The sequence below is a fragment of the Athene noctua genome, chromosome 11, assembly GCF_965140245.1.
Source record: "Athene noctua chromosome 11, bAthNoc1.hap1.1, whole genome shotgun sequence".
In the NCBI taxonomy this organism is placed as follows: Eukaryota; Metazoa; Chordata; class Aves; order Strigiformes; family Strigidae; genus Athene; species Athene noctua.
The window spans coordinates 23,118,116-23,259,884 of record NC_134047.1 but is presented as its reverse complement, the minus strand read 5'-3'; the positions used below and the strand labels follow the sequence as shown (position 1 = coordinate 23,259,884).

At 44.8% G+C, this 141,769-nt stretch overlaps 5 protein-coding genes and 1 long non-coding RNA gene across 7 annotated transcripts in view; 4 read left to right on the top strand and 2 right to left on the bottom strand.

Moving 5' to 3' along the window:
- The window catches only part of HMGN5 (high mobility group nucleosome binding domain 5), a 9,044-nt gene extending 6,961 nt beyond the window's left edge, over positions 1–2,083 (bottom strand). Inside the window, exons 1-3 of the mRNA XM_074915199.1 lie at positions 1,859–2,083; positions 605–634; positions 76–105 (exon numbers count right to left, since the gene is read on the bottom strand). Coding sequence (XP_074771300.1) covers positions 76–105; positions 605–634; positions 1,859–1,873 — 75 coding nt within the window. The 5' untranslated portion in view covers positions 1,874–2,083. The remainder of the gene's footprint in view (positions 1–75; positions 106–604; positions 635–1,858) is intronic.
- An 11,496-nt stretch (positions 2,084–13,579) lies between these two features.
- LOC141964705 (uncharacterized) lies at positions 13,580–14,747 on the bottom strand. Its single transcript, XR_012634377.1, has 2 exons — positions 14,612–14,747; positions 13,580–14,133 (listed from the first exon to the last, which is right to left on the bottom strand). It is a non-coding gene; the product is annotated as an uncharacterized LOC141964705 (long non-coding RNA).
- Positions 14,748–14,856: 109 nt separating this feature from the next.
- Positions 14,857–60,023, top strand: SH3BGRL (SH3 domain binding glutamate rich protein like). Its single transcript, XM_074914843.1, has 4 exons — positions 14,857–15,015; positions 49,612–49,797; positions 53,004–53,084; positions 57,138–60,023. The coding sequence occupies exons 1-4, from the start codon at positions 14,971–14,973 to the stop codon at positions 57,168–57,170; spliced, it is 345 nt and encodes a 114-aa protein (XP_074770944.1). The 5' UTR covers positions 14,857–14,970; the 3' UTR covers positions 57,171–60,023.
- A 5,492-nt stretch (positions 60,024–65,515) lies between these two features.
- LOC141964653 (TLR adapter interacting with SLC15A4 on the lysosome-like) lies at positions 65,516–69,142 on the top strand. The gene is made up of 2 exons (XM_074915307.1): positions 65,516–65,608; positions 67,539–69,142. Exon 2 carries the CDS (start codon positions 67,586–67,588, stop codon positions 68,507–68,509), a length of 924 nt encoding a protein of 307 aa, XP_074771408.1. The 5' UTR covers positions 65,516–65,608; positions 67,539–67,585; the 3' UTR covers positions 68,510–69,142.
- A 12,122-nt stretch (positions 69,143–81,264) lies between these two features.
- On the top strand, positions 81,265–113,903 carry LOC141964659 (sodium/hydrogen exchanger 2-like). Of its 2 annotated transcripts, none has more exons than XM_074915320.1 (12): positions 81,265–82,439; positions 83,922–84,385; positions 84,828–85,078; positions 89,454–89,671; positions 93,497–93,693; positions 98,508–98,597; positions 100,582–100,652; positions 101,815–101,979; positions 102,622–102,736; positions 104,062–104,232; positions 108,635–108,701; positions 110,753–113,903. In XM_074915320.1, the coding sequence occupies exons 1-12, from the start codon at positions 82,289–82,291 to the stop codon at positions 110,887–110,889; spliced, it is 2,097 nt and encodes a 698-aa protein (XP_074771421.1). In that variant the 5' UTR covers positions 81,265–82,288; the 3' UTR covers positions 110,890–113,903. The 2 variants fall into 2 exon arrangements, with proteins under 2 accessions (XP_074771421.1, XP_074771422.1); XM_074915321.1 differs by having other exon boundaries at positions 104,062–104,193; positions 110,753–113,902.
- Positions 113,904–120,403: 6,500 nt separating this feature from the next.
- Positions 120,404–136,135, top strand: LOC141964785 (transmembrane protein 182-like). The gene is made up of 5 exons (XM_074915508.1): positions 120,404–120,571; positions 123,118–123,235; positions 125,359–125,457; positions 128,073–128,210; positions 135,906–136,135. The coding sequence occupies exons 1-5, from the start codon at positions 120,419–120,421 to the stop codon at positions 136,133–136,135; spliced, it is 738 nt and encodes a 245-aa protein (XP_074771609.1). The 5' UTR covers positions 120,404–120,418.
- Positions 136,136–141,769: the final 5,634 nt, after the last annotated feature.

The window sequence follows — 141,769 nt, the reverse complement described above, 5'->3', positions numbered from 1 at the left end:
AACAAATAGTTTCTCCGTAACTGAACTCAGCATCCCACGGGATGTCATATTAAGAGAGTAAATAAAGATACTTACAGCGGATAGTCTAGCTGACCTTCTCTTTGGCTGCGTAAAGAAAGACATGTCACTAAAATTCAGAGAGCAGGTAAAGCAGCGCTTTCTCACAACTGCGACCCAGAATAACACAGCACATCCATGAAACCCCATACACAAATCCTAGGATTTCTGAAATTAGGGACATTATGGGGATGACTTCCGATAGCTCGCAGTCTGTGCGGCTGCCCTTCTACCCCACTGAGGCGGTGATAAAAGTTTCTTTATTTCCAGGAGCCGTGCCGTGAAGGCTGCGCCGCTGAGCTGTTCGCAAGGCTGAAGGGGACACGTTCCCAGTGGAACTGGTGGCCTCTGGCCTCAGCCCAGCAGGGCAACTGGGCCGCCCTGCGCCCACCGCAGGCGACGGGCCAAAGGATGGGCCTGAGCACCCCAAAACTCGAGCTTGCACCCACCCCCGGGAGCCGCAGACCCTCAGGCCTGGTGATTTATGTGGAGCACCACACAAATTCTTGGAGGAGAGGGGACCCGCACCGAAAGAAGCAGCTCCTACCTCCTCCTTTGCCTCGCCTTCAGCTGGAGCCTGCAAGGAAAGTGAGAGACTGAGGTGAGAAGGCGGCGGCTCGGCCCTGAGGTGGGAGTCGGGGGGGGGGGGGGGGAGGACGACGATGAACCCCCACACCCCCCCCCCCCCTCCACAAGCGTGTGAAGGGGATAACGATGCTCCCCCTCCCCTCCCGGCCTACAACTCCCACAATGCCTCGGGGGGGGCCCCCCCCACACACCGAGGCGACGTCATCACGTCGAGGCGTCCCCGCGTTTAAAAAGTTCCCGCCAAAATTTACCTGCCACAACAAGGTCGTCGCCGCTCCCGCGCCAAGGACAATGTCGGCCACTCGGCCTCGCCGCGATTCGCAACCGCCCGCGGGGGTTTCGGCCCGGCCCCGCCGCCCCACGGGGGCGGCGGGGCCGGGCCGAAACCCCCGCGGGTGGGTGATGGTCCCGGTGTGTGTGTGTTGAGGGGGGGGGGGGGGTGTCCCCGGTGCCCGCCGTGGGGGGGGGAAGGAGGTGAAGAGGAGGCGGGTGGGGGGGGTGGTGGATGTCGGGGTATTGTGTCCCACAGAGCCCAAGTTACTAATTATGGTGGTGAATCCTTTCCCCGTTTTTCCTTCAAGGACAGTTTCAAATTCTGCGCCGCCTAATGGCTCCAAATTACCATTGCACAACCATCTGGTATGACAAGAAGTGGGAGAGGGAGAAGAGAGAAAAAAAAAAAAAAAAAAAAAAAAAAAAAAAAGGAGAACAAAGGCAAACGCAGGAGAAAGAGGCACCGTTTAAACCCAAATCCTCCCGGGGAATGGCCCCGATCCACACTAAAATGCTCCGGGAGGGCTGGAGGCGTTCGGCCCCGGGGTTTTGGGCGCTGGGCGAGCGGCAGAGCCCTCCGTGCCTGGCGCTGCCTGCCTGTGTTCTCCATAGGGGCAGCAGCAGCACTATGGCTGTTTGTAATCCAGCATGGAGACACACTGCTCAGCCTTCTCCTTGCAAACAAAACAGCCCAAAGTGAACTCACAGGCTCCCCTGCCCGCGCCGAGCAGCCCCCCAACACACGCCCTAGCCCTCTCCCTCCGGTCCCAGCTCCACTTTAGGACATCCACAAAAAATTAAAAATGCGAAAACTCCACATAACACACACACACACGCGCGCGCGCGCAAGAATTTACGGATAATTTTGCAAACGCCGCTTTAATCTCTCCCCTTCGTTCCCCATCTGTCTCCCCTATTTTTTTTTTTTTTTTGTACTTACCTTTCTTTTGGGCATAGTTGCACCTTAATAGTTGATTGCAAAATATACAGATATAGGTATATATAAAAAATAAATGTAACCACCAAAAAACTGTTTCAACCGCTCTGCAAAATTGAACAAAAAAAAAAAAAAAAGAAAAAAAGAAAAAAGAAAGATGTATAAGGGACCAAGAGTTAATTGCAGCAGAAACTGAACAAAAAAAAATCCCCCCCTCTTTATTGCAAACAGTAAAATACACCAACACGCAACCAAACTGCATGAATGGGGAGCGCGAGATGGGCCCAGCCGCCGAGTGACGGCCGCGGCGGCCAATGGGAGCGCGGGCAGCGGCCCGGGAGGCGGGGCGTGGGCGGGGAGGCGGGGCGGCGGCCGTAGCGCGAGAGACGCTCGCAGGCGGAGGGACGGCGGCGCTACGCTGTCTGCGCAGCGGGGCCGCCTAACGCGCGCGGTGAATACGGCGCCGCCGCCGCTGTGGCGGGGAGGGCGCCGCCGGCAGCCCGAGAGCGGCGGGCGGGCGGGCCGGGAGGCGACGCGGGGCCGGGGCAGCCCCCGGGGCCGCCGCCGTCTCTTTTCCTCCGCGCACGCCGCGTCCTGCCCCGGCGGCCGCAAATTTCTCCCCCCCCCCCGCCTCCGCCTCCTCCTCCTTCCCCGCGTTCCCCCCAGAGGCCGGGAAAGAAACTTCCCCGAAAGTTACCACAGGCCGCAGGACGACAACATGGCCGCCTCGGCGGCGGCGGCGCCGGCCCTCCCGCCGCGCCCGGGCTGCGGGGGGCCGCCATGCCGCGGGGCGCTGCGGCCTGGCAGCCGAGGGCGGGCGGAGGCCGGGGCGGCGCGGGCGGGAGGAGCTGGGCCGGCCGGCGGCGGCCGCCACGTCCCGCCTTTGCGGTACCTGTTGGAAAGGGCCGCCAGCACCCCCCTACCCCAGCCCCCGGGTTACCTCAGCCGGCGGAGCGGGCCGCGGCCTTTGTCCGCCCCGGCCCCGCGGGGTGCAGATGTGGTGACCGCGGGGGTGTAACTGCCTCAGGGGCTGGGCGACACCTGGGCAGGGGTTTTCGGGACCATTTGGGGCTCTTTAAGTTGCCTTTTGGTCTGTGGCATCTCGGCTGAAGCGTGCGAGATCTTTGCTGGAGCTGGGCCTGTGAGTGTGAGGTAGGCCCTAAGGTGAAGGCTCGAGTCTTCTGCACAGATTAAGGAAAAATTTGCTCTTGTTTCCATCATAGCTAACAGCAATTTCTGTCAGGGCTTCAGCCAGCTCCTTTGTGTATTTCTTTGGGGAAAGCACAAGGTGTGTATTAATACCACTTTTTGGACCGAAGCGCTTTGCGACTAGGATTTAAAAAGCAGGAACTGCTGCTCTGAGGTGTGACTGTTCCTGCCAAAAGCCAGTCTAATCTCTTTCTAAAACTCTGCAATTAAGGACATTTCTCTAGTCTTCCTAGCCAACCACTTTCAGCACTCAGCTGTCCTTAAACCCACAAAGTTTTCCCCAGCATCTAAACTGTGAATTTTCTTTGCTTGCTGTCTAGCAGATACAAAAGCCCAATAAGCATCAGTTTACACTAGCGTTCTAGATACTGTACCATTTCACATAATACTATAATAGTCTCTCTTAAACTTCATTTTTCTAGGCTAAACAAATTGCGATAGGTTTCATGACCTCATAGGCCGTATTTTCTAAATCTTTTATCATTCCTAGGCTGTTCCAGACTCTTTTCAACTTTGCATTCTTCCTTACATCTATATCCAATAATCAGGTTAATGAGGTAACCTCTCAGAGTGGCATTTGCCGACTTTGCAATGGCATCACCATGTTGGTTCAGATTCTTTTTCTGATCCCCTGTAATCCCTGGATCCCTTTCAATGCCGCTCTCTGAACAGCTGTTCCCCCTACTCTTGACAAATTCATGGTGATTTTTTGATTTGTCACTTTTTTACATTGCCTCAAAGTGCTTATATGTCGGTAGTTTATTATCCGCCTGGACTTTAGAGTTCAGCTGAGCAGTTTTCCATCCATACATCCACCTTTCTCCTCCTTCCTCCAGTCAGTGTAGAACCATCCAATGCCATGATTTTTTCATTGATAAACACCCAACTATTCATAAGTGTCTGTGACTGGCCCCCTAAATGCTGGGGAATGCATTTTCCAGGCACTGCCAACCTCACTGTAACCACATAACCGAATACAATTTAGTCTGCTCTTTCCTGCTGCTACCTGTTGCTGTCACCTTTCTAAAAAGGCTGTGTTTAGGAACTGGTGGCGATTCACTTTATTTGAAGGCTGAAGCAAAGAAGGCACTTCTTTTTTTTTTCTTTTTTTATTTTTGGTGCCTGCCTTTGTTCTCCTTTTCTGTCAGTAATAAGATTTTCAGTTTGCTCTTACTTCCAGTGGGTATAAATAGAATGTGTTCCTGTTATCAGTGTGTTTCTTTCTCTCTCATTACCTGTTAATCACACCACCTCCAAGTTTTCCTGTATTAATCAAGATTTTAAATAGTTTTTCCAATAGTTTTCCCCATCTTCAGAACTAAAAATTGTCTGAAACACATTTCAGGAGCTCTTGGTCTTCTTTCAAGGGTCTGTGTCCGATAGCAGAAGTTCTCCGTTCCCAGCAACGTTTTTGCTTCAGTTGCTTTTGTCAGTTACCTTGAAAGGTTTTACCTGTCTCCCTGCAGTTATTGTTTTGCTCTTTCTATATTCTGTGAGAAGTCTTTGTACATTTGTGGAAAAGGAACAGGAATTAGTTTGAAGAGTCTGTCAACATCTCCTGAACAACTTGCATGACAAGCAGTTTCGTTGAAAGCTTGGATCAAAATGTGCACCGCAATAAGCACAAATTTAAAATTCACTAGTAATTTTTGATTTCTATTTGCTATGCTTTCTTCTTCACATATTTTTTCAAACATTTTGACTTTTCTAAAAACGTTCCTTAAACTGCAAACTGACCTAAATAATCATTAGTTAAATGATCACGTCCCTCTGAATAGATAGGATAAACTGCTGTGGGTTATGCTGAAAGAATAAATGTCTGTTACTGTGCAAACCTGTAGAAAATCACAGACCTGGCTGTAACCTATGGAGATTCTAAACACCCGTCCTTCAGGCCAAGTGGAAGGAGCAATTAAATATTCCTGTATGCAATAATAAGTGGAAAGACTAGGAAGTCACCTGTCAAATCAATGGGGAGGCAGCCACGGCTGGTTGAATTTTCTTCTAAATCACAGAAGTAGCTCTTATGTTTATCTGTGACCAAAACCAAGCAGCTGGTAAAGGAAGTATTGACGTTCATGGCCGTGCCATGAAGACCTTCCTTCCTTGCTGTTCGCCTCTAGTGTTAAAGCAAAGGAGACCGTGGTTCCACCGTCGTTAATGCGGCAGCACGGATGTGATCCGGGCAGGGAGCAGGCTCACAGCACCCGGGATGGAGCTTACAGTGGCTTTATGACTGTACAGGAGCTTTACGTTGGGCGTGGAAAGAAAAAGGATTTGATGACACGTTGGAATGGCGCGGACTGATACACCTAATCTGGCACACAGACTGCTGGTACAAAACTAATCGGTTAAACCTTTTTGATAAATTATGCCTAGGAGAGTAAGTTTATTCTGGATTGTTGGTTTGTACCGTGTGACCTTTTTTGGTATTTTTGCCCAAACTGGCATTTTTTACTCAGTACAAAAAGACCTAAACCTAAATTTATGATATCATGTTGCCGGACTACGCTGAGAGTAAATCAAAGCAACAAACCAGAAATTAAATCCTTTTTGTGTTGCTGTTTCCATGATCAAACTTCATGCTAAACTTTAAATTCTGCTTCTATAACTAGGTTATTAACTCCAGAGGTAAAACCAACCAGTCTACAAACAGAAACATACAACTGTGTCAGAACACAAGTAACCAACACAGCCAGCGTTCTGAACAGTCGGTCTGAATGGCCCACGCTAAACCTGCCCAGCAATGCTCAAATGTTAAGAAAGTTTTAGAAAACTGGGAAACGGCAGACAACTTAAGTGCAAGGAAATACTTTCAGGCTGAAACTATCACAACTCAGTTCAGGTTTTGCCCCCTAATCTTTGCAAAATAGGGCAAGACTAAGGTCAACTGGATGTTGATCCCCCAGTGGTCTGACTGCCGGTTGCTCTGGGTCTGTTAACCAGTCGTCTCAGGGATCCACTCTCTCCAGCACCCTCCAAGGTGCTGTTAATCACATCTGGAATGTTGGGTGGTTTTCCAGGTGTTTGCTGGTTCACAATCTCTCACATTCCTCCTGTTGCCCCAGGCAGGAATTTCCTGCAGAGGAAGAAAGCCCGTTCCTGATGTCAAGAGATCTGTAGTACTTGACGGATGTTTTCCTAGATCTCCTTGAACTGAAGCAGATCAAGCTATTCCTGAATAAAGGCAAAATATAGGAAATTCACTCTGGGTGACTGACTTCTAGCCTTCCCCAAACAGGCGTTTAGATATATGTTGCTTTCTCATTCCTTTGTGTAAAATTCATGTGAGTTTTCAACATCAGCAGATTCCTTTCCACCACGGGACCTCAGCAGCTCTCACTGGGGTCATGCTGTTCAGACCCCAGGCGTTCTATTCCCCAATTCATTTGTCTCTAACACATAAAGACTTGGTCTTACTGAAGTTACAATCGTTATGTCGTTCTTCAAGACCACTCTCTGGCATCGGAAGGGTGGATGAGACACGCCGTAGGTGCTGCCGGCGCGGCTGGCGGCACGGCGAGGCTGCCCTCGCTGCGCTGATGTCTGCCCTGGCGACTCTCACTTTAACAGTTGGACTAGATGATCTTCAAGGTCTTTTCCAACTGAGATGATTCTGTGACTCAAACCAGGAGCAAGCATGGCACGGGCTCAGGACACACTCAGCCCAGCCTGGTTCATCTAACTGGGCCTTAACCACGAGTCCGGAGGCAAGGGAAATCACGATTCTCTATGTGCTCGTAGTCATGGCACATATGACATCTATCATTTTGTGGCAAAATACCACAAAACACGTTTTCATGTTAGGTACTTGGCATTTAAGTGTCCGTTTGCCTTGTTTTAGTTAACTTTTGGCATGAGTGAATTACCAATCTATAGAAGATGTTTGTGCTTGGTTAATTATACAGTTTGTCCTGGGTAATTTTATGGTTTGTCCTGGGTAAAAATTGATTTATGTGTCAAATTCAGTATCGATTGTGATGAAACATTTAGTACTTATTAATTTCAGAACATGAGGCTGTAGCTCTTGGTTGGTTTAGGATTCACACTGGGTCTATTTGTTCCTTTTTACTTAAGTAAAACCTTTGGCTTAGCTACAGCTTCCTACCTAGTCCCCGGTAGTAAAGGGGATGACTGCAAGCAGAAAAGTAAATGCAGACTTTTATTAAACATGAAATAGATAAGATGACATTTCAGTCCATTGCAGTCAGATGAGTTGACTGGCAGCAGCAAGCTTGTCTTTTAGTTCTTTCTTTCTTCCAGTTTTGGTTCTTTAAAGAAGATGTACTTTGGAAAAGCAGTCAAAACTAAGACTAGGGCTAACATGAAGCCAGAAAAAGTACAAAAGAAAAATGAGTAGTTTCATCAGCAGATCAGTTGCCAACACTGTCTTTTATTTGCCTTTTCCTCCACAAGTCTCACATGGCGTGCACTGCACACATCGGACGTGTGATGACTGCCATTACAGTAAGGATTCTCTCAAAAATATGAGGAGTGAGAAGAGAAAGGCAAGTCTGAAGAGCATCGGGAGCCACGTATGTGAGTGAAGGGTTGCCAGTTCCTGGCCTTGCATGAAGCACTGCGTGGAGTCTTGTCCCTGAAACCAGGATACACCCTTATTGCAAGGTCACACAGTGGCAAAAAATACAAATGACATACTGGAATGCATCAATAATATAACCTGCAAACCAAGAACAACTTCCAGAGAGCTGCAGGCAGGATTCATCTGTCCAAAAGCACATGCTCACGCTTGGGTTAGTTGTCTGGACTTCCTCTGTGGTCGGCAGAGAAAAGCACCTTCGGGGGCTGGTGCACTCCACTGTAGGACAGATGTGCAATCTGGCATTATAAACCAGAAAATATATTTCCCAGCTAACACAAGGGAGATTATTAAGAGTGTTGGTGACTTCTCAACATAGAAATAAGTGGAAATGCCTACTACCCTTGTAACATTGGATTAACTCCAGCAGATGACAGAGCTGATGAAAACAAAGGGAGGTGGCAAGGGCGGAAAACACAACTGCAATGGGAAATACCCACTGTCTCGATGTAGACCACGTAGGTGTTATGTCTCAGGGTGAATAATTAGATAGTACCGATGACTTTTTACAGAGCAGCTGGTCAGGGAAGCCAAGAAAGGAGAAGCAACTTTTAATTTGGTTGAGGGTAGAGAACAGGACCTAACTAATCAGTCTTTGAATCAGTGATGTTTATGTATTTAGGAGTCACCGCTCTGATCAGAACAACAAAAAACAAAGAAACGCCCCGTTGTTTTTAATTTTAGAAAGGGAGACTCTGTAACAGTGAGAAGGCTTCTTGAAAAAAAAAAAACCAAAAGGGGTAGCTAAAAGAATAAAAAGGTTGTATGCAGCGTGCAGACTACTGAAAGACATCACATTGGAAACTCTGACCAAATGCGTATGACCTGTCAAAAAAGCATGTAGGAGGATCAAACGTGGTTAAAAAAATGGCTAAAAAATCAAACATGGCTAAACGGCGGGATGGGGGAGGCCATCGGAAACAAGAAGGCATCCTTCAAAAAGGGGATTTGTGTTTTAATGAGGAAAACAAAAAAGATTCTAAATAAGTGAATTGTAAAAATAGTTGTGTAAAAACCAGAGTTTGACACACAACTAGCAAAAAGACTTAAAAAACGTTAAGAAGTCATTTTTCAGTCTTGTAAGGAGCAGGAAGCATGAAAGACATTTTCTAGAACGAATCAGCTATTGAGATATAAAAGGAATATGTAGAAAAGACAATATTGGAACAGAAAACCCAAATGAGTGTTTTGCATCTGCGTTTATTGTGGAGGAGGCTGGGGAAGTTCCCAGACAGGAACTCACAAGCTCGCCTGAGGATCTGTCTTGTGCTGAAGCATCGGTGAGGGTTAGAATAAATCGACAAAGCGAATAATAACAAACTAACCATTGCCAGATGGTCCTCACTATACCCGCAGAAGTGTGTAAGCCTGCCTTTAAAACTGCTTCCACACACAGCCTTAAGAGATGGACGATGCCACCAGGTTTTAAAATCTGTTCCTGGGGAGACTCAACACCTGAGAGGGTTGTGACCAAGTAAGCACAGAGAAGCTTTACAAGGTCACGCTACCTTTAGGGCTTTTTCTTTTTAACAACTCTTTCCAGCAGCCATTTGAGGATGCCCAAAACACAAGGAGAGGGAAGGGGGATAGCCAGCCTATGAGCCAACCCTTTGACCAAAACTGTGTTGGTCCTGGGAAACCCCAAGCCCTCTTCAACTGTGAATGTACTGATTATCTCCCAAGTCTGTAAAAACTTCTCTTCAAACGATGGCATGGGCAGGCATCACGTACTGATTTGCAGCTCCACTTCCCCCTCTTTCAGCTTGCTCTGAGCTCACAGCAAGCAGGAACTGCAGATTTTTCTCTGGATGGGCTCAAGGCAGGCAGGATTTAGTGTTCAGAGCACAAAAATGTGTTCTGCCCAGCCCCAGTCCTGAGTTAGTGGGAGCCAGGGGCCAGGCAAGAGTGTTGGCAAACGTCTGCATTGTGCCTTCTGCCCTTCAGGGCAGCAACCCTCTGTGAATGCCCAGCTGAACAAACTAGGCTAAAATGGCATTAAAAGAAAGACTCTTCCTGTTAATTCTGGCTGAAATCCTGCTATCTGTAGTATCCCTTTCCACGTACTTCCCTCAGGTACTGGAAGGTAACTGAGTGGACTTTGGGAGCATGCGCGGGGCTTGTCCGAGCCAGGGCCGGCTGGCGGCTCGAAGGCGGGAGGATGGACGGCTGCTCCGGAGCACAAGGGAGAGGAGAGATTAAACCCGAGCGCAGCCAGCCCCTCTTGGACAGGAGTCAGCAGAAGGACGGGAGGGTGTCAGGTGCAGGGCGCAGTGACAATCCCCACGCCGGCTGCTGTAGCTGAGCCCTGTACCGCTGCTGGCCGAATGGGTGTTGCAGGGAGGATCTGGGGTCTGGCTGCTGGCACCCCACGCTGGGCGAGCAGGTGATCCTGGTGAGAGCGTAGCCTCTGCTGCGGCCTTACTGCCAGCCTTAACCTGCTGCTGGCCAGAAATGCTGAAACTCCAGCCCTTGGACTAGTTGGCGCCTCTGGCTTCAGTTTAGTTTGGGTTTTTTTTATGCATAAGATGTACTTCATCAATAATATTTGAAAGGGCTGTGCGGCCTTTGTCTTGGATAAGGCTTGGCAAACCTGCCCAGATCGATTCTGGCAGGTAGTGGGGTGCAATAAGGAAAAACCTGTAAAGAACAACAGCCAGTGCAGAGGATCCTGCAGAGAGAGTTGGGGGTTCAGCTGGAGAAGAGAAGGCTCTGGGGAGACCTTAGAGCGGCCTCCCAGTGCTGAAAGGGGCTGCAGGAATGGGGGGGGGACTCGTCATCAGGGGGGTAGAGATGGGATGAGGTGTAATGGTTTTAAACTGACAGGAGGGATTTAGGTGAGATGTAAGGCAGAAATTCTCCCCTGTGAGGGGGTGAGGCCCTGGCACAGGTTGCCCAGAGAAGCTGTGGCTGCCCCCTCCCTGGAAGGGTTCAAGGCCAGGTTGGACGGGGCTTTGGGCAACCTGGGCTGGTGGAAGGTGGCCCTGCCCGGGGCAGGGGGTGGCACTGGAGGGGCTTTGAGGTCCCTTCCAACCCAAACCGTTCCGTGATTCCACGCCCCACACAACGCACGTTTCGCAGCAGCTGCAGTGCAGTACGTGTGTGCCTGGAGCCAGCCCCCAGCTTCCTTCATCCAGGTGCCACCGACGAGCCCCGACACGGTCCCCTCCGCGCGTGGGGCCGGCTGCTGGGGGCTTCTCTCTGCGGATCCCAACCCACGCACGCGGGCAGGTGCTCCCGGGCCCCCAGACTGGAGTTACGTAGTTCAGCATTTACAGAGCCCCAGGCAACAGTCACCGCAATACCACGTTATTAAAAACGTTAAACCGCCCGTTCTGCCCGCGTTTGCGAGCCGAGAGGCAAACGGAAAGTTCCAGGCCGCATCCCCTGCTCGCAGGCCGCTCCTCCGGCGAGGGCTCCCTTTCGCCCCAACCAAAACCCAGCCGTGACGACGGGGCCGGTAAGCGCAGGGGGAGCGGGTGGGTGTCCCTGTCACCTGCCGTTCACCGCGGGGTTCCCCGTTAACCGGTGGTCGTGCCCAGGACCGGGGCGCGGGCGGCGCCGCCGAGCGCCAGCAGGGGGCGCGTCCCGGCAGGCACCGGCGGGCCCGGCCGCCTCTTCCCGCCCGGAGGCGGCGGCGGGGTGATGGGGGGGCGCCGGGCTGCCCCGGTACCGGGGGAGCATCCCTGACGCGTTCAGCCTTGCTCTGCCCTCCTCGTACCGTGATATTCGTGGTGGTGCCGAGGGGTGTGTTGGCACAAGCCATCAGCGGTGCAGGCGTTAAGCCGGGAGCGTTCCTGTTGCGGTTTGTGGCGTCCGGGTGCACTTCTCGCTATTATGAGGGATTCAGCAGCACTCCATTAGTTATTATTAATATTATTATTAGGATTCGGCAGCACTCCATCACCTCCGCTGAGGTAATCAACGGACGAAAAGCAGCAACACCGAGCGCCACGTTCGGTGCACTGGGGTTCACTTCCTCACGCCACCAGCTGCCATGTGTCGTGCTCAATTCCAGAGGAAAACACGGAAAGCCGGCCTTGCTCCCTTTCCGAGCGAGACGGAGGAGGAGAAGCAGATCTCCTGGGCTTCCCCACCCTCTTCCACAAACACGCTGGAGCAGGGGAGCGGCGTTGCCACCCCCCGCAAACCAGCGGGGCGCAGCGGAGACGGCAGCGGGACGTGGCCCTTGCAGGGCATGGCTGAGCCGGGGGACATGTCCCGAGTCACCGCTCGCCTTCTGGCTCCCGTTACTGGCACGCCTGGGAGGCTGCGATTGGAAGTGAAAAACATTTGTTTCCAGTGGAGAGCGCTGAGCTGACACCTTTTACGGATCACACGTTCCTCCGTTTTGGGAGTTCAGGCGGATCCAGATCGCCTTCTGTAGCCAGAGCACAACAGTCGGAGAAGGAAACCTGGCGCGGTCTCACGTTACCAGCCAAATATTTGCACTTGAATTCTGGATGTATTTCTCTCTGTGGTCACAAAGAAACCACGGAGCACTTGGAGCACATGTGCTTCCTGACCTTTTGTACAAGAGGGATTTTGCGGTTGATTACTGTAATACCTTTCATTGTGAGATTCTACTACATTTCTTTTTTTTTAAAAATAGCTCAATTTGCCAGTGCTCGAATCCCCCCATGCATGCTCACTCTTTGAGGAGATCTTTGCCATTACCAGCAACATTTTCATCTGAAACCCTGGATGACTCTGGGGTGGCCAATCCATTTTGCTCCCCATCGGGGAGCACTTACACTCCTGCTGCCCCTGAAGTCAGTGCCGGTGCTGCCACTTATGCAATATTACCACTTCAAAATATATATAAAATAATATAACCCCAAATTCAACTATTTCGTTTTCCTTCTAGTGACAGTAATAAAGATGCAGCCTGACAAGGTGGCCTTGTACAAACATACGCTAGAGCAAGTGCACAAAGGAATTGAGACAATTGCTGAATATTATACACATAGTTTTGTTGGCTGCAGAAGAACAGATTTTCCACTTAGAGGCATTATATAAATTTGTTCCTTTTGTTTGAGGTTTTGGTCTACCTTGAGAAGCATAATTAAACACTTCACTACTGTTTAACAGTGAAAACAAAAATAATACCATGGATTTTACATGAGTAGCCTGGGAATAGAAAACAATGTGCTTTTCTGCCAGTAGAGTAGAAAATTTACTATTATGAGTCGAGAAAATCCAGTCGTTTCAATAATACCCAGTTCATGTATTGTTCTTAATAAATCTTCTTTCATGAAGATAAAATGCCTTCTAAAGTGCACTTTTGAGAGTAATGATTGTACCAGTTTTTTTAGTAGGCAGAAAGACAAGGTGCAGTTCTCTCCCGAAGAATTTCAACTCTGAGGAGCTGAAGTGCGTGACAAGGAGGAGAAGGGCCAGCCAGCAGAGTGACAAGTGAGCCCAAAGTTCAAATAAACCTATCTATTCTGTTCTCCACCTGCGTTTTTTCATTCTTTCTGATAAGCTGTGGTTTCTACCTCTGGTGTTCCTTGCCATGAATCAGGTTACAGACCTGGCACAGAGCATGGTGCCTCGGAGGAAATGGGAATTGGCAGTGCATTTCTCAAGCAGCTGTGAAGGGGGCTCTACAAACACATCTGAAAAAACATTCCTTGAAGAATTTTAATCTCCTGGACTTAACCGGGTTTGTTTTAAAGAGATTAAAAAGTACACCATTATTTTTATTAACTTTTTAAAATTCCCTGAACGGGGGAATTTTTATTGTGTACCATCATCCTAAATAAATTTTGGTTTATTGCTTTTTCAGAACATACATAAATCTCGTGGCAGTCTCAAAGAGTCAGATGTGTATCATAAGTAACATCATAATCAGGCATGTCATCCTCAGTTTTCTTTCCTTTTACTATCAGCAAATTAATAAAACAAATACAGCCAACTTGAGTCAACAGACTTTTTTTAATTCAACAGGCTTTTCTAAAAACCGTCTGTGGTTAGAGAAAATACCTGATAATTTGAAACAGGAAAGCTTATTTTGTTTGGAAAAAGTAATTTCAGAAATACCACCCTCCTTTATGACAAGAGCAGAACAAGCATCTTTCATTTTAGCTGGTAGGTGTTGAAGTTTCAGCTTTCTATGTTTTATCACTGGAATTATTTTCTATTTTCTGTGAAGTTGCTATCAGAACGTATAATAAAATATATAAGGTAATATTTGGAGTACCAGAAGCGAGTGGATGACAGCTGCTGAATATAAATTATCCTAAATAACGTGTCACCGTGACTATGACAATTAAGCACTCTTTGAGGTCTCATCCGGTGGTCCTAATTAATACAAACGATAAAATAGGGTGCCGTGGAATTGCAGACAGGATGGCTTTATTATTTGTGTGGAAGATATTTTACGCTAATCACTGGAAGGTGAAGAGCTGACTGGATGAGCGGTCTTTTGGCAAGGGCCGGCCGACATGTCACTTGGATGGCAGCTTTCACGCTGGAATAAATTTTAAAAGAAAATTCTTAATTTTAAGTATCACTGCCCAGCAACATCTACCCATCCCAAACTTGCTCTGTCACCCCTCCAAGGGACCTCCACGGTAACGGGGGCCCGCGGGTGGGGAGCCGCAGGCTGGCTCCGGCCCGCCGGGGGTAGCTCGGTGGTGCCGGGCGGTGCTCTCACAGCCGGGCAAGGCGAGGAGGGGGCTCCCCCCGCGGGGGTGACGGTGATGGCGTGTTTCCAGGGTCGCGGGGAAGCTGCCGAAAGGCGAGAAGCGGTAACGGCGCAGCCCAGGGAACGGTTCGGTCCTTCCCGGCTCGCCGTGAGGGGCGGCGGTCCTGAGGGGAGGCGGCCGCCGCCACGGCGGTACCGAGGGGCTCACGGCGGTACCGAGGGGCTCACGGCCGTACCGAGGGGCTCACGGCCGTACCGAGGGGCTCCCCGCAGGCAGCGGGACCACCCCGCCGCTTCTCACCCCTTTCCCTGAGGCGGCGGCCCCGCCCGGGCCCTCGCATCTCCGCAGCGGAGCTTCCCGCCGCCATGGCGCGGGCGCCTCCTTCCCCCCGCACGTCTCGCGTGGTTCGTCGAGAACTCGCCTCGCCCCTTTCTTTCTTCCCTTTTTTTTTTAAAAAAAAAAAAAAAATCCATTTTTCCCTCTTCCGGGCTGGCCGGCGGTGACTGCTGGGCCGGCAGCCCAGTGAGCGCGGCGAGGCGGGGCGAGGCCTCCCGCCGCCTCCCTCCCGCCCTCCTGCCGCCGCCTCAGCCCCAGCCCGCGCCTCGCCGTGCAGCCCGCCCGCCCGCCCGGCTCCGCATCCCGCCGCCTCGTCTCCCAGCATGGTCATCAAGGTCTACATCGCCTCCTCCTCCGGCTCCACGGCGGTAAGAGGAGCCCCGGGAAAGTTGCACCGGGCGGGAGGGCGGCGGCGCGGGGCTGGGGAGGCGGGGGGCCGGCCCCGGCCGGGCAGCGTGAGGAGAAGCTGGGGCGGCCGGGCTTCACCCGCCCCGGCCCCCCGAGGGAAGCCTCCAGCGCTCCCAGAGAAGGGGTGTGGGTGTGTGTGTGTGTGTGTGTTGCAGCCGGCCGTCGAGAATAAAATGTCATTTCCTTCGCGATCTCGCCGCTTGTCCTGAGAGTTGTGTGTGCCGCTCCCACAGCCGCCACCGGGCTGGCTCCGGCAGCTTTCGCACCCCTCGCCCTGCGCTGGGAAGGCAAAACCACTAATCTTTGCATTTTTTTTTTTCCCTATTGTTCTTAAAGTTTATTTCTAAGCGGCGTCACCCATCATGTCAGTATTCGGTTCTGATGAGTTTATTCCTCTTACATCGAGTGATCAATGGTGGCAGGCATGTGTGGCTACTGTCCGAGGAGCTGCAGTTTCTTGCCGTGAGGGAATACAGGGGTTTGGCTCCTTACGGCCCCTGTGCGATGTAGGCAGAGCTCGTTCAGAAGACTGTATTATCCCAAAGCAAAATAATCAAACAAAAAACCTGTTGGTTTTTTTTTTTTTTTTTTTTTTGCTTAGGTTCAGTTGTAGCTCAGAGCAGTAGTGTCCTCAAGACTGTCAGATTTCTGTTTGATCTGTGTGAAAGATGCTCTGAGTCTGAAATCCAGAGGATTTTGTTGCACTTAGTATGAATGTGCTGGAGACCTACAAAACGCCAGAGACTTAGAAAATGCCAGCTATTACAGTTAATGATCAGTGACTTTTACTGCAAGTAGATAAAGAGGCTAAGCTGTGGCTGTGTGATGACCTTTCATGTCGGTAAGACTCTGTGCTTCAGGTACAGGTTCCCAAACTTTCAGAGAACAGTGATGTACAGAAGATAAAAAAAAAAAAAAAAAAGCCCTCCCTGAGTTCTCCTTATCTGGTTGAGCGCAGTCACTGATCTGGGATCTTCAGCAGATAAAATACCATGTTGGTAAGCTTTGCCATTGAAGGCTGCGATGCCGTAACCCCTCGCTTAGCTCTAATGACAGAGGCTGAGCCCTGTAGTGATGCAGATGGCACAGAAGCATGTGCCTTGGGTGTCCCTGCTGTCGCCCTCTTCCTGTGTCATTTTTGTTAATCCCGATGTCAATGCCAGCATCGACGTGCTGATGCTGACTCTGAAAAGCAGATGATTATCTGCTGCTGATCTGGAGAGCGCCTTGAAATCCTGAGTAGCTCATTCATAAGGAGGGGTCCAAAGGGATTTCTGCTGGGCTGATATGAAATGGTCATCTGGAAGGAAAGAAGCAGTCATTACCAAATTGAAAAAGTAGTTCTTTCTTTCTAGTACAGCTGCTAATAGGTTTCAAGCTGACTGATTCAGTTGCTATAGATTTTTATCAGTGACCTCTAAATGGCAGTTATTGATTTCTGTCTGTGTGGTGATACTAAGCTCCAGGGGTGCAACCGCTGATCTCAATCACAACCATGTGTTCCTGTTTTTAAATTAGATTTTTAATTATTAGTTTAGTGGCTTCTGCGATGCTGTCTCGTCCTGGTGTGGACTGTGCACATTACAAGGCTCAGTTCTGACTTACTGCTGCCTTATAGGCTCCTTTATGCACCCTTGACTGTGGAATTTGAATATAGCGTTGGCGTAGTCTGTTTTTGTGGAATTTGAGCGTAATATGCACATAATTGCCAGTTTTATGATGTGTATATATACTCATGCCTGTGTCTAAAGCTAGTGCAGCTCAAGTAATCTTGTGGTAATGAGCAGGACTTGCACATTCTCGGTTTACTGAGCACACCAAGGGTGTTTCTGTTGGCAGAGATCAGCCGAGTACCTCACCGGGTGGCTGTTTTCTTTCTAGTATAAGAATTTTAATTGACGTTTCAACCTAAAGTAAGACAGAGAGGCACCTATCTGGAGGGAAATGTGCTTGATGGGAATGAGCTGTTTTCGTGGGTCTTAAGCCATTGGTGAGACAGGCTCTGCTTGGAGGACCAGAGGAGCCTTTCCAGGGCTGAATTGGAAATAACCCACTCCAGGAATGGAAAATGCACATCAGAGGAGGTTGCTACAGAGAGATGGAACGGAGTCAAAGCTGTTTCCAGCAAAGTAACTGAACTAGCTAACATCAGCCCTGTAAGGGCTCTCATTCCTGCTAGGTTGGATTCGTACTGCCAGTGATGCCTGGCACTGTGTTATTTTGGTTTTTTAAAGGCTAATTTGCTTGAGTAGAAGCAAGACAGAAATAAGTATGAAATCTCCTCCTTCCTAGAAAATGACTGCCTGGTTTCTGTAAGCTGGTGAAGCTTTTGTGAGACTCCGGAAAGCATCATCTCCCACTGAAGGGAAAAGGGGTTGAAATTGCTTCACACCTCACAGCCTGGGGCTGTAAGTCTTGGAGGGTGCCCAAATTTTGCGGTCTTTTATTGACAAAGTCATACTTTGTTATGCAGTATGCTTTGCCACATCACAGTATATAAAATATTTCCCCAAGGCACTGTTCTCCATAAAGTTTATATTCAGTAGTATGTATCTCTGAGGAAAAAAATACCGTATGAAGCTCGTGTCTAAGCAAAGGCATTTCACAAGTGTGTTTAAAGGGATTTCTGGTGAAGTTTGCTTAATTTGTGCGTACATGTGTCATTCAGAGTCTGGGCACAGGCGTTCCAGGGGAAAGTGTGGCCGCAGAGCTGCCCCTTGATGGGTTTTGCAGCACGAGGAGTTAATGCTTGGTGTTATCTTCGCTGCGTTTCACCGGTTGCAGTCCTATATTTGTACTCGGGCGTGGGGTTTGCTTTATACCGGTGTGGGAAAGGTAAAGGTGACTTTGGGTTGGGGTGGTGCATTGCCGTGGTGTTGGGGGAGGCAGTGGATCTGCCACCAGCCTGATGGAAGAAGAGTTTCGCCCTGATAAGATTCCAGTGTACCCTTGAAAAGAGGAACGCTTGCTGAGTAAACAAGAGGAATGGTGAGCAGAGAAGCAGGATGTCTCGCACCTATTAAGGAGCAAAGAAGAAGAGTAAAAATTAACCTATAGCAATGTTAAAAGACAACAGTGTAACCCATCAAGTGAGCACACGGTTTTGTAAAGCAGATATAAAAGAGAGGCTTGGAGAATAATAAAGATACAGACATTTTGCCTGCATCATTTGCTTGTCGTGTCCGTCTCTACCGCAACAAATGGTGACCCCGGTGTGATTATTTGAAGGCGACGTGATTTCGACAGAGAGATTCTATGTGGGCTGCATGATGACTTGCAGTGGAGACAGAGCCCAGTGAAGCTGAGAGCAGTGGGAATCTGCCAGGTCCGGACCTGAACTTCGACACCTAATAAGGTGAGCCACCGGGAACAAAACTATAGTTGTGGGCCAACAAATAATGAAAGAGGAAGAGACAATATTGTCTGCTAAGGCCCTGTTAAAAGTAAAAAACACTGACCAAGGTTTAAAGAGAATGCTTATATGGAGTAAGATGCAAGGATTTGAAGCCACAGCAGCCACTGCACTCAGTGTGTCTGCCTGGCAGGACGTAGGGTAAAAACTATGGGATGCAATTTCAAAGGGGCAGAAGGATGCAGCAGAACTAGCTACTACGTGGCGGCTGTTAAGTGAGACTTTGAAAGAATGGAAAACAGAATGTGAGGAAAAGGAAAAATCATTAATGAGGGGGAGAGAGACTAATGATGATGACAGGAAAAACTCCATACCGCTCATGGCAAAAGGGGGTTGCTCTGCCTTATCTGCAGTTGCTGGAAAGAAACCTTGTACTGGGACTGTTAGATCTCGTTCTCACTCCCGGCCCCTTCCCCAGCCTGTCTCTAGTACATATCAAACTCCTAACCAACAGCTACAACAAATAAAGCAAGCTCAGAGTGGTGCTGAACCTACACCTACGGCACCTCCCTTGGAAGAACAAGGGCCGATTGAGGCTTTACAAATGCCACTACCCTCTGAGGGAAGCAGCGAGGGAGAAGGAGAAGAGGAGGAGGAGGGCGAAGAAGCAGTTTGAAATGCAGCGATGCAATCACTGCATATCACTCGCCCAAAGGGTAGTGACAAGCATGCACAGCTATGGACTTTACCTCCTGCTACTGTAGCTGTTACACCACAATCTCCTGATTGATTCTTGGAAGCAGTTAGAAAGCAAGCTGCCGAAGTGGGAAAGTAGGATCTGGTCGAAAGACTTGGCCCCTCGTATTCTCCACCACTCCCCAAAACTGATAAACATAGTGCCTTCCCTGTGTGCAAGGCACTCAGCAGCATGATGAACACAAACCGATAAGCTGGAAGGTGGGGCGGGATTTGCAAAATAAAGCTCAAAAATTTGGAATTAACTCTCCTGAAGTAATGCAACTTACTAGAATTATTAATACAGACCTTTTATGTCCTTATGATATTACTCATTTGGCACAAGTACTATTTCAACCCATACAACTCCAGGTATTTCAATCTACATGGAGACAGATGGCCCGTGCAGCAGCACAAAGTAATCAAAGATTGCCTCAGGGTGACCCCAGATGAGGGGTTGGAGAAGACGCATTGCTCGTCGAGGGACAGTTTAGTAATCCCCAGCTACAAGTGACCTGGCCTCCTATTGTGTTGGAACAATCTCAACAAATAGGAATTAATGTCCTAAAAAGAACAACGGAATTAGCGGCACCAAAACAAATGTATGTTGCTCTTCGTCAGGGTCCTAGAGAGCCTTTTCTACAATTTGCAGAAAAAATTTCAGCTGCTTTGGAAAAGCAGGTAGAAGATGAAGGACTGAGACAAATGTTATGTAAACAATTGGCAAAAGATAACGCTAATGAAGATTGTCAGAAAATTATTGAAGAGTTACCAGGCGATCCCTCCGTACCAGACATGGTTGCTGCCTGCTCTAAAGTGGGCGCTGTAGAACATAAAATGGCAGCATTGGCTCCAGCCGTGAAAAGTAAAGCGCCTCCTAAACGTTATGGATGTGGTCAGGATGGGCATGTGAATACCAATTGTCCAAGTAAAAATCCTCCTTCTAAACGTGCAGATGGAACACAGACAGGTATAACCTGCAATAAATGTGGCAAGCTAGGACGTTTTGCAAAGCACTGTCGTTCCTAATTCCATGCCAACAGACAGCTGCTTCAAGGAAAGGGCCAGAGGAGCGCGAGAGGGTGCGTGAAGATACAAAATCCCTCTGTACCCGCAGGAGCTCGGCCCTTCTCTGCGAACAACTGTCTGCTGCAACCGCAGGCTCCGCAGGGTTGGATGTACCCACCGCCGACACGGTAACTATAGTGACAAAAGACATTGTTAAGGTTCCCCTTGATGTGAAAGGACCTATAGGGCGAGGATTGAGTGCAGAGCTAATTGGGAGATCTAGCAGCACCTTGAATGGATTCATTGTGCCTGTGGGAATTATTGATGCTGGACAAATTTGTGCTATGGTTTCTACTCCTTACCAACCAGTAACCATTCCAAAAGGCACTCGCATTGCTCAACTTGTACCTTTTTTGAGCTGTGTTCCTAAGATGGAACAAAGGTTGCGACGTGATGTAGGATTCGGCTCCACAGGACCTCCGCAAGTCTTCTGGTCACAGACTGTTTCACCATCAAGACCACAGATGACCTGGACACTGTCCAAGAGAGGACAGTCGCCCGCAACAGTAACACTCCCTGGACTTCTGGACGCGGGAGCTGATGTAACTGTTATAGCTCGTTATTCCTGGCCATCCACTTGGCCAACAGAAAATATGGGAATGGGAGTGATAGGACTGGGAGGGTCGATGCAAGCAGGAGTAGCAGCTGCTCCACTTCTGATCACCAACCCTGAGGGTCAACAAGGTACCGTCAACCCCTATGTGACAACAGCCCCCCTGAATCTGTGGGGAAGGGACGGCTTGTCACAGTGGGGAGTGAGAATCACTACGGATTTTTGACAGGGGCCACTCTGCTGCAGGGTGTTAAACAACCCGCACTTGCATTGACCTGGTTAACAAATGACCCTGTGTGGGTGGATCAGTGGCCCCTGCCAATCGAGAAATTAAAGGCCCTGCAGGAATTGGTGGCAGAACAGCTGGCTGATGGACATATTGAACCTTCCCATAGCCCATGAAATACTCCAATGTTTGTAATCAAAAAGAAAATCAGGAAAATGGCAATTTTTACATGACCTATGGCAAATTAATGCTGTCACGGCTATGATGGCAGCCCTGCAACCGGGCCTGCCCTCACCTGCCATGATCCCTGGAGACTGGGAAATCATTGTGATGGATTTAAAAGATCGGTTCCTTACTATCCCATTGACCTCTCAAGATAAAGAAAAATTTGCATTTTCTGTGCCTTCTTTAAATCATGTGGAACCTTCAAACAGGTATCAATGGAAGCTTTTACCACAAGGCGTGAAAAATTCGCCAACAATTTGTCAGTGGTTTGTAGCACAAGCTTTGTCACCTGTAAGGGAAAGGTTTCCTACTGGCTATTGTTACCATTACATGGATGTCATCCTGTTAGCATCAAACAGCAAGGAGCAAAATTTAAGCCAGCCAGAACCTGTGAAAGGCCCCACTGTCTTTACAGATGGTTCAGGAAAAACAGGTAAAGCAGCAATAGTATGGTATGAAAACAACAACTGGAACAACAAAGTAGTATATCAGAATGGTTCTTCACAAGTAGTAGAGCTGCGTGCAATGGCTGTTGTTTATTTTTTTCTACTCCTGTAAATATTATAACTGATTCAGCATATGTAGCTAACTTAGTTTCTCAACTAGACAAAGTGGTTTTGACCATGTCAGACAATCAATTATTGTTTGATGTGCTCTTGGAATCTGGAAAAATATTCAACTACGAACAGAACCTTATTTTATCATGCACGTTCATAGTCATACTACTTTACCAGGGTTTTATACGAAGGTAACGCCAGAGTGGATGCTCTTGTTTCCGCTATGGCTTTGAATACTGTTCCTAACATGAAGTAACAAGCTGTATTATCACATCAATTTTTTCATCAAGGTTTTCGAGCTTTACAACAGCAGTTTGGTTTGTCCCATGCTGAAGCTCGCTCTATGGTAGCTGCCTGCCCTGATTGCCAAGGAACCCACACTCCAGTGTATTTTGGTACTAATCCCAGAGGTATGCAGGCTTTACAGATTTGGCAAACTGATGTTACTCATATAAATGAGTTTGGCCAACAGAAATATGTTCATGTTTCTATTGATACTTATTCTCATGCTTTGATAGCAACAGCACATAATGGAGAAACAGGAAAAGATGTGATTCGACATTTGCCGAAGGCTTTTTCTGTGCTTGGGGTGCCACGGCAAATTAAAATGGACAGCGGCCCAGCATATGATTCACAGAAAGTTCCAACATTTTTTAATTTGCGGGGTGTTACTCATGTTACAGGAATTTCCCCTTCCCCAACAGGACCGGCAGTTGTTGAGTGTTCACATGGCACATTGAAGCGACAGCTTCTCAAACAAAAAGGGGGAATGATTGGGGAACCAACACAGGCATGTTTAGATAAAGCAGTTTATGTTCTTAACTTTCTCCATTATGGGGATAATTCCTCTCTACCTCCTCTTTTGCAACATTTTTCTTCCCTTTTTTCAAAACAGGATTTGCAGAAGGGCGTCAAAGTACATGTTAAAGGTTTAGTTACTGGCCAGTGGAGTGGACCGTGTGAGCTATTAACCTGGGGCAGGGGTTATGTTTGTGTCTCTACAGATGCTGGCCCTCGCTGGGTTCCTGCTCGATGTGTTCGGCCTATGCTGGAACCTGCATCAGGGTGAAGGATGGGTAGTTGCACAACCCAAGCAGAACGTCTGGGTAACTTGGGCAAACGTGACACATCAAGAAGCTTTGTGCCTCTCTACTGCGAGCCCTGAAAATCCATTCTCCACGTGTTTGGTGGGATTGCCAGTAGACACATGGCCAAACCCATGAAACCTTCAGCCCTTTTTTCTTTGCAATTCTCAAAAAAATTGTACAGATAATTGGGGTGGGATATATAGTTACCTTCCACAGATTACGCAAGAACCCCAAGAACTAGAGTTGTTAGGTTCTGTTGTAATGGATGCTTGTGTGTTTTTTAATTATTCCTATAATCACTCTGCACGGAGGGGGCAAAATGTTAATGCAGCTAATGCTGTTTATCATAACTCAACCGCTTGGTGCAGTTACACCTCACCTAACGTTTCACGGTCTTTTGCTGTTCCTCTTGTGTTACCCTCTGATGTCTTTTTAATTTGTGGAGATCAAGCATGGGGAGGTATTCCCTCTAAATTAAATGGAGGTCCATGCAGCCTCGGCCCTCTCACCCTTTTGACACCAAAGGACACAATGGTACTGAATGTTGCCAGGTGTCAGAAACGAGTCCGGAGGACCGTTCACCAGTTTACCTCCAAATGTAATGACCAAATAACATTTTGGAATCCAGGTGAAATTATTGCATCCTCCATTCTTGCACCAGGAGTTGGCGTTACAAATGCTTTAGCAAATTTGAAGAAATTAGAGTGTTGGCTTAGCAAACAAACTAATGCTACCTCATTAGCCCTTAGTGGTCTTTTAACTGATGTTGATAGTGTTAGGCATGCTGCCTTGCAGAACAGAGCTGCCGTTGACTTTTTACTTTTAGCACAGGGACATGGGTGTGAAGATTTTGATGGAATGTGTTGCATGAATTTATCTGACCACTCAGAATCTGTTTTCAAAAGCATACAGCAGCTAAAAGATGGTGTTAAGCGTTTAACAGAAGATGATGGCTTAGATTGGCCGACAAGGATGTTTAAAGGTTGGGGGCTGTCTGGATGGTTAATATCTTTGGTCATAACTGTGGGGGTAGTGATCTTGGTAATTGCAACTGTGCTTTTAATGTTGCCTTGTCTTGTCAGTCTTCTGCAAAGGGCCCTGCAGAAAACTGCTCACGCAGTATTTTTAGCACAAATACAAAAAGGGGGAATTGCTGGGGGAGGCAGCCAGTCTGCCACCAGCCTGATTGAAGAAGAGTTTCGCCCTGATAAGATTCCAGTGTACCCTTGAAAAGAGGAACGTTCGCTAGGTAAATAAGATAAGAGGAACCGTGAGCAAAGACGCAGGATGGAAGAGCTGCAGTCTCACACCTATTAAGGAGCAGAGAAGAGTAAAAATTAACCTATAGCAATGTTAAAAGGCAACAGTGTAACCCATCAAGCGAGCACATGGTTTTGTAAGGCAGATATAAAAGAGGGGCTTGGAGAATAATAAAGATACAGACATTTTGCCTGCATCATTTGCTTGTCGTGTCCGTCTCTACCGTGACACCATGGTGCTCGTAAGCAGAGATAAACTTCCAGTATATTCAGGTATAATTAAGGACTTGGCCAGAATATGGTGATTGCAGTCTTGGTCTGGCCTCTTATTGACTTTCACCCCAGAAATCGTTATGTCATAGTTAAAACACCCATTTCTTGCTGTATTTAGAAGTCTTGTACAGGGAGTTGTCCTTTCTCTTTAATCTTTCTCACTGTGAACATCATACTGGTGAGTCACAGGCTGGGGCAGGGACCCACAGGGGACTGTAATTCTGAAGATGAGCTGTAGACACCGAACGTGGGAATGTGCATGTGTAGCTTCTGTCCAGGAGTCTCTGTGACGTGCGGTCGGAGCGAGTGGTGTTACTTAGCATGAGACAGCGTTGGAGGCTACGAACGTGAAATGACTGACACAAATGCTGCATTCAGAAGCACCCAAGCGTTGACGCGACCAGAGGCTGTGCAGGCTGTGAGAGTGATTTGACTGTAGACTTCCTATTCAAATCCTTCGAGAGACGAAAGGAGGAGAGGCCAAAGAGTAATTAATTAGGCTTTTGCTCCTGGAAGAACCTGAGGAGGGAAGAAGCTGAATTGTACAAGTCCAGCCTGTGATTTTCTCTATTAGTGTTTTAAGTTGGGTTTTGGGTAAGAGCTTCCCCTGGCTTTCCTGCAGCACCAGAAGCACTTGTGTGCATCTTCCCGAAGGCACTTGGATTGCCAGTTTTATTGATCTCGCGTGGAAAGGAGCCAGCTGTTTAAATTCTTCTCAGTCTTCCAAGTGTGCATTTGTTGCCAACAACTGCACCGGTCTTGACTACGGGCTTTGTCTGAGAGGATCGTGTTCGTTCATCCAACATCCCCTTGCAAGCTCCAGGAGTATGGATGAAACCTGGAGGCTGTGGAGTGGGCTGAGCTCCCCCGTGTGCCGCTCCCAGTGCTGCGGGCCGTGGAAACTGCTGCATCGAACCCCTGGAGACTGCTGCTCGGAGCCAAGAGCTTCGTGTTTGTGGTCTACAGCCCCTGCTTCCATCTCTCCAGGCTCTTCCCCCTCGCTTGTTTTGATGGCTGCGTGGGTGGTTTTCCTTCCTTACCTCCTACAGCGACTGCAGACATGGCAAAAAAAAGAGATGATCTCCAGAGTTGGTGTCAGAGTCCCACATTACGCATCAGCCTTGCTGCTGTTTAGGGATATTTTTAGAGAGGAAAGGAAATTTTACTTTATTTTTTTATTCACAGAGTTAGGGGTGGGGTTTCATGGGTTTTTTTGTATTATTTTCTTACTTAGGAATCAGTCTAGGTCTTCCCTGCCCACCAGGAAATGAAGAGGAAAGTGGCCTGTGGTCTGGAGAGCAAATATTTGCTTGCAGTTACTCTTTTCTTTTCTCCCACGTAACCCAGTGAGGGACAGGAGCACTTTCTGGTGCTGCTGGGGATAGACAGCCAGTGGCAAGTGCTTTTTGGAGCATTACAGGTCACAGCTGAGGGAGAACAGCTTTGGAAAAAAGTGACTGAAAAACAAGCTGAGTTGTGTGTAGCCACCAGCTCTTGTCCCTGTTCAACAGCTCCGGGCTTCGGGAAAACTGGTGAAGCTGCAGTGTCCTTCTGAAGCAATCCTAGGGAAGTAACACATGGAGAGATGGAGATTGTACAAAAAAAAATTATAGTTTGAATTTAAATCCCTCTAGGGCCTTTTCCCTCTGCTTATCACAATAAATGCAAATGTCACCAGCCCAAGCTAGAATGAGCGGTCTGTGTGCTTTCTGTTTCTGTGTTATTTTGCCTCTTTGAGGTTTCTGAGCTTTGGTTTCGGTGCTTCGGGGTGTGAACAGCGCGGCGGTGCGGGAGGCAGCTCTGTGCTGAGCCTTGCTGAGGGCAAACGCAGCTGGTGGGCCTTTGTTTTTATCAGTTTTCATCAGTGGGTGCTGTGAGTGTGCCTTGTTCAGCAGGAGTGTGCAAGGTTGCAAATGTGTTGTCAGAGCCCGGATGCTGGTGGTCACGTTTGTCATCTCCAAAGCCCTGAGCAGCAGCTGTGGATGTTCCAGAGCTGCTGCTGAGCTTCCTTCTGTCAGAATGGTGCTGCCTATCAGTGCAGTTAGCACCAGAAGAAAATACTATTTTATAAGAATAAAAATATATTTTATATTTATATTAAAAAATTATATACATTTATATATATAAATATATTTTATAAACAGTCTTGTAATATGGTGCAAGTTTAGGTAAAAGCATGTATTACAGGGAAAATAAGCTGCATCTGTCATTTTAAAAACAAACTAGCCAAGTATATATATTTTCGTGATACTTAGCTGGTGCAATTTATATACTGTGGAGGAAAACAGACTTGTTAGGCTTGGTATTGATTTTTAAACCCGTCTCTTGTGTAAACATAATGTGCATGAAGTACTTTTTTGGATACCCGGTGTTAACCAAACTTAATATCTTTCAATACAATGGTATGAATTGTTCTGAATTAGAGCTTCAGAGTGGAAGACAAAATACGTAACGCAAATTTATCAAGGCAGTTAGCGAAGATGCGTTCCATCTGCCTTGTGGTTGGCTTTTTTTAAGTCATTGTTCCAAACTTCAGATAAGTTAAATGTTTTCCTTGAAGTATTACATTCAAATTTTTAATAAAGCCGGAGATTAAATTGGCTGCAGTTGTTGCAATAGTTTTAATATATCAAACTAAAAAACATTCTACTGTGCTTAAATAAAACCAGTTTACTAACAGCATGAGAAAGATGGGAAATTATACTCCACGGTTCGGGCTGGGAAAGGCTTTTTGCTGAGAATTATCTGTAGATTGTTTATGCAGGTATGACAGTGTTTATTTCGAGATGGTGCGTCAGGATGATGTCTTTCTCACGTGCTGCTTGGGGAGAAAAGGCTGACTTTGGGAAGAAGCTGAATGCTGTCAGCGTGCACTGGCTTTGCTTGAACCCCCAACTGCAGCACTGCGTGTGATACGATCCATACAGTGTCATGTCAGTGCTGAGCACTTGCACTTTTTTAATAAATATTTGTAAAGTTGAGCAAAGACCTTTTCGTATCCTGAGGCATTAAAGTTACGCTCAGAAAATTCCTATAGAAGTCAGTGAATTGGCATGTGTTTAACGAGCAGAGGATGCCAAAACCCAGAGTCTGCAAGGTTATTCTGATTCCTCCCAGAAGAGGAGGCATCAGGGAGAGAGGAAACAAAATGAACTAAACAAACATTTATGTATTTCAGCTGTTCAAGCTCAAACCAGAACTAAAATATTCCCCTATATGATAAAAAGAAGAGCTAAGGATGTGCCGTTGTCGTAGCCAGAGACAGATGAGCTCTGCCATACGGAGCTATTCTTTGTGTTCCCAAACCTTGAGCTGCTGCCCTGGAACCGCTGATCTGAGTTCCTGGCACTAATCGGGGATCTGGAAACCTGAACCACATCCACAACTTGTATCAATATTATGCTATTCAAGACCGTTTCTATTCAAACATGAAAGCACAGTGTTAATGATGTTTGTTTGACCCCCGCCATATTCAGGGGAGCCCTTCAGTTTATGATTAAAGTACTTTTGTTGGTCAGATATTTAATCAAGCCTGAAAGAGCTTTAATTGTAACATCTACTATTATTTGTCCCAGAACCTCTGTCCAGGAGCACATCCTAACCAGGACAGCACCTCCAGCTGACTGCTAAGGCCCATTTTCTGAAATTGAGAAAGAAGTCAAGTGAGACCAAGGTTTAAGCCACCAGAAGAAAATGAGTTAACGTCAAACTGTGGGCTGACTAAAGCTAACACTTCTGGATAGAGCTGAAACGGTCTTTGCATCCTGACCTACAACTTCTTCCTGTTGGGCTTAGTTTCCCCTGCGAGAAGTAGATGTGGTGATTTGATTAATTAGCTATCTGAAGTTTTGTTTTATTTGGGCTTTTTTTTTCTGTGCATGAATATTGCCTCACTTTAAATTCTAAAGGCGCTTGAGGATAAAATTTTAGCTATTACCTGTTGAGAGACCTATTGTTTGAATTGCTGTGGTGTTGGAGTGAAGAAAGGAGCCAAAGGCAGCAGTGGTTTAAAAAAGGATCTTGGGGAAATCTGGAAGCTACAGGCTATCTTCCTGTGCTGGACAAATTGATGTTACTCTTTGTTTGACTTTCTCCCAGGGCTTGTGGACAGAGATTGTGGAGGGGGAAGAATCAAAGCACTGTCAGAGAAGAAAGCTGTGCTGCACAGCTGAGTTACCTGGAGCAGCCACCGAGCAGCCGAATAAGGCTGATCCCTTAATACTGAATCCCTGGACTTCCAGAAAGTTTTGGACAAGCTTTGGCCAGGTTAAAAATTTCTTTTTCATAAAGAAACTATTCCCTGGAATAAGAGGAAGGGATTTTTTTTTTTCTTCTTGGCTTCTATAATTGATTACACACCAGTTACATAAACCAGGTAACAGTGAAGACTTTGAAATACATAGGCAGCTTTTGCTGCCTATAGCAAGGATAGAAGATAGAAGTTGGTCCTACAGAGCTCTGTGCTTTACCCGAAGCAGGGTGGAGGTGACGAGGCTGTTGGTGAAGGGAGGTCACACGGTGTGAGAGCAGCCTCCTGCACCTGTCCTGGGTGGGAAAGCAGGAAGAAACTATCATCTTCCTGTGCAAGAGTGAGGTTTAGACTAACAATACTGTTTAGCAGGGAGGTCTGGAGCTGTACTAGGTAATTCTACAAAAATATCGTATCGGTGGTCATAAAAAACCAAAATGTCAGGAATTTAAAAAAAACCCAATACCACTGTATAAATCTGTGGTAATTCTGTGACTTTAATAGACTGGAAGTGTTGTCTTTAAATGATAAAAAAATGTGAGAAAAAATGTTAAGTAGGGTGAGATGATCACTGTAGGGAGAACAGCCAAATAAGGTAGAATTCTGCAGCTGAGAAAGAGCGAGCCAAAGAAGTATGAGAAGTGATACGATCATGTCGCACACCAGAGAACAAATAGGAAGTGATTATTCATAACATCTAATGCAACAACTGGGGGAGAGCAAGTGAGGCTAGCAGGTGGCAGGTTCAGAATAAATGAAGTACTTTGTTTGACAACATATAGTTTAATGGAGAAACGCGCTGCCAGAGAACGTTGTGTATGGCAAAAATTGCATGGGCTCAGGAAGCAGTGAGACAAATTAAGGGGGAAAGTCTATTAAGGGCTATTAAACATAATTACTGCACCTCTGACTCAAAACTGTGGATTATTGGAGTCTGGGAAAGTATAATGTGGTGTAGCCCTCTGCGCTCAATCTGTTGCTGTGCTCTTCCCTGGGATCTGTGGCCGGTGGAGGCAGGATACTGGGGTAGACAAGTGTTGGCTCTAACCCAATAAAGCTGTTCTGTTCTTGGATGAAATTGGCTCTGCTCCCAAAATTATGGTAACAGTTTGCATTTAAAAATCTAAGAAAATGTTAGCCAGGAAAAATGTTTGATGGAAAAGAATTACATGTGTATGTTTGGGATCTGTTAGTTTGTTTTTAATTTGGTGGTTGTTACAAAGGCCTGCAACTGTGAACGTATTAGAAGGCCCTGGACATTTAGGTGTAACTAGAAATCTCTGAAATGTAAACAAATCCTGTATCTGTTTTATATTCAGACATACCAAAGTGACTGAAATCCTAATCTCACTCTGCTTTGCAAACTCTGGGATGCTGTGAGAGACTGTAGGTACGAGGGGAACTTCTAACTGTGTTTGTCCCTCATAATCTTAGAAACCAGGGGGGAGAAAGCAGAAGTTAGTAATAATTCTCCTTTTTGTTTCCTTCCGAACAAGTGCAGTTCAGTTCAGGAGCTGAGCACAAGGCTGTAAGAAATATTGTGTGAAGCTGTTTGTTACGCGGTGGCTGCTGGCAGGCTCAAAACTTTCTGTGGAGAGCTAAGAAGTGAAATCTCACGGTTTGGACATTGAGTAAGACTTTGCATGGCCAAGACTTGCCATTAGATCTTCTATTTCATGTATAAAGAAATGCACTGTGGGATCCAGATGGGGTGGGGACGTTAGTGACTGGGGGAGTGAGCATGAAGCAAGCTCTGCAGTTGATAGACAGCCTCTCCCGCCGAGGTTCGAGGTGGATGTTGTGCTGGGGTGTGACAGGGGAAAACTTCCCATTAATCAAAGCTGAAATGTCACTTTTTTCCGGGGCTCTTGGGCAGACAGGGAGATGGGAATGAGAGCTTACAGGAGTGAACATGGCTGTTCTTCCTGCCTCTCATCGCTGGTCACCATCTCAGCGTTTCTTACACACGAAACAGAAGTGTTTGGTGGTACAGACAGCAGGTGATGCCAAACCCAGCGTGGTTTTGCAGCATGAACAGCAGATGATGACATACATCATGTTTAGACCTAGGTAATAAGGGAGGTGTATCAGAAACCCCTCCCGCCTTAGGCACAGCTCAAAATAAACTGGCAAAGTCCAATGTAAACAGAAAGCAGGCAGCCTCTGGAGAAAGTAAGAATAGTTTTCGCATAAAACCACATTTTTATGAGAGTAGTGTTTCCAGGCAGGTTTAAACAGCACATCTGTATTCACCTCATGGGATCAACCTTTGGCTGTCCTAATGTCACTGGGAGTTTTGCCACGGACTACAGCAGGACAAGATTTTATTCCTTAGGAAATATTTAGTGCTGCTTATCCAAGATCACTCCTGTGTGCCTGTTGCAAATGTACTCGGCCAGAGCAGCAGCTGCAGAGCAACTGGCAGAACGGGAGGGGAGCAGAATAACTCCGTGAATGAATTTAAAAATAAATCCCAAAACATTCTCACTGGACATGGATAGAAGTGAAGTTCAAGTGAAGCTGATTTATGGATAGTAAATGCAGGAATTTTTTTTTTTTTCCCCTAGGCAGGAAATACAATATATGTGAGGAGAAATAAAGAGGCGGGTTTGCAAATTTACTTGTTAGTGACCTGATAATCCTGATTAAGAACTGGAAATTCCTTTCCACCCTGTAATACAGATAAGCAAGTCTCATGGTTCTGGTGGCTAAGTCCATGAAAGCTTTGTACTTGAGCAATCTTTCTCTAAATTTCTCTTTCCTTTCATCATATTAACATGTACCAGGAGGTAGCTGTGAGAGCCTCCATTTCACCCACAGAGGACTGAGGTTTAAGTTGTGCATGCTGTGAAAAGATCAAAGTAGGTCCATGAAACTATCTCGGGGAATGTTCCTTCCAGGAATTTACACCTGTATAAACTGAGGAGCAGCTGGACAGACAGCTCTGTCTTCCACATAATGATCTGGAACCAAAATTAGCAGGTTGGAAGGCGTTAGGGCAGCTATCACCTCACACTGCCAGCCGTCGGGCATTAGGCTGAGACTGAAGAACATCAGAGGAATGAAACTATTTTGGCTGCTCGCCCAGGCCTGGAGAACTCCATCCTACAGCAAATAAACAACTGGGGGACTTAATCTTTTAAAAAATAAAATGCAGTGTGTATTTGTCTTAGTTTCTAATCATGGTAAGCAGATGCTAGCTTGCACAGAGGCAGAAGGAAGCTTGTGGTTTAAAAAAAAAAAAAAAAAGGCAGATACCATGGTGACAAGAATGATCTAAAAAAAATTAGAAAAGACAGCAGGGCTTGCAGAGTGCCCTCCAGGTCATGGCTCTGCCGGTGGCCACCAAGGTGTGGGCAGCGCCCGGATTAGCTCTTGGGCTGGGCTGGGAGGTGGCACTTCCCTTTGGGCTGCAGTGACTCAGTGGGTGAGAATAGCTTGTTGGTGGGGAGGACCTTACTGCGTTGGAAAATGCTCCAGTTTTTAAAATTCCTGCAGAGAGTGACTTCAGGATGTCTCCTGAGACGTCCTCCTGAGAGCAAACTGCCAGGCGTTGGCCTTCCTGGCTACCGCAGGCAGAAGTTGGCCAACTGCTGCATTGCTTCAGCTACCGAAAGTATTCGAAAGTACACTGTGGCCAATTCTTGTGAGCTTTCTATTTATCTCCCTCTCTCTCCCCCCTTAAAGTTTCTGAAGTTACAATATTTTGTCCAGGTCTGCCCTAAAATACAGAGGGGATCTGGGGCCCCCAGGATGATCCATGTTTGAAATATTACCCAGGCAAGTGAACTGGTCAGAAAGCTGGTGCCCATACAGACTAGTGTCTGCTAAATCTGTCCTCTCCAGGATGCTTTGGTGTGGCTGACCTGCTGTTCTGTCTCAATACAGCCTCACTCTTTTGGAAAGTGGGGGAAAACTTGCATTTAATCCATAGTGTTTTTCTTATTTCCCTCTTCCTTTGTATTATGATATTTAGGTATTGCAGTTCAAGAGAAAAAGCTTTCTTTTGAAAAATTTATTTGGTTTAGCTTTAGAATAGCAGTCATCAAAAAGAGTCTTTTGCTAAATAATGTCTGTGGTATATATCAGTTCTCTATATGTGGTATATTTGAGTTCTTCAAAGATAAAAAGTGATGCAGATCAGAAGCACCTGGATTTAGCATAGGATCCCCGAGGTCATATTTCTTCTTAAAGTAGATTTTTATTTAAAGATAATAAATGCCTGGCAGTATAAAGGCAGTGAAACAACAATTAATGCTGTAAACTTTTAGTCTTGTCAGTTAATTTTGTCTCTCTGTGTGCTAAACCATACAGGAAGCAAACCTTCTTTTTATTGCAAACCACAGGAGCCTTGTGCAATATTTGTCTGTGCGTTTTAACTCCCTTCCTAACCAGAGTTCATCTCTCGTCAAACAAAACAAAAAGTGTTTTTCCTCTCTACTCTCTTTGCCATGCAGGACTCCTCATCGCCAGCATAAATCCAGATTCTGAAAAATAATTACATTAGCAGCTGTTTCAATAAACACCCCAGAGTGTCACCATCCGTGGTGCGTGTTGGTCGAAGGCTGCCTTCTCAGGCTGCTTCCCCAGGAAATACTAGCCAAGTGCTGTGCCGGCTGTGGAGAGTGGAGTTTTGGGGTGAAACGAGGTGGGACCTGTGCTGGTTTGTTTTAACTGACGTAACACAACAGCCAACCGCTTCTCATAGGGTGTAGTTGCTGCCAACATTGCGTGGACTACTGAAACCTGTCCCGGAGCCCCCTGTGAAAATAAAGAGAAAGGAGGAATAATTCTGGCTTTCAGAGAGAGATTGGCTGAAAAAAGCAGACTCGGAACCTGACAGCGGTGGTGAGGTCCAGACCTTCAGGACTAAAGCCCTCTTTAACGCTTCTAGAGCAAGCAGTCAGGTTTTCAGTGGCACTCACAGTGCCTTTCCCCCTGTTTTTCTCAGCCACATTGGGAACTTTAGAATATCTAGGAATATGTCATATTCCAGAGAGTTTTCTGTGTCTCATGTGATACTGAGCCTGATTATCTTGTTGGAGATTAGCCTTCTGTGTGTTAAATTGCATTATAGTCAGCGCCTAAAGCCTGTCTGTCTGTGAAGCTGGGCTGTGGTGTATTTGATACTGTTTGTAGGAACAGCCACAAATGATCCCTAACCCAAATAACAAAGTAAATAAGCAGTGATTTGAAAAAAACAATTATTCCTGCCAACAACAGCTTAGGAAAGGAAGCTCTGAGGTGAAGGGTGCATTCAAAATCGTTCAAGGAGTCTGTGACAGACATAGCTTAGACTTCAGAAATTTTTCTTCTGCTTAGCAAAAAGCTCCCGTTTCCTGAGACTGTTTTGTGCCTCAGATAAGAGAGTACCAGCGAGATGCTGAGGATGTAGAGACACCGGCAGCACATGGAACAGTCGTGCCAGGAGAAGGAGCTGTTGCTGGAGGCTGCCCTCTGCTCAGCTCCTCCCTGAGTTGCCCATTGAGCGCCCTAGGGCCGAAGGAAGGGGTGAGCACAAACAGCTTCTCCTTCCCTCACAGCTGACCCGGCTGGCACCACCTGGAAGAGGGGACATGAAGGGGTGACAGAGAACCCACGTGTGGTGGGAAAACATCTTTTCCCTGAGGGGAAGGGCCGGGTGCAGGCACTAACCTGTAAGGCGTTGTCAGAATGTTACACCAGGTTACACAAGTAGGAACGTTACACAAGGTTTCCTGAAGCATGCAGTTCTCTGCTGTTCTGCCCGAGTTGTGCCAAGCAACTCACTGTGAACGTCAGTAGTGATTAATGAGGGAAAATTCAGAAGCTGTGTTATAAATTTAGAAGCGAAGGCAGAATATAATTTTATAATTTTATAGGAATAAGAACAAGCAAAACAGTGCTTGGGTACGCCGGGGAGTCTTCGCTCCGCAACTGGCGCACACTGTACAAGGCAATACCACTTCCTTTATAGTCTAGCTTAATTACATATTCATAAAATGGGCATATTTCTTCTGAGAAGTTTCTACCTCCAAGTTGTGCAGGCGTAGTAGGGCTTCTTGAATCTTCTCGAACCTTCTGGTGTGGTTGGGGGATTCAATACAGGGGTCTTTCTGGAAGCATCCCCTTCTCCCTTTGCCTATGCACAACAACAGTCCTCATAACATAGTCTGTGGTTACAAAACTTTTAACCAACTTAACAACAAAACCATGGCTGCTTCCTTTTAACGTATATACACCGCAAAATGCTTGCAGCACATCTGTTTCCCGTATGCCCACACTAAAGGTCACTCTGTTTCACAGCACGAATCACCATTGCATTCCTCACAGCTGTAACACCAGGTTGGTTGTTACGATTTCTGCTTTCCTGCTAACCTTAAACCTTGCTCAGGTAAGTGGAGTTGCTGGAGATATTCTGGCTGATACACCACGAGTTCATTCCAGACCTGGGGTTGGTTTTTGTTAAGCAGGTGCTGGGGTTTGCACGTCCTTCTCCTGGATAGTTTTTGAAGCCTGTCTGTTCGCCGCAGGATAATGCAGTGTGCATTTGGTTCCTTTGCTTCTCCTGCCCGCTCTCATCTCTGTGATGTTCAGGAGTTGTTAGTTTTATACCAGTTTCCTGGAGGAGCACATCTATTTGTTTTTATTTAACCCTGTGCAGAGTTTGGATGCTGTGGCTAGGTACATATTAGACGTCCAGTGAGTTCAGCCTGCCAAGCTCCAAGTCTGCTGCAGAAAACAACTGTGTGCAATAAATGAGGAGTTCATATTCTGCTGCTGCTTATGCTTTGTTAACGGATAACCGAGATAATGGAGCCTGTATTCCTGCTGTAGGAAACTGTCTCTCTGTTGGTTTTGGACCAGACGAGCAGTTTTCAGGCTTATGAAAGTCAAATGCCACAAAACTGACTTAGAAAATAGCCAAGGGTCAATTTATTTTGTATTGTAATGGTGGTGTTTTCCTTTTGATTATAGTTGTTCCGGGTGCAGCGATGGTTCGGGGATGGTGTCAGCGCACGTGGTTAAAACTGTGGCTTTGCAATACATCAGCGTTTCTTTATGTTCTAATCTAAAGCAAGATAAGGGGGAGCTTAGGTCTGGAAGCACGATTTTGCAAGATACATTTATTTTGGCTAACTTTAGTAGTCTAGTCACAAAAGAAACTAGAAAAACCTCTGATACGTGAATATTTGTGCTTGCGAATCCTTCCTGTTGCTGAATGAAGCCAAGGCCTGAGACAGGAATGGCCTGAGGCCAGGGTTTCATGTATGCTTTCAGACAGTATTGCTCCGGGAGAGGCAGCCCTGCATCCCCTGGCTGGTTTCTTTCCCTGCCCTCTCCTTGTGATGACACCAGTACCCACAAGTCAGCGTGCTGGGCTGGGTTGGGGCCCCCCAAAGCAGTACTGATGGGTGACTGGAAGAGTTTCTCCAGCTCAGACCTCCCCGTAGCCACGCCAAGGCCTACACTGGTGCAAGAAGGGGCGAATACATGCTCAGAGACAACAAGCCTTTGAAGCTGAAGAGGAAGTCTTTTTCCATAACCCCGATTTGTGCAGGTTGAACGTATACGGTCCCAGCGACGAGCCGTGCTTCCCCGACAGTATCTCCTGGATAAGCAGACTTGGACCTGGCACTGGAGGAGGAGGTGAGGTTTGAAAGCAGCCTGGAGAGAGCCCCTGCACCAGGACCAGCAGGTTTTTGATGCTGGAGAGCTCTGGGCATATGAATTGCAAGCTGCTGGCAGCCAGTGCCCAGAGACAGCAGGCTGCTTCGAGTGCAAAGTCCATCTTTAATCAAACAGGGTTCCTGGTGGGGCTGTTTGCAGAAATTACGTGAAGGGAGGGGAAGATCATGCTGCTTCTCGCTCCTCCCGCGGCCGCAGCGGCCTGAAGCCCAGCGTGAGCAGAGAGTTAAGCAGTAGTCGGGCATCCCCCCTGTTCTAAATCAAGCACAGATCCTTCCTTCAGAGAGAGGACAAGCGTTAAGTCTGACACCTCTCCAGATCTTAAACACCTCTCCCGGTGTGCAGCAGTTGGAAGCTTCATTTGCATTCGCTGTTTTTCTGTGTTCATGCATTTAGCGGCTTCGGTGCCTCTTCTAGTAACAGCTCTGGTGCTGCCAGCCCCTTCCTGCAACTTCTTGGGTTTTAACCCCTCCCTTGCCCAGCTGCTGGGGGATTTTGTGTTTTCATGTGTGTGGAAATACAGACTGTAAAAAGGCTTCTGCCATCATAACAATAAATGCCTCTGTTTTTTCGGTTGATGATGGAATGAGATTTGAAATGTTTTATATCTTGCATTAAAACCCCTGAAAATAGAAGTTTTGGTTGTGTGGGATTGTTTCTGAAATCCAGACAAATAATCCTGTTGGGCATTGCTATCACTTTTCATGTAACTTCAAGAAAAAAACTCACAACCAAACACAACCAAAAAAACCCCAAGCAAACGCAAAGCTAATTTCTGGATGTACAGAAGGGATCTGTATTTGGAGAGGGGACTGATGGTTTCCAGAGGCACTGTAACCAGCCAGTGCAGTGATGTGCTCGGAGGTGTTGGCATGCCAAACCATCTGGATTTAAAAATCCAGATAATATTGGGTAACTATTCATGTTGTATATACATCTTGCTTTGAATCGTGTGGGGAGGGTGGGAGTTGCTCAGACATGTGGCACAGCCGAGGGTTTTTAGTTGTGGCACTTCAGCCGCTACAACTGGTTGTTGGCCAGATGGAAAGCTCTCTGTAGCTTACTTAGTGATTGAAAAGTAGTGTCGTGCAGGGTTTAGTAAATCCAGGTTACCGAGGACCATGATGTGGACTGCACACAGATCTTTATTTTTGCCCCATTGGATTTAGAAACAGATCGTTTTAGAGTCATGTCGTGTGTAGTGGTTCTTTCTCCCACAGCAATTAATAACCTGATTGTCGCTGTAAGTCAGTGTGTTGGGCACAGTGCTGATGAGCACAGAGCAGAGATGAGCACACGTGGAGTGAATATCTTTGATTATTTGAACCAGATCACAACAGTAAATTAATTCCTTTGTATTGGAGTTTATCTCAATTTCGACCGTGTAGCTTCTTCCTCCGGGATGAACTCTGAATGTGTTTCCAGCTGAGGAGCCACAGGTAACTAGGGAAAACCTTTCCTTAAGGAAAGCGAAACACGAGACAGGTATATTTCTTCTAGCACAATAAGTTAGTCCATATTTGTGATAAAGCCTTGAAATAATGTTTTTTATTACGTCTGTGCTTCTAGCCTTTTAACAGGCCATGACTGCTATGGAGAGGAGCATTGGCATCCTGACTTCTGCATAACTTTGATTTGGCAATAGTGACTCTTCTTAAGGACTTTACAGAATTAATAGAAGCATCTAAAGCAGACAGTAGAGGGATGTTTAATTTCTTTTTTTCAGTGAGGATGCAGGTATCCTGACTAAAGGCACGTTGCATCAGATTGGCACAGCCATCCAGAACACTCTTGTGAGTTCTGTGCATCTGCCTAGTAGGCTTGTGGCTGAGCTGGACTCAGGCAAAACAAGTAGGGTGCTGCTGGTGGGGTACATGAACCTTAGCAGGCCAGGAAATGTGAAATAGGTGACTGAAAAAATATATTGAGGAGCAGCCAGTGAGGAGGAGAGTTAAAGGGGAATGTGCAGTGTCACCCTCCTTTTCCTTGCAGTCGAAAGAGAGAAATGTTTGCTTCTGAATTTGGTGGCTTAAGTAGGAAAAGAGGTGGGTTTCCAGCTGACAGAACCGTTTTCATGTACTGCGGCAAAACCTGAAGTTTATTAAACGGTACTTTTCTACAGTGTCTTCAGGTGTTGCTGATAAGATGTTCTGTGTTAGAAACCTGGGAGCACCACAGTACTCCTTGACAAGCAGGTACAAAAGGATGAACGATTCACCCCCTCCAATTACTTGTTCAGAGCAGAATTTGACTTAAGCTGTGATAATATGTTGATCCATAAGGTGCGTTCATAGAAAGTAAACTTAAAACACATTAAAAAGTAATCAAAGCTTCATTAGGCAGTGCTGCTACTGCTGTTTGCCAGAAGCTGAGAAGATATAAATAAGGAAATGTTACTTGTCCTCATACTTGACTAATGGGTAAAGGAATTTGCTCTTGGCCACTGTTGGAGAAAAGTAGCTAAACAGCCATTTGATGCAATGCAGCAAGTCAGTTCTGGCCTATTTATGGCCTTTTAGTTTCTTTCTTATTAGAATTTGACTGTAATAGAGCTTTGGCAGAATCAACTGTATTGCATGTCTGACACAAGACTAGCGACACTCAAAAATCCTGCTGCGACATTAAACTCAAATCCTGTGTACATTTAAATGGAAGAATTGATATCATTTGAGTCCACATATTTCTGACTGTTCATATCATGCAGCACTAACAAAGGTGAACTTACAGATTCGCTTCTGTCAGCTGCTCATGGAATGATGCCCACAACATGATTAATGTACTCCAGCCTTGAGTTCTGCTAGCAGATGTCTACTTTTGTTGACAAATAGCCCATATACCCCAAATCTCCACGTACTGTAACTGTAAAAAGCCTTTGGGGCCTATTTCTGAGCAGTTGCTTTTCACAACCATTGCACTTGTGCTGCACACTGTTCACAGCACTGTACTTACACCTCTGCCTGAAGTGGTGGTGTTCAAGGTTAAAGTTTTAGAACAGCGTAACAATATTATGCTTAGGTCAAGAAAGATGTTCTTTGTCTATGTTAAAGCCAAAGGCATCCCTCATCAGAAGAACAAGTCAATAGCCACCTTTGAGCAAGGGCATCCTGGAGCCATTAGAGCCTGGCAAGGAAACTCAAGGTCTACGTATCCTTGGCTGAACTACCCTCATTCTAATACTAAAAATCAGGCCTACGGGTCAAGAAGACCCTTGCCCAGGTGAAGACCCTTCCCCTGAGCACATGTAGTAGTAGAAGTATTGTGTTAGCAGTGTTAATTGTATGTAAATTACTAACCAGTCATTGTAGAGAGGATGGACTTGGAGGGTTAACTAACTCTGCAAGTTTTGTGTATAAATAGTGTGAAAAGTCCTGTTGGTATGCTTGATTTGGGGGAAACCATTGAGCACCTAGGCTTGAGCAACCCTAAAATAACAAAGCAATTCTCCCAAGTGTGTGATCATTGACCTGTTGCACATCAGGTGATATATCTGCTTTTCGGACACCAGTGTGACACTGAGCACTCCCCTGGATGGTGGGAAGGAACGCTGTCCTGTCTGCATCCCATGGTGATGGAAACCAGGCATTAGTGGTATTTACACCATTACCTTTCCTAAATGTGTATTATACTTCATGAGGCACAAAAGTCCTTGCCTTGAGCGTAGGCAGTGTGTCCTGTCCCACCTTTCAGGCTCATACACACGTGTTGCATTTAAGATAATGAATTCATTTGGTAAGAGATGAATCCCCTTGTGTTCTAGGGGGTCCTCAGAGATTAGAGGGGCTGGGGGCAGCTGGACTTAGCTCTTAATAGTTACGCCATTTATTGCTGTGACTCTAGGCCTGACAGTAGATGCACAAACAGCCCGTAGGCTGTAGGTCTGGTTGCATTCAAGAGAAGCAGTCAGGGAAATGAATAGTATGATTCATTTTTATGCACCATCTACAGATTCTTTGAGATTGTCTACGATAAACGCACAGACTGCAGGTTGGCTCTGTAGCACTACACACAGAAAACAATTGCAGTCACACACATTTAATTCCTGGGTAATCACTTGGCGTGTAGCCGAGGGCCCAAATCTTACCGAAAAGTGTCCCTTCTTGGGGGGGGGGGGAGTGTGAGGAGCACAAACCCGTTGATTTGTTTCTCCAATTTGGTGTTGGATTGTCATCCCTTCAAGTTAGATACAAACTCGGGGTAGTATTTATCTAAGGGTGTGTATGTGTGAGTGGGTGGGACTGTGGTCAAGGTTGTTTCTTGAGTAACAACACAGCACATTCCTTGGTGCAAGGTGTGTGCTGGTTTTGTGGGAAAAGGGGAAGAATGAGAGGTAAGTTCTGCGAAACAGTCCCTAAGAGACGAGGAAGAGCAGGAGATAAATCTGCATAGTTGTGTCAAATATTCCTTGAGAAAAGTGGAAGAACGGGACCGCCCGGCCTCCACCCCGCTTCGCATTCCTCCTCGGTGCCACGGCAACACAAATCACTGGATCTCCATCCCATCCTGTGTTTGTTCTGGGCACCATGTGTTAAGGAAATGTGTGTTTTGCAGTTTTTTCGTTGTTTTGCTTTTCCCACACTTCCAACAAAGCGTGCACACGTCCGTAGCGCAAAGGCAGCTGGTTCCTTGAACTTCAGGAGCGAGTCAGGCAGTTTGGGACCTGCTCTGCAGCCTGCCTTGCTGGGCTGCACCAACGGGAGGAGCCAGGCCTGTCTTACTGCCAAGGGGGCTAAACGCCAGCTCCCGCTGCGGATTTTATTCTCTTTGCAGTCTGTGTCAAAGAGTAAATAAAAGCCACTGGAGTTGGGTCCATGAGGGCCTTGGGCTCCGCCGAGAATCCTGATCCCCAGGACTTTAGTACATGGAGGTGACCATTAACTTTCATGTTCGGTTCTTCTGGTAGGAAATAACTTGTTGAATGCACTAGGATTTTTGGCTTGGGTTTTGTTGGTGTGGGATTTAACAAATTTTTAGGCCCTGGGTTATTGAATGAGTACAGTTACAATGGCATTATAATCCATAAGAGTAGCTTTTAGTTTTGTTCTCACGAGTCAGCTTTTCCATTTATGTAACTTTCTACTGTTTCTGGAGCAATTTGTGGTTTTGTTTTGGGAAGGACAGACTTTGTTCTAGCTGTATCCCTGGCTTGTGCTGCAAATCTGATCCGTGGTGTGGTACCTTATGCCTGGATGATGCCCTGCTGCAGGCAGACCATGTGCTTCCAGGCGTGATGCGACCTCCAGGTTAGGTTGCAAAAACCTCTCAGTAACGTGGATTTTTCCCCAAACCTTGCTGTTGAGTGGTGGTCCTTTTACATCCTTTCACCCCAGGACTTCTTCCTGCTTTTAAACAGTTTCTTCCAGAACCACACATGAAAATTGGGAATCTGGTCGCTGGGGCTCATTCCCTCCTGCCCTGGGTCTCTGGCTGGCACGTGGGGCTAATGCAGCCCAGGGTCAGTGGGTGCCCGGTGGTGAGAACCATGTCCAAATAAACAACTTTTAAGCTGTTTGGGGCAAGCCACATCAAGAGAGAGCTGCTGTAGCAGCTATGCAGGATATGCCATGGGCTTTCCCAAAGGGCCCTGGAGGGAGAGAGTAAGTACATATGGAGCCCATCTGGACACTGTCTAGTTTCTGAGGAAAGAAAGAAAAAAAAAAGGCAGCACAAGTACAGAGTGAGCTTTTCCAGCCTCCTGTGTTTGATTTAGGTCGCATAAGTTCATGGTGGTTTTGCTGTGTTTGTCCTCAATCTCATTCCTTACAGACCAGAAACCCAGCATTGGGAGCGAGAATGATGACATTGCTACGTGTAATGCTCGGCTTAAAATAGCCTGAACAAAGAAGTGGTTTGAGTTCTGTAATGATAATTGCCCAGACCTAAAAATAGGTGGATATTCTACCAGTCAGAGAGAAGTAAGAGTGAGACACGAATTGCTGGGAGAGCCCTCAGAGGCAGCCTGCAAGGCTCTGATCAAGCAGGTCATTGCCGTAGGTGCCTACAAGTTTCCCCACCCTGTGACCACCATTTACAGTGGATGGTGACCACCGGCACCACCAGAACTGGCACTTCTGAATTTTAAACTAATGTGGGGGGGCGGAATGTGGCTTAATGAAATTAAAAACAGCAAAAACACTTTATACAAAAAACTGTCTCTTTGAATATTACAGCCAAACCAGAGAGAACTCTGATGGAGGCCAGGACCAAGCCTGCTTGGAGGTGGTTTTCTCTGAAGGCAGTCCTGCTGTAGCGTCCTGGGGGGGGAGAACAAGCTTAAGGGGGGGCCGTCAGGAATCCATGACATTTAAATGCTGCATAGCTGAGCTGCCTGGCTGTTTAACTCCTACAAATTATGTTGTACTGGGAGGCGAAATTATAAGCATTTCACAGCTAGTTTGCAAGTATTAACTTCTGCATTAGCAACTCGCATGAGGAAGGAATTATCATTTTAGAAATTAGATGAGAAATGTTAAAAAAAGAAGAACAACACTTTTTAATTTTTTTGTTTTAATTCCGAAAAGCACCTGAATAGCTCTGGTGTCAGCCAGCCACAGCGGCAGAGGTGGGCAAGTCCTAAAGTCAGGGTGCGCAGCTCAGCCTGCGGGCTGCCTGGCGGCGCCTTCCTTGGGCTTGGCAGCAGCCCGACATTCCTCGTGCTGCCCCGCTCCCTCCAGAGACAACCACTTTCTGGGGATTTTCACCTCGGCTGCAGTGAGCAAAAGGATGGTGCTGCTGGCAGAGTTTGCTGAAGATTTTTTACGCTGCGCTTTTTCTGGTTGCTGTTTAAATCGGAGCTTATCGACCTTCAGAAGAGACTGAGCCGTTTGAAGGACTGATGGTTACAAGTCTGGCTATACGTGGTAGCATCACCTGGGGAGCTGAACTTTTTCACCTTTCTGCACAAAGCAGATATCCCCTGTAATTTAAAGAATTGTCCCTTTAGTGATGAAACGGTGTGTTGAAAATCATCAGGGGCTTAAAATGCAACCGCTTTAAAGATGATATTGCTTTTCCTTATCTAGAACGCAGAAGGCTGGATTTGGACATGGTAAAAAAGCCTTTTAAAGCTGTTTTTGTCTTTAAATTGAGAAGTGAGCCAGATCTAGATTGGCTCTAAGGTGTGGCTTCAGTGCTGTCCTGGTGCTGTGAGAGGCAGGACACAGGCCACGCACTCAGCAGGAGCTGGATGCTGTAAGCAATGCTATAACCATGGCTGGGAACCTCATAGGAAAGCTCTTTAAAGTTCCTTTAAATCCTCACAACACTGTATGAGCCATTTAATCGCATTTTGGGGAAAAAAATAACCCACCAAACCTGTGTTTTTTCCCTTCATGGAGGTGAGGACACAGGACCCACAGAAACAGTGGAGAACGCCGAGTGCCAGAACAGCAGAGCTGCAGCCACTTCCTCGGCTTGGGAAAGTCTGTTATGTGATCAAAACAGCGGCACTCTTAACTGTAAACTTACTTAGGGTTTCGGTGGTCCATAAATAGATTTCCAAAACATGTCTATTGTCCAACAAGGAATTTATTTATAGACTGAAAAAAATAACAAGACTTAAAAAACCCCCAGAAAACCCTCTTTGCCAGCAGTGCAAACTGGGCTAGTCTTTTGAATGTGTATGCCTGTGTATACCAAATAAGATAGAAACTTCTTTGAAGTTCATTTAAATAAAGTATTTAACTGTTTCCTTGCAGCGGGGCAGTGCTAAGAGAGGCTGGCTGTTGGACAGACCTGGCTGGAGCTGGGGATGGAGTATTGCCGCTCGCTGGACCAAGGTCCTGCAGCATCACCTCTGCCTCCTTTCTGTTTATTGTCTTTTAGTTGAGTTCTTTTTTTTATTTTTCTCCTTCAATGAGTAAAGATTCAGAGGAGAAAAAACATACTGAGTCTGAAATGTTGCAGCATTTTCTGGAAAGTTCTTGGCCCGCTTTGGGGTTAAAGCTCCATTTTTGATGGACTGCAGTTTGTTGGAAAACATCACCTGTCTCTCCTCTTGGCACCTTTGACATGGTTTCTCTTGCGTTACTGATGTCATCCACTGATGTGAGTTAGAACAGTAAATTTAACCTCCGATGTATATTCAGTGAGGGACAGCATTTGTTCATAATGCTGAAGTACTCATTTTCAGAATGTTTTTCTGTGCATATCCTCTGTTGAAAGCTTAATATTTCATGATTGGCTTGTAACTGGAAAGGAAGAGAATCTTAAAGGATATCAAGGATATCCACAAGGATATCTTAAAAAAGAAAAAATCTTTAAAAAGTCTGCTGGAAGCATCAGCTTCTAATGTTGCTTGTGCGAATTCTGTATGCAGAAGATTACAGCTTGGTGGTGAGACTTTGCTTCACTGCCAGTAACTTGCCATAAAGCTATTTCTGTCTCTGGAACAGACATTGAAAACTAAAACAAAGTGAAAATAGATTCATTTTGGTTACGTTTCCTTCAATGTTATCTTAGGAACATCAGCAAAAAGTATAATGTTTCCGCTCACCTGAGGAATTTTAGATGGTTTTCCCCCAAGAGTGCCCTGAGAAACGTGAACCAGTGTGTTCAGGCTGAGGAACCAGGTGTGTTTTTTCTGGGGGTTGGCGATAAAGGCATTTTTGGACAAAACTGGCTTCCATGAGGAGGTTATTTCCCAAGCAGGGCAGCGGTGAGCTCCAGCAGGATGCAGCCCTTCCTCTTGCAGTACCGACGTCTGCTGCTCCCCACCCCGACCCTCCTCCATCTGTCTTTCTGTCTCCATCTCACCCCTGGGATTTTGCCCCATCTCCATCCATCCACTTTGCTGATCTGCTCCTGCCTGCAGCCTCTTCCCTTCCTTGCAGTTGTCTGCCCATCCCTGTCCGTGATGTCTCTCTTGTTTGTGTGCTCCTGTGTCTGTCCATGAGCCCTCCCACCCCTCCAGTGCTGGTCCCCCAGGCTCAGGACCCTGCCTCAGCGCCGTGGCTCTGGGCCCCCGGCTCCTGCGCTGGCTGTACGCGCCTTCCCGGCTCCCCGCTGCCTCTCTCTTGCCCTGCAACGTCTGTCAGGAACACTCAGTATAAACAAGGATTTTCGTGTTTGCAAACTGCGGTTGGCTGCAGCCAACAGGCCAAAATAGCTTCAGACATGACAGTTGTTTGCGTAGGACGAGGTGCGGGATCTGGAAAGGCGCTGGCTGGTGGCCATGCCCGGTTAGGCAACTGGGAGAGGGTTGTTTTGGGAAGCGAGTGCTGCGTGCTGACAGGCACATCCTGAAGAAAGGCTCCTTCCCAAACATGGGCAGTGGGAACTATCTTCCAGGCTCTCGTCCTGAGGAAAGCGTATGCCCTTTTGAGTAAGACAAAATACCCTGAAGCAGCAGCAGGCATCTCTTGCTTTATTTTAGGCACTTCCCTCCCAGCGGTATTCCAGTGCCTGAGATTAATAGAAATTTTCAATATAAAGTCCCATAAAATAATGCGATCTGGCAGCTCGGTGTCTGTTCTGCCCAGTGGTTGGTGCCATGTTTCTCTTGGAGTATTTAATGTTCTCATGTAAGTGCTTGTCATCGTGGTTGGAAGACTTGTCTTGAGAAGCTGGGAGGAAGACATCGCCTCTTAATCTTCCAACTTGCTTTTTTTCTTTGGCCAGGGTTTCAATCTAATATTCCTCATGTATCAACACCAGGCCCTTGCTTTTCTTTACAGTTCTTTAGAGAATTACCTCCTTTGACCACAGACTGAGAGGCACAGACACCAAAATACTGTGCTTGCCTTCCACACGGTGCCTTTTCTAGCAGAAAAAATATATTTCCAGCTTTACTAGCTACTTCATAAACAAGCAGAGAGGGGTCATCTGCTATGATAGCCCTTTGGAGCTGCAGTTGTGAACTTGGGATCTGACTGTGCTACCTGTAGCCGAAAAAAACAGCCTGGAGATTGTCCTTGCTCCACAGAATTGGGAGAATGAGCAAAAATAGAGCAAGACAGGCAAGGTGGCAGTGCACAGAGAGATGTTTTGCATATGTATATCTAAGAGGAGAACTATTTTGGTTCATCATATGAAATAATGGTAACACAGGGTAGCCAGAGGCGTTTTCTTCATGTTGAAGAAGCGTCTTAATGGCTGAGCTAGTCCGGCGCTGTCAGACTGGGTGCTGCACGGAAGGACTGCGGGGTCTGCCTGCGAAGGGCTGCACTGAGACCGAGCTGAGATGCCGTGGGGAATGTGAGGAGGTGTGTATGGCTAGGAGGCAATCTCATGGTGAAAATTATTTAAAAAATAAAGAGACTTCTCAGGAGATCAAAATCGTAATTATTGTCAAACTTAGAGCTCTTGTTTTACGTGGCAGAGGGTATAGTTTAAAAGTAGATAGGGTAAAAACTTGGTTTTCTTTTTTTTTCTTCAATTCTGGGACTTCTCAAGTGTGTTCTCGCAAAGCAGCAGATTTTGGACAAAATTAAGGACTTGAGACTAATGAAAACGAGCTGGATCAGTAATTTACAAGCGGTGGGAAACAATTAATTAAAACATAACTAGTTTGGGGAAAAAAATTCTGTTTATTCCCAGGTCAGTATGTTGCCCTAGGTGCTGCCCACTGGCAGAGGAGTTCACAGTGACAAAGACCTTTCCCTTATTTTAGTCCTAGACAATAGTTCATGAAGGAAGTGCTCGCTTTTTTTTTTTTTTTCCTCTGAGCTGTACTGCAGGATGGATCAAAACTTCCCCTGACTGCTCCCTCCTGCTGTGACCCCTCTTATTAAAGGCAAGCGAAGAAATCTCTCAGTAGATTTGAGTCTGCTGAGAAACGTTTTTCTATACAGACTGTAACATGAATTATTTCCTCAGGGTGATATGAACTTGTCCATTTTTATTTATTTTTAGCCATGATGGACATTAGCTAATGCCCAGCAATATTCTTCTGTTTAAGGGTGCAAGGGCACTCGCTAATTGAGTTTGGCAGCTCCTCTGCTGAGGTGTTAGGAGGAATTTCGCTGGCTCTTGCAACCCTGGGCAGGCGCCTTCCCTGCTGGAGCTGGGAGCACGTTTTTCCTCTGCCAGGAGAGCAGCGTTGGTCCCTTTGCACTATGCTGAGCTGGATGCAGAGATCTATCTATCCATTTTTTTTTTAAAAAACCACCCCACCCAAGATCTAGTTTAACCTGGACTGGTTCCTTGCCAGGCAGGCAGCAGTGATGGCTCCAAAGGAGCTTGCCAAAGAACGTGGTTGCTTAAAGGCTGCCCGGGCACAGCCAACTCCTCTTTGGAGATGCTGATGCCTGCAAGCAGTTGGGGCTAATTGCTGTAAGGGACCTCAGACAAGAATGCATCCAAGGACATAATTTTTGCAGCTGTGATGGATACATCCCAGGAAGGGCAGAGAAACCAACAGACACCTGTGGAAGCCAAAGATAAGAAAGCTGAGAAACTTTACAGCCAGAGCAATAAGCCAAGAGGAGGCCTTATACGAAAAAACCCTCAGAGTTTATGGAAATCATGCTAAGAGGCACCTCTTCAGCAACACTAGGGACCACCACAGACCACCAAAAACCCCCGTGGAAGCCCCTCAGAGACCCTTCCCCAAATTTTAGTACACTTGTGCAATGTATTAACGTATGCATTAGATCCTCTGGAAACAGGTGTGTGCTTGTCAGAAATTCACAGAATCCCAGAACCATCTGGGTTGGAAAAGCCCCTGCAGCTCCTCCAGCCCAACCATGACCCTCCCCCTGACCCTTCCCAACTCCCCCAGATCCCTCAGCGCTGGCTCAGCCCGACTCTTCAACCCCTCCAGGGATCCCGGGGACTCCCCCCTGCCCTGGGCAGCCCATTCCAACGCCCAACAGCCCCTTCTGCACAGAAATCCTTCCTCAGAGCCAGTCTACCCCTTCACTTCCATGAATATTCATTTCTTTTACTGTATATAATCAGCATGCCCTTGTCTTTCAGCGTGCACCTTCGGTGGAATGATCCCCCGTGCATCCAGCGCTGCGATACAGGCTGCCTGCCTTCTCAAACTTCACACTAAGTCTTAGAGGGTTCTTTAGAGACCGGATTAACAGTGACGCCGCCGCTCTGTGCGCTCCCAAACCTCAGCCTTCCAGGGCAGCAATTTTCCTCCACAAAAACCTCGCAGCCTCCCTCCCTCCCTCCCTCCCTCCAGGTCCCGGCCCAGCTCCGCTCCCCAGGGCCGTGGGCTGGGCGCGCCGGGGCACAGGCTCCATATTTGGCTCTCAGCTGGCTGTGCCCTGACCCCGGCGCTGCGAGCCCGGAGCTGCCTCTTCTCCCCCGGCCGTATATGGAGAGGCTGCTCGGGAAGCTGGTGGCTGACCTGAATTGGAAGCGGCCACAACATCTGTATGAAACGCTGTTTTTGTTGTACGCTGAGCTAATTAGGTTAAAGCCAGGCCTTGGATTGGTTTTGTAGCGAAGGGAATAATTTGAAGAGAACAAATTTCCCATTAAATCCCATTTTTTTATTGTTTGTCAGGATGCGCATGGTTATAATTTCCTTTATGGTGGTGAAGTCATGCAGAGGAAGGACAGAGCATAAACAGAACATCTCTGTATCAGGAAGTCGGTAATTCATATATGACAGTAATAAAAACCACCTTTCCTGTGAAAAGCCACCCCAGTCCTTGCCACACAGATCCTGCCTTTCACTTGGGTGCTGTGTGAGTGTGCAGAGGAGGGGCTGCATCGGGTGTGGGGTGGCAGTCAGCCCCCTGAGACCTCTCCTCGAGACAAGCAAGGCGGGAGATGTGGGGTCACAGCTCTCCAGAGACCAATCCTGCCAGTGCTGAGGAGGGTTGGTTGGTTTTTATTTTGTCCAAAGAACCAAGAGCCAAAACTGCTTTGAGATCTTGCTGTTACTGACGACTCCATGAGATCTGCCAGAAGTCCCCTACCCGAGGAGGACAAAAACCTGGACTCTGAGAAGGGCAGGTTCAGCCTCTGCTTCCAGGGGCACAAAGGGAGGGGGTTGTACCTCAGATGCCCCCCCAGCAAACTTCACTGCACCTGAGAAAAGAACATTCCCCTGAGTTAACTGTAAAGCCTGGCCAGTGCAGCCTCTGCAAGGGGATGCTCATACCTTTGCTTTTGGTTGGAGACCCTTGTGAGATTCACAACACTCACATGTGTATAGGGACAGTGTATTTTGACTTCAGCCTGTTGAATCTTTAGAATATACTTTTTTATTCTCAGAATTTTCTTACTGTTTCCATTTCAGCCCCTTGTTTCTGCATTGAACCCTAGATTCGCATAATCAGCATCAGAAAAAAAATGGTTTGACTGATTTTGGTTTGCTTTCTCTCCTCCCCTCCCTCTTTTGCGACAGATTAAAAAACAGCAACAAGATGTGTTAGGTTTCTTGGAAGCCAACAAAATTGAATTTGAGGAGAAAGATATCGCCGCCAATGAGGAGAATCGGAAATGGATGCGCGAGAACGTCCCTGAGGACAGCCGACCAGCGAGCGGGAACCCTCTGCCGCCCCGGCTCTTCAACGACAGCCGGTACCTCGGGGTAAGGAATGGCTCCAGCTCTCCATCTCTTCTCTTCCCAGGCCTCTTACTCACTGCCATAGTCTCTGCTTTGCTCTTGAGATCAGCCACAAAGGACTTGGCCAGCTGTAGGTTCAAGCGTGCAAACCGTGAGGGGCGTGGAAGGTGTTAGACGTTTACCCCTCCTCTGGGCTCTTTATAATAATTCATCCCTGAATATTCCAGTTCTGCTATAGAGGAGAGATTAAAATTTGGACCTCCTGGCTCTCAGATCATTGTGCTACTTACTGGAATGAGCCTACCACCACCTTACAGCGTCGTATATATATATATTTTTTTTTTTTTCTTTGTGGGTTTTTTCCCCTCTTACAGCTCTGAAAGTGCACAGAGTTTTTTTTAATTCTCGTGTTCACCGTGATTATGAACTAACACTTTGCAGAAATCTGGCACGCTTGCACCAACTTTATGTTCTGTAGCTGTTCTGTCTCTGTGGGGTTTGCCGATACGTGCACATGCCAGATCACTCCGTAGTCTGTTCATCCTCCAAGTGCTCACATGCAGCGATGTCTGCCATGATCATAGATCAGTTTTCTGATCCTCCTTGGGATCAGTTTTTGTGTACTGCTTGCAAAATAAAGGCTGTTGCAGTTCACTCATTCCAGTGCCTTGAACAGATTAAAACTCATGTTGCAAATACAATTCCTACTTGTCATTATTTTAATGCTTGATCAAAAGTAAGTTGCCCTGCAGCACTCAGCAGGCCATGCTTGAATGATTACTAGATTAACTGTTAATTTTATTTTTAAAACTTAGTATCTTCTGAAGAGAGCTCACAGTATGCATTCCTCTGGTGCTGTGTGTTGGTTTCTAAGTCATTTTGCAGTCTTCATTCTGACCTGCAAAGTCTGTAAGTCAGAACCTGCCAGTTCTGGACCTTTGCAAGTTGATTCTATGGCTACTGAAAGAAATTATTCTCAAGGTGCCAGGAATTTTTCTTGCTTGTAATCAAAGCAGAACTTGAAACAATATCCACAGTGAGCTAATCCACCACTTGGCTCTCAGAATTTTACTGACTGTCGTTGTGACGTGGAAGAAGGTTGGGTTGAAGAGACAAATTTAATTGATCGATAGTTGTCTGCAGCTGAAAGCTGAGAAGGGGCTAGTCACAAAGAGCTGAAAATTGTGTTCAGTTCTCTCTCTTTAAAAACAAACAAACATACAAACAAAAAGAGGCAAATATTTCTGTACCAGTAGGAAGTTCAGATGCACTAGTATCACCTTTCTCCCTTGGTGTACCGGAGCTTTAGGGATGCAAGCAGATCCCCTGGCAGTTGTCCTTTATCAGTGACGTGTTGCCAGATTTGTGATGCATTGCTGCAGCTCTGCAGTGGGGTGGGACAGGAACAGAAGTTGCTGGGTGCACCTAGATCTGGGTGCTTGCTTATCCGAGATGCATCTGATGTATCCCCAGCTGCAAACCACGACAGTTCTCAATACAAGAATTTTGGGGAAAGGACTATAGATGCTTCAGAACAATTCTTGCTGTGAGTTTATTTCATCCCCAAAATTTTGGTTGGTGCCACTTAGAACACTCGAAGTTTGGTCGGTTTGTAGCTGGATTTAAGTTACCACAGTTTGGCTTTCAGGAAGGTAAAAGTTAATTCTGTGCCCGCACACTTGAACCTCTTTATGTCTTTATCTGATCCATCTCAAGCATGAACTTCTCTGTTCGATCTGGTGAAGCATAACAGGCAGAGAAAGGAACAAATTGACTTTTCTTGGCCCGTGCACAGCAGAAAGGCTGTAACTGTAGATGCTGTGCAAGTTGTCCTGAGCCCTGCTCCTTAGTCACAGGCATTCCTTTCCTGGGAGACGCTGCACAGCAAACTGCCGGACTATGCGCTAGCAAGATAAACAACCCCTTTGTTATCAAGCCACTCCAGTAGTGTCAACAGAAGGGCTTCGGGGAGGATTTAACATAATCATGCACATTTTTATCAAACTATAATAGCAGCCGAATGCTGCGTGTACAAATCGAAAATAACATGACATCTGTGACCTCTAGGCAGCTCGAATCCTCCATTCCCTGCACTTGCTGCCATTCCAGCTGCAACAGCCTCTTCTTAGAGCTGCCCCTGCTCTGAACACGCTGCTGCTTTCAAACAACATTTGCTGTTTCTTAGGCTTTTGCCTACCAGACAGACAGGCATGTGAAGCAGCGTGCCCTTAATGGCAGCTGTCCTCCTGACTTCAGCCCGAGACTGAGCCTGCTCTGAGCTGCTGCCTTGCCTTGGCTTTCTCGGCTCTGACTCCTGCATCAAAACACCCCCCAGGAAAGCTGGAGGAGGCTGGTACTGCTGCTTCGGTGGGAAAAGGGCGAGAAGGGAAGTCATAGGACAGATATGTGCTGAGTTTGGAAATTGGAGGGAGGGAAGTATGCAGTAACTCGGACAACAGTGGACTTACACAAACCTTCTGGCTTCGTTTGGTCAGTGTTTGGCAACTGCTGCTGCTGAGCCACACTGGGGGCTTTTCGCTTGCTCTTCCCTAACTCAGCAGACAGCTAAGCTGTGTTTGTACTCCGTACAGCGCTGCGTTCTGCCTCAAATGAAAAAAAAAAAGGCAGAGAAGGAAACATTGGTATTTATTTTGTTATTTCATTGTTTTTACCGTAATTTCCCCGGGAAGTGGCTGCGTGCACGTTTAGAGCAGCTGCAGCGCACTGCGAGTACAGTGGCAGTGCCACCCAGTTCCCTCCAGTTGCGTAGACTAATCATTAATGGGAAACATGATGGGAAAAGGTGGACTCTCACTTTACAGGTTTCAATTTAACAAGTTTAAGAGTTAGTGTCCGTAACTGGCCAGTTGCCATTACTAATCAGTAATTAGCAATGACATCTGGGGATGTGGTTCTGATGACAGAACCAGTGACAACAGCCCCCTTGCTGTGGAGACTGTCCTCTGGGAAAGGCAGAAGCACCTCACAGCAGCATCTTGTTGCTACAGATAGTGACACTCCCAGCTCGTCACTTCTTGGACAGTAGAGTTTAGATGGTATTAGTGCTAATGATAAATCTCTGAGGTGACACTCTGCGTTTTGCATCGGGCCACAGGAAGCGGTTTGCTCGGTGCAGGTTGGGTAACACACCAAATGGAGCTGCGATTATTTCTGACGGTTCGTATTTCTGTCTTCTGTTTCCATCCCGCTCCCTGACTCCCACGGTGAAGGACTATGAAGCTTTCTTTGAAGCACGAGAGAACAATGCAGTATATGCGTTTTTAGGCTTGACTGCACCGCCTGGTTCAAAGGTAGGTGTGGACGTTTCTCACAGTAAACCCCACCTGTATTTTACACCCTTGTTCTTCTCTCCTCATAGTAGGATATTCCATGTTTTATAGTTGCCCCATTCAATCTACCTGCTGGTCTGATATTCAGTATCCAGAGACTAACTTTCAGGCTTCAACATCACAGCAACACGCTGTTGTTGTGTGCTGGTTTATTTGGAGGATGTTGTGTTCCCTGGAGGCATCTTCTTCCCCCTCCTACCAGAAAAACCCAGCATTTGGTGCAGATGCTCTTTTGGTATCCTCACTGCAGAGCCACTCTGCTCTTTTTTAAGTTAATGGAAGAGCTTTTGTTGCTTTGGAAAGAAGAGCTGGGTCAAGTTCTTACCATTGAATTTTTATATTTTATTTTGTTGTAAACTCTGGGAACAAGTGAAAGACTAGTTAATATTTGCACTGAAGAACTCACAAGAAATCTAGGTGAAAAAAAATTGTCATTTCAGTTCAGTGAAAAAACTGAATTCACGTGAAGTTTTGATGAGATTTTTGTACTAGAAAATACCTTGAAACCAGAGTTGCTCTTTTTGAAATCATGTCTTGCTTCAGAGTAATTTTTTCCTCCAGCTTGTGATCCTTTGCCTTGTTTTCCTTTGCCAGTTACAAACTGGGCTGCTGCTTGGCAGATGCAATGGGCTGGAATTCTCCTTTGATTTTGATAGGATAGGACAAGCCTGCATTATACGTTTCACTTGACAGCAGCAGGATCCTCCGGGTCACTTCCAGCTTTCTTGTTCCAATGGATAAACACGCCGTTTCCTTTCAACTTTATTCGTGCAGGAGTTGAAGGTCACGCTGTGCACGCCACTGAGACCTGATTTTAAAGATGGATGATGACCCATCAGTATTAAGCATTACAAATTGTGGGTCAGACTGAAGCAGTTTTGGGAACCAAACGATTTCTAGCAGTAGCTAGAGACACATTCGCACATGTGAATGGTGCGGTGAGGAAAAAATCTACCTCATACAGAGTTGCAGAGAGCAAAACCTGTGCTACGTGCCCCAGCATCACGCGTGGCTGGCGCCAGAAGGCCAGCTGCACATGCTGTGATAGTCATGTAAATCTTATTTAACTTTCTTGGAACATCTGCCCAGCGCTGCACAACAGAGTGTGCAGGATGGAGCCGAGGAGTGAGAAAACAGCCCTGAGAGCAGGGGAGGCAGGAAAGCCCGTGTGTTTCCCCTCGTGGCCGAGCTCTGTGGTACTGGAGAGCAGTTGCTGCCACGATGAATCAGGTCATCCGTCTCCATAACGTTTATGAACGTCACTGCTTACTTAACCTGCCAGATTGCAGAAGCAGTCTGCGGGGCTATTAGTTGCTCTGATTCTGTCCTAAGGGATGCTCTGATTCTGTCCTCACCTAAGGAGAAAGTGAGTTCTAAAAAAGAGAGATACAACGCAGTTGTGCTCTGCTGAATTTTCGTTTCACCACTTGGGGAGGTGCGTTTGAGCTTATGCAAAGATAACCTTTGCATAACTGACCTTGTACCCGGTGCATTCTGCTGTCGGTCTGACTTTTGGTATCCATCCCACAATTACGTGATGTCAAATCAAGCTGATTGCCTGCTGCTGAGGAGGAGAAACTCATTGGTAGTTGCCGAAATTGGCATTTACAGCATAGCTGCACGCAGCTTGGATAGAATATTGTCGTTAATGACATTGCGTCTGCACATGTTGCTACATAAAATGGAAGGAGCCTGGGATCAACCTGTGTGTGATTGCAAGAGAGGGCCTTGACAGCAAACCTCTGCTAAATGTCATTATGAGAGATTTGGAAAGTTATTTGACGCTGAACACAAAAGGCCAATATGAATGCTACTGGAGACGGGCTCAGAACTGAGCATGGGAAAGGCAAGTAACTCTTTACTGAGCCCTGGAGCTTTGGTTTGTGCTTTGGGCACTGAGTGCAATTGGACCTACGAACTCCGGGAGAGGTTGGCATTAATATAGCTTAAATATCCCTCCTTCAGAATACAGGTAGGTTTTAAAAGGAGAGGATTTAGGGAGTTAAAGGCGGTGACTAATTATTTAAGGACTGGGAGCATGCTCCGTGAGGGGTCTCGAGGGAGAAGTAAGGGACAGTAGGAAAGAGGGATAGAGGCAGATCTGAAAAGCGGAGCCTTTCCCAGGTAACTTGCAGGACTGCGCCCAAGGAAGTGGAGTTTGACCTTACAGACAAACAGGTTATCGTGTTCTCTGAGTTAATTGTGCCCCCTTTCCTGGGGGTGAGGGAAAACCAAGAATCCTCTCCAGGTTACCACTGCCTGTTTGGAAGATAAGTACTTTGTCTTCCATTTTCTGGGAAAAAAACCAAAAAAACCAAAAAAACCAAACTAGATGTCACTTCTGTAGTGCCTACGACTGGTTAATGGAATTACTACACGGCCAAGGGAACCATCTCCTCTTTGTTACTGTTCAAAGAACCTCTTGTTTGCTAGAGAATATCAAACATCCTTGTTTTTTCCAGGCTTTATAGTTCTTTTTAATCTTTCCTTCATTCCTCACCTGCCTTTTCTGCCGTGAACGGAGAGGATGCCCTGGCACGAGCAGCATGGGTGCGCGGCGACGTCCCGGCTCCGCTCTTTGACCCGCGGCGTGCGGCCGGAGGAGCAGAGCATGGTCCGGGCCTGAGCCAGCCGTCCCAGCAAAGCTCTTCCCACAGCCCTGACTTGAAAGGCAGCGTGATGAGAGGCACTTGGGCAGGGAGCCAGGAAAACCAGAGTGAGCCACCGCGTCTGAGATAAGGGAGATACGCGTGGTACTTCCTGCTGCGCAGGCTGGGGTCACCCACCGCGTCCCCTCTCTTAGGAGGCTTAACAGGCTTCTTGGAAATTCCCTTCTTAGTCCTTCCTCCTCTTGTTTTTTATTTGTTTAGCATACTGGCTCATGTTAACAACGATACTGTTGAGTCTGTTATCGTCAGTATTTCTAGGCACTCATAAAAGCAAACAATTCCATTACATAAAACTTTAGCAGATGAACTTTTTGCTTTAAAACGAACCACTCTGTGACTGTCCGTCATCTTGTAGGCCACGTTGCTGCTAACAGGTAACTAAATTAATCTAGAGAAAAAAATTCCTTTCGCGTTTCTTCTGTTGTCATTCTGTACCCATTTGCGACCACCGTACAAAGGCTGAAAGAAGACTGAAAAATGCAAGCTTTAGGTTTTTAACATTCCTCCTGAATTAGACTGAGGATTGTTAGCTGGTACGTCCGCTAAACCCCTTTAGGTGTTTCTTCAGCTCAGGAGCTTCACAGGAATGTTTTTATGGAGCCGAAGGTCCCTCCGGGAGGTGTGTGTTGGGAGCCCTGGGTGCAGAGGGTGGTGGCAGGCCGGGGAGCAGCTGGCTCGCTGCCCACAGCAGGGACCCGGGGTTCCTCAGCGGGGCCACGACAGGACAGAGCCGCTGCCAGGCACGGCGGAGCTCGTCAGGGGTCCGGTGCTGGGGCAGCTCCCAGCTGTGTCCCACCAAGGGCCTGCAGGCTGCTCCCATCACCCTGCTGGAAGGCAAAAGCTAATTGCGGGTCATTTGGTAGGGTTTAGCTCAGGAAGTAAATTGTGTCTGATAAAATCTCTTTTTTTTCCCTCCCCTTTTTTTCTTTTTTTTGATGTGGAGACTTATTAAGAATACCTTTTTCATTTAACCATAGTTCTTCAAACAATCTTCCATCTCTAAATAGTTCTTTTGTCCTAATATAAAATGTGGGACAACTTGTTATATCTGATCTTTTGTTTTAAACTGTTAAGGTCAAAACTCACCATGGGCACGGGTTGGAATATTCCTGCAGGTCTTACCTGAGCTAGCTCGGAGCTGGAGTTGAAGCCAGCACCGCATAGGACTTGTTTTATAACGTCATCGTAGGCAGCAGGGACTCTTTCCTTGAGTTGGGTTCAGTGCTGCTCACCTGGTAACCAGGTCCTGCTGCAGTTTTTGTCATGTCATATGCTACCACAGGTATGTGCACGTCGTCACCTTTCATTAAGTACTAATACATGTAATTCTCTTCTGCTATTTCAGGAAGCCGAAGCACTGGCAAAGCAGCAAGCATGAATTTCAACTGCCTTAAATGTTCTGTAAAGGGAATTTCCACAGCTTTTTATAAAATAGTACAACTGTCTCTGCTTCAAGAAATATAGATGTGATTTCTAACATTTGATTGGTGCTTGCAGCATTCACCGTACATAATACAAATCTGAACACAAGATGAAAATGTGAACTTAAAGGTAGAGAGCACGGGGTGTATTATTACAAAGTTGGAAGCATAGGAAACTGAAGCAATTAGACATGAACGATTTTCATGTAGTTTAAACTGTCTTGGCAATTTGTTCATTTTGTGTAAACTTCAAGAAACTATTTTAATACTAATAATACAGATGGGGTTATACCTAGAGATCCAACTATTTAAAATATGGAAAACAAGCAACAGCATCTAAAACCTTGTCAGATACCAACTTTAGTGCCTGAGTTGCCTCAAAAAAAAAAAAAGTTACTGAATTAACACAGTAATTTTTCAGTGTCTTTTCTGGTTTTGGATGAAATTGTAGGTGGTTTCGTGTAGTATAGCCATTGTAGTCACTTTTGAAAGTTGTGTTTGTTCTTTTGTAGAATGGTTATTTAAGATTTGTATTGTAACACACTGTACAGATGATAAAAAAAAAAAACCCAAACAACAAAACAACAACAAACAAAATGCCATGTATTTCTCATTTCAGTGATGCGTGTGGGCTCTTTTGACAAAGAAAAAGGGATTTGGGTAATGGCCAGCCTTTCCGTTGGCAAGTTCAGCACACAGCTGCCTAAGCATGACTCCATTACATGTCTGTGGGCAGGATTCGGGGCACCTCAGTGAAGTATGTGCTCATTCCCAGGCAGTGTTGCCAATAAGCCAAAACGGCCAGAAATGGCATTTCCTTACCTATGTAAGGGCGAAAGCCTTTCATCTATTTCTCTACAAAAATACGAGTTCACACTGCTTATAGCATTAGGCATCTTATTGCATGCTCAAGTAGTCATTAGATTCATATAGTATTTTTTCAAACAAGGAAATAAATGTTTGAATAGCAAGAACTATTGTAATTAACCAAGACTTTTTGTTTGTTTAAGGTTTAAAAACTTTTTTTCCATTGTTATTGCCATATCATGAAGCTATTACAGGAATTGCAAATCTATTAAAGTGTCTTGTATTGGTGAATTTACCATGTGCAATATTAACCTGTCTGTTCTCCCAGTGCTCATGAGATAATCTGTATTTCTTGGCCATATTCTGCAAAAATACAAGCAATTACAAGTGCCCTGAAGGATGAGAAACAGGTTTAAAAAGTGTGAGGGTAATTTAAAATGCATTTTGCACCACATAATGTACTTATTCCCCAGAAGTATCAAAAGACAGCAAGATAATTAGTCCTTGCTCTGGTTAGAGGATCATTCTAATAGCTCTGCACACACACATTTTGATTTTTTTGCTTTATGAAGACGGAGAAGCAGGTGGTGCAGATCTGCAGAAGGCTGCAGCGTACCATCGCCGTGCAGTCCTTTCACACCGATGCTGTAAAACATGTGCTGTGCTTTTCAGATCCCTTCTGACACGGATTACAGTTCATAGTTTTGAAGTCTGAAATTAGGAGCAGGATAAAAGTAAAAACTCCACGTTGGCAAAGATGTTCTGAAGTGCTGTAATTAAATACTTCCCTCACCAACATTTCTTTGGGGCTTTTGTAGTGCTTCCGTTCACTGCAAGTGATGATTTTGTCAACATCTGGTAAAAGAGAAGTGCAGGTAGTTGCTTTGGTTGGAGCAGCTCTGCTTCTAGACAGCTCGTGATTCCGCAGACGTCTGAGCAAGCAGGATCTAGCACGGAGCCAAGTTAGGTAAAACGACATGAATCAATTCATGTTTTATCTTTTTTCGATTTGGGAGCCTGGGAGTCAGTCTGAAGCTTGTGCTTATGAAAGCAAGCAGACTATCAAAAGGCATAGGGATAGATTAATGTTGCCTTACCTTCAAGATGAGCACACGCATTTGTGCTTTTTCATTAACAGGCTTTATCAGCAAATACTGAAATCTTGTGAAATTTATTTTAAGATCTTTCGGGGATGGAAGTTAAATTACATCCAGTGTCTGATTTGTGTTGTCCGCTGTGATTTCATCTTTCCGAACTGAGGTGATTTTCCTTTCTTAATATTGGCACAGCCTCTCTCAGTGTCTAAACTAACGGTCAAAGTTTTGAGAAGGTATGTAAGAGTCCTAAGTGAAGTTTTGCGAAGAAAGTGGAATTTGACACACAAGTCACTATACTCACACCAATTTGCTGCGTTTCCTGGGTAAGGAAAGTATGGTGTAAGTTTTGTGAATTACAGTCATTATTTTGGAGAAGCTGTAATTGGAAGCCGCTGCCAAATTCTGTCAGTTCAGCGACCCAAAACATTCTGAAACGAGGTCAATCTCTATTTCTGACGGTCAAGAAAATTGCCAAGTTTAAGAAAGCAAAGTCACTTCCCTCCTCTGGTCCCCCGCCCTTGCCATATGGTAGCGTTCAAACCGTATCAGCATTCCTCTGAAAGCTCTGTCGAGACCGACTGAATTATTTCTTTGTCCGGGGAACAAGGCACCGACACAGACTGAAAAATACCGAAAATATCTCTTTGTTGTGGGACTGCGTGTCAAACTTCCATTCATTTTGATGCAGGTATCTTGCTTGGCTTTAGGAGTGCTAGGAATCTGTTGCCTATATGCTGGTTTTCTGTTTCCCTTACCTGTATTAGGTTAACGATGGGAGCAAGAACTGAATTTGTTAATTTCTTTTTTTTTTTTTCTTCCTATGTAGAGGGCAGGCATTGAGGATTTAACCTGTATATTAACCATTCCTGTATCATTCCAATAAAATTGTTTTAGAATGCTTTCTCACACCATTGACTTGTTTGCATGTTTTGTTGACGGGTCGAAGCGGTCCCCTAAATTGAGAGAAGTGGGGTTTTCAAATGAAAATACTGCTCTAAAAGTACGGGATCCGTACAAAAGTGAACACAAGACATCGCTGCTGCTGCATGTGGAGCCTCTTGGGTTGGATCTCTCTCGCCTGTTGCAACTAATGGGTTTTAATTACTTAGGATGCACCTACCCAAAAGAGCCTTCGGAGGTTTGGGGGGTTTTAGGAGAGCGCTGAATACACTTCCTAATTAACCTGCTTTCTCACTCTTCCCCCAAGGCAGTTACAAACCGAAAGCGGAGGGGGCAGATCAGCTTCACCCCATGCCTGTAGAGCCTGCCAAACACTCTCAGTTGCTTTTTTTTTTTTTTTTTTTTTTTTTTTTTCAATGTGTAATTAATTAGCTTTATGCTGCTCACAGCGGGGGAACGATGTTATTTAATATTTGTGTTGCCAGAGGGCGGCGTACGATAAATTTTTTAAACTAAAACTATTCACTTTTACCTTCTCTATTTGCCTGCTAGATGCAGCAGGTACATTGTTTTAAGCTTTACGTGAAGTTTTGCACCTAGGAGATCTTCTGTAGAGCTACAGAAGATGCATTCGCAGCCCCTAAACTGCTGGAGGATTTGCCCAGATCCGACATCAATTCACCTCCTCGGAAGGAAACGAAGAACTTAATTCTTTAAAGAATGGTTTGCGAGAAGGCTGCTTGCTTGCCATTTACAGGATCCACTTTGTTCTGTCCGAACAACTAAAGCACAGCCGAGGACCCTCAGTTAACTGATGTCTTTTAATGTTTTTTATTGCTTGTCTCACACTTACTTGCCCTTCTTTAGTGTCTTAAATGGTCCATAATGGAAGAGGAAAAAGGGCTTTTGATGCCATTTCTAAATTACAACGAATCCCATTTACTTTCCCTGTATTTTCACTTCACTTGTATAACCCAGAAAAATCCCTGGTTGTTTATAAAAAGTCTTAAAAACCCAAATTGTTATTCATTAATGTAAAGCTCAACGCAGAGCGTTTTTAAAAATCTGTTTAAAAACCAAACTGCATGTGTGCAAATAACGTTTACTTAACTTGCTGTTTCAGGTTACGGTGGTGTGCACTGTACTAATAAACTTTTCTACCAATTAATCTGGGATTTTATTCATTTCTCATTTAATATTCTTAATCTGTATGTCATGGAAAATTCTGTAAAGTCTGATTATATCATTCGGCTCGTGTTGCACGTATTTCAAATACCAGAAAAGTCTTGCAGTACAAATGTGAGGTGGGCAGGGTGGAGGTCGTGCCGCCGAGTCCCTTGCTGAAGGGTTTTTATTCGGAGCGGGGTTAATGTCACAGAGCCCAGAACGGAGTAACGTGAGGTGCAGTTGAGTCAGAAGTAGGCGTGTAAAGGAGTGGCTCCTGAGCAGCTCAGTTGCTGGTAAGAGACTACATATATATATATATTATATCTAAAGATCTGTTCTGTATCCTGGTTTACTTTTTTTTATTTTTTATTTTTTTTAACATGAGAAAAAGGTATTAACTAGTCCTGTGCGCTCAGGCTGACAATTTGAGAAAGTCAAGGAGTAGGACTTAACTAGAACAGCGTAATGAAGTTTTTTTCAAAGGATCAGTTTAAAGCCATTAACATAATAGATTCAGACCGATCAATAACCTGCGTTAAGAACCTTATCAGACCTCATTTCTCCTGGGTTTTCCCCATTCTGGTACGAGAACTTTAATAGCCAATTTAAGAGGAAACTGGGAGAACTCATTACCTGGGAACAAGCCATTAAACTTTCCTGACTTAGGTAGGTTTTCCTAACTTAGTGTTCTCCTCTTTTGCCAGTCTGGCTTTTTCAGGGTTTTTTGGTGATGTAAATACAAGAGTGGGGAAGTGTTCAACACAGCCTTGAGGCGTTCTGTGATCAGGTCTCTGAGGAGAACCTGATGTAAGGTGTGAGGGGAAGACAAAGTCATTTACTTATTGCTCGTTATCCATGCAGCCCATTCCAGATCTGCCTACTGGCACTGCATTTCCTCCACGTTCCTTTTTTTTTTCCCTTTCTCACAGAGATTACAACAGCATCTGTGCTGGTCCTGGAAATGGATTACATACACTTGGCATAGAGAAAAAAAATGATCTGTGAAGCCCATCTGCATAGATCAGGTAGCACTAAGTACACAAAAATAATCCCACTCTACAAAGTAACTAATTACCAAGTAATTGTCTTTTAATGAGTTTCCCGCAGAAATATCGTCCATATTATATGATCTTGGCAGAATGTTTTAGATTGAGGAGTTTATCAGTAATGATTCTGAAGTTCGTTAGTGACCAATTTTGAAATGTATTTGGTAAACTTTTAGAAGAGCTTTGGGAAAGGCAAAAGGATTCTACAAGTCAGCTTAAGGTGATGAAGTAGAAATTGCTGTTTTACTGCAGGGAGGTGAGCGCTGTCATAGTAAGTTCTGAGTACTCTGAGTGTAAAGTATATGTATTTAGTACGTTGGTTCATGAAGTATCAGAGCTGGTCCCGTACACGGTAATTCCTTCTCCCACAGGTTTGTCTGCTGAAGACCCCTTGAGGGACTTGGGGACTTCTTCCGTTGATTGGAATAGCATCTCAAAATCCTTAAAAAAAGGAGACCATCAACATCATTAATATAATGCCACGAGAACGGTCAGGGTGAGGTTCGTGGTTGGGCTGGGGGATCTTCAAGGTCTTTTCCAACCGAGATGACTCAGGGATATGAACTCCAGCTGACATAAACGGGGTTTGTTGCCCTTTCGTAACCAGGAACGCGGCACTCCATCCCCAGGAGGTGCCGGGCCGCCCTCAGGCCGAGGGTGAACCCCGGCTCGGCCCCGCCGCCCCAATGGCGCCCGCCTCCCCGCGCCGCCCGTCGCCACGGCAACCACGCGGCCACTCAGCGCCCGCGGCGAGCCCGCCCCGCCTTCCCCATTGGGCGCACCACATGTCAGTCAGCGCGAGGGCCCGCCCCCCTCGGCCTAAGGGCAGAGGCGGGCGGCGCCTTGCGGGAGGGACGCGCCGCCGGGGAACGGCCCCGCTGGCAGCCCCTGCCCCTGCCCCTGCCCCTGCCCCTGCCCCTGCCCCTGCCCCTGCCCCTGCCCCTGCCCCTGCCCCTGCCCCTGCCCCTGCCCCTGCCCCTGCCCCTGCCCCTGCCCCTGCCCCTGCCCCTGCCCCTGCCCGGGGCTCGGGGCTCTCTCTGCCCTGGTGCCGCCTCACCGCTTGCCTTTGCTGCCCTGTGACCTCCCGGCCGCTGCCCGGTGCTGAAACTCGGCCTCTTTACGTTAAAAAAAAAAAAAAAAACAACAAAACAAACAACAAAACCAAAACAAGCAAACTTTGGCATCCCAGGCACTTTCAGCTGTCAAAACACCCCTAGCGGAGCGTGTCCCCGGGCCTGCGTGGGCCCTTTCCCGGGGCCGGGAGGTGGCAGCGGAGAGGCGCGGGCCGCGGCTGGGATGTCAGCGCCTCAGAGGCGGCGGCACCGGAGAGCTGCAACGTCTGCTCGGGTGAGGGCTGTCGTGCAAGAAGGTATTTGAAAACTCGAAGTTGGGGCTGTTAAAATGAAGCACTGCTGGTTTAAGTGAGGAACAAAAGACTTGCAACAACTGTGCCTGGCAAAAAAAATAAATAAAAGCAGTTCATGTAGTCCATGTCTACTTCGTGTTTATATGCACCTAAAATACATCATCTGGGCTGGAATAAGGGACTGCTGTAGTTCACGTAGTAGGATAATTGTGTATGGTAATACACAACGAGGTGTTACTTATTTCTTCCACGTATGAACGAGTAAAACTTATTTTTCTTTCTTTATACGTTTTGCTTTAAGTTCAGCTTCAGGATTCAGGCATGCTTGTCTTGCTGCCTGCTTCTCCAGACTGCAGTCTGTTTTCAGCTTCAGAAATAACTTCTGCTTCTGTTGTGTTCTGATTTTATTTTGGTGAATATCAGGGGGGTTTATTTGGTAAGATCTTATTGATAGAAATACATTAAGTTCCTTGGATATTGATGCATTTGACACCTGAGTACAGCTGAAATGAAAGGTGGCTTGGTTTTAATCACTAATTGCCTAACTTGATTTCTTCCTCTCCCTGTTACTCGTGTTTTTGAAACTGCCACACACACACAAAAAAAAATACAGCTGCAGCTGGCACTAATTACAAGCTCAGCGAAGGAGGCAAGCTTTAAAACTGCTTGGAATTTGAACCACCCTGTTTCCTGCCCTCCAAGACTGAGGGCAGGAGAATACTCTTGGAATCACAACCGCATCTACCCTGCAGAAATGAGTCGTGTAAGGTGATAAAAAATAAACAACTTTTATATAAAACTCATTTCATATTTAAATGCTGCAGGAATAAAAATAGCTTTCATTCTGCATCCATAAAAAATGAAGTCTTTTGTGAAATACGGGTGGTGAAGAGGAATAATTTTAAACAGAGTCCATTGGACCTATATGGTCATAGTTACTTCAGACTTTAATTCATTTCAAAGATGCATCATTATTTTACTGCCAAAACATGTCATAAGATGGGTTACAATCAATATGTTGCTGTAAGGATATCTTTACACTAGTTTTATTTTACTTGCTCCTATCATTACACTAAACAGTTTCTTTTCAAGATCTTTTGTCAAGTGCTTGGATGGGATTCAGCTTCTGATTTTTTTTTTTTTTTCTTCTGAGAACAAGGAAATTTAGAAAAGGCATCAACAGAAAACCCTTCAAGCTGTCTGTGGGCTGGAGCTTGTGCTGGGGGAGCGGTGTGGCTCCATGAATGAGCTTGGCTTCAGCCTGTGTGAGGAGAACACGCTAAAAATGTGCTGTGGGAACACCTCTGACACGCCACTGAGAGGGAGGTAATTTTTGAGCCTAAAGAAAGTGGTTTTGGTCAATGAGCAACGTGATTGTCCACAGCTGTCTGATGGCTGCTGCTTTCAGGGAAGCGGATTCTTGCATTTGCGTTTTACAGACAAAATGATATTTCATCAAAATCGTGATGAAGCAAAGTTGTCAACATCTTCCCCATCAGAAGAAGGTCACAAGACTATAAATTCAGCTGTTTTTTCCAAAAAGGGAAATGCAGTAAATAACACTGCCTCGGTAGGTCAGGTGGGTGATAGAACAACGCTGAACTTCCTTCCATGGAAATATTGGGTGGAATTCAGTTTCAGTTCTGAACAGCCTGGTGAGGTACAGGCACTCCGATCCCTTGGTAGTCTTTGTTGGTTTTGAATGCTGTATGAAGGCAGTTAGCAACTCATCAGCTTTGCACCACAGTCAGAAACATCTCAATTCATTTTTTTTTTCACATCCTCTTTTAGATCTACGGTCACTTTCTATTCAGATACCGCGCACTTATCCAGTGGGATCACTTCTGTTTTAAAAGGAAAAAAATGGGGAACTAAATCATGTGTACGTCAGGTTTTTTTCCACACAGACAGCAGTGAAGAAAGAGTATGTAAGAATCTATTTTCTTGGAGCAGCTGTAGTAGGAGAGTTCTGGGCTATGTGATTATCCGCCTCTCTTACCCGACTAGGGTTGGTAAGTCTGGCCTTTTTGTGCTTTTTTTTCTTCCCTTGTGCTTTGTTCCAGAATGAAGGCACCATTTACTTTATTTGAAAGAGAACAGTTTTGCAAAGATCACCATATTTTAGCTCTGCATTAGCACTAGGAGCATTTTCAAAGCAATACAGCAAAATCTTTCAGCATGTAAGGATCGGGGTACCTGTGTCCTGTTTTTCAGAAGCAAATGAGGCATGCAGCGTTCCAAATTCCATTGATGTTCAGCAAGATTTAGACTGCCAAGTACTCTTGTCTCTTTTGAAAATGGCACTTGGTTTCCCTTAAGTGCTTAAGAAAATGTTGTCCTGCTTTTTGCATATGTAAATGGTTCTGTATATAAAGTAAACACTTATGCTAATGCAACCAGGAGAAGGCTTGGTGTGCTGCCTTTCTTGTCTGCTTTGCTCTCACTTGCAGTCATAGCACAATTCCAGTGTTACCTTCAGCTTCAGGGAGGGAATAGTGCCACTCAAGCTAAAAAAGAACCTTCGAAAAAAGAAAAAAAAAAGCAAACGGTTGTACCGTGGCAACGTGTAAATTTAAGAGGGAAGTTGAAAATTTCCATCTCTCGAGTAACTGGAGTTTTAGAATAGCTTTCTGGAAGGAGCATTGGGATTAAAAATGTGACCCAGTGTATCAAGCTTCACTGCAGAACAAATAAACCAGAGGATAATGGTTTGGTTGCTGATAGTTAGAAGCAAATGAGTAGAGTGAGGAGGATCTTTCCAGTTCTATATCAAATATCATATTAAATTTGCAGTGGTTTCATTTGTGTGGGGAGCTATCTAGTGACTTGCATGGCATGGCTACTGAAATAAATTGCCAGCCCTGTGACAAGTATTCATTGTCTGTGATATGAGTTTCTGGTGTATTTCAAACTGATGTTTGTTGGGAGACTCGATGCGTAATCTTTGGTAAAACCGCCTCATCCTTTCCTCTCCCCTCCCTCTTTCAAGCCATGGGCACCCTAGAGGTGTGTGAAGGCGCTTGAATTATGCAGAGATTAAAAAGATGTTGGAAGAGCAGAGGGGTTTTCTTGTGTTCATCTTTCCCATTCCTCCCTAAGAGGAGCGGTGATGAGCTTTTCCTCAGTGAGTTTAGGTCAGACTCGGCTCAAAATGCAGATTCCCGTTGATTTTAACAGTAGGTGAATTGCAAAGGAATGGTGAGGAATCATTAAATGTAGTAGGTTATTCTGAGACAGATGGGCTAGCTTTTAATTTTTCCTGGGCATTTAGTAAAACTGGACCCTGTAGATATACAAACATACTACTCTTTGGTATTGGAGAAGACAAATTAACTGCTTATAACTTTAAAAATAACCATTGAAAGGGACTCTAGAAACATTTGTATGTGTGAACTCCATTTTGGATGCAGTTTTACTGTAATAAAGAACTATCAGCACCTATTGATGCTCCTTGGCACCTCGCAGGAGGGCTCAGGCCCATTCAGGATCAGCCTCTTCAGTCTGAATATGATCTTGATTTCCTTCCTCTGTCACCTGTTAGAAATTATCTTTCAGTGGAAAAATGTTGATTTGCAACTGCTGGTAGTGATATAGACGAGTAGAATAATTTTGCTGATTTTTACAGCTCATAAGTACGATCTATCTCAGCTAGCCACAATGCAGAAGGGATACCTGGGAATGAAGTGATATTAGAGATAAAGAACTCAGTTAATGCTCTTTCTGTCTCTTCAGAATGATTTTTGTTGACATAGTATAGAGATTAATCTCTACAAGAGGTTAACCTTTGTTGTAGAAAAGCATGCAGTTTACTGTTTACTAAAAATATTCTAGAGAGAAAAATCACAGTCTTTATGAATATTACGTTGTTGTTGTTTTTTTTTTAATTATTATCCCTCTTTGTCCAAATAAGTTTGAGATACTCTGCCTGTCTCTTGCTCACAGGAGTACCTGGGACTCTGGTGACTGGGCTGTTACTCACACTTGGCATCATGTTGGCAGAAGGCATCTTAACTAGACTCATCTATAAAGAAAGCTGTCATCAAGATAAGCCTCGCAAATCTCAGGCATCCAGAAGGGATAAAGAAGGAATCTGGAGACAGAAACTTGTAGACAACCCAAAAATTAAAGGCTTTGCTGATAGACATGAGAAGCGGGAGGAGATCTCTGCTAGAAATAGCAAAATGGAACACAGGAGCGGTCCTGAGCGGAGAGCTGTGAAAGCAGCACCTGCAAAGGACCAGAAAACACTCACTAAAGGAATTGTGTCCCCGGCTTTATATATCCCCAAAAGAGAACAAAGTGTAGAACAGTTGGATTTGTATAGATCCTGGTCATGCAACAGCATTTATCAAAACTATCCCGACTTACATATTGGGGGAGACCGTGTGGGGGGCCATACGTGTGATTCGGGCTGTGTTCTGGACCGTGCCTGTGATGAACGTCCCAACGGCCCCGTCCTGCTGTCGGCAGATATTCCTCTGGGTCAGTCCCCTCCCTGCGAGCGTCCCCAGACGCTGACTGCCCAGTCCCTGTCTGGGGACGAAGCTGGGGAAAGGAGCATCGTGCTCTGTGAGGAGCCTCTCTCAAACTCCATGCTCAACAAGTACATGGAAACAAAAGTGGCAGAGCTCTATAAACAGTTTTTTGAAGAAAACTTGACCAGGTGTGGTTCAGTAACAAACCTCCTCACTTGCAGCTTTCTGAGGAATAACCTGAATCAGATCAGCTTTCAAGTGTCACAGGAGCAGAATATAGAATCATCCAAAGCCAGGGAAGTGCTCTTGCACTCTTTAGCTTTGTTTAGTTTGTGCAGTGCTACCAACAGGAGCAGTTCTGAATTTAGTACTCCAAACTTACAAATCTCAAACCCCGCCTGCGTGAAGAAGAGCTGCAGGATGCAGTTTACATCGTGACTGACCAAGAGACGAACAGGATTCGGATACAAATATTTTGCTCCAAGGATTAGGTTGGGAAACGAAAACATTTACACACTACAGGCTTTTTCAAATAAATATTTTAAGTCTTAAACCATAGTTTGTTAGCAGAAGAAGTAAAGGTCATTATTTTCTTTTTTCTAATGTAGAACTTGAAATTAATTTCTCTCTAAAATACTGGTTAACCGTATTTTTAAAATGTCTACGTCCTCCTTCTAAGACTCTGGCTGTATGAGTCATTGGAGTCACATACCATCGGGTTTACTCCTGCAAGAAAAATCAATCAAGATGTGTGCTGGTGAAACTCTGCTCGAAGAGACTTAGCCACCCAGCCAGTACCTAAAAGAGTCAAGTTGTCTTTGCTGGACTTTGGATTGGACTCTGTAGTTGAAGCTCAAGACCTGGACATTCAGGCTCAAATTTTGCTCCTGCAAAGCTCGATCACAGTGCCTGAAAGAATATTTCTTTGGCTTGAAAACCTTGTCAGCAGCTGGAGGTGCTGAGGACTCTGGGTTATTTTGTACATAGGAAATACGTTGACATGACACAGAATGAATTATTGCGTAGGTATGTTTGTATTGCATAGCTGGAGTAGTGAAAATCTAGGTGAAATAGTTGATCAAGGTTGTAAAAGTATTTGATTTTTAAATAAACCCTTACCTCTTTGATGAAACCCACTCTGCTTTCTGTCGGTATGTTGTTATTTTATGTTCTATTTGCGTTTTTAGTAAATGGATTCTGCTTTTATTTCCTTCGAAATGAAGCACCTGCAACCTTGGCAAGCTGAGACAACTGCAGCATTCCTGAAAATGGTGTTCAAGCTTTCTTCATCTTAATTTGGAAATTTAAATGCAGATTTTTGATACGGAAATTTCATTACTGAGCTTTCAAACCCATTTACTTCCTTTTCTGTTCATTCTTCTCCGTAAGTATTTCAACTGGAAATTAATCACTCTGTCACCATTGTAAAATGATAAATGAATCGGACTGTTACCTGGTCTGCAGTATTCTTCTGGTAAGGAAACCTCTTGCACTGTGACTGAGTACGGTTTGACACACCTGCAGGTCCGGGTTCACAGTTGTGAAATCCAAAATCGAGCAACACACTCTATTTATAGAACTGTAAGCTTTGTAAGGCATGCTGATGTGCTAGGTAAATCCTTTTATCGTGTTCCTCGCTGCGTAGGGGTGGGATGAGTTCTAAAGCAGAGCCTCTCTGTGAAACTTGCTATTGAACAACTGCCATAAACCAAAACCTTCGTCTTTGAGACACATCTCTTGAACTCCGATGCATAATATGCATTTTTAAAATCTTTGTCAACCCTCTAAGAGAATACGAGGGACCTCGTGATCTCTGGGTAATAATACATCGGCTGCAAACATGTTTGTGTTTGTAAATCAAGGCCTTGACATATGCGCAGTCCTTTGAGGAGAAGAGAGTTGTTGGTTGGGTTTTGTTGGGGTGGTTTTGTTTTTTTTTTTTTAACTCCAGTATCTAGTTGTTGGGCTTCTTTTAAAATCACTCCGAGTTGGCATTGATAATGAAAATATCAGTAGGCTGGAAAGAATGCCTGGGAACATCGAGAGGGTCTGAGTTCACGAGGGATTCACCTTGGAGCTCTTAAGTAATTTAGTTTATTAATTAGTTGCTTTTACTGTAATATAAACTCTATGCTGGGGCTTAGAGTTAAAACTGTGCCTGTTTTGGCCTATACACAGATGGAAATTTGCAGAAAAAAGTAATACTGGACTCTTAATAAGCTGGGCTTATGTAAAGTCTACACCTCTGTGGCACGGGGCTGCTGTCGGAGGAGGAAGAGGAGGACGTGACTGCCTCTGTGGGCGTTGCTGAATGTGGCAGCGTGCGAAATGGAAAGGGAACGTGCTTAATATTTTTTTTTTTCTGATGCCCTGTAAGGTCTTTTAGGATTGGTGGAAGTTAACGGCAGCACAGGGCTCGATGACTCTGTGTGCAGGTGGCTGGCGTGTGGATATAAAATGGTCTGTGTATTGGAATTAAACCTCAAAGGTCCATAATAAAATGCAGAACAAGTCGTTGGCCAACGAAGCTGCTCAGTCAGATGGATCCTCTGAACGAGCCTGTCTGAGCATCGAGCCAATTCAGCAGCTGAGCGGAGGGAATGCCCCGGGTTTTGAGGTGTTTCCCCGCTTTTTATACACTTTGATCTTGCAGCTGTAGGAAGACGGGCACTCTGCTTCTCTTCACCTGCCTCGAGAGCTGGATATTCATTTCCCTCAGCTGCCTTTGAAAATCCAGTTCCTGCTCTTTATTTCTCACCTTGAATGCCCAACTTGCAGTCTTTTATGTTATTTTTGCAGGCAGTCTGCAATCTGAGGTAGGCTTTTCCATGAGCGCGTTGTGGTAGGTTGGGGATTTTCACACGGATGGAAGAAAAGAGAGATTGCTGTCGTTCGGTGACAGGCGGGATTGAGAAGAAGCTGCTCATGTGGGAAAAGTGATCTGGGTGGCCAAAGTAAGAACCTCTCTTATCCTGATTAAAATGACAGGCAGCGACAGTTCTGGCTGCGTATGTAGCAAATAATTAAATAAAATTGGGCTCGTACGTGTCCAAGACCTAGGTGAATGTTCCTCGCCTGATCAAAACTTCCAGTGACTGTAGGTGCAAGGAGGGTAAGTGACACTGGAGCTAGTCCCTGTTTTCTAAGAGGGTGATGGGAAAGGATGCTTTGCTTTTATGATGCATTGCCCTAATTACACATGTGTCTCATTAATCTGCTCCTCAGTATTCAAAATCAGGTCAGGAGTCCTTCGGAAGAGGCCAGAGGACTTTGTTCAATTCTGGAGGAGTGCAGAGTGGGCAGCACTCTGAAGTCTGCCCTGGCAGCAGCGCAGAGAAGGAGTTAACGGAGGGTGAGAGGGGAAAACACTCCAAAGGGCATCAGGAACCAAAGGGTTTGCAATTAACCTTAGAAAAAAGCGCTCTGTGGCATTTGTGCTGCCTCGCCCCAGCCTTTGATTTCCCCTGGGATGTATTTATAGTTCAAACCAACATCTCGAAAGAAGTTAATTGCACAAGGTTCTTCCTCAGGAAATGTGGAAGTCAGAGTTTAAAGCTGAGGTCCAGACTCTGGTCGTTTTTCTGTCCTTCCCAGCTCTGGGAAATGTGTTAGAGGAGGCTGGTTCTCTCCTGCTCTAACCCCAGAGCCCAAGCCCTGGATATTAAAGCCAGCTGCAGTTTCCACATTGATGTTAACAGCAGCTCCTGAGCATCGTCAGCTGCTACGGTGGGAGAAACCCCGATGGACCTGCTTCTCCCATCACTGTTAGAGAAACCGAGGGGCAGAAGAGGATATGGAAATTAATATTCAGTACTTGACAGAATTGGAGGTTGTGGTGAAGCTGTGCCTGTCCCACCCCTTTTCAGGACTGGTTTCAGAGCCCAGAGTTGGTTTTATCAAATACGTGGACAATTTTAGCCAGAAAGAAAAGAAAACACAACACGACAAGCAGCGTTATGAGCAAAGCTTGTTACCTGTATGACAGTTACAGCCCGTATTACAGCGGGGACCGTGGTCTGTAATTCAGGATAGCAGCTCCCCTGAAACGTATTATGGATGCAGATGAAGCCAGGGTACGTCTAGCACCTGGAAGAATAATACTCAAGTTTTCTTCAGGCATGCTTTGGGGTTTCATTTTCGAATAGAAAAGCATAAGATGACTTGGTTTTTAGAATTTTAATAAATGAACAGTTTGGAGGAGGGAAAGGGAAAATGAGTTTTTCAGCTAGTTTATGTAGCTGCTTAACACGATAATGCATGTTTCAGCGGTGCACGTGATGTAGGTAAATGCACGTTGCTAATGTATAGTAGCACAGACTGTATTTTGTTACTGATGCTATGCAGTTTTGCCCATGGAAAAGTATCACCTATATGCTTTTTGTACCCAGTATCTGTTATTCTGGTTTAATCCAAAATTTAAATAACTTCTCAAAATTCATAGGAAGAAAGATACCTGTGGTGTTGCTGCAGAATCCATTTTAGGAGCAAAATCTGGTAATTTCTGGAAAGATTTGACGTATATATTTATTATTAATTCAGATACTATTTTTAGTTCAGTTTTATTTTAATTGACATGTTTCAATCCATGGCATCCTTTGGATTTATTTATATTTGGAAGATACCGAGACATATTCTGAATTTGAGAGGAAAACTCCCATCAGCTGCACTGGAGCTGTGCCCATTTTAACCAGCAGGAGAAATGGCTCAGTGAACTCAAACTACACAGGGAGAATCACTTAAAGGTGTGCTGCTCCACGCTGCTGAGGGACAGCAGGTGTGATTTATTACAAATAAAAGCAGCACCACGTTTTACAGGTCATACGCGTACGGCCAGACTCTGGCTGGCAGTTATGTTTATCCATGTGCCATGAAAATCTGAAAAATGGAAGGAGAAATACCGGCAGGGAATTTTTGCTTTCGTTTCCAGTTCTTGGTCCATGTTCCCACAGACAGATGTTCATCAGGTACTGGGACCAGGACCCTGGAGTAAGCTGAGCTCTGAGTTAACCCTACCCAATTAACAGAGGCCTATAGTTTGATGTCATTCCCCAGGCTGTTCTCTGGCGAGCCCCTATAGAAGGTGACTTCACCTGGGTGTGTAATAGGGATTTTTTTACATGCCAGATCAACATTAACAATTTTTTTCTGATATCTATTAAATAGCCCAATGATGATATCTAGTGGTGGTTTCCTTCAGTACCGTTTAGTTCCGGATTTCCACAGATTAACAACCATTTTGCAAATCTCAAAATCCATCTCTCTTTGGAGGGGGAATTATTTCCAACAAAAAAGGTGACCAAGTGTGCAGAATAAGTGTCCATCAATTGATGGTTTTATATTTTGCAAGTTAAAATCTAGAAAGATGCTAATCTTAGTTTATAAATTTAATACAGGAAATCGCAATACTGTTTTTTTAAAAATTTTGTTCCTGTTTTACATATAGGTTTTCAAAATTTAGCTATTTTATTGTAATTAATCTAATTTTCTTTATCAGAAGAACCTCACCACTTAATTCCTGCCTGCATCTCCTTTGAGTTAATTTACTTGTGATAACCCCATCAATCTACTGGGCGTATAAATCAGCTGTGAGATCAGCAGCCGCTGGGTAAATGAGTGCCCAGCTGCTAACAAACTCTGCTGTGTGCTTCCTCCCGGCTGCCTGCGGGCTTCAAAGTGGAAATAAAAGTGTTTAGTTATTGACCTATGAATCCCAAGAGGCCAAAGACCTTCCTCCTTCTCCATCCTGCCCCACGCAGGGATTGCGGATCCCCCCCGTCTCTCCCCTTCACTCGAGGGCTCTGCTCAGGGGGAGGCAAAAAAGCTGGAGGAATATTTGATGCGGCGGAACAAGCTGGGGTGTGTGGGGGGATTTCTGCATCAATCAGCAGCAGGGCTGTCTAGGGCTGAATTACTGAAATTTGCACAAAATGGGTTGGGGTTTTTTTGTGGACTGTCTGTCAGGACTTTATTTTGCTTGGGATGCTTGTCTGGGGCTCTTTTGGGGAGAACATTTGGCACAATCTTGTTAAATTGCCGTTTCTTGGAAAAAATCTGGCATTTTACCGCTTTTCCCGGGGCTTTATTTGTTGAGGTCTGTTTAAGTGCTGGAAGACAGGTACGCAGGAGGCTGAGGGACTTCACCTGGCAACTGGTAACTGCAGGAGTCCAGGAGATCTGTGGCTAAGACCAGCTGCAGAAGAAGCACCGAGACTCGCAGGGGTTTTCCACGTCTCATTAATGTTGCATCTCCTTGAGGGTAAGTGGAAACAGCATCTTTCCTAAATATAGCTCCAGTTATGTAAAATTGCAATACGTGGCTCTGAACTCCGTGAGGCTGTTCCCTCCAGCCCTCAGCAGTGCTGGCAAGTTAACCAGTGCAGGCTTTACGTGTTAGTTTTGTTAGTGTCACTGCGGTTGAATTAACCCCAAAGAGGGCTGCTGGCTTTAATTTCCCCTCTGCTGTTTCCACAGGACTGGAAACACCGGCTTCGCTGTGAATGTGGAGTTTTATTCAATGAAAGCTGAAGTTCTTCACTTTATATTAAGCAGATGGTATGGCTCGAATTCACTTCTCATGCTTTTGTATTAGGCTTTTCTGCAAACTCCCAGGTCCCACTGTACCCAGCTGGAGGGAGCCCCAGACAGGTTTCCCAAGATCTAAGGCACAGCATATGCTTGGAGTTCCCTGCGATAGAAATGCACCCACAGAACATTGCTGATGAGTAAGCTCTGACTTACTGTTTAGGGGTCCTTGACGCTCCTCAAAAAATTTCTTGTTTTGTGCAATAATATAATTTCTTAATATGCTCAGTTGCTATTTTTTGTTCTCATTCCCCATCTGTAGTGACCACACACTTCTGCTTTGCATTTTTAAGACACGCTGACCACTTATTTGCTTGCTCTGTCCATTGCTCAACCATATAAAGTTGATGTTTCAACAGTTAATTGCTACTTTGAGATGTAACAAAAGTTAACAAAAAAGAGTGAGAGAAAACCCAGGCTCATGCCGGCTCTCACTCTTTTTGTGTACATAAGCTATATTACTCTGTTGTTTCAAATAAATAACATTTGTGAGCTTAATGGAACAGGGAGCGTAACTGCAGACTAATTTCCAAAAAATCTTGGCTTGTAGTTTTAAATTAACAGATTCTGCTCATTATTCCTCTTTCCTGTGAGTTGAATTACAAAAAAACCTTTCCTGGAACAGAGAATGAAAACTTCAGTGTGAAAATTGTGTGGGTTAGACTGTAAAATAATATACCTGGATATTTGCACAGATGGTGTTTGATTGCTCAGAAAGGAAGCTGGCACAGCTCTGATTCCCTTTGCTAGCCATTCGCCGCCCGAGCCCAGCTATTAAACATAAAGTCCAGGTCACTGATCACAGGCAGTGCCATCGCGCTGAAATGGCGCTCGGACAAATTTGTTGAATGTTTTTATATAACAAATACATCCTAGGAAGTAGCCGCCTGCTTGTGTTTGTGTCATGAAAAGAAACCAGAGGCTGCTTTTGGCAGATGAAGGACTTCAGAGGAAGTTGCCATCTCCTAGGAGTGCCCCTCCAGCCTGCCTCGGGGTACGCTGCCGTACATGGGACAGCGTGTGCTTGGAGAGCCGATAAATGGGGCCTGAGCTCCGCACCCTGAATTAAAACATCCACGATATCACTGATAAATACACGAGCTTCAGGAGGCGTAACGTGCTCACACCTCTGAGGTGAAGAATTATTGCGCTCGTGTGTATTGGATCTGCCGCAACATTTTACGACATTTACAGTCACAAGTTTAATGCAGGTGGCACTGCAGCTTGCCTGCCGATTCCCAGGTTTCGTTTTCCTCTTTGGCTCTTGCTTTATTTTGGGATTACAGAACTATCATGACATCGTGCACCATGACAACAGTCACACTCAGCGTTTGGCTTGTCCAGGCTGGTATGTTTTCCCAGTGGTTGGTTAGCAGTTTGGTCAGGGGACAGGAAGAGTTGAGTAATCTGGCAGAAAATGGTGAATAAGAAGAATTTCTTCCATCCTTCCTCACAACTGAAGCTGTGTGTGAGGGAAAGCACCAAGAGCAGCTGCTATCCCGTGCCCTTCCCAGCAGCCAGACCACGGCTGGAGAAAGGCTGGAGGTTTGCAAAGACGTTGACGTGACCCATGGGCATGACCTGTGCTCCTCCTGCCAGGGCAGGCTCCTGCAGGAGTTTGTTTCTCTCACCATGAAATACCTTCCAGGCTTGTTCTGTCTGATGCCCAAGGCCTGAGCAGGAAAAATCTTCAGCTCTGCTGTCATGAGGAGAACTGGAAGGATCTGTGGAAGTCATACTGGTTTGGGCTCCTAATTAATGAGAAACAACTCCCATGTCATGGTTGACTCCTCTGGTTGGACTCAGCCTGTGGGTCTCTTCGACTGACCCACTCGTTGTACAGCACCGTGACCTGGAGATTTTTTGCACGGATTTAAGGACTTTAGTTTGATCGTATAAAAAGTAATGGTTATATTAAAAGTATTATTTAATGGAAGAAATCTCATACCACTGCTTGAATATGAATGCAGTTTGCAATTGTGTGACTTCTGGATGTGTCTCTTGGAATTAAAAGTTTGGAGTTTAAATCAGAAAAATTGTTCCTAGATTACCAAAAAGGACAGGCATTAGTTGTTTTATTGAGGCCACAGTCACAGGCTTCTCCAGTTACAGTGATGAAGAAAAATATTGAAGTCCATTTTACAAGTCATTTAAGCAATGCCTCAAAATGCTCAAGCAAAAGCAGAATCCAAAGAGAAGTCAGCTTCAAAATGATTAAAGCTCTACTCAGCCTGGAATTGTCCTACAGGAGTTCTTTAAGACCAGGTTAATTAGGCAGTTGTTGAACATCCAGCTGTAATGCAGTCGGTTTGCAGATCTGCTCCCCAGTGCTGCGCGGGGGAATGCGACCCGGTTGTGTTTGCAGGGAGAGCAGTGTGGAAACTACGTGGAGCTGTATGGGAAAAAGCTAGATGCAAGGCAAGGAGAATATGGATCTTTTGGATCTTCCTAATGTTGATATGGGAGGGACTTTTTGTCAAACTCTGTCCGTTTAGGCAAGGTAAACCCAGCGGTGATAAATCTGCGTTATAAAGTTGGTGAAATGTTAAGCAATGAACCACAAAATTTGCATCTATTGTTGTATACGTCCTCTGCAGCTTCCTCGTGGTGAGAGTGTGGGCAAAGAGAATGTCTTATTCTTTTGATTTATTCTTCTTTACTCATTTCTTATTAATATTGCATTCGCTCAATGTCGTTTTGTTCAAATTCTTGCTAAAACCAGATTTTTTGAGTGAAGTCACTGGCGTTAAATTAAATATACGTTCTTGCCTGGGCTCTGTGGGGTGCACATGAGTTCAGCAGCACATCAATTCATCCAGCTCACTGCAACATGAAGTTCGTTTCTCAATATATTCATGGCCTGTGATATGCTGAGAAAAACCCTTGCCATGACTTTGAATTTTAGGGGGTTTCCATCCTTGCTGTCCAGAATAGCTGTGAGTGCAATCCTTCCTGGCAAGGGAAGTGTGATGAGGGGCTTGCTCTTAATTTCAGTTCCGATTAAATCTGCTTGCTAAACTGCCTGTCTGCTTTACGTGTTTGTTGTGTTTGCTCACAGGCTTGCATGTGCATGAAAATGACATACTCTTCTGTCCCAGCTTCTTCGGAAAGAAGATCGGTATTTTAAGCAGAGTCTTCACTGTGTGTATTAAAATGTAATGGAGAATGTAGGCAATGTGGCGGAGAAGCTGAAAAATAAGGTGATTATATGTGAAAATATGAGCAGTTTCCATTCTGATGGGGGAAAAAGATTTTGCGTGTTCTTAAATGAGAACGGCTTTCTCCAAATTTCAGACAATGTACGTAAAGAAACAGCCCTTCTGACGTTAGCGAGAAAAATTGTATTTACATACCAAATGCAGATATCACTGACACTTATATTTTATCTTTTCACAATGAGCTGATTCGATGGAGTGCATGGGTAACTTTTTAGGAGCTTTTCCATTTGTGTTCCACAGCTTTTGTCAGAGAGCTCTATCTATCACAGCACTAAACCAGCTCAAATGAGGATGTATATCTGAATTTTTGCTCAGGATGGCGGGTGGAGATGGAACCAAACTGTCATCCTGGTTTAACTTTTTTGGAGAGGCTCCTCGGTATTAATTTGCTTGTGGAGAAGGATGCTTTTAATGTAATCTGTTGGCTGCTTTCTGCAAAAAAAGTTTTTTTAGGGTAAGCTGGAAAAAAAGTTTACTTCAAAAAAAAAAGGGAAGAAAAAAAAAGGTGGTAACACTAAAATGTCATCTGGGTGATCAGCGTTATCCTTTAAGAGAAAGCAAAACCATATTAAGAGAAAATTTTTCTGCTTTTAGATAATTTCTGCAAATATTAAACTTTGATAGTAATAGAAATAGAAAAAGAAGCCTTAACCTTTCTGAGGTCAGTAAACACCAGCAATATTTATTTGAAAAGCTCTTTATTCTTGTCACAGATCCCAAAACCTCAGGTAGAACTGCTGTGGCCAAAGGTAGCCCTGTCCTGGCTGGCAGCAGCTGGCCCTGGGCTTCTTGCTTTCCTGGGATGCTGCAGATCTGGCAGTTTCTATGAAATAAGAAATATTTTCTTCTATAAAGAAGAAATAATTCTACTGGGATTACCTGAATTGCACTGAGAACTGGAAATCCTGCAGTCCCTTTGCAGTGAGAGAGAAGATGTCCGATGAGTTTTGAGCTGGGCACTTCTTTTGGGGAGGATTACACTAAGTGATTCTTTGTGCTGGGTGTTTCTGGGAGGCCCCAATCCAATGTAGGATTTTCACATGTTATTAACCATAAGCTGTGAAACTTGGAGTGCTTGTAGCTGAGTAAATACTTAAATGATTTCCTGACTTAAGGCCCAGATAATACGGAAAGTCTCTGTGGTACCATAGCTAAAAGGGGCTTTTTTTTTTTTCTTTCCCCCTATATGAGGCATGAGCTTATTCAGAGTTATCTTTTATAATTTTCAGTTGCTGATCTATGAATTTCAGGAGGTGATGGAAATTGAGATTTAATTTATAATATTTAGATTCTGTTGTTAAATGATACTTGCAGAGGAGTTGGAGTATCCTTAGAAGTAATTACACATCAGGAAGCTAAGATAAAAGATTTCACATCATTCCTTCTGCTCTCAAAGTAAGTAAAGAAAAATAATTTGTTGCCATTGATTAAGGATTGTGAAGAGTTAAAACAGTTAATTTACCATAACTTTTTCATTGCAGGAGCTTGAATTCTGATCACTGTTACCATATCACACAATTGTTCTTACAGTTCTCTTCATTTGGGCAGGAGCAAGGTACCCATCTATACAATTATGGGGATCAGAATCTGGCCTGGAAACCTAACAATGTGTGGAAGCACATTACGTTAGGAAATAATGCAAGCGTGTCAATAAACATATGATCAAATGGTACTCGTGTTAAAAGATCATTCAATAATATCAATAGGCATTGCAAGAGGAACAACACGTATTCTGTTATCATAGAACTTTGGAAAAACATTTTGTCTTTGGCTTTTGGTTTATTTATAACTAACATATAATGAACAGGGATACATATAAGAGTTTAAGGGAAGTAGAAGCTCATGTATATAGAACATCAGGGTAAAACAATGCAAACCAGAAAAAATGAGGAGTTTCAAAACCCTAAAAGTGAACTTGAAGGTTCTCACTGTAATGAAATATGATGTCCAAAATATTTTCAAGGAGTCTTTCATTATCCTTGCACAGGTCTAGGTACAGTTAAAGGGAGAAGGGAAATGGAGCTTTTAAGGAGATGCTTGAAGCTTTGCAGGATGAGAGCCAGTTTGCAGAGAGAGGCTGCACTGATGAGTCTGCATGGAGCTTGCTGCAGGGTTGTGACCCTCGTCAAAGAAAGGAGCAGAGGAGAAAAAGAGTGAAATAGGTTCGTTAAAAGCTCTGCACAGGGCACTGGCTGAGGCTCTTTTCCCCTCTGTTAACATATTTTTTTTTTTTTTTAAGAACCACGGTGTGTTTTTCTCTGTTCAGAGAGGTTTGGTGAGCAGTTAAGATAAATAAATATGCATGAGTATCTTTTTGCTTCACCTGATAACCGTTGCGTGGTCCTTAAGGTCCTGATTTTATAAGTTAACTTATAAATATGGACCATATTTTAATATTATCCTCTCTGTTGACCTTCCTCAGATACTGTCCCAACGCTGTTGGTTTTTTTCTGGTTCCATTATCAAATAGATATTGATTCTACACACTAAAACATTTTCCAGATAGCACTGTTGAACTCCCCGCTGCAGGTCTTTTATTTTTGTCTTAAGGTAAATGTAAGCAAATGTAATTAACTTTCATGTTCTTTTCCTGAGAGTAGCAGGAATCAAAATGGATTGTTTGGGAGTGGAGGGAAATGAGAGGTTGAGAAAACTCCTTTTCCTTGCCACCAAATGGGAAAAGTCTTCCAATTCCCAAATTTCACACCAAATATTTCAGGAGGAGGAGGAAATATGATGGCTTGGCATGTGAGCCCAGGCTCAGAACTTCTTCCACTGCTCTTAGCTATAAGTAATTTCTTATTTACTTCTTAATTGCTGCTAAGAGCACTGTATTCTCCCTCCTTCAGAGTAACAAGGGATCCTGTCTCCTCGCCTCTTCCTCTCCTCCCCATCCCAGACCCTTTGGAATTGAACTATGGAACAAAGATGGAGAAAAGCCTTGTGGGATTTCAGTGCTCCAGGTGTCTGTCCTGCAGTTTTGTTTATTTTTTAAATATACAAAGGCCAAAATGACACCCAGTTTAAAAAGCTTAAGTGTACTAGAAGACCACTCTGAGAGGAGTGTTGCTTTGCTTTAAAGTTAGCAAACATGGTGAAGGCACACAATAAATTCAAATTAACCATGGTAAAGTGGAAAGAAGTCACTCCTAGGGTGTGTCACTGCATTTCTCCTATTTCCCAGAGTTTATCCTCCTGCTTTACAAATCCGATCAGAAACAGGGAGCCCACGTGGTACTGAGAAGCCCAGGATCTGCGTCTGCACGAGGTTGGGTTCTGGCTTTACAGCAGAAAAGCGGGTCACCAGCTTGTTATTGGCAGCTCAATTCTGGTGTCATTTAGGCAGCTGAAGAGAAACAAATAGGCCATCGATCGGTCTAGCAACAGCCCGGGGCCTCTGTATTTTAATTACATGTATTCTCTGGACCAAATTCATCCCTGTTGAAACATTGTCAACTTCAATGAAAGTCCAGAGTGAAGGAATTTGGCCAAATATATTTTTTTTTTTTCTTCTGTATTACTAATACATCTAACAGTGTTGCAAATGACTTTATTTTTGTCTCTGCAACTTTTCTAAGCACGCTCACTCAGTTTTTGATGCTGCGTTTGAGCAGTGAAGAGAGATGAAGAGAACTTCTCCTGTTAGCTCTTGTTATAGGAAGAAGCATTAAGCAACTGTTGAAACTTATTCCTCCCGTACAGGTGACCTGTCTCCAGCACAACAGCTCTGTGTTCAGTATGAGAAAGCTGGGTGCTTTGCTTGATTTACCAAACGAAGACTGGTTATCAGTAGTGTTGCTGCCGTGTGTTCTCTCTGTGGGCACTGGAGAGATCCAGTGAAGGCTGCTGTCAGGCGAGTCTATTTCTGTTTTATGTGGGACCTGTTCCATCAAAGCCTGGCTGCTCTAACAGCAGTGAAGAATTTTTTTTTTACCTCCCTCCAAGAAGGGTTTCTGAGAGACCGGAAGCCAAAATATGTCAAGAATTAGGACTAAAATGCAGCTTGTGTCTGTCTCGCATGCACAGATGGGCAGTTGGTCTAAGGGTGCATGAGGTGTTTCGTCAAGGAAGAATCTGCAGGAGAAGCCTCTGCCTGCTTGTCCACGTGGTGCCGAAGGCCACGATTCTCCCGCAGGATCTCCCAGCTGGAAACTAATGGCCCAGGGAGGAGAGTCAGGGTGAGGCGGGGCGGTTGCTCCTCTCTTTGAGTGACCCACATGCCCAGGGCGAGCCGAGCTCCCGCTCCCCAGCGACGCTCCCAACCGCTCGCCCTCAGCAGCCGGAGCCGCCGAGCGGGAGCAGACGGCTTAGAGGGCAGAGGCCAGGCTGAAAAGTTACAGCTGCTGTCCTAGCTGGGTCCTTGCTCTCCTCCACCCTCCCAGCCACCGGGGTGAGAGCCCTGCGGGGCTCCCCGCCGATGCCGCTGCTGGAGAACATCAGCTGGGCTGCCGAGGAAACCCAGGGCAACGAATCCTCAGAGCACGCTTTTTTCTCTCTGGATTATCAGCATGTCCAAGTCCCCTTTGAGATCACGCTCTGGATCATGCTTGCATCCTTGGCCAAAATAGGTGAGCCACTGGGAGAGGGTGAGGAAGGCCGGGGGTCTCCGTTTGGGGTCGGTGTGGGTAGGGGTGGCCTTTGCTTCCCCTCTCCTCCACTCTTGGCGCCTGAGATAACACGCCGAGTCCAAAGGATGCACATGCTGTGTGCCAGACATACTGCACGCAGGGAAAGTCGCCACCCAGTTGCATTTTTGCTTGTAAACGAGGGTTTCCCCCTGTGTGTGGTGTTGCTGCTAGTAGGAGAATTATCAGGGTTTCCAAGCATTTTATTTAGCCGCAGTAGACACCAAGGTGTGCATTCATCTTCATTAGCTTGCCAGCTGCTCCGCGTGCAGGTTGTCCACTGACACCCTCACCTCAAAAGGAAGGCTCCATGCTCTTCAAAAAGGGTGTTGCATCTGGTCAGCTGCAAGGAATAATTTAATCCATGCGCAGGGTGTTACACAGCCTAAAATAAAATTTCTCTGCATCAAGGAGGTTGTCTGTGTAACGACACATAAAATATTACGTTTTGTATAACTTGGTCCTGTCTTTTTTTTTTAATTCTCTGCAAAACTGGGTATAGGAAAGTGGATTTTTTTTTTTTTTTTTTTTTTGTCCAGGAATTGTGATCACTTCTGTTAAATTACTGCTGTAAAAGTTATTTTACAGCTTTTTCCTCTTATTTTTTTTTCCTTAAAAGGGTGAATTCTCTGAGATTCATTTAGATCCGAACTTCTTTCAGATGGAAGCAGTCTTTTCACTGTGCTATTCCGCATATTATATGATGAAATCTCAACTCTATTAACATGCGTGAAGAAATGATAATGATTACAGATTTTTTTTTTTTCTAATTATACCTATTCCAATTTGGTTTGTTTGAGTTTCTTTCTTTTAATAACTCACCTAGAGTACTTGTAGTGCTCGTCAGCATTTCTCTCTAACATTGGGTTCTGCACAAGGCTGGATTGATTGGTCTTTTTTTAAAGTTACCTTTAGCTTTAAGTGTTTATGATTAAATAATATTAAAAGTGGCATCATTTATAATTAATGAGAATGCTTTTTTTTTGGATGTATGGAATCTGCATTGTGTTCAAAATTAGCGGTTGCTATTTATGTTAGTGCTGAAGATGGCATACTAACTAGATTACATCATAAATAATTCCAAAGACTTTTTATTTATGCAGATTTAGTTTTTCTACGTGCGTATTACCTAAAAATATGTCTTAAGCCTTATGCTATGATAATGCAACCTGAACCAATAGTAATTTTAGACAGTTTGGTGTTCTGAATATTCTTTCAGACTTTCTAGCCAATTTCCTATGGGGTGACTTGACCTTAATTGTGTGCATTTATTACTGCTACTCCACAGCCCGCTGAAGGTGGGAGCATGGGGAACTTCCTCACCCCAGCAAGGAGCTTATTGGTGCTTTTCAGCCAGTTTGGGCTGATGAGGTAACGTTGTTTTTTGTTTTGTTTTGTTTGTTTTTTCTATTCATCCCCTTCCAGGGTTTCATCTGTATAACAAGCTGCCTTCTGTTGTTCCCGAAAGCTGTTTATTGATATTTGTAGGACTCATCATGGGGGGAATCATCTATGGCTTAAATGACAAGTCACCACCTGTTATGGATAGCGACATCTTTTTCCTCTACCTCCTGCCACCCATCGTGCTTGACGCCGGTTACTTCATGCCCAGCCGCCCCTTTTTTGAGAACATGGGCACTATCCTCCTCTACGCCGTCGTGGGAACGATATGGAACGTGTTTGGGATCGGCTTTTCCCTGTATGGGATCTGCCAGGTGAAGGCCTTTCACTTGCAGGATGTGTCATTGCTCCACAACCTCCTGTTTGGCAGCCTGATCGCCGCCGTGGATCCCGTGGCGGTGTTGGCGGTCTTTGAAGAGATACACGTCAATGAAAAGCTACACATTTTGGTCTTCGGCGAATCGCTCCTGAACGACGCGGTGACAGTGGTAAGGAGGAGCCTTTGTTTTGAGTGTTTAACGTTCAGAAGAAGGATGGGCTGGTGCTGAGAGGTGAGATGTGAGATCTAAAGAGGGAAAAGGCATCAACAGCTGCTTCTAGCAGAGGACTTCTGGTCCACTTCTCTGGCCTGAGGTCCTGAGGAGCTTTCAGATGAACATCCCTTTGTATGTCTGGAGGCAGAAATGTGTGTGAGTGCCACAGCACTCCCCTGGTAGGAACCCGACCTCCAGAGAATCGTAGAGTTGTAGGATACCAGCTTAGAAGGGACCTCAAGGATCTTCTGCTCCAATGTTCCTTGGCAAAAGCACGGTCTGGACAAGATGGCCCTGCACTGGCAGAAATCCCAGCAGTATATTTGAGTGTTATTGCTACATGTGGCTATGTCTGGTAAATATGTTGTTAATGGCTGTTCTTCATTTTTTCCCCCAGGTGCTCTACAAGCTATTTCGATCTTTCTGTGAAATGCCAACCATCAAAAGTATGGATGTTTTTGCTGGAGTTGGAAAATTCTTTGTGGTTGGGCTAGGAGGAGTTTTAGTCGGTCTGACTTTCGGGATGACTGCTGCCTTTACCACACGATTCACCAAGGAAATCCGTGTCATCGAACCCCTCTTTGTCTTCCTGTACAGCTATCTTTCCTACCTCACCGCTGAAATGTTTCACCTTTCGGGGATCGTGGCGTAAGTATGTCCCAGCATCTCATCTGTCCAGGAAAGCTTTCTGGCTATATTTAGTGAAATGTATGAAAAAAAAATGATAATGTCAGTTTGCTTAGATGGAAATCTGTGTGTGGCAGCAAACAGCGAGTATAAAAGCGGGTGGAAGAGCTGAGAGGCGTGGCCCCATTTCACACGTTACACCGTGGCACGTCAGTGGCAATAGCTGCAAGTCACAAGCCATCCCGATGGCTACTGCTGGGCAAGCCTCCTCCGGCGGGTGGGTTTATGTGGGTTATTGAGGCATGTTTATTTGAGCTCCGTGGTTTTTGTTTGGAAACCCTTGGACGTTCAAACAGCGAGGTGTCTAGTTGATTTGACAGAGCCAGAAGAGACTTCCTTGGCGTATTTCGTTATTTTCTGTGTGCAGCCTAGTCAAAACTAACATCTGAAGAGCTGCACGTAGTATTTAATCAGCTCTTAGAAAGGTTTGGTCTTGGTTTGCAGCATGTCTGTTGTAACATCCTCCTCCTGATCTGCCTGCCCTACGAAGCAGCTCTACCTTTGGGTGGTGGCCCCAGAGATGTGCGCGATGGGGTGGGAGTTGTGTATCCCCCGCAGAGCTGAAGCCTGGAAATATTCCTGCTGTTTGGGAGTGGAGAGCTCTAATGGCAACCTCTGCTTCAGAGATTCTGACTCACCGCTGGTAGTTCAGACACAGTTCGTGAGTTTGGCCTCCTGCGTGAGGGTGTCATCCATCGCCTCTCTCCAGTAACGCTGGAAATCTGCTGGCTGATTTCAGCCAAAGATTTCAAAGGTACTAAACCCAAACTGCTTGCAGTTTACTACAGCGCAGCCAGGCCTATACATTCTTCAGTCTGAAAACCACTTCAGAGTACTGGCAGGTCCTCTGTGTGAAGGTTGTCTATGAGGGTGTAGCAAGATGGGGCAGGCAGGGCCTGGTGCAGCATCCCGCGCTGTACCAGGTACTATCTCATGGATTCCCTTGCAGCTTTTTGGATCAGCGAAGTGTAAGTCTTTGTTTCTGTAAATTCAGTCATTCACGATACAGTTAATTTGTTTTTCTTTTTACTGGGTAGGTCTTTCAATAAAAAATAATAATTTGGGGCCAGATCCTTCAGTTTTGAGAGAGGTTATTGAGCTTCGTGCTTACCTCGTTGTGCATTTCACTTGCAGAGCAGGTGCGGAGAAAAAAATAATCCCTCTGGTCAAAGAAAGCTCACCTTGGAAAGCAGAGACAGATGAAAACCAGTCATTCAGTCCTAGTTTCTGGGGGCTGATATCTGTTGCATTTGGTTCTCCTACCTAAATTAAGCCAGCTGGTGCTGAGGATCATAACCAACTATTTAATATTTCCCAAAAGACTATAAAGTGCATTCAGACTGCATTGATAGCTACAGGGTAAACAACTGTAAATCTGATAATAATGAAGATAAAAAGAAAATAAAAATATTAAGTCAGGTATCAGCTAGACACAGGCATATCCAGATCTATTTAAAAAACAATGATACTGCTTTGGATATAAACCATTCCTGTGTCTTGCAGATTTTGTTTCCTTGAATGGTTAATAGGAGCAACATTCTAGCATTACTGAAAACAATTCTAGCTCTGGGAATAGGTAAGAGAAGGCCTATTTATAGGAGCGTAAGACAGAACAGCGAAATAAATATGCTGCATAATCATCATGGAGCAGAAAACATTCAATCCTAATGGTGTCTACTTCTATCAATCACAATCTACTGTACCCATTATGGAACCCATTTTCTATTCTTTTGAATAATGCATTGTTTCTAAAGCAAAACAATTGCAAAGGCAGCTGATTCCTGCACTGCTGGTCTTGTAATTGCCAAATTATAAATGCCTCTTTTATGTATCTTGATTTCAAACAATCCATTCGTGACCAGGGAATACTGTATTATAAGAAGCAGATCTTGGCAGTTTGTTTCTTTGAAAAGTAATTTGATTGCCAAAAAAAATCAATTCTACATAGTCCAAAAAAAAAAAAAAAAAAAAAAAAATCTGTGGATGCAACCCAATCTGCTAAACAGTTCTGCAAATTTTTTTTTTTCTTTTTTTATTTTCCCCCGCCTTGCTCTAGTGCCAGTGTCCATCTTTGAAGCTGTGACAGGACAGGTCAAGTTTACTCCCTCTCTGTGAATCTGGTGTGAATCTGTTCTCCAATAAGTGTTCCCAAACCATGGCTCTGGAAGTCACTTGCCCATAAATACTTGTCGGGTTTCTTAGTTCCTAACTGGAACTATTTTACTAACTACTTATTGAGGAAGAAACAGAAGAATTTATTATTTTCTTTTCAGCCTGTGGTTCAATCCCTGTTATTCTTTCTGGCTCAGTGCTTTAAGCAAAATGGGTCAGTCTAAAAAGGACAAATCAAAAAAGACCGATTTCAGGATATTTTTAAGAATTGGTACATTTTCTTAAGAGATGAAATATGTGAGCTCAAGCAGCATTAGATGAATTTATAAAAGTGTGTTTGAAAAAGTATGGGTTTTTTTTTTTCTAACTTCTTATTTGCTGTTCCAACCAAATATCTGATAAGTATTTTCCCATAATAGTGTTGCTGATTTTCTTAGTGCTTTAAGTAAAGCAGAAATGAATATAGCTGCTGTCCGTTCCTTTGCCTTGGTCCAACAATAGATGCCGAGTTGTGGCAGTGAAGATGTGCAAGAGATTCACTGCTGAGCCAGAAGGAAAGTGGCCCTTGCTCTGCCTTTGTCAGCAGCGGTGCAGATTAGCAGCAGCCATGCAGTGGTTGACAGTATCTTCCTGAAATAAATAAATAGCTGTGGAGGAGAGAAACGGGGTCTCTGGTTTCATAGAGGTTATAAAACCACAACCAGAGCACAGTCAGCTCTGCCCATCTGCAAACTGTCCTGTTTACTGGGGCCAGAGGGCAGCCCTGGGTTTTTTCTGCCAAAGCCCAAATAATGCAAAGAATCTCCTTTGTGATATTCTTGGGGTTAAATGGGATGTTTTCACTGCAAAGCAATAGTTGCATGGGTCTTTTCTGAATAGATCTTATCCTCTGAGAGGATACATTATGGATAATGTGCTCTGGAGGTCACCACCTATTTTAACACCTATTTGCACCCATATGGGTCACTTACCTGTCCTGGTCACAGCTGGTGTTTAAAGTCAATCTGCCAGACCCAGATGTGCTTCTGCAAGCCGAGGATCTGCTCCTCTGTGGGCTTGTCTGTGTGTGATGTAATGGAAAGAGAGTTACCACGATAGCCCCTGTGAAAGGAATTTTGAATGCAATAAAACTCCATACGGATGGCCTTGCCAAATACCAGTGGAAACCAGATCCCAGTAATGTAAAGCTGATTTGCTATTGCTGGCACAACATTTAAAACAAAATTTCTGTCCAGGTTAAAATATAAAAAATGGAGCTTCGATTCTTTAAGCACTCAATTGTTTTGACCTTCTAAGATTGCTGGCCTGAAAACGTATTGATTTGAAAAGCTGAATGAATTAGGCTAACCACATGTACCTTGTAACTTGAAGAACCAATTATCCATGAAAAATTGCAAGGCAGAAGTTTTAATTGGTGCTGCACACTTCTGAAGTGACCTTGGATATGCGATACCCGAGGAGGTCAGATGTTCCGACTATAGCAACAACATTTCTTGGCTCATTGTGCAGCGTGCTTGAGCATTTTATTGTCTCTTGGTTGCTTGGAGTCGATGGCTTCCTAGCTGCGCCCCCAAAAAATTACAGTGCAAGCCAGGTCAGGCTTAGAAATACACAATGTGAGGTACGTTGTATGCTTGAGTTTCTCCAATTTTAGATTAAGTTTGGTCCCTTGAGTGAAGGAGCACGGCATCCGGGCTGCCCTTGAACTACACCGATTCTGAGTCCTACAAGAATCTGCTGTAGTGACCAGATATCAGTCAAACTCACAGGAGTCCTGTTTACACATTTCTCGTGCTGAAAAAAAAAGTCTCCTCTTCCCTCAGGTGTCTTTCATCCAGGCAAAATAAGTGATATGGTCTCCAAAACATGAAACTCTTCAGCCCAGGTGGTTAGAGCTTGGCAAAGTTAAAGAGCTGAAGACAGTGATGGGAAGAGTTGGGTGTAGTTAATTAGGTATTGCTGTGTGGCTGTGATAAATGCAATAGATGGTGGGCTGTTTATCTGTTAAGAACCAGATTCAGACAATTGTGGTCAACCTATATAGTATCTTATCGTCCTGGTGGCCCTCCTGATATTTTGGACTGATGTAGGAAGCAAATCACTACCCAGTGAGATGTCTGTAAACACGTAAGACTTGATGAAGCCTATTTTTTTATAAATGACAATGTGTTGATTTCATGTTCTTAAGTAGAAAAAAATTACTGGTTGGTTTTCATTTTCTCAGCATCATTGTTTGTGCCATGGGCATGAAACGTTACGTGGAGGCCAACATCTCTCTGAAGTCTCACACCACAGTGAAATACTTCATGAAGATGTGGAGCAGTGTTAGCGATACCCTCATCTTCATTTTTCTTGGAGTTTCCACCATTGGAGAAAATCATGAGTGGAACTGGCCATACATTTGCTTCACTGTCATTTTCTGTCTCATTTGGAGAGCACTAGGTATGGTAAAATTATAGTTGTTGGTTTTTGTGGTTGTTTTTGTGTTTTTGGTTGTTTGTGTTTTTTTTTTTTTTTTTTTTTTTTTTTAATATGTATATATTATTCTTTATGGGAGTAAAAAATGTGATTCCATTAGATGAGAGAATGTTCCTGCCCCCCCATCATCCTCTCCTGCTTGCTCTGTGTGTGTTATCCCAGATGTCAATGCAAGGACTGAAGTGGGACACCCCAGATGATGCTTCCCTCTTCCTCCACCTCTTGCTCAATAGCAACTCTCGCGTTTTTCTGCAGTTTCCTAGTCTGTGCACTCACCACAGACAGCATTGGTGCTAAATAGAGATTCTGGTGGTCTATTTTATTGGTATCCCTGTCTTAGACCTTCCAGTTGCCATGATCTCTTTTTCCATTTCAGTGTATCTCAGTCCCTTGGTTTCTGCACAATAGGAGGGAGATTGTAAGTACATAGCTTGGGTTCAGAGGGCTGTGTAAAACCGTGGGGCCTCTGACTGCATGTTCTGCATTGCAGAGATTTAAAGGATTTAATTCATAACGAGTCTGTGTACAGCAGCATCCTTAAATGGGGAACTGGAGGAACCTTCAAACCGCTGTCTCTGGAGAAGCCCTTCTGTAAAGCTTACTGCTGAGTACATGAGAATTAGGAGCTAAAAAGTGGGGATGCTTCTGCTCCTACTCGAAAACTTCAGAACTGCACAGTGAGGGAATTGCTGAGGTTGGCAGGGACCTCTCGAGATCATCTGGTCTAACCCCCTGCTTAAGCAGGGTCAGCTAGGCAGGACTGTGTCCAGTTGGGTTTTGGTTATCTCCATGGACAGAGACTCTACAACCTCTCTGGGAAACCTATTGCAGTGTTTGACCAACCTCCGTTAAAAAAGTGACCCAGACTTAGTGATAACAAGAGGAAGAGAGCTGTGAATGAAAATGCTCTCCTGATCACTGTGGCGAAAGATAATCTTCTTGAGATCAATTATGATGAAAACCTAAGTCCTGGTCCCAGAGTACTCCGAGATCCCATTTTCCTGTGTTGTAAATGACCAGAAAAATATAGATGTGCTGATTTACCTTGTCCCCAGCTGTATCTTGTGCTGATTTGGTGTCCAGAGGCTGATTCTCCTTTGCCTCTTACAGTGGGCAGTTACTGTCACCTGAGTGAGTGCAGAGGGCCTACCTTCTCCTTTATGAAAGTTTTTATGTATTAACTATATCTGCAAATATAACAGGAATTCAAGAGCTAAAAACCTTCGACAGGATTTATGTTTCCAAACCACAAAGTCAAACAGAGTGAACTCAAGTTTGATAGACACTTCAAGAAATTACTTAAATAGGATAGGCCATGATTAGCAAGACATGGCAGAGTGGGTTTTATTAGCTGTTAATACATGCTAAGGTTTGTTTTAATAACTATGCACCGTAAACGCACTTGGAAACATGTTTTTTAGTCAGTTTTGTGTCCATTCAAATGTTTTATTACAATTAAGTGGTTTTCTCTTAAATTATTTGCTCAAATGAAAAGAAGTTCTGAGCGTTTGACTTTTTTTTTTTAATTAAAAAAATTCTTCGTTGCAAGATGTAAAGAACATAATAACATTACAAAAGCACACCGAAAATCCTCTGGCTCTCTAAACACAGCTCTTCTGATTGCATTCTCAAATTATGCAGCACGTTATTAGAGATGGGCTCAGCGCTTGCAGCGAGGGAAGAAAACCCTCTTTGTATTCAACATCTCCCTTGAATGAAATCAGAACACACAAACAAGGGCTGAAAATCATCTTGCACATCTGATCCTGAATGGGGTGTCCCTTTTCTGCAGCTGGGCAGGGTGCTGCATGAAGCTGGGCTGGGAAACTCCAGCCTTGGTGGCGGTGGTTGAGATCAGCCCCCGACCTGCTCAGACCCCTCCAGCAGCTCTGGAGGCACTGAGCCAGAAATGGGAGGCACCCGTGGGGTTTGTTTCCATGAATTGGGGACTTTGGGGTTGACACTGCTGGGGATAGGATGTAAAGTGTATTCTAGTCCTTTACTGGACCTTCCCAGTGCTCTTACACGAGAAATGATTATGCTGAAGCCTGGGGACTGGAATTACTTTGATATAAGAGAGGTCATCTACAAAGCAAAATGCATTAATTGCATGATAACGCTACTATTCTACTGTTATCTGAGCACTGGGGAGATTTCCTTCTGCTCTTTTTCAAGGTATATCTCCAGAAGAAAATATATTCTGCTCAAAATGATTAATTGTATGTCATCTCATGGAGCAAACTGGCCTTGAATTAGTTTAAGGAATGCTAATAATAATTTATGACCAAGGATTAAATTAAGACAAAGGCCTCGATATCAGCTCGAGTAAATTCTGTTCTTTTAAATCATCAGCACTGCCTGAGCTTACGGTAGCTGAGCATGTGAGCTCAGGTATGCTTTATTTTATTTTATTAAGTTGCAAAGAACCTTGAAACCAAACCTACCAGCTCCACGGTGCTTTGGGGATGGGGAAGGCATTGCAATGTTCAGTTAATTGAGTTCCCTATTTCTGAGCATCCCCACCTTTTTGTTTGCTTCAAACCGGTCTGATCTGCAATCAAGAGTTCGGGTATTTTTGGTTGTATGTGTGCAGGGAGGTGTTTGATATGTGCATTACAAGTGAACTGTCTTTGAAGTTTATTTCTTCAGTGATGCTTTACAAACACCCTTTAGAAAAACAACAGTGATGTGGATCCAGCTAATTCCTAGGAAAAATGACAGTCTGTGTCGTCGGTTCTCAAAATGGCCATTAATATTCAGGAAATGAAATGTTTATCATATCCGTTGGTATTAAAATCGTGGCTTACTGATTTAAGGCCTGACTTCTGGTACCTTTCTGCATCTGTTTATGTATTTGCAAATGACTATAAATTACATCAATTGCTGCATCACCTTACGTAGTCTTAAATTCATACGGTATAAATCTTTGAGTGAAAGATTTGTGAAGCAGCGAGGTTAATGTTGTCAGAGCATACATCAAATATTTAGAGTGTCTTGGCTACTACTTGGAAACTTTTGGAAGTTGGAGTGTAACTTGTGGATAAATTATTTCTGATGGTTTGTCTTGAGAGGAATTATAATCCAAGTAATTCAGTAATTTGTCATCACCAAATAGAAGAGATCAATTAATATTTCAGTTCTCAGAATCTGGCTGATTATAGCAGTTGATCTAAAGTTTCAGCTGGCACATGACCACAGAATTGACCTCAAAACTTTACCTACCATCAAAATGAATGTGCTAATACATTCTATGTTGCCAACAATTACTGTTTGAGTAAATACTGTTAGTATTTAGCTGATGCTTAACACCAAATCCCCAGGTAAATGGTGTGTTCTGGGGATCTGCAGGCATGGGAGCGGGCTGACACTAAAACTCCCCTGCAGAGCTCAGAATCTTTCTGAAGGAAACTCTGGGACTGTAATGAGCACAAGGCTGAGTTAAAAAACAGGAGAATTTGCTACAAGATGAGCTACCTAAAATTATACAGTCCTCCGAACCCCCCGAACTATGGCCAGTCAATGGTCTTTGCCATCCCCCAAATCAGGAATGTGTTGGGGATTAATTTTTATCTGGATGAATCAGATACAAACCTGTTGGACCAGGCTGGCAGAAAAGCCCTTCTCCAGCGGCATACTGGGGAATATACCACCTTGGGCCCTGGCCAGTTCCTCGTGATTGGTGTTGACCAGTTCAGTGATGTTTTACTGTAAAATATACCATAAGATAATGAGTTTTATCTAACTGCTCTTTTTGTTTGATGTGCTCCCATCTTCCTTCCTGCCTTTCAGGGGTTCTTGTGCTGACTTTCTTTGTGAACAGATTTCATGTGAACACCATCACCAGCAAAGACCAGTTCATTATAGCGTACGGGGGTCTCCGCGGAGCCATTTGTTTCTCTTTGGTTTTCTTGCTTCCTGACTTTCACAGAAAGAAGCTCTTCATTGCAGCAACAACTGTTGTCATCCTCTTCACCGTGTTTGTACAGGTAAAAACAATCTTGGTGTCACCAGCAGATGTAAAGAATTACCTTGTTTGGTTTGGGTTTTTTTCCAGACAAATAACTAGTACTACACCATTAGATGGATACAAGGATTTACCAGTCATTAAAACTTTCCCTCCATTGAGTGGTTAGGCATGTAAAAATGTAAAATTATTACTGAAAGAAGCAGAAGGCGTGAGAACACGTCACACATTTGTGGGGGCAGCTAGCAGTTACTGGCTTACAACATGTGCTGTAGCATTTTCCATGATAACTTGTCCCTTCTTTGTTCTGGTCCATCCATACTGGGGTAGCAGTGGTGAAAATTGTGAAGAACGATGCTGGCGTGGGCTTTCTCTCTGAAGTAGTGCTTTTACGTGTTTTCTGCAAGAGCAAAGCCAACACAAATCAACCTCTGCAATTAGTTTGCTGTTTGAGCGAGGTAAGAACCGTTTGTTATTGTAGGCCTTGTCATGAAATGAAATGCTGCCTGAGCCGTGCAGCAATGAAGGTCAGTTTTCCTGATCCCAAAGGTGAGGAGATGGAAGATACTGGAGATACTCCAAACTCTGAACATGGGCAGAAAAATTTAAAAAGAGGTTTATGCTTTGGTCACCTCAGTTTTGATAGTTCACAAGTGGGACAATTTAAAGGGACCTAATTTTGAGGGAGTGACTTCTTAACGTTTTCTGAGAAGGAGTTTCATTTTATTGGGGCATCCAACAGCTGAAGCAATAACAGTCATTAGTGGTTTATCAAAATATTTTGTATGTATGTCTGAGGTGTTTTCACATTCATGCAGCAAAGCAGCTGCAGTTATTTTATGATGATGCAGCAGGAAGGGGATTGCTTTAACTCCTCCACCGGGGGAAAAAAATGGGTAACTTGTTAGAAAAGCAAGGAAAACCAGAAGCAGATAGAAAAGTCAGAGCACGTTTGATTTATTTGCCTCTAATTTTTCGTTTATAATTGATCCCTAAGCCCTGTTGCTACCTCCTTTCTCTTTCTGCCCAAGTGATTCCTGGGTTGTTTCCTACACAGTGGGGAAGCTTCTGTAAGAGAGTTCAACCTGCCCACGTCCCAGGGTGGCTGCGGACGGGTTCACCCCCCGCTGCCAGGGTAGGAGGGGGGCCCTCACAGCACTGGTTGCTCTGAGATACTGAGTTTGTTGTTTAAAGCGTGAATATACGATTTTAGGGTTTTTTCCTTTCTTTTTTTTAAAGACTGATTTCTGCTGCGGGTGTGTTTTTTGTAAAGCCTCAATCATGTAGAAAGGTTGTAGGAACATCTTCAGCTTGGGCTGCGCTTGGGGAGCATATGGGAGGTGCCACATCTGTCCCCTGCACACAGCGGGCAAGGACCCAGGCTGGGCAGCCTGCAGCTGGAGCACAACCTGGTTACTATAATAATATGCTTTTTTTTTTTTTTTTTCCCACGGATGCTTAGTTAGCACCCCTCCAGGTGTATGGTGGGGACAGGTTTCCTCTCCCTTAGGCCCAGGCTGAGGTTGTAAGGAGTTATTGTGCTTGGGTGCAGTGAAGCCCAGCTCCAGAGGAGCAGGCAGGCAGCAGCTCTCGGCATTGCCGTGACATCTAGTGGTAAAAACATTCTTGCAGCCTTCTGTGGGATGGAGATTTTTGGATGTGTCTCCCTGCTCCTCTCTGCCCAGTCGCAAGTCTCTAAGGGCAACGTTCACCTGGCAAATGCTGCCACATTTGAAGGAGGACATGGTGGAAAAACTGGGGTTGTCCGGTCCTGAAGTGAGCAAGGCTGATGTCTGCCTGGTGTGTTCTAGCCCAAAAAGTTAAAAATTGGGTCTCAATTGGGCTGAAGCAACTGGGATGGGAGTCTGGGAAAGATGCTGTGCAGAAAAGCTCCCTGGGAGCTCTTGCTCAAGGGCATGAGGTCCGATAGAACTGCTGACCTGGGGCTGCCCACCTCCTGCCCTCGGATGGAGGGAGCAGAGCAGCTGCTGGAGCTTTGGGAGACGGTCGGTCACAGTGGCCCCACGGCTGAGCATCACCCCATGAGAACAAATCCCTTCCCCTCGGCCTTCCTGAACCCCTCAGGTGTGGGTGTCAGGCACTTGGGCAATGTGGAGGGTTGGGGTTGACTCTCTGCTTCCCCACCTCCACTTAATCTACATCATGAGCTGAAAAAATGGTCAACAAGTGTGACGTGCTGATGGGCTCGGAGCTGAGACCCTCGGGGCAGCTGGACCGGGCGCAGTTTTCAGACTGAAAGGACAGAGCAGGGGCCAGGGGTGGGGGGAGCGTACTTAGGTGGAGGTTGACAAGTTTTAAGATGCAAATGTGGGTCAGAAATTGAAAAGATACGGTCACTAGGCACGTCCGCTCATGCAGAGACGCTCTTGAGTCTCAGACAAAGGTTGTTCTAAGGCAGCAGCTCCATTCTGCCGAGGCTTCGGAAAATCCTTCCCAGGACTGGGAAAAGGGCTTTTGTGTAAACGAAAAGCTCAACTGGTGATGTCATCTCCATGCGAAAGGGTGGGAGTTAAACAGGGTCCCCCGTGGGTACGTGTCAGCGGGGCGACCCCTTGACCTTCAGCCATTCAGCAGGAACACGGCATCTATAAAGACAGACTTTGCTCAGGCTCCAGATACCTGCAGCATTGTGTAGCTGAGGCTGCCGCGAGAACGGGGAGGGGAAAAGTAAACTTGCTTAAAAGCTGAACCAGAAAGATACTGCTGCAGCTCAGCACCGAAAACACAGGTAAATATAACAGAGGCAGGTATTAAGACGAAGCTTCAGAAACCTGGGTTTGCACATTTTCTGAAATCTGTGGCACTGCTGCCAGCTACATCGACGTATGCAGGGTTGAAGAGTGAAATCTTTAATATCCCAGCATCTTTCATGGTGCGTGGCACTTTGGGTGGAAAGGAAAAGTGAAATATTGGCCACAAAACAACTCCTGTGGATAGTGGACTTTTTTTTTTTTTCTCTGTTATTTTGTGCAATAAATTTTCTTTATGTTCACAGTGATATCAGTACAGACTTGATGGCAGTTGTCTGTGTTAAGATAGGACAGGAACTAGGGGAGAGATGATTTGGCCCCCTTTAAACTGGTGAGGGCAGCAAGGCATCTTGTTGGAGCACATACCCACTTCATTTTCTTGGAAATCCTGACCATGCTGTCTGAAAAGCCTCGTGCTACACAGACTAATGACCAACACGTAAGCAGTTGGGCTTGTCCATACATGGGTCCATCAGTGCATTACACAACCCTGGCTAACTCAGTTGCATAAGACTCTTCCCACAACAAGCCTGGTTAATAATTTTGAGGAGGTTGACTGATCAATTGTCAAGTCCTCAGCGCTTCTAAGCAGCCCTGGGTATATGTCACGTAGACCAGAAAGTCCTCCAAGGAGCTGTGGGCTTGTCTGGAATGTCACAAAAAGCCCTCATTGTTCTGCCTTTCAGTGTGGTTTAAAAATTAAATACCACGTTCTCCATTTGAAGTTCGCTCTCTGAGCCTACTGGCCTCTGACCTCTTCCATCAAATTGTTAGCAAATACAGTAATTGTGAAGAGGCTTTTTTTTTTGTCTGTTTGCTGCCTACGCTGACCCATTAGCTACTGGATTGCTGGCGGTAGAAAAACTTTGTGTGTGGCGTGATAGAGCCGTCAGCATCGGGTGATGCACTTCAGATAAATTATCCCTGGTGGGTGGAGGAACATCACAGGGGACCTACAGGTGTGTTGTGAAATGACTTGTGGGATTCCCATAGTGCTCCCAAGGTCAGGAAGGACCAAAGGAATCCAGATGTTTCTAAATTTGGGACTCCTGGTCACACAACTCCAAAATGCCACTTTAAGATGAAAACAAATAGAGCTGATTATCCAGTGAAGGCAAGAGACTGAATTGTGTAGTCTCTACTTAATTTTGTAATATCTGTTATTTCTAAATTAGTGAATTTTATGTCATTTACTCTGAAGAGCAATGCATTTTTTATTGCTCTTAGCTATTAAAATGACATATTAATTGTTTCCGCAATTAAAAATGTGCTCAACTCTCCTCCGTGGCAGCATTTGTGACATTCAGAAGTCATAAACATCAACTACTCCATCATTTTTTGCTGTAAACATGTCCTAGAAAAGTCATTTCATACCAAAGCCAGACTAAGAAATGCAACACAACAGCATTTTGGAAGTTCTCCCACGAGGCTTAAAGGACATTAAAACTCTTCCCTTGACCCTTCCCACCAGGTAGATTCTTTGATTAGTAAACTTAGCCACCAACTGGCCATCAAAGATCATTCGAGCAATGATCTGTGACGTATAATACTCAAAAAGTTAGCAAATTGCGGTGGAGGCTGCGTGCTGTGAAGTTTCAAGGACTATCATTGTTTCAGGCATTTGAACTTTGAACGTTTCAAGCCCCTTTCCATCTGGTAGGCTACAAGCCAAGAGCAAGCCACAGGCTTGACCTTGAAAATATTGGTTGACTCTTTGTGGTCTTTGAGATGCCAGATGAGAGCAAAGCATTTCCCCTCTTTGCCTACCCCCATCCTAAAGCCTTCTGCATCTGAGCTCCTGTTGACAGGCTACTACCACAAGGGAAAAAAATGTTTGGCCTACAGGTGAACAGAATTTCTAGAATGTTGAAGCTTCTCAGATTTTATCTTGCTCATAAAACCAAGTGGATTAGAGGGCCCTAGCTCAAACAGCAGGTCTTGTTCTGACAAAGAACAAGGTAGTTGTGGTTCATACCCATGCTGGTGATTTTTGTTCCAGTGTGGGTACCACTAAGAACATTTAATGCAAAGAAAGGTTGATTTTGTCTTTGTGGTTATGCTGCAGGGAATGACCATCCGTCCTCTTGTTGACTTGTTGGCTGTCAAGAGGAAAAGAGAGAGTGCTCCCACAGTGGGAGAGCAGATCCATATTCGGGTAAGTGACCATCAACACATGGTCAGAGCTTTCCAAATATGCTTCGCCGATGTGGTGTGCCTCTACAGCCCCACAATTTTACCTGAATCCTTTGCAGGTCAGTCCCTTTCCAGGTTTGAAGTCCTATGCAGCTTCCTAACCATGGGTTATTATTTGTATTGGAATAGCAGCCACCGACTCAGGCTGGTGTTGCATTAGGTGGTGCACAAACATGACAGAAAAAGGTGATCACTCACCCTAAAGTTTATAACCTAACTCCAACTTTTCTGCTTCTCTGGAAAGAGTGAAGGAAAGAAAATGAGACTTGGTTGTTTTCAGGGTTGGGTATTCACCGATCACATCACCACCACCAGCGTGGATATTTTTGCAAAAATTTTAGAAAAGGGAGAATAAGGTTAGCTCTAGGTTGGAGGAAACCACTGAAGTTCCCCCTCCCTGGAAGGGTTCAAGGCCAGGTTGGACGGGGCTTTGAGCAATCTGGGCTAGTGGAAGGTGGCCCTGCCTGGGGCAGGGGGGGTGGGGCAAGATGGTCTTTAAGGTCCCTTCCCACCCAAACCATTTGATGATTCCAAGACCTTAACCTGAAGGTGGACTTTAGTTCCCCTCACTCTCGCCATCCAGATGTTGGCTTTTCGAGTTATAGAGGATTTCTTCAGAGAGGACGTGGGGTACTCTGTACACCTAGCTGAGGCCGTGCCTCTGCATCTGCGTCCAATGTAAAATTATGTTTCTGAATCTAATTCTTTATGGCCAGTCACATTTCTGTGGGTATGGCTTTTCAGGCATATTTTTGTCTTCTTTTCGGGTAGCTAGAAATAAAGACATTAGGTCTGAAGACGTTTATAAAAACTGTTTGGCATCCTTACAATTAGGTTGTATTACAGGGCTTTGTTTGAGGTTAACAGAAGAGTTCAATAGGCTGAAGAGCCTTTTCCTATGGTGAACAGAGAATACTTTCTTCTTTTGTTTGTGTGTGAATAGTAAATCATCTCTGGAAATGTGTTTATTAGCAAATGTGAGCTGAAAATGTCTATGTACCAATTAAGTTGAGAGGGTAATAATGCAGATAGTTGGAAATCAGGAACGCAGAAGCCAGAAGCAGCTTTCTTCCTTAAATTTATTTCTCTGCCCTGATAGTCGGGACGTTCTTGCTGGCAAGAGCGATGATCAGTATGTGTGGGGGTCATTTGCTGGTCCTCAGGCCATTCAGCTGCTGATAGCAGTGTCAGGACTCTAAACCTCTATCAGGCTGAGGGGATTTCTCTGAAATTTTTCTGTCTCTGACCTTACAAAGAAATTTTTTTTAAAAAAAATTAGAGCTGGAGGAAGCTCCACAGGTATCGATACCTGAGTGTGGAGGGGCATGGACTCACGGTAGAGCGGAGCCCTCCCCCAGTTTAGGGATGCCAGTAGGAGGGAAAAGAATTTAGGAAATTACAGAGATTTAACTTCTAGCTAGAAAAATCAACCTGTCTTGGATTTTTAATATAATTTTAAATAATAATAACGTTTTTGTATAAGGCACAATATAGCCAATGATTTAATTTAGTGGGAAGTGTCTGAGGGAAGGCAGTATTTATTATTCAAGTCAAAGCATCATTTGTACCTTATCTACATCTATATCCTGAAGATACCGATCTCCTGAGACAAATTGTCCTCAAAAACCTCAATATGAGCGTTTCCTGCTTATCAAGGCCCAATATGCAGGACATGCAAGCCATCAGCCATCCTGTGTGTATCTTAAAGAGCAGATCCACGTCCCTCAGCGACCCGAGAGCAAGCAGCCAAACCACTTCTTGTGCCCCAGAACTGAGGGGTACACGGGGATGCCTGGATGGGGAATTAGCCCGACAGCCCCTCTTCTTGTTTATTGTGGCTGTGTACTGAGCTGAAAGTGTCTCCCGCTTTGTCTGCTGGCTTTTGATGTTTGCTGAGTTCATCACATATGCAACTGGTGTATAGCGAAATCCTCTCTTCTGTTTAGTTCTTGGATCATTTGCTGGCTGGCATTGAAGATATATCTGGACACTGGGGACAGTATTACTGGAAAGACAAGTAAGGATTTGCTAAAATACGGCTATGTACACGTGTGGAAATAAAAATGGGGGCTGGTTTCTATTCCCTAAGTTTCCACTGTGGGCAGCTGAGCCTTGTTCATCCTTGCGGCGCAAGGCAGGTGACAGCGGGGCAGCTTTTCCTTGTCCAAGGTGAGACCAGGTTCTCAGGACGCTCCCCCACTTGCAGGTCACATTTACTTCACCCTAAGAAGACTCCTTTCTCCTCTCCTACTCTGTTGGTCGCTTCTTGTACAAAGAAGAAATGAAAAACACGCACCTTGGGTGTCTTCAGCCTGTCCCTGCCTGCCCCGGTGCTGCCCGTGCCCTCCTCCTGTGTGGGAGCTGAGGGCTCCAACCCAGCGTGTGCACAATTAACAGTACAAAGATGAGTTTGCAGCGCTTGGAGGGGGGTCTGCTTGTTGAGGATGGACAAATTATAAAGAATCTCTACAGATTTCTGTTGCAAAGTGCTCCGATTTCATGCAGTCCTGGTAGATTGTGCACATAGGAGATTTTTTTTAATTTTAAAAATATAAATAACGTAAAATACACTTAATAGAAATCTAACAGGTTTAATTCCTTGGCTGTGCGGATGCAGCTAACTTGACGGTAAGAACTCAATGCAACTGGCAGGGATTTTCTTAGGAATGCCAGTGCTTGAAGTGCCACTAGAGGGTATGGGAATCGCTGCTGCTGCGGAGTGTCCAGGCTCCTTGCGAGCAGGTTTCTGTGCAGCAAACAGCCAGGCTTGAGCATCAGTATTTGATACCAGCTCGATCTTTCCCAAAAGTTGTGCTGCATCTGAGCAGAAAGTGAGAGGAAATTACTCAGGAGGGAACCTGGAAGCGTTTAAATCTCTTCCATCCCTTGGGGCTACTGCATGTACTTGTAGCATTTATAGTGGAGTTTGTGATAAATCTGGCACTTTGGGGATTTTTTTGTTGTGTTTGGCAAAGTTTTAATATCTTAGCTCATGTACGGTAGTGCAGAAACAATGAGGGACTGACCTCTGGGATCATTGATTTCTGGAATGAAGGCGATGGGATATAATGGAATATGGGGCAATCACGGACTATGAACTGGCTGGCTTGCTCAGATCCATTTAGGTGCTGGGGAGTCATGGGAGGAGGCTAAGCATGTCTTGTTTTGTTCTCCAACAGATTAGAATATTTCAACAGCAAATACCTGCAGAAGATCCTGCTTCGAGAATACGACCAGCCAAAATCAAGTATTGTGCTTCTCTACGAGAAGCTGGAGCGGAAACACGCCATCGAGCTGGCCGAGGCGGGGCAGCTGGGTCATGCCCCATCTCACCCATCCCTGATGTAGGTCACCCCTCCCAACCCTCCCACCAGAGGGAACAGTGACAAAAAGTTTTTTCAAACTTCTCTGCCTCCTCTGCTCTTCCCTGCCGGGCTAGCCCTTGGGAAGGAGCAACATAATTTGGACAGATGTGAAGTAAATGCTATTTAAAGGTTAGTAGGTGGGTGTTGTAAAAGATCGGGCAGATGAGCAATTTACTGGCATTGATGGACACAGTTTCTGATCTTGTACGTGGAGGCTTACCTCCCCCGAGCTGCACAGAAATGGTGCTCCGAGGGGGAGGCTCTTGCACCATTTTTTGATGGTTCTGCACCATGACATGTACTGAAGGAGCCAACAGCGAGCATGAGCGTTGGCTGAGACCGCAGGGTCAAATATTTTCTTGTTGGAATGGCCATCTCATCTCTCACAGGCGGTTCTGCTCTGCCACAGCTCCCCACAGCCCTTTTATCTCCCAGGGAGCGCGTGGATGGCTCAGCTCTGACGCAAATACCAAACGCCCCTTCTGCAGTGAGCTCCGTCTGCAAGGATTAGCTGTTGGCCACGTCTGCTGGTGGCGGGATCCGAAAGGGCTGCTGGGAACACTGGGCTTTGGGGATGCACTGTGCATCTTCCAGAATAAGGCGTTCTGGTTTTCTTTGCAGGAACAACGACAGGAGTGTCATAACAGACAAAAAACTGGAGGTTACTCTGAATCCGGATGTCCTGGAAAATATACAGGAAATATTGGCAAGGAACCTGTACCGAATAAGGAGAACGGTATAACTCTTCCCTCAATCTGTATTTTAGATGTCCAATAACAAAAGTTATCTCAGTTATCCTAACAGCCTGAGCAGATGTTATGAATATTTACATAATTACTAACGATGTCTCTTTGTGAGCAGAGAATAGTTGGCTGTGTGAAGCCAGATCCAGTTTCCAAGTCAGTGGCACATTTCTGTTTGCAGCATGACAGCTTTTGAAAGGTTCATCCAGTCAGCCTATAATTTTATGAAGTATTTTAGGCATCAGTACCCAGAACCAGAAAGGAGAAAGGAGGAGCACATGGATCTTCAGGCATCAGGTTAGCAGATCCAGCAGTTGCAACAGCTCCTGGTTACCTCCAGGACAGAGCAGGGATGGGCTTATCCTGACGTTGCGTTTTTTCCCACAGAAGAGAGTACAGTCAGTGAGCTGCGAGTGAGAATTAATCTTTAGAGGTTTTAAAGCCGCTCGGCACTTTTGCCATGAAACCGGTACAACTGGTAAATAGCACAGAACCCACTTGCTGTTTACAGAATAACTCATGAATAATCTGTCTGAGGTTTTACGCAGCACCTAGGACTGCACGTTGTAATTGCTGTTCACATGGTGATACATGGAGCCTTATCCTTAAAATCCACCTAAGCCTTTGTTTTACGGATTACGCACGAAATACTGAGTCCCTGGGGATGCAGCTGGTGGGGGCAGCTCAGCACAGAGGGATCAACCGCCCCCTCCTGTCCGCTCGCTGAGCCAAGACACGCAAAGCTGGGAGGAAACCTATAGAAACGGTGAAAGAACCTATAGAAACGGTGAAAGAACCTATAGAAACGGTGAAAGGGATGTAGGTGAAGGCCTTCCTCCTGTGTGTGCTTCTTCCTGCCTAAACCCAGCCTCACCCCTTGCAGGACAGAGTTATCCCAACTCCCGCTGATGTTACTGGGAGGTTTAACTTTGGTTTATGGCTTTGGAAGCAGGATTTACGGTTCCTGTTGACTGCACGATTTGTGTAGGAAGGTGGGGCTGATGTGGAGCATCGGAGGGCCGGGCAGAGGTGCTGAGGCTGGAGGCACCTCGAGCAGGGTGGCTGCACTAGGTTGTGTGTCACCTGGACTCCCAGAGGTGCCTCTCAGTCTTGTCGGTGTTTGCTTGGACGATTTTGCATGAAGAAACAGAGTTTGGAGTGCCACCTTTCCTCCTTTGGCTCTTTCCCTCCATCCCCACTTCTGGTACTTTATCCCCAGAGCTAGGCAGGGTGGTTACGGGGGGTGAAGGACCCTGGCAGCCGCGGGCAGGAGGGATGGTATGGTCCCACCTCCAGCAGCGATCTCTCTCTGGTGCAGGGGCCGGCGTACAACAGGCACACCCTTCCCGGGGAGACCGAGCCCACGGAGCACGCCAAGGAGATCCTGATCCTCCGGCACCAGAGCCTGCGGATGGAGCTGAGCGGCGAGGCGGCCAGCACCAGGAAGGAGGTACCCGCAGAGCCCACGGGGGCTGCTCTCCCTCTTCAGGTGTAACAACCACTGGGAACGGTGCTGTTTATTGCTGGTGGTATTTTGTTTTCAAGATAAATCCTGTTGCCTTAAATTTAAAAAAAAAAAAAAAGTGTCTCGCAACCCTAAATTGCATTCCAGTGAGTAGGAAATACTGAGAAAAAAAATTACAGCCCAACTCCTGACAAACAAACGAGCCATCTTGCGTGCAGCGCCGTTCAGTGCTTTGTGAACACAGGCTTCCGTCCATGTTAGGGAAGTTATTTACTGAGCAAATGTTATTAATTGGGCTTCAGTTTGTAGATCCAGAGGGCTGTTTTTCCCATGTTTTCTTTTCTGGGAGATTTTGTCGAAGGCAGGAATTTGGTTCACCCATTGTCAGCGGTCCAGATGGACTGTAAATATTTGAAACTGTTCAGCATTTCCCCCCCCCCCCCCCCCCCCAACCCTTTTGAAAGGACAGAAGCATTATTGTGAGCTTTCTTATTTATTCTGGAGGTGAGTTTTTTGTTTTTAAAATCAGCTACAGTTCTGGGCAGACTTGAACAAAGTAAAATAGAGGGAAGCGTTGCATACTGGATTCTTGGGAGAACCACTCTGAGTCCAAATTTACTGCTGGCACAGCTCTGTGTTGGTTCATGTTCTGAATTAAAGGAGAAACAGGTAAATACAGTGTCTGTGGCTGGTGAAGACTTTTGCTGACTTCTTTGGAAATCGGTGAGAGAAGCTGGGCCAATATTTCCCCCATGGAAAGACGTAATGGTCCAAGAATGGTGCACAAGGAGCAGGCTTGGTCTTTTCAATTCCTCCCATCCTCTATAAATCTTGGTATAGAGGAAAAGAAATTACACACACGCACTCCCCTGTATTTTTCTCCTAAGCCTCCAGGTCAGCAGCATTATTTCTGAGCCATCCCTAGATTTCAGCCACTTCTCCATATCTTAGGTTTTGATGCTTGAGCTAGAGCACTGTCCAAGTGCAAACTGTGGTCTCTAATCCGGGCAGCAAGACTCCATCACTCAGGAGAACAGAATGACCTTTTAAAAAGAAATAATTTATCTTTCTTTATTTAGATAGTAATTTTCCACGACAGCACAAGAACTTGGGACCGCCGCAGGCTTTCTTCCACTCTGATTTCTTTGTTCAAATGCCAGTCATTGAAGAGCCCACCGAGAACGGCAGTAACACACCAAATGCCGCTGCTTCTCAGCCCTTCATTCACAGAAAGGTGTTCCGGCTCTTGCAAAACAACTTAGAAGATTTAATTTGATCATTTACATGCTGATTGGTACTTACAATTCAAAATAGATAGGCAAGAACATGGCATGTTCCTGTAGAACATTTGGTATAATTAAACTTCAAAAGAACAACATCAAACTCGGGCTGATTTTGAGCACGACGTTACGTACTTTCAGGACATTTGATTGTTAACCCTTGTGCTCCTGCTTTCCCCTTCACCGTTGCTCCCATTAGATACTGTGGTGCGTTTGGTAGGGAATTTAGCACCTTTGGGATGACTGTTTCTCCTCTTACTTTGAATGCTGACAGCTGGCCTGTCAGAGAACAGAATATTTTGGGGGGAGTTGCAAAAGCAGGAGAATTCACTCTGTCTCTATACTGACTCATGGATGGTGGCTGATGCCCTACGGGGGTGGCGAATGCTCCTGTGGATTACGCAAAATGCCAGTTTGATGCTGAATACTGCTGTCTCATAGGAGTCATCAGTTCTAATCACACCTCTTTACAGCATCTACCTTTAGTCTAAGTGAAGCAGATGTAAATACTGGCTGATTCCGGTGACATCTGTAAGGGTGACTCTAGGTCCAAGAAGTGTCCCTCTGCATCCAAAAGGAAAAGTCAGGCATGTTTTCTGTGATCAGCACCTTATCTGCTAATGTTTTAGAATAGCTGCCTCGTTTCACTGTGAATAGAAATAAGGCGATACCCAAAAGGGGTGGGATAATGTTCTAAAAGAGCCCTGGAATATTAACACGAGGTGGGAGGGTGGGTGAATGCTGTTACTTCATGCTGTGGGAGGACAGATTGCAGAATTTGTCAGCAGAAAGAAGGAACGCTGTGCTAAAAAGTAGATTTCAGCCCATTAGAAGCAGCTCAAAATTTTAAATTTTGGGGAAAAAAAGAATTAAGGCGCTGAGTTTTAGTTCCGTGCCAAGTTGACAAGAAAATGACATTTTCCTGTTTAAAAAAAGAGATGAATGTAAAATACAGCTAATTAGTGTTTGAGATTTTTCTGATTGTCAGATACTCCATCTTTCATAGTCCCAAAGGGAAGAGTTTGGCCTTCCAGGTTTGGAGTCAGGAAGAAAAACCGAGATGCTCTCACACCACTCGTTTTTCTATTCCACATTTGACCACGAGATGGAGGCATTACAACTGTGTTTGCAAACCCAACTGGAAATCGAGGAACTGTGAAACAAACTTCAAGCAAAGGGCCACTGCAAACCCTCTGGTGCTGGTGAAACGCCTGCATGTCTCCTGTTGCCAGTCTTTTTGAAAAAAAGCTTTGGCCATACAGTCAATCAGGTGTTATGAGCTGAGTGAATAATTCAAAAAATCCCCTTAGGTTCAGTAGAAACGCTGTGGGGTTTTGTGGTTTTTTTTTTTTTTTTTTTGTTTTTTTTTTGTTTTTTTTTTTTCTGCTCGCAGGCTGGCTGTGTATATATTTTTCTTTTTTAGTGAAGTCAGTTAGTCCTTTGCTATTAAAATATGAAGCTGTTGTAGCTCGGTTAGATTCCTCTCACGATTTATTAGCTGCTGGTTGGTCTTTTCCCCCTGTATCAATCACCGCAAAAATAAGGTGGGTATGGAAGAGCATCTTTCTATAGGTTTGTGGCTCCACCAGGCTGGGGAGGAGCCAAGAGTGAAGTTGTTCTCACCTGATGGAAAATCTATCTCCTTCCACAGTCAGTGTGGAGAAACCAGTGCCCTCGCCGTGACAGGCACCAGTCCGTGGCCAGCGCCAGGCTTCAGCCAGGAGGAATCACCTCTTCTCTCTAACCCGCGTGGCTTTAGGTGTCTACCTTTGCTTCTAAAAGAGTGAGAGGTGACTCTTAGGCTGCGTTAGAAGCCCCTGCCAAGGGGAGGGTGCAGAGCAAATAGGGAAGGCAGAGAGAAATAAGAAAAGAACAATCCTCATCCCTCCCGAGCCAATGGTGCAGGTTAAATGATTTACAACAGGCAGAAAACCCTTGGCAAGACTACGAGGTGACTTCAGATCTGAATCGTAGCCCAGAGGATTAACTCCAAGACTATCTATTTCCAGCAGAAAGTTCGCCTTCCTCCGCCTAAGGACAAAATTCCTGCTGAAGGCTTCTGCTTCCTGGAGCTGTGCATCACGCTGGCTCGGAGCGCTGTCCGGATTTGGACTTGCCTTATTTTAGGCAAGGATCCAGCACAGAGTACACTGGCAGGGCGGTTTCTGAGACCTAGGATGGCTTTTATTTACCACTGAGCACCCAGAAAATCCTTGCACCTGTAGCCAGGCAACTTCGTCCTCTTTTCTTCTGCCAAAACATGAGTACACTCCCCCAGAAGGAGCTTATTTGGAGCTGCCTGTAAGCCATGTGCGTAAATGACATACTGCCTTTGGTAATTATGTCGGAGCCCTTTCATGGAGCATGCTCTGAGAATCGTTAAATGCCCCTGGGAATGGCTTTCCAGGGAGCCAGGCACTGCTGCTGGAGCTGGGAAGGCATTGTTATTAAAATGGTCAATAAAAGTGTGAACAAGGGATGGAGGGCATCGGTCCTCGTTAGGGGAGGGAGGAGAACGAACCGAAACAAAACAGAAAACCAGGCTGGGAGGTGTCCAGAGTTATTTTGGCAGTCTGGGCTTCTGGACTGAGGTGCCAAATCACAGCTGCGCGAGAGACTTATTCCCAGTTTACAGAAGCACTGAACAATTCAGGCAGCATTATGCTACCTGATTTTTTTTTTTTTTTTTTTTTTTTCCTGAAGGGTGGAGATTAGCACTGGAGTGAAAGGACAGGGAGCTCGTTAGTGCAAGCTCGTTACCTGCCTCCTTGGGCTGCAGCCAAGGTGGGGAACAGCCAAGGTGAGAAACGTCCATGTCCTGGGGATGGGCTTTGCCTCCTGCACTCGCCTGCCTGGTCCTCCCTGCTCCACGGCTGCTCCTTCCCATCCAATCTGCCGAATCACTCCTGGAGTGCTCAGACCTCTTCCACCAACTCGAAACAAATCAGTGTCTGTAAATATTTCCTGCCATCTATCCGGTCTATTTTTAGCAATAGTTCTTTTTGTTTTTCTTGGCAAAAGTAAAACAAATGGAAACAGAGTCCTTGGGGATCGCAAATGGCTTGTTTATGAAGCAGGAGTGTCATTAACAGACTTGCTAGCAATCTTCATACATGCATTAAAATACTTTTCTTCCTTAATCACAGAAAGATGACTCCTCCTTGGTGCAGGGTGACTCCAGCTCGCAGCCCAAGCTGTGCCGCTCCCTCACTGGTAAGCCGGGGACCTGGTGGTGATTTCCCACCTCCCCTCCTCATCCTTTCTGTCCCCAGGGATGGCCCAGCAGGTGACAGGGAGGATGTGCTGAGGTCCATGGCATGTCGGCTGCAGGGCTGGGATCTGGGACACAGCCAAGGCAAAGCCTGCCTGCCCCCTCTACCTCACTGCAGGCAGCAGGGGCAAGACCTGGGCTGCGTGGTGCAGGCAGGGCAGCAGCAGGCAGGGCGGGCAGGGGCATCCCTCCGGCCTGGGGGACAAAGTGGGGCTCCTTAAATGAGCATCATGAGTGTTAGCAAGCAGAGCCAAGAGCCTTCCCAGCCCCAGTGCCCCATCTCAGCCCCACACAGGACATCATTCCTCGTGTGTGGGGATACACTGCTGGCAGCAAAGGTGCTCCCAGCCAGTCCCAGTACCAGGCAGTGGTGCTGGGAAGCACAACAGTGAGAACTGGGTCCTAATCCAGGTGTTTGACCTCCTTATTACCTGTCTGCTGCAAGGGCGTGCGTGAGTTTACAGAGTTTTTTCATCTCCCATGTCCAGCCAGACAAGCATTTGAAACTGGTACTGTTCTTCATATTCCACCAAGCACTAAGATGTTTGGCAGTAATTGCAGATCATTCAGCCTATGGTGACGCTAATGCATAAACTTGTAAAAATGAATGATACTTCAAAACATGAAGTTTGTGCCTAAACACTTTCCAAAAATTAAGATCTATTTTTTTGCTCGCTAAGTATTATTAAAATGTGTTCCAAGTGCCCCATTAGCAGCAATGTCTGTTTTGAATATCTGTTAAAGAAAGATCAGTGGCTCAAGACCTTATGTTTTCATAAGCCCAAGCTCAGTTTTTAGATAACTGAAAGATTAGGTTTCACACTTTAAAAAAAAAAAAAAAAGGCTTAATATCAATGAAGCCTCACACACAGTATAGCCAGTCAAAACTGTAGACAGAGTAATTTTAGCCTCTGAACCACAATGAGATGTTCAGTGGGAAACTGAGCACTGAATTTTTACAGTACTTGGCACAGCACCTTTCAGCACAGTCATGTCTGTAAAAGTGATGACTGAAAAGATTTTTCAACAAAAAAGATTTGTTGAAAACAACAACAAAAAAATAATGTTGCCTCCCAATATGGCCTGAGAGAGGTTAAGGGGCTGGGTCTAATATTAGCACACAGAATATTCTTTATTACATATGCACTGAAAAAATATTTAAGAAGCAAGAAAGTTTCCTTTCAATCTTTTTGTGTCCTATTTCTAATGTTTTATTCCTTTGTGATTTTCTTTAAGCAAATAACTAAAATCTTGCTAAATAAAGAGCTGTAGAGTAGCTGGCACTTCTTCTGCGCAGAGGTACCTTACTACAGGTTTGCAGGAGTTGATGGAAGAAACGCAATTGTGTGGCATTTGTGTGTTCATAACATGGACATCTGCTGGGGATGTAGCTATTTTAATCCACAGTTTATTACAAATGTTTAAACTATGTTCTTCCTGAAGAAAAACATAAGTGTAAGCAGAACAAGGAGATAAAAAGCAGTGTTTCTGGGTGAGGTGGTTTTTTTGCCCCATGGAAAATGTGAGCACAAGGGCCCCCGACATACAGAGCTGAAGGAGGCTGTAACCCTTCTGTCATGAGTGCCCGCACATTCCCTCTCCCAAATCACTTAACGTGGCAACATGAAGTTATAGGTGCTCCAGTAGGACACCTGCATCTTGAAAAGCTATTTTAAGATCGTCACTGATACGAATTTTTGTTCTGCACAGTTGTTGGTGGGGACTGGCAAAAGAATGATGATATCGATCCAAATACGTAACATATTTCAAAGTATAAAGTAGGGTTTAAATTGTCTTTTTTTTTTTTTTTTTCTTCCATTGAAGCACTGACCTTTGTCTTCTGTTTTATAATCGAAAAGCGATCCTTGCAGTGGGATAGCTCATCCCCAGTGAGCAAATGGCCACCCCAGTAGCTCTTAGTATTTCTTCGTTCCTGTTGACTCACGCAGAACAACATTTCTCATACAAGTTGGTGTTTTTTCTCCTCCCGCAGTGGGGAATGCAGAAAAGGTTCAGGAAGTGAAAGAGAACCGGTCGAAGTCGGTGTGTGTCATCCCACAGTCACAGCCCAGCGATACGGTCTGGGGGGAGAAGAAAGAAGTGGAGAAAGAGCTGACTCTGGAGATGTAAAAGCACAAGTGATGCTGCTGGCTTCCCATGTGGGGGCTGACTCTGCTTCATGGATGGCTACTCTACGTGTAGATAATGTAAATAAGATGCATATGGAAAAGGACAGTATGGACGGGGCAAAATATCCTGAATAGTTATTGCACAACGCTAGGTTTTTAATGGGAACCAGGGGAAAAGATGCACAGCTGAGCGCTAGCGCTGCAAGGTAATGGCTGAGAGAGAATTTCTAAGAAATGTCTAGGAAAAATTAGTCTGTTCAGTCTGGGAAAATTGCTGAAACTGTCTACAGCTGCAAGAAATGAAGTTTTAATAAGGTGAGATATCAGATCTTCTCATTAGTCAGCAGGGATAGACTAAACAGCAGGGAGCATTTAGAGCCTATGTCAGGAAAAACTTTATAATCTCAAGGAAGGTTTTATTAGGTGATGGAGCATGCCACCAGGAGAGACAGCAGAAACAGTGGAAGATCTCTTCTGCTCCTCAGGAACTGATGGGTCCTGACTATGAACGTTAAACATGTAAAGTCCAAAGTTTAATCGTATCGTTAAATAAGGTGGTGTGTCTTACCAGGGGAACTGTCCCAGACCTACACACAGTTGTTTTAATGAGAACTTACTACATCTGGGTTAAAAGGGGAAAATACCTTCTTAACGATTTTTAAGAAATTATTTAAGGAATGGTTCACCTCAAAAAAATCAAACGGGGAAGCTCCAAATCCAGTGGTGATACCAGGAGGTGAGCGTGCCAGCCCGTAAATAGATGGGCCAGCCTTGAGCGGTGGTTGGTTGGTCGCAGCACGTCTGCAAAGACTCTCTCAGATGATTCCTGCTGCCGTGACCGAGAGCTGCAGGGGCAGAGGAGGTTTGAATGCATCTCCTTGAAAGACACACCAGAGAAAGGGCCCCAAAACCTGGCTGCTGTGGAGCACTTCTGCCAGTAAAGGTGCAGGGCAGATGCAGGTAAAGTCGAGGCATAGTACCTAAGACAGCTACCTCCACATTGGGGTAATTTTCTTTGAAACTTCAGGTAAATCTTCAAGCCTTTGCATTCTTGTCCTTAACTGAACCCGATAGGGTAAGTTTTAGCATTGCAAACATCGACATTTTTCTTTTTCTTCTCCTTCCTCTGCATTGAAGGATCCAAGAGTATTTAATCAGAACAAGTGGCTCTTTCTGAAATAAAAATAAAAGAAGCTGTAGGAATTCACATAGTCTCCTCCACGATATTTCTGGACTTGCAGAGCTAATCTCCTGTGCGCAGAAATACTCCCGTAGGAGACCACTGCCTGGTGCGCTGAGGCTTTCATTTTAAATTACAGACACAAAATTGTGTATATTTGCTTTGCAATGACGTGGGGGTGTGTGTGTCTCATTTTCATTTCAACAAAGTCCTTTACGGTGTCGTGACATAAGTTGATGTACTTGATTTTGACTTGAAGGCCACTCTTCACTGCCCCATCCCTGGAAATTCACCTCATTACAAATGAAAACTGGACCTTTTAGCCTTATATGTGTATTTTTTGTGCGTGTGTATATATGTACTTACTGATTTTAGCATAAGTATGTTGTTGTCTTCAGTTACTTTATTCCAATTTTGGGTTGTTTCTTAGTTTAATCTATCTTGCGTGGGAGTCATGGATTTGTCTGTTTTGTTTAGAAAACTGCCCATCTTTGAATATGTAATTTTAAACACATTTGAGTATGTTGTACCATATTACGTGTCTATTTCAATTAAATATGCATAACACGTGAGAAAAACGGTCTGTTTGTTGGCACAAGCAAGTGAGAGGGGAAAAAAAACCCTGAATCTGAAGGTGCTTGGCTATCTGGGGTTGACATGTCTGCTGTTGACCTGCAGTTTAATGTCCACAGTGTTTAAAATTTCTTTTTAAGTTCTGCACAATAAATAGCTGTAGAAAGATTTATGAAAGATAGGTCCTTTTTATTCTGTAGCTGGAGAGCAAAAAGAAAAATAAATCAAGTTGCTTGCCAAAGAGTTTTTAATCAAGTTTTTTCAAAAAAGCTTTAGAAACTTTGTAAATCCCTTGGACAATTCTTGCTTGGTGTTTTCTTTGTTTTGGGTTGGTTGTTTTTTTTTTTTAACTTTCTTATGTTTGGCTTCTGAACTTTCTTGCTTTTGTCTGAAATACCTGGGTGCCTGTTCCCTCTTTGTCTTGTACAGCATCCATCATGTTTCTCAGCATTGGGTAGTTAAGTAACGATCTTTTTTCTGTTTGAGTTTTTCCCATCATATAAAATGAGTTCTCTGCAATATTTTTATGGGCTACCAAGGACCTTACCAAACGGTGGCTGTCTTGGCATGTGTAGTTTTCTTTATAATACTGTAGTGGGCGACGCAAATGCTTGGCAAAATCTGGACACTTCCAGGAAATGGAACTAAAATTTTATCTGATGTGGAAAAAAAGAAACATTTTGCATGTGTTTTTCAAAATTGTAGATTTTCAACTCGCTTTAGCACAACGAGAGACACTCTGGTGCCGGGATGTCCCAGCTTCTAGCAATTCCAGATGTTGCTCAGCTGCAGGTGTGGGGCTGGGTGGCTCGTGGCTGCAGACGCTGCTCCAGCCGGCCCCGCGTCCCTGTGCGCATGCTCTGGCCAGATCCTGCGCAGATCCCAGCCCTTTAATCCCCTTCAACCCTGCTTCGCAGTGTTGGGACCATAAATACCTCTCTGATGTATTAACAATTTGCTTGATCTGCAGAGAAGACAATATTCTGTGCAGTGTACATACTTTCCCAATGAGTCACTCTGCCCCAAATTTAACCTTCTAGATACTATGGATTTTTTCTTAAAGTTTCTTTACAAAATATAATAGCACAGCTAAAGCTTTCATGAAGTATTTTCCAGTTGCTTAGTGGCCAAGCCCTCTGACTAGTATGTATTTCAGCCCAGAATACCTTTGATAATCTTTGCCAGTATCCAGTGTTGGTGGTCTTAAAATTCTACAACCGAGTGGAAAACTGTTAAATGCTCAGGCTTCAGAGCATGCCTAATTAATTCTTTCCAGGGTTTTAGTCCTTTAAAAAGTGTTAAAAACATGGATTCAGTGTATCATTGAATATTGCATGGTTCTGTGAAAATAAATTGCATCAGTTTGATTCCTTTAGTAGTTCAGAGAGTTATTGCTCTGTGCTTACTCTGGAAGTTTACAGGAGTCTTTTGAAAGTTAAGGTTAAAATAGGCAAAAGTTGCTAATGATGGGGAGTAGCTCAATGGCAAAGTGAGAGCCCAAAAACTACATCAGAAAAGTCTGGGCTCGTAGATCAAGCAGCTGCATTTAAAAATCAGGCTATAAATCTTCCTTGCTCTCGCAACTCCAGAAAGCATGTGTGCTCAGCGCGTGGACTTCTTTTAATTTTTATTTTAACCAGAAAATCACACTTGTGTTTATTTTATTTCATGACTGCTTAAGGAGATCATAATGGCTTAATCCTGGAAAGTACTGGCAACACTTAAGAAGCAGGTGAGGCAAATTTGAGCCTTTTTCTTTCCTGACATCAAGCACTGGGGGGTATTTAACCTCATAAGAAACATTAAGAATCTTTCAACATCCAGGCTTAAGTGCTTCTTCCAAGAGACATGTAGACGGGAGAGATGAAAAAGGAGCATGTGATGGAGATGAACCAGTGATTATAATTTTAATGCAGAATTAAAGGGGCAAATGTCAATATGGATATCTATTCCCCTCCCTTCCCATGCAGTTCATACTGGGGATTTGCTCTTTGCCAAACCATCCGGGGATGTTGGTGGCATTTCCAAGGCAAAGTTGGTAGCGCTTGGGGAGCACTTATTGCGGTCTTGAGGGCTTTGCTTTCCTCAGTCGTTTTTTGTTCTGAGGTTCGCGGACCCAACATTAAAGGCAGAGACCTATGAGAGAGATTCATTTCACCTACCTAAGAAAACACTACATGGAACATCCTTTGGGACCTGACAGATCATCAGGGTAAGCTCCAAGGCAGAAAGGTACGCAGCTCTCCAAAGGGACTCGGGGAAGTCTCTGAAGGCAGCCCTGATATCACGTCTGTTTATAAAATTGCAAGAAATTCTCTGCTTTCAGCATGAGAGAGTGAAAATATGTTGATCTGTCTACATAATATACAATATTTCTGTGAGCATGGATCAAAACACAAAAATTTATAACTTAGACTGTACTGATGGAGTCTTTGATCATTCAAAAGGTAAAGCACTGATTCAGTGCAAAATCTGAATTGACTAGCCCCAACTCTTTGACAGAATATGTATGTTCTGGAGATTCACAATTTCAGTTTAAAAGCTTATGGGTAAAAAAAAAAAAAAAAAAAAAAAAAGTCATCATCAGGGTCAATTATGAAATAAAAGTTAACAAAATGCCCAGGATATGGACTTCCCTTTCCTTACAGGTGGGTCCTAGTGCTGTCTGTGGTGGCACCCTCGGTCAACCTCCCTGGGTGAGAGGACCCCGGTGCAGCTCCCCACTGGCACCAGAAGAGGTAAGGGAGGAAAGGGAGGGTCATTTTCCTTGGTAATTAAACGGTGTTTGTGTCTGACTTTTGCACGGATGGTGGCGATGGGCAGTTAATACTCCTGCCTAGCTTTGGTGTAGCACCTCAGAGATCCCAGCACAAGCTGCAAAGGACAACCAACAACATCACCAGTTTCTATACGCTGAGAAAATCTGTCAGGATGTTACTTTTTTGGGCTTGGTGTTTGGGTATTTTTTTTAGGATGGGAGTCCTAAGCCTGTAGCTATAGTGCTCCAGGGCTGTTGTATTAACTCAGGCAGCAGCTAGTGTTGAGAGGAGGCTGTAGACTAGTTTTGGATGGTTGTTCCCCTCCCCAGCTACCCCCACAAACACCTGCCTTCGGGTTGGAGAGGCAGACAGAGGAGTTCCTGGTCTGCCCACCGCCTGGGAATAAGGTTTGACATGCAGAGACTTGCTTTGTAGAAGGAAATAAGTGTGGTCCGCATGGCCAACCAAGAGCTGCATCACCTTCTGGAGGTGCCTCTTGGACGTGCTGAGGGGTGGGATGGACTGGGCAGAGCATCGGCAGGACCTGGGGGCAGTGGGGTGAGTGTTGGTACCAGGGCTTGCTCTTCCTGACTGGCAGATCATTTATTTTCTTCTCTAAATTGAAGATCATCTCTGCTGGAAGAGTAAAATCGGGGCTCCTTGAGCCCTTGGTGAGACTGAGAGATGGAGAGTGAAATCCCGTTATCATAGGGAAATTAAAAATCTATCAATTTCAGGATTTATTCTATGGTATTTATGTATAATAAAAGCACTTGTATTCCTGTTTCCGCCCCCCCATCCTACAACATGTTGCAAACACACAAAGGGTTGTGTAGCTCGGGCTGGGCGGATACTGGTCCATCCTTATGCCCCAGCTGTGCGTTTTTATGGCCTCCCAATAACAAGTGCTGGATGTTGGGTGTTAATAGTGTGGCTCCAGGTCTGCAGTCCAACCCACAACACTCTACACATTTTCCACAGGGGTAACATTTCCACACAGAGTTCAGGTGCAAAGGCAACATCATAAAGCATCCCAGGAAACAATAAGGTGAAAAAATATGGATGAATAAATCATCATTTCAAAAAGAAAATTAAAAAGAAAATTATTTTACATCAATGTACATATTTAATAATCGCATTCCTTCTTTGATAGGTATCACAAGGTGTTTTTCCCTCCAGAATGGAACTTTTTCTCTGAAAATATTGAAATGAAACATTCAAAATTAAAAAACGCGTTTCTTAAAATTTTTTCAGAGCTACTAGCTCACCCCAGCCCTTCCTGAAAAATTATTTGTTTTTTTAAACTCCACGTTTTCTGATTAGTTCATCAGAAAATCCCCAGCCCTTTCTAACTGCAGAGGAAGAGAGGGGGGCTGGAATGATTTATTGGTGGCTTTCTTTCCATTTCTTTTTTTTTTTTTTCCCCCCGTTCCTTTTCTTCTAGTATGTCCTGTCTATTAACAAGGCTGTCTATCACATTGTATAAAATCTATATGAACAAAATCCTTGCACAAAAGAAAACCAAAAAACTAATTTACAATTCAAAACCAGAATGGGACAAATCTTATAATTAATAAAGTTGTTTTTTTTCTGAAGAGTAAAGGAACTATTTTTTTTCTATTAGTCTTACAAAAAAATTCCTATTATAAAAAATTTAATTTTATCTATTTTTTTTTTCCCCAAGCAAAATAGAGAAATAGAGAAGCAAGGGGAGGTGCAGAGGTTAGATGAACTCTGGCTGAGTGGGGCTGAAGGAGTTTGCTCCTCTGGTGTGAGGACCCAGCGCCTTCTGGGCTGGATGGATGCAATGGGGTTGATATCTAATTTTAAAAAAATAATCAAGCTGAATGGAAGGAAGCACAAAGGGGCTGTAGCCCCATCGTGGGCATTAGCCATCCCCTGCAAGCATGGGTGCTCCCACCCCATGCTGCTGGAGCAGCTGCCCTGTCCCTGCCAGTGCCCCTGGAACGGTCTCATTGTCCATCACGTCCAGGAAATTTTTCAGATCCTAACGGTGATGAGCACGTGCATTGGGGTATGCCAAGGAGAAGGGAGAGCTCGTTGCACGGAGAGATGTTTTTGACCTTGCAAACTCAGTTCCTATTCTACGGCCCAAGAATTTGGAAAAATGTTTGGTTGGGCACATAACAGCCCATGAGGAGCCAAGGCTGGGCACCAGCAATGCTCTGCCTCAGCCACGCAGGGGTTTTTCTGCCAGTGGGACTGAGAATTGCTGAGGACACCTTCCAAATGGCAAACAGCGCTCACTTGCGAATATGCATTAGCATACATACAGCAATGCCAGATACAGCTGACTAAAAAGCACACACATAGATGTGGAAGCGTGCATTAATCCATTTAAAAAAAAAAAATACACAAGTGCCCACTTTGCATTTTAATTTTATGCGATGGCAGTGCAATCGGCAAAAAAATGTCCTCGCTTCGGGTGTGCAAACCGTTGTCTTCACCGAGCTCCTTCAAGCATGGCCAAAGCTCCCCCGTCAGTCATGTTCAGCTTTGAGATATAGATCACAAGAATAGATGGCAACCGATTTTCTTTGTCACTTCAGACAGGTTTAACCAGTATTACACATCAGTTAAATGGCAACTGATCGAAATTACGCTTATTGAAGATTATTTTGGTGATAGATATATTGCACTTTGTATTTAATTAATAATTTTATGTTCGATACGAAGAGGTTGTCTCATGGCAGTGATCGTTGTTTGCAAAGTAACCAGATGGCTGTGAGATGGGTGTGTTACTGCAGTTCAAAACTATGGAAAAAAGAGTGGATATTATGGGCTGGGAGAGGGTTAAAATGTGTAGGGATGGGACAAGTGAAGGTGTAGGGAGGGTTGGCCACAAGCACCTACAAACCTATCACAGTGGCAGGGATTTCTTCCAGTGGAGAAAGCAGCTAAACGTGGGAGGGGAGTAAGTGGCTGAGGAGGGACAGTGCGTGTTTACTGCTGCGGAGGGTTTGTTTCCCAGGCAGCACTGCCGAGGGGGCGCGGGGGGAGCTGAGCTGCTCACTGCTCCCCCATGGCCACGCCAAGGGGTTTCGGTGGGAGGCTCTATTTTGTCAGAATTATTTCTCCTCTCCCTTAGCTGACTAAATATTTTCTTGGAAGAAAAAGGATGGTTAAGCAAGCCGGAAGACATGATGTATGTTTTCACATCCCTGAAAAAGGCCTTTGTACCACAGCTCTCCCTCCAGAGGCACATCCACTGCGCCCTGTTTGAGGGTCTCTACCTGCCGAGAGCAGCCCTGCCGTGGGGACTTCCATCTCGTTATACAAACACCAGAAGGCATTCTTCCATTTCAGTGACCAACCAAGAGGTAAACCTAACCTTTGAGGTGGCCCGCTGGCCCTGTCCTGCTGCTCCATGTTGCCTTGCTCACCTACCATCTGCCCCACAGTACCCGATGCAACAACTTCTTCTCCCCTCCTTGCATTCTTGCCTCTTGCAGTCCCACTCTAGCTCTAATTAACCGGGCAGTGGGGACTGTGGCCGAATTTTGACCTTGCATGACAAGTCTGCAACCTGTCCCACCTTTTTTTGGGGGGTTCCTTTGGGCAGGGACCTCTTTCCTGGATCCAATGCGATGCCTCACGTGCTTGCAGTCAAGTTAAACAAACAGCAGCTCTGCCGCTGTGACAGTGAGGAGGAGAGGTCTAATGTATTATTTAAAAGCTATCCCTGCAATATTTAAGAAAGAACAATGCAGAGGATAGAGTAAATTATTATAATTTAAAGTCTATTGTGCTCATAGAAGAATGAGCATATTCATCAGTCCATATGCCTCAACAGTTGGCTAGAAGTGTAGTCAAAATTTTACCCAAGCCTCTCCAGTTTCCCTAACTAGTGTGCATTTTCTCTGAGATACCCATATGTTCACAGTAATCTTTAACTATTAAATTGATTTGGAAATTAATTTGGCAACACAAAATCCCATAGGATAGGGAAGTCAATGCCTTCATCTATCCCCCTTTTTAGGACAGGTCATGATTTAGGCTAAGGTTAGAAAATCAGAACTTGAACTTCCACTGTAATTTAAATTTCCTCCTTCAGCCTCCTGGCATGTTACAGGAATATAGTTATTGCTCTGCAGAAATTATAATTTTCCTAGTCTGGCATCCCATTCCTGGCAGTGATCTACAGCAGATGCTTCAGCAGAAGACAAAAACATTAGGAACCAAATGGCAATGAAATTCCATGCAGGAATGTCCTCATCCCTCTGAGACACTTCTTCCACAGCAGGCTGGGGTGGTGGGAGGGGTATGGATGCTATATAGTCTGCTCTTCTATGGAAGGAGAGAGAACATCTCTCTACAGCTGCAGAGCAAGACCCTTCGGGAATGCTGGTCCATACACCTGATTTTAATGCTTCATGCCTAGCTAGATGTGGACCTGCCCGATTTAAAGGTGTTTGCATCGCTTGACTGCATCACTTCTGAGAGCGCCGAGGTGTTTAAGGTATCACCAGTGTTTTAATGTTGTTGCTTGGATCTCTGGGCTTACTTTGGGTGAAAGCTGCGTGAACACTTTGCTCAGAGGGAGCAGGAGCTGAAGGAGATGCGTATTGCACGAGTGTCACTTCTACACTGTGCTTGTGAGGACGTGGCAAACGGGGTTTTACAAACTCTCCAGTGTCCTGGGCAGTTCTGCACCGTAACCCCTCGTGACCTACAGAGGCTGCCTGACGGGCCGAGGCTGAGCGCTCCCTGCACTGCTCTTCTGAAATGAACGGCCATGTGTTTATTTGGAAATCTTCCTGCTCTCTCTCAATAGCTATTTGTCATGTTCCTTAATGCCACAGCTGTTTGGTTACTCCAGGTCAGCTGCTTTTATTAGTCCTGTTCCCACCACCCACTGAAACTCACACCAGCCAGGAGAGGATTATTACCCATGTCCAAAAATAGCACTTCTCTCGTTCCCCTCTTCCAGTGACCCTGGAAACTTCAGTGGTTTTCTTCTTTTCTAATTTCCAACTCTGCTGCCTACCTGCTTCCCCATGAAGGCTGGAGTAGCTGCCCTCACAGCCGGGATCCTCGGCGGCACCGGCGTGTTGCTCTTTCTCATCGCTTTTGGGACGGATTACTGGCTTCTAGCTACGGAGACCTGCGGTGTCTTCCAGCATGGGAACAGCACTCTGCAGTCCGGGGAGGTAACCTCTGAAATACTGTCTTGTTTTGGAAAAACTGACTTATTTAAATAATTTTAAATTTTTAAAGTTTTAAATCTGCGATATGTATGCTCGTTGAAAGCAACCTGCTATAATGTCAGCCTGAGCTACCTTTACAATCTCAGGCAGCTTTTCCATAGTATCTAGCATTTTGACTGGAGTAAAGTGTGTCTAGGAAACATTAAGACAGCACCTCTGTAATCTGGCAGATACAAACATTAGGGAATGAAAGGTAAAAATGTAAGAGCTTTACTTGTTGACAGCATTTGCCTCTAAAGACAAAAGATATCTCCTGATATTTGCCATTAAAAGATTTCTCCCTCTGTAGTTTCTTCATTTAAAAATAGTTCATATTTTAAAGTGTAGGACTTGGCAATCATTTACATCTGAAGTGATACGACTACAGCACCGACAGAAAACAAAGGCAAACATCAGACGCAGAACAGAGTAGACAAAGAGTTCCTGCCCATCTACCAAGAAAAGGCCTATATGTTTTTAAAGTTCAGATTTATATAGGATTGTTGTTAGCAGGAAATGTAATTTTCTAAGGACAGTTTAGTGTTTTAGTGCTAACTGGTAGTATCACGCATTTATAGATCCTTTCGAAAGTTTGATTTTTAGCTGCACTTGCTATTGTCTAACTTTTCAATGAACTAACAACCAGATCAGTTCCTTGAGCCACCCACTCTTCAGAAAAGTTTTTTGTGCCGATCAATGTGTGGTTTCAATTACAAAATGACAGGAAGATCCTTGTTGTGTGCAGACTTTTTGTTACTTCAAAGTTCAATCCAATTAGGTTTGATTTTTTTTCTGGTGTGGTGAGTCACACTGGGTAAGCATCATGATGCCAGCAAGAAATATTTTCTTTCATTTCAGAATCCCATAATCAAATGTAGGACACTGTTCACTTGAGTCATGTTTCCAAATGACTTTCTCTATTGGGAAAAAAAAAAAAAGACCAAACAAAACAAAACTGCCTGGCAGAAGACACTGTCTTTACTGTTTAAAGCAGCGCGGTAAAGCCCCGGAGATGTCAGAAAGTCACGAACAGAGGAGCGCCGCTCAGTTTTTGTGCACTTGGGAAATGACAATGTTAATTGTTTCAGATTTTTGTTTGTGCTGTTGTCTTTTAAAGGGGAGAGGCTAGAGACATTGCACTGCACGACATGAATAAGCATCTCCAACATTTAAGATACGCTCTTGGCCAAAGTGTTAGTGTGCCTGTCACTAAGGCAGAGTGACTTCAAAAGCGCCAGGCAGAAATAGGAGCTGCTCTTACTCTTCCTCTGAGCTATTTTATTTCTGTTTCAGACACTGTTTCTATTATTTCTATTTCAGTTACCGGTTGTGTACAGCAGGCTGTGTTTTTACCTTCTCTGCCCTTTCTTAAACTGGCAAACCCTGTCCCTTACAGATAAGGATGGTCTTGAGTATCTGCCAGAGAGCGATTAAATGTGCCGTAGATGCACAAAGTCAGCAGCCATCCAGCTGATGAAGTTTGAGGGCTGTTACCATTGTCACAGCTGGTATTTTCTTCTGAAAGTAAAAGGAGAATCAGGTCAGAGCTCTGGAATTGGTCATAACTTGAGACATAAAACCCTCAAGGCGAGGGAAGTGTATTTAGCACCTCCCTGTTGAGTCCCGTCTGCTTTCTCTAGTTCACGGGGCCCAATCCTGTGTGGAGCTTCCCTGGCCTCCGCAAAATGTAGTTTTGTAGCAGTCACGTCTCCTTTACCAAGCCTTATGTAATAAAGATAAAATTCATTTTGGCTATATTTTTAATAAGTTTTCTTGGTAAATAGTCCAATGCTCAACTTTGCAATATCCTCCCTGCTGAGAAGAGCTAAACCTTGGGCTCACAGGGGGTTAAAATAGACTCATGACAAAGAAATTCTCAACATCCCTATCATGGTCTATGAGAAGGCTGGTGTGAGCAGGGTGATTTGTGTCTCACCTAAGCTTAGCATAACTTCTACTGGGCTCAGCAGAGGGAGAGAAGGAAGGAAACCTTTGGGCTGGTGATTGGAAGAGGCTCACTGGGAGAGTTAGAGCTGGGCTTTTGGGGTTAAACCAGACCCTGGATCCTGCAGAGTAGCAAGGACATCAGAACTGTTGCATTGGGTCACACCCGAAATTGCTCACCTGGTAATCAACACCTGGTTACAACAGCAATAACATTTATTTAAGGGAAGAGTTTAAGAAGTAGAATACACCCAGAATGCTCTGCTCCCCAACATACACATCCAATGGCAATCAGTGGTTTAAAGATATCAACGAAAGAAAATCTGTCCCGTGAAGGTCTGGAGGTTGATTTGTTACCAGAACATGTTGTAGCTGTGAAATGGCAGAAAGTCAAAGGCAGTAGCTGCCTCTGTGTTCCACATCCCCTCCAAAACCAACTCAAACAGCAACAAATGAAAACCCCAACAAAAAGGGAAAACCAGCAACTGCCTAAGCAAAAATTACACACTTTGAACCATTCTACCACGGTTATCCCTGTATCAGCTTGGGCTTTCTTTTCTCCACAGGCTGAAACGCGGGCAGAGGCCAGGAAGGAGATCCTCACTTTCCATCACGAGGGCTTCTTCTGGCGGTGCTGGTTCTTTGGCGAGGGCTACCCAGAGACCATCTGGACCTTCTGGTACAGTGAGTACGATGCCACCGCACCACATCCACAGCATTTGCTCAGCGTTTGAATTGCAAACAAGCACAAAAGGGCTCACAGGGATGAGGAGGCAGTTGACCTTTTTTCTTTTTTTTTTTTTTTAATTTTTTCTTTTTATTCTCATCGTCTCTCTATCAAAAGCAAACTTGGCTCACCCTTTCTGTGTTCTTTTTTTTTTTTTTTTTTTTTACTTGGATTTTGTTCTCAGAGGATTGTTCACAGAAACGTAGGAAACTCTTGATGCCATTTAATATATCACTTACTTTTGGAGTGGTGGCTTCCACCGACAAGGACAACTCTCCCCTCCCCACCTCATACCTCCTGATGTTTTCAGCTAAGGGCTGCTAAATTTGAGCCCATGTCTTTCCTGGCCGTTAGCACTGCTCTTTTGTCAGCGTTTTCAGCCATCGGGATGCTGAGCATTCCCACCTCCCACTCATTTCAGCATGGGGAAGGCTGGACGTTCATGAGTGTGCTCTCCCTGGGTGCTCAGGACCTCTAGCAGTGGGCAGTGGTGGGCCATGGAGAGCCGTAACCACGTGTCTTTATGCTCTCAAGCACACAAGACCTTTATCTTGCCTGTTTTGCTTTTTAAGGTCATCGAAATTACACGTGTGAATAAACAGAGATGGATGCAAAATCATGGGTTTTTTTTGGGTTTTTTTTTGTTTTTTTTTCTGAAAGCACATTCACTCTTCAAAAAAAAAAAAAAAATTGAAGGAGAAGGTGAAACCTGTTCTGAGACACCAGTTGGTGCTGCCTGGTGGCCCAGTGAAGTGTGGGGTCTTGGCCCAGTGAACCAGGTGCTCCCACCAGAAAGAGCCAAGGAGCGAGACCACCCCAGAGCAGGCCTGGCACCAGCCCCGCCGGCCGCCGAGCCAGCAGCCGGCTTGCCCGCCTTCGTGCGCAGTGGGGAATTAGAGGACAGCCTTTCCCTGGGATGCCGCAACCCTAGAGGAGCATTGGGGATGGAAAAAGAGATTTTTAAATAAGTCCTGAAAAGGTTTTAAACACTGCAAAAGCCTTGACCCTGTGCTTGCTGGGGTTTCAGTCTGCTCAGAGATGCTTACGTGCCTGTGGAGCGGCGTGATAGTCTCGCAGGGCATTTGGCTGCAGATAATGCAGATTCCCACAATAAATTTACTCTGAAGTGATTAAAATTTCAGATGATCTTTGCTGTCTACCAGTCCCTGACCTGTGTTTCCTCTAAAATCTTGCAGGAACAGTTACTGCCACTGTTCAGCTGAACAACATGAGATTTTTCACACAGAAATTTTTTTGATAAAAAAGGACAGGCTTGAGAGAGTGAGTTTGCTATCTAATTACATTATATGGAAATGCATGATATAATGTTACCTGAAGTAAAATGACTCTTGCTGATAACTGGCAAATTTGTGTTACTTCTTTAGGTATTTATTATAATAGGATTGATCATGGCAAATTAATTTGCTGCTCTTATGAATGTAATAATTAATTCAATAGGTACTCCATAGTCAATTTAGCATGAACTAATGTCCACCTATTATAAAGTGTTCCTTTGAGCTGGGGAACATATTTAAATAAGTGGCCAACCATTAATTAATTCATTTAACATTCATTCTATTACCGTTAATCATGATAAGCCTCAATGGTATTAATATTGATGGGGCACTTCCATTCTAATTGTGCTTTCCCTTCTCACAAACTGAAGGTCTTGTGAGGGAGCTTGTTCTGGTACCCAAATACTTTTGTCCCTTCCAGACCGTCTGGCACATTTTCTGGAGGAAAAGAGCAATGGGAATATTTACACTGATTTCAGTTGCTCCATCTTTCATGATTGATGTCCACCTCAGCCTCAGGTTATGAAGATGAGAAGATGTAAGGGTATCAGTCTCAGATCCTCTTATATCTTCCTTCCCTCATCATTCTTCTTTTTCTTTTTTTCTTTCTGACCAGGATTTACTATCTGTCTTTACTCCTCAGCTTTCTGATTTCAGTGAGGGTTTTGTAGGTTTTGCAGAATAATACCTTGCTATCTGAATACTATAACTGTGATTTTGCAGAAAATAAAAGCAAACGGGATGGTTTTGTTGTTGTTGTTGTTGTTGTTGTTGTTCTTTTTCAGCCAGCCAAGCGCACCCCAAGTTCTGCATGCATGGCTACCTCTTTCCCATGCCCATTGCTCTTGGACCTTTCCCCCATCCTTCCTACGACACAACCGCAGGTGGGTTTCTTGCCTCCTCCCCCAGCAGCTCCTTTCCCAAGCGATCAGGCAGAGATTTACGATGTGTGTCAGTGCTGTGGTTCTCCCATTGTAAATGCGCGTGGCCAAGCATGACCAAGACTTTTGGAAAGCAGCCTTGCTTAGTTGACTGCCCCACGCTATGAGCACATCGAGATGTTCTCCCACATCTTCTCTCCTCCAGACCCAGCCATGCCTGGCCATGAGCCGTGCACCCTCCCACTGGGTGCTCAGCACCTACTCCTACGAGCAAGAGAGGATGCTAAATCCACTCCCTCCCACCTCATCGCTCACTGGGAGGAGCTGGATCAACCCCATGGCCAAATCCAGACTCTGTGAGCAAGCAAGAAAAGTAATTTCTCCTGGGCTGCAGGTTTGTGGCAGCCCAGTGCTGATTTGTTTCCAGTCTGGCTTCCTGGGAGAGCTCTGGTGTTGATTTGTTAGAAGGCAAAATAAACAAACACTGGGAAATCAGTTAAAGACCAAATTGTTAAAAGATCCATGTAGGTGACTGGCTTATTTTTAACACACCGAATATGACACAGTTGGAGAGTTCTCCTTTCAACTGGTTCCCTTTTTATTTATGTTTCTCTATATTTTCAGAGTTCTTTAATGAATCAGCTGCTGTTAGGAATTTTAATTTGCTAAATTGGTGGCAGCAGCTAGAATTAATTCCATGATCTTTTTTTGAAATGAATTGATTTCTTTAAATAGTGTGCATCACTCTGCATTGCCTCCGGGGAACTGGGGCAGGCACACTGCACAAACAAACATCTTGACCTTTTCCTTAGCCTTTAGCAGTACCTTTTTTATTTTTATTTTTATTTTTTTTTATGAGGAATTAATTAAAAAAAAAAAAAAAGAAACATTTGTCAGAAGCATGTGAGGGAGAGCAGCTAATTTCTTGTGCTGTGCTGTGCAGGATTCCTGCCTCAGGGAACATGCCGTAGTGTCAGTTGGATACGAGGGACCTGTCGGCAGGCTGAGGAGGAGCCCGTTGCAGGCTGTGTGCAGCAAACATGTGGGTTAAGCGGTGGGATTTTTTTCAGCTTAGGAGAGGCAGGCGTGACCTCTAGTTTCTGAATGATCCCGCTGATAAACGCACTATGTTTTCTGTACTAAATAAAGGGCCATGGAAGCATCTGTCCCTGCCCGTCAGCCCTTGCTATGAAACCCTCTTCAGCTGCCTCGCAGAAATGCCCGTTGGGACAGGTCCTGGGAGGGTGCTGGGGACAGGGTCTGCCCAGGGGCTGCACCCCGGGGTGCTGTGGGGCTCTACCAATTCACCTCGGTACTACGATCCCTGGGGAGGTGAGGATGTCTCAGCACCCACGTTTAGAGCAGCAGGAGCGTTGGGTTCCTCTGCTGCACCAACCCCACTGCAAAGCCCTCAGACGTCTGCAGAGAGAAGGTACTTCTGTTGTTAACACTCATTTTATTTCAAGCCAGTCCATCCTCGTATGCAAATGATGACAAAACAGGAGGCTGTCCAAGAAGAGGGGTCCTCCAGCTATTACCTGCTCCAGAGATAATTCTGCCTTATCTGCATCCTCTTAGGCTCCCTGAGAGAAATGGGTGACGGGAGGTTAAACATGAAAATGAATTCTGTGGTTTTGGAGAGTTCAAGATACTTATCTTTCCCTAAGTGGCTCTCCTGACAAAATGCTTTAAAATGAGTAAAATGCATCTTTTCTGTATCATTTTTCTTTCAAGTGTGAATCATTTCAGCATTACCCACTTGCTCGTGCTCAGCTTAAATCTCTCTAACTAGCGCTTCTGAAAAAACAAGAGGCAGAGCGAGATGTAGCAGTCTGAGGGGATCACATAAACCAGGGGAACGCGGAGCAGGGTATCGGAGAGTCTCTGCCTGAAGATCACCACCTTCGGCCAAGGTTTATGGCAGTGGCTGGAAGAGACTCGGCTACTGGGAGACTGAAATGAGTGTGCTGCATCCCACCCTGTGGGATGTGAGGGGCGCAGGCTTGCTCGGCTCTGCCTGGTGCGATTGCATGAAGTCCCAGCAAAACCCCCAGATTCAGTGCATGAAGAGGCAGCTGTTCTCTTGCCCTGTTCTCTTACTTGGAGTCAAGCTTGGTCATTAATGGGGGAAATCACGAGATCCCGTTTTCCCTGCAGCCCTGCTAACAAAAACCGCCTTTATTTTAAACCAGGAACCTGGCACCTTCCGTAAGTGTTAATTAAAATGGAACAAAGATGTGGTCTGATTCCATCTCCCCAAATGTTGCTATTTTCTTTCCTTTCTTGCCAAGCTCTTCCATTCCCCACAGGCACAGCTAAGCACGGTGTCCTTTACTCTCACCCCCTTTTGTGGCGTGCTTCCCTGGCAAGCCCTTCCAACCCCTTGTACTCATTCCAATCCCATTATGTAGGGCACGACATTGAACCTGAACTTGCACCGCTTCCAGGCACATCGCGCCCATGCCGCGGCTTAGCAAAGCAGGAACTCTAGCTCTGCCTAACACAAGCAGCTTTACAGGTTACTGCTTTTACTGTGCCTGAAGTAGGAGTTAAGCATGGACTGAAGAAACCCTCTTTTCCTCTCCTTTCCCCTGACTTTACTCTTTTTGCCGGTGCAGTGTACAGAGGCTTCTGGACGGCGTTCATCATGCTGGCCGTGGCCGCCGGGCTGGTGGGAGGGCTGCTGCTGGTGTGCGGCGTGCCCTTCGTCAGCCCTCGCTCCTACAAAGCGGGAGGTGGATTCCTCCTCGCCTCGGGTAAGTGGTGGCACCGGGGTACGGCCGCGCTCCGCTTGGTGCCTGCGGGGACGGGGAGGCAGCCGGGGGCAAGGCGCTGGCGGGGACATGGGGGCTCTGATGGGAGCTGCACTGACTTGCAGTAAATTATTTCCCTCTTTGCCCACCAGAATTAAACCTCTATGCTCAATCAAGCTTTAGCAAGATAGTCCTTAGTCCTAGGGAGGCTGAGTTTTGGGAAAAATAATTATTTATTATTTATTTGGGAAAAATAATAATTTTTTTTTTTCTCCTACTCTTCTATGCAACCCAGAGGAGCAGAGCCTTTTATTTTAATAAAGTCCTTAGCTGCGTTAACCCTGGGCAGCAGTCAGCCACGTTGTGTTCTCCTAAGTCAGTCTTTGCATTTGGGCCTCTCCTGTCCCTGCTGCTAACATCTGTTAGAGCTGGAAACCTTCACTGAGGGATGAAAGGCGTACCCGGCGACTCAAAATGGGAGGGCTGGCTTAATAAAACCTGAAAAGATAAAGCAGTGGCACAGCAGGAAAATGAATTAAAAATGGGCATTTATTCTTTATTCCCACTGCCATTACAAATGATTCCACTGAATTATCACATGGGCTTTTTCCTTTTCTGTATTTGAGAAGGAATAACTGGCTTAACTCGTAGAAATACTTGACTTATAACAGTGACTCAAACTCAGAAAAAAAGCTTTTTTGTGACTCAAGCGGCTAAAGGCTGGAGCTCAGCTGAGCCATGCCAAGTGAAGAACTTCATTATGAAGTCAGGCCTTTCTCTGATAAACCACTGCTTAATTATGGATGGCACACCAGGTCCCGCTTCCTCACACACAGCATGAATCAAACGCAAGCCAGCATCTTTCTTCCAGTTTGGACTTTGAGTATGCCCAAGTTTTTGGGGTTGAAAACATTCAGGAAAATATTTAACAAGGAAGGTCCCAACCCCGATGCTGGAGGAACTCCACCCAGACTCCTTTCAATCTCACCGTGCCCTGCCATTATTGCCTTTTGCTCTTTTCCCCCATTATTTAGCTCCCTATTCATTTTTATAGCTTCTTTCCTAATTTCTATCTCCTCCAGCATGAAGGAAGATGACATCTATCTATTTGTCTAAAAAATCGGGAAGGCACTAAACCAATTTGGCCCTATGTGCCTCTTCTAATTTGCTTTGCATTTTGTCCAGTTTTCCTTTTGCCTCCAGGTCTTCAGTTACTAAAGGGAGAGCAGCAAGCCTGTGGGTATCTGCTTATTTCTTTCTAATATAGTTTAATAAATACTTGGTTGGGTTTAATTTTTCTAAAGACAAATCTCATGTGGTTTGCAGACACAGATTTCATGTGGGAGTGCAAGTGTCTTGTTACCAGATCTCCATCAGGTACCAATACCTTCTGCTGAGTAGTGTTGGCCACTTGACGTGTGTACATTGAAGTCATCTCTTCTTGTGAGACTAGGGCAGAATATTTGAATTCCCTCACTCTGGCTACCTCAGTTAAAGCCCTATTTCTTCAAAACACTCAACTTTCAGCCCGAATAGAAAACCTAAGATCAATCACCTTCTGACACTGGCCAGATAAATAAAATATCACACAGAAAAGGGTGTCGAGTAATACTGAATCACACTATTCAATTTTTTTTTTTTTCATTGTTTCTGCACTTTATTTGACTACTTCTTGATTAAAAAGCTAGGGCATAGAATGTGACACTTTTTAGAAGAGCTGATTATGCATCACATAAACCTCTTGGCATTAGACAAAGATGCTGCTGTTTAAATTGAAGTTTGTATTAAAGCAGTTTCAATCTGAACAGCAATCATTGTTATTAACTGTCATTAGGAGGAATGAGTTCAGCTGAAATAGAATTCCTGCTATATTTTCAATCTAAATGATAGCTAGGAGAATGAAATAGTATTTCAGCATTTTCAGCAAAGTTTGCTTAGAGTTTCAACTGATCTTTTTTGGGGGGAGTGGGGGTGTCCTGAACTCAAACCTCTGGATCCTGTTTGACACTGGCTTCCTGATGGATGCATGCCTCCATGGTTATTTTCTTGCTATCCCTTCTAAAAATATTTTGCATAATTGCACTGAGCAGTAGGAACAATAGATTTAACACAGCTTCAACTCCCCAGCCATCCCTCTCCTTCAGATAGCGGGATGCGGAGAGACGACGCAGGAGAAAGCGCGTCTTGTCTTCTAATCGTGGCCTATGGGTCAGTGTTAATTAACCTCCCTTGCAAAAATGATCTCTCCTTGAGGAAGTGTGAAAATGTTGGCAATGTGTAGAGTGGGAACATGGTCTGGCAGTCGGATGGTGAGATGGGGGCACCATGGCTGAAAGATGTCCTGGCCTCTCAGGGCATCCTTTAGATGCAGCTTTATTCTGTCCCTAAACTCCCTCTGCCCCTTTTGGCAGCAGCCTGCGCTGAGGTCGTGACACCACAGGCCTGGTTAATCACCACAAAATGATGCAACATTTGCCACCGGAAGGCTCTGAAGATATTACTGGTGCAAATGCACTCCCAAGCACATTTACGGATAACCAGCCTGACATGATCTGGAGGAGTTACGTGTGCCCCTCTGTCACGGAGGGGGGAATTCAGCGCCTAAGGGTGAAGGTTGTTATCGCTCAGTTAGGTCTCCTTGGGTTACCTCTCCAAGATGCCTTTTATTTACTGCACTTTCAAGGGGACAAATCTGTCTGTCTGCCAGCTACCGTAACAAATGTAGTGCTCGGTGGGTGGCGTTTCTGAGAGCTCTTTCAAAGGACCGGAGCCATTCCCCTTGATTTCCTCTGCTGGGTGACTTGGGAAATACAGCCGGAGCCCATCTGACATTGGCTGCTGCTCGCATTTGCACATCTACCTCCCCAGCTGAGCAGTTATCCTTGCCAGCCTGCTCCCAAAAGCACCCCAACTGCATGAGCAAATAGCCGGCGTGCTGCTTTCCTTCTAACATTTGCCATCACAGACTTAGCTTCGGTGCTTGCAAGGGGGAGGCAGATCTGCCTGGTGACTAATTGTCCCCTTGTTTCAATAGTCAGATGACAATATGATTAATTATCACTACAATGTCACCGAGAGGGCCGGGTGAATGCTGCTCTGCAGCTTCTGGAAACGGTTTGAATTACTGAGACAGCTTTGCTTGTGCTCCTCGGTTTTCTGTGCTTGTGCTCCTCAGTTTTCTGTGCTTGTGCTCCTGGGTTTTCATTTCTTTGGGCATTTTAGAGACCAAGCTTAGAAGTGAGCCCATGCTTGATCCAGACTTGGGGCAATTACTGAGCTCCCAGCACTGCCCTTGTACGTTTGGACCAGCTGCATAGCTGTAGGCTTCAGTGGAAAAATGACCTGAGCTCTACTTGGTGACTTGCTCAGGGGGAAAGAATCTGCTCTGGAGGGAGCGGACAGGCAAAGTGTGAGCATACGGTGAGTTTTCGAAGCAAGCTATAAGGATGCATGACACAGGTAGTGTTAAGCAACCCAAAGAAGAGCTTGTTATCAGCTCGCCTTGCACTGGAAAGCACAGATACATGATGAACCACGTACACTCCACGCCTCTTCAGCCGCTGTGGTCCTGGTGCTGTTTCGCCAGCATCCCCACTTGCATGCTCCGAACCATCCTGCAGCCCCAGGATCGCTGTGGCCGTGAGCACAAAGCCTTTCCTGAGCTTTTGGAGTCAAGAGGTGGTCATGCTCTTCAGCATGAGCTGACTGCATTTAAAAAAAAAAAAAAAAAAAGGCAGCTTTGCCAGTTCTGTGAGTTAAAGTGCTGAGTTTTGGCAATCTCGGGCTCCCCACATGCAGTAAAGACTGACAGTTATGGAAGGGCAGCTGAAGGTCGCCCCTCCATTTCCTCATTAACATCCTTAAGAGGCAACTAGTGAGAAAGGCGAATGAGTCAAAGTTCATTATTCTCATAATTAGCAGATTACACGAAAGTTCAGTAGCTTCCACAGGATAAGAGTTAAAGATTGAGTTCACTCACCTGTCCCTACAATTAGCAGCTATAAAGGTGTCACAAGGATATAAAGTGAGAGAAAGAAAAAGCCCGACTCCAATTTACTCACAACGAAGGTGCAGCCCTCCTGGGAGGGGGAGATGGAGCGCCAGGGTTTGTTGTCCTGCAGTTAGCAGCGTACGAAAGAGAAAGATTTAATACCCCACTTCAATTTTCTTGCAATTAGTCCCTCCCCAGAAGATGCCATTGACCTCATCAGCATGGAGATGGAGTTTCGCAGTTAATTTTTTTCCAGACCATCCTAATGAACAGAGGCAGAAGGAAAGGGAGGGAAGGAGATCACTTGGCTAATTTTCCAGTAACAGAAACCATAGGGATGCTGAGAGGAGCGTGGAGTTGGTCTTGTTTGGCGAGGTCCTCACTTATACTTACCCAAACCCAACACACGTCCTGTGTCTCAGGTGTGTGCGCCAATGCCAGGCTCACTTCTTGGACAGAAAACTAGATTTTTTTTTTTTCAGTTTTTCATTCTGCTGCCCAAGGCAGGAAGAAGTCTGTCTCTGTACAAAGCGCTTTGGGGCTGATAGGAAATGAAGATATCTTTCTGCTGCGGCAGAGACTAAAAGCCCCAAAAAGGAGGTGGTAAAGTAAAACCTGTTCAAAAGATGAAAAATCCAAAATAAAATGGAAAAACACTTACTTTGGTCACATGGGAATGAAACATCCTGATTTTCTCATTGCGAAGAGTCTACTAATGTTTAAAAGCGTGACAAATTTTGGGCAGTTTCATGAATACTTGTGATTGTTCCAAGTAAGCAATTTTTTGCTGAACATTTTTCAGTGAGCTGCCCTCTCCGCACTTCCACCGTCCTTCTTCGCCTTCACCTGCCCTTTTGATTTTCTTTTGTCACTGAGGAGATGGTGTAAATCCCAGGGACTCCTCACCACTCAGCTGTAATTATTCCAGAGAAGAAGGCTGCTTACTTTACATTTTCTTGTCATTTTTCCAGAGTGTGAAAATGTTCTTAATTTAGATGCTGTGGCCATGCCATCACCTCCAGTACCTGTTTAATAATAAATCCTTCCGTACCCAGACCTGGCGCTTCTCCTGGGGTGAGGGGAGGGACAGTTTCCCCATCCTTAGCTCTTGGCACACTTGGGGACGGTGCCAACCTCTCACAGGGCTTCCCTGCACCCTCCTCAATAAGAACTGGTAGGTTTTAATCTGATCGCTTCAATAAACGAGGCTGGGACAATTCAACGCAAACTCCCTGGTTATTTAAAGTAGGAGAATTCAAAAGTACGCTACCGTACCCATGTCCTCTGTCCCACTGGGGCTACGTTTTCATTTGCATCTCTTACGGTAGGTATTATAAGCTAATGAAATAGAAATTGATCTCTAAAAGAGCACTTTTCAAGGTTCAGTTGCTATCTAATTAATTTAATTTTAAATTACATCAGTAATAAAGACTTAATTGCCTTCTTATCAATATATTGTATTTTGTAAAGGACATGTGACTATTTAAACATGCAATTGTTTTCTTATAGTAGAATAATTGGTATTTTAAGCATACAGCTATCATATTAAGTGTAAAATATTTATTTGTGCACTTAATTTCAAGTGGTATCAAAATCTCAATGAACATGCAAATGTTACAACAGCTGCTGTTTAACTCCTAGCCTGCCTCTCCAGCAACCACGAGGACTTTTCCGTGTAAGGAGGAATGGCTTGAAATCACAGTGTGTGGCGATGTAAAGTATATTCATATGGTTACACCAAGTTTTGATCATTAAGATTCAATTTGCAGTCTTAGGGTACAGGAGGCTGTTTAACAGACACGACAGCTTTGGCTGGGTAGCCTCAATTTCTATATAATACACAGAGAGGACTTTGAACGCTCTATACCTTCCCGTAAGTCTCTTTTTTGGCTACAAGAGGTTTGTAGCAGCAGATGTGCTTATATCCATTATAAGCAGAAACACGGTTAAGCACTGACGTGTTTTCTCTGACCAAGGTTTCAGTAACCGCCATTGCTAAGCAGATGTATCAATGTCAAGCTTTACCCACTTCCTTTGCTTAGCATGGGAGTTGGATTTTGTAGTAGTATAAGCTGCCAAGAAGAATAATTAAATATAGTACAAGCTACCTCTGATTTAAAAATTTCAAGGGGAGAAGTTAAATCCAACAGAAGCCACAACACATCCAGAAAACTGTGTGGTAACTTGTCAGCTAAATTAGTTTTGAACTGTTTACTTCTACTATAAAAATATTGTAATCTGTGATGTATTTCTTTCATATATGTGTGTGTGTGTGTGTGTATCTATATGTTATACAGCACCATTTAAAAATAGGAAGCTTCTAGCTGTGAAGTAGCAAGATCAGATATTATTGAAGTGCTTTCAGATCTGTCATCACACCGTCACTATTTAGTTTCAATATATGTTGACTTTAAAGTGCACTGTACATATTCATTAATGCGACACAGTAAATAATACTGGGGCCATGCTAGTTTTTTGTCATCTGCTTCACACGGGGGAGCTAGACCTGCAGCCTCCAGCCTCCATCACTTTGAATTATGGGGAAAGGAGGTTCCTATTAAGTCACCAAAGCTCCCAAACCCACCAGGGGCTGTACCAGGCCCGGGAGGTGCCTGTTTGCCACGTGCTTTTCAGATGTGACCGAGCTCTTCCTGTAGACGTTGACCTTCGACGGGTATGCATCTGGAAATAAGAGATGGCGAGGTCTCGCGGGAGATCTGCTATTTGGGTCGCAGGCATCCTGCAAGGCTCGGGAGGCTCCGAGGAGGGAGAACCCTCGCTTAGCAAGGTGCTGACCTTGCACTCATTGCTCAGGCTGGAGTGTGGCCTCGGCTCTCCTCCTGCCTGGCTCCAGGGGAGGTCAGAGGAGGTCTCACTTGCCAACAAAAAGACTTTCTAGCCTTATGGTATAAGCTGTTTATTATTCTTTTTATTATTCTGTTATTTAGTAGCCCATCTGAGATTAATACCTCACGGCTACATGCATTTTCCCCTCTATTATGTGTTATTTCTCTGCAAATAGAAATATCTACATTTCTATATGATATCCATATTCCTTGCCACGTGTTTTAATACTTGCTTGCAAAGCTCAGTTTAAGGAGGGGGTAACACCAGACGTGGAAGGGAGCTGCCATGAGCTGCAGCAGCTGCTCAGCATCTGCACAGGCTCTGCTTGCACCAGTGCCAGGGGTAGCAGGTCCGATGCTGGATAACACTTGCCATCAGCAGGACTGATCTCTGTATCTTTGCTTTTCTGGTGGAGCGTGAATCTGACACTACTTGGAAGGGTAGACAAAAAAAAAAAAAAAAAGTCTTAGTCTTGCCTTCCCACTCATCTCAGGCAAATTAAAAATTAAAAAAGGCAAACCGACCCACCTTTAAGACAGGAATGCGGAGCTAGCCCCATGCAGATCCCTGCTGGGACATCAGCTGTGGTCATGCTGGTTTCTCCGTGGCCGTATCCAGCTGTAACAGAGCCCTCGGTAGCGGTTAAAGCACGAGGTGTCGGTGTGCCTGCGGCTGGGCACTGTGGTGTGGGTCTGGCTTTCGCAGGAGCCTGCAGAGCAACGTCACGAACAATAATTCTGCAACTTTGGCTTTGACGCAAAGGACCTGCAAGAATAAATGGAAATCTGTTGCAATCTTTTCTCAGTTTCATTCCTGTGTGTCAAATGCAGAGAATAACTCATCTTTGTCTCTCTTTCCAGGAGGGTTATTTCTCCTGCTCATATTTCTCTTTGTGATCTGGAAGGAGTTTGCCGCTGATTTTCAGAAGTACATCCTTCTGGAGAGAAGTGAGAAGTGCACGGACGATGTACCCGTGCACGTGTATTATGGGTGGTCGTTCATGTTTGCCGCGGCGGGAGTGCCCCTGGTTTTACTTTCTGGACTCCTCTTCTACCTGATCGGCAGAGACATTATGAAGTCCCTAGAGTAAGACAAATTTGCCACGCTGAGAAAGCCTTTTGAGAAAATTGGTGATGCTCCTTGTTATGAAACGTTCACAAGTTTTGAGGACTAGATCGTTTTGTAGCTGCAATTGTCGGTGTTTGATTACGCTCACATGGAGGCAGGGGTGGAGCACTGAGCACCCGACCACTGTCCATCCAAAGCCAGCCCCAGCTGAACATCCCCCTTCAGCATTTTTATACAGTTTTGAGAAATTCAGACGTGTCTATGGGTTTTTCTCTGCAGCCCAAGGAAGTGCCGCCGCTGTGGCAAGCAGCTCCCCCAGCTCCTGTTTCTGTCAGCAGAGCCCCGCATCCATATTCAGCAGAGCTGGAGTTTTATAGCATTCCCAGCATCCTTGTTTCTTGTAAAAGGTAATCAAATCTGGCTGTGGCGGTGTCTGCTATAATGTCTATTTCTGAAAAGCAATTAAGGATGATTATTTTTTTTTTAGCTGGCTCTAATTGATGTCAAAGGACAACCATTTTAATGGGATGTCGGGAAACATGAGAAACTTTTTTTTTTTTTTTTTCCCCCCCTTAAAAGCCCTGATTCTGATGATACAAATGTACCTGGACTTAACCTAACTTTCAATGAGTGAATAAACCAATTTCTGTGGCATGAAACCTAACATGAATTAATTAACGTTTCTTTACAGCACCACATTACTGTGCTTTTAATATTTTCCCTGGATGCAGTGTTGTGGGGATTCGCAACCCCAAAACTGGAAGATGGTCAGAGTTGGGGGAAAGGAAGTAGGAACAATCAGAGTTATTTTTTATATTGTTTGTTATGGTAGACCCCGTCAGCCAGCTCAGTGTGGGACCTTGTTATATTCTACAGATGCAGCTCCGAAAAGACAAATTATATACCATTTAGATATTTTTTAATTCTTGCAATTTCTCGGGTATACGTTGTCTGACAGATTGCAGTGGTCCCACGGAGAGTAATGCGTGTTAATTCTACACCAAACCATCGAGGTACCGGAGGTGAAGTAATTCATACGCAGAGGTTTGCAAAGACACTTGAGATATGACAAAGATTTGATCTTGTCATGTTTTTCAGGCTGGATTTTGATGCTTTGAAGTAGTTTGTTGGGCCTTTGCTTGCTGAACTCATTTGCATAAATTTGAAATCAATCTTCCTAAAAAAAAAAAACCCGCACGCTGTTCTCACGGATGTCATACTTTGCACTAGGCATATATCTCCCGAGCTTTATGTCATACTATTGACTCAGTATAGTTAATTAATAATGTAATGTAAATCTCTTCTAGAAAGCAGTGAAGATTGTTGGCAGTATAAAAATGTTTGTTAATGCTCATCGTAAAATATTATTCAAGTCTGGCATTTCTTTCCTTTTGGAGCAAGTTCTAATTATTCTTTTACAAGATTCATGGCATACATATAGTGAGAAATTGTAATTCCCACATGTAAAGATTAGTTCTTTTGTATGAATAACAGGCTTGGTCTACAGGTCTTAAGCAAAATTCAAGCTGTTTTCCATTAATAGAAGTTTCGTTTGAAGAGAATTGATATAGACAGGTAAAAATCATGGGTTTTCCCAGTGAAGACATGTTTCATGACATTTACAAATACACAGATATTTCAGTGTTTTATTTGGCCATTCTAAACTGTTTTTTTTTTGTTGTTTTTTTTTTCATAATATCTCCTTGGGTTATGCCTGTGCCTTATCAGTTCTTCAAGTGATAATTTCTCACTATAAATTCCCTTTGAATAATTTTTGTCATTTAATTATCTATTCAGCGTAGAGATGAACACTTATGGTCACAAAGAATAAAAGTATATAATCCAGGAGCAGAAGAGGTCAAGATTTACAGTCACTTGCCTTTCACTGATCCCATAAAACAATCCAAGCATGCAGAAATGATGATCCCATAAGAGACACCAGGGCAGAAGAATGAGAATGCAGCAAGAAATCCATCAGACTTATTGATATCTGTGAAGCTGAGGATCCCTGAAGTTGTGAATATAGAAGTGAGTTTTATATTATAGAATGAAATATTTATTAACTTTCTCCATCTGTTCTTTAAAAAATTTAGTTTAATGTCATCAAGGCATTTATGGAATACATTTAGCTTAATCATGCATTCATGCCTTAGGGAGTAAACTATCCCTGGAGACTTCTTCATTCTGGATCAGGTCTAGAACAAGCAATAGTTTAAAACTCCATCATTCTTTTGAAAAACACATGACTCTGAATCATTCCTGAAGAGAGGGCGCTTTTTTCACAAAAAAAAAAAATAAAAATCTGGTATTGAGCATACCCAAATAGCCACGACAATAAGGATGCAGAGAATGAGATTATAGACTAGCATAACTGAAGTAATCAGCTCCTCTACCAAAAACACAACGTCTGTAGCCAGCTCAAGTGTTAACCAAACGCATCATTTTGGTCGACTAAAGAGCCTAATTCCTTTGCTCTCAACTTTCTTGTGGCAAATATAACTCAAGCAGACAAAATTTTGTGTGAGAATCATCATTTCTGGAGGAGAAATTTCAAAAACAAGCTGATGGACTCAGTGGCAGAGTTTGAAATTGCAGAAACCACAGTCTCTTTCATCTGTTGAATGTGAAGAAGTTTGATGAAAGGATATTATAGAGTAGTGACAAGGACCTAATTCTGATCCAAGTTTTGTCATTATAAATCATGAGTAATTCCAAAGACTTCAGTAGACCCTTATCACTGTTAAACATCTGTAAGTCAGATCAGAACCGGGACTAATAAATACATTCAAAAATGCATAATTAAACCAGTGATTTCACATCACTCTGATGAATTTTAGTCAAGGATTTCTTCAAGGATGCTTTTCTCACATTAGCATTTGACGTTAGTAAGCAATGAATAATTCCATTTTTTCTTTCCAACATCTGGGACACTTCCTGCTTTATTTGCTACTTACTGAACACTCGGCAGGAAATATTAATGAATCTTGGGTGTTAAAATACAGGCCCTGTGGATCATGCTCAGGAGGCAGTGTTACATAGCAGAGCCTGTGTGTCTTGAGATTAAGAGGCTTGATTTTGTGAAGGAAGATATTGGGAGATTTGCCAAACCTGTGGGAGATATGGGGATTTGAGGAGTTCACCCAAAAGCCAAGCCCCTGCAGCTCCTTCCTTCAACTGTTCCCTCATACCAGGAAGACAACAATTAATGATAAAAGATTTTCCCCTTGGTCAGATCAACTTTTTTTACCCGTGATTCAGAAAACTAGCACTCAAGGATGCCCTGAGGCTGGGAAGGTGCTGGGTGATGGGCAGCAACACCAAGGACCCGGACCGAGACCACCATGCCATGAGAGCAGCTGCTTTCTCACACCCCCAGAGGCCTGGGGTTTTTTTCTCTTTATTGACAAATTCTATGGTAAAATTCCGTGTTTGGAGAGGTCTGCTGGCTCTTCAGAGCAATCTGCAGAGGAGAGGTGGGCTGAGCACTAGAGGTGGGCAGGAGAGCTTCCAAAGGAGGAAAGAAATGTCCTTCTGTATTAGCGTGAAGTGACCTCGGCAGTTCAGCATCTGACCAGGAGGGTGAAAGTAGCCTCTGCGATAGAAAATAAGTTAATTAGAAGTTAACCAAAATTTGTACCATCTTGGTGTATAACAGACCTTCTGGGATTACTTGCTTTGACCTAGCAGGACTAACAAAACTTTCTACTTTCTCTTATTGTCTAGAAAAATCCCTCTTATCTCCACAGGTAGTGTTTCCACCTTGGTTAGACACACTTTTACTGGGCTCATATAATGAAACGTGAACGTCTGCAAGAACAAGTATCTCCATCTGAGCTGCTCCCCAAGGCTCTCTACATGCCCTGGGTATCACTGGTGCTCAGGGGGCTGCTTGTCCTTGCAGCCTGTCCATGAAACACAGTGGAAAAATGAAGTGCTCAGGCTTTACATCCCTACGGAAGATAACCAAGGGAGGGTCCCATTGGGCAGTCCAGCCCTCATCCTGCTGAGTCAGCACCTTCTGAAGTGCCTCTCGTCACTCAACCTGAGCAAACACTGCCCAGGGAAACGCTGGTGGGAGAGGGCACAGATGCGGTGCGGCAAATTAAGACACAAACAAAATTAAAATAAATAAGAAAATATAAGCTAGCTCCATGCTTCGTGCACTGGGCTGTACATTACCGCAGGATTAAGTCATATCAGCCAGAGTACATTTTACAAGAGTGCACAGCACCTCAATCCTATAATCAATAAGCTGTACATGCTGCAGCACAAAGAGCTCTTATCTGGAATACCACTTTGAATTTAGTGAATTTATTTAATCCTTGATGCCTGCAGAGCATCAGTCCTGTCTTCTGGGTTAATTTATTTATTCCGGTGATCTATTTTTAGTCTTTCAAGTACTTGACATTTGAGAAGCAGATTCTTTTTCCCCACTGCCCAAAAACCATCTGAATTGGAAAAACTTTATTTACAGAATTGTATTTGTTTCCTAATTCATTCCCCTACTCTTTCTCTTGGGAACCAAAGCTCCGCTGTCAATACTAATAACCGCACGCTGAATGGATCAGGAAAGGCTCCTTTTCACCCTGCTTGGCAAAGCCTGTTTCTAAATCAGTGCTGGACATCCAGTGATCTTCTGATCTTTTTTTTTTTTCCTTATGAATATTCTCTCCTAGACATAAAAAAAAAAAAAAAAAAGAAAAAAAAAAAAGTCACCTGTTTTTGAGGTATATCCAAGACGTTGTGTTGCATTTAGTCTGGGAATTGTCATGTGTGCAGGTGATGTTCTTCTCTTCTGGAACTTGGTATTTCCAGGGATGATCACATGAACCCTTGGCTGAACCCAAAAGAACCAGTGATTTAAACAGAGTTTAAACTACCTAAATGCTTACTGTTAAAAAGAAATAACAAATGAAAAGATATTCTACAGCCACTGCTATGATGGTGTAGTAACAATTATTATCAGAGCTGTAAAGAATTCACTCTAATTAACCCAACAGGTAGGTACTAAACATTTGATTATGGAAGAGTAGATTGAAGCTGTGTAAGCTTCAGGGGCTGCAAAGAAGGAAAAAACAGCCTCACCTGACCTGGTATGACTAGATTAATGATGGCTTCATAAAAACTAGAAAAAATAAAAGTAAAGTAGCACAAAGGGTAATTGTGTGAAAAACACAGGGTTAATTCTATTTTTCCCTATCCATTTTCCAATATTTCCCTGTGTGGCTTACATTAAAAAAAGGAACAAATGCTGAGCGGGAAGAAACACTCCTAGAATAGGGACATTACCCTGGCAAAATACATTACGTATCCTCAGAAATATTTTTGTAGAGTCACAGAACGTTTTTCCATTTCCGATGTAAGAAATCCTCTGTACTTTTCTTCTATTTAAAAATCAGTCCGTGGGAGCAGTTGTTCACCAAACCATTCAGAAATGCTGCTTAAATAACACAGGCTGAACTGGCTGAAGTTTTTATTACTGATTAAACCTCATCGGTTACGGGCTGGAATAATTGCAGTGTATGGTGAATAAATGCGGCTTGTTCTGAAATAGAGGCATCAATTTAGAATCTGTCCCTGCCAAAAAACAGTAGGGAAATTTAACAATTTAGACAAATCAGCCACTGAATAAGTCCCACTGGTTGCTGAGGTGGAG

Bases quoted from the DNA above. Each gene is read 5' to 3' on its own strand.
- LOC141964653 (XM_074915307.1), top strand. From the start codon at position 67,586: ATGTTGGCAGAAGGCATCTTAACTAGACTCATCTATAAAGAAAGCTGT.
- LOC141964659 (XM_074915320.1), top strand. From the start codon at position 82,289: ATGCCGCTGCTGGAGAACATCAGCTGGGCTGCCGAGGAAACCCAGGGC. The intron at 82,440-83,921 runs GTGAGCCACTGG...ATCCCCTTCCAG, and splicing joins TGCATCCTTGGCCAAAATAG to GGTTTCATCTGTATAACAAG. The intron at 85,079-89,453 runs GTAAGTATGTCC...TCATTTTCTCAG, and splicing joins CACCTTTCGGGGATCGTGGC to CATCATTGTTTGTGCCATGG.
- LOC141964785 (XM_074915508.1), top strand. From the start codon at position 120,419: ATGAAGGCTGGAGTAGCTGCCCTCACAGCCGGGATCCTCGGCGGCACC. The intron at 120,572-123,117 runs GTAACCTCTGAA...TTTTCTCCACAG, and splicing joins GCACTCTGCAGTCCGGGGAG to GCTGAAACGCGGGCAGAGGC. The intron at 125,458-128,072 runs GTGGGTTTCTTG...TTGCCGGTGCAG, and splicing joins TTCCTACGACACAACCGCAG to TGTACAGAGGCTTCTGGACG.
- SH3BGRL (XM_074914843.1), top strand. From the start codon at position 14,971: ATGGTCATCAAGGTCTACATCGCCTCCTCCTCCGGCTCCACGGCG. The intron at 15,016-49,611 runs GTAAGAGGAGCC...CTTTTGCGACAG, and splicing joins CCTCCTCCGGCTCCACGGCG to ATTAAAAAACAGCAACAAGA. The intron at 49,798-53,003 runs GTAAGGAATGGC...CCCACGGTGAAG, and splicing joins ACGACAGCCGGTACCTCGGG to GACTATGAAGCTTTCTTTGA.